Genomic DNA, 112,979 nt, shown 5'->3' with positions numbered 1-112,979 from the left:
AGCATTTTTTATTTTTGCGCGCACCGACGCGCGGACGGACGCGTACGCGCGCGTTAATTGACCTTAAGTTGACCGGACGGATATTGACCATAATCTTTATAAATATGAATGAGAAATGATTTACGGTTATGAAGATATGATCATGAGTTGATTCTCAGAGCACTTCACAAAATGGCGCCTGGATGACGTCACGATATTTTGATGAACTTGAAAATGTTCCTGTCACGTCTTAAGATGATGACCTATGACTGTGTTAAATTTGAAAGGAATTAGACGGTTCAATTTTGAGTAATCGTGGACACAAAAAAGTGGTCACAAATTTATTTTAATTGAATTGTGTTTTTGTACAAATTCAATTAAAATACTAGAAATTTAATTCGTCATGGGGACGAATTAGGTGGTCTGTCTTCAATTTTCATGATCATTGACACGTCAAAAAGTAAAAAATTTGATGAAAAAAAAATTGTTGGAGACGCCAGGACTCGATCCAGGGACCGCGAGGTCGGAAGTCAAGTGCGTTACCGATATACCAAAATATTTCCCATAGAGATTACACGGAAACGGAAAATACAATTCTCAAATCCTACTTTGTAAGTGAAATATGAGCACGATACCGGCATATGATCGAAAAATAAAGGGCACACTTATTATAGCTCATTGTCTCAGCTACAACATACTCAAAGCTCAGCGTAAACGAAGATAAAATGATGGAGATATTGCTCGCGAAAGACAAGAATGTAGAATCCAGTTTTGATAAAAAGTCATGTCCCGTAGAGAATACTCGCAAAATGTGAAAATTGACATGCCTCCTTTAATCGCAAAAATACGCCATGATGCCATTGTCAAAATGAAAAATACGTCGTGACTTTATTTGTAGAGATTTGTCTCAGCTAGAACATATCAAAATTTGGATGAAAATTGATCAATATTTACAGAGATACAATCAATTTTCCAAAAATATGCTGACGTCATAATATGCAAATTGAAATTTTGAGTTAGGAGGCCATTATGATGACGTCATGAGTTAATTGAGTGTCAAATGAGACATGAAATCATATCTCCGACTCATAATCTATCCAAATATGAAAAAGAATTGGGAGTATCTATCCATTCTGAAGAGCTACAATGGATTTTGTATAGGCATGTTTTTGCCCATATATGCTATGTATTACAAGAGCTCGCACGCACGGACATTTACCTTGAACGGAGGCAATCATGATGACGTCGTGAGTTAATTGAGGGTTCGAACGGACTTTACCTTGAACGGACGCTCATTTCGTTATTAATGGTCATAAAGAGATAAACATGGTATCAAATCGTTTGGAATAAATTGGGCAATACTATGATAGACAAAAAAGGGCGATTCTCGGTTGCGTACGACCATTACGAACACAAACGTGCGCGCAAATTTATGCTTGCGAAAATTTTCGAAATTTTCGAAATGCTTGAAATGGCCTAAAACGTACTCTAATTTGATCAAAAAGTGATTATGAGCATTTTTTATTTTTGCGCGCACCGACGCGCGGACGGATGCGTACGCGCGCGTTTATTGACCTTAAGTTGACCGGACGGATATTGACCATAATCGTTATAAATATGAATGAGAAATGATTTACGGTTATGAAGATATGATCATGAGTTGATTCTCAGAGCACTTCACAAAATGGCGCCTGGATGACGTCACGATATGTTGATGAACTTGAAAATGTTCCTGTCACGTCTTAAGATAATGACCTATGACTGTGTTAAATTTGAAAGAAATTGGACGGTTCAATTTTGAGTAATCGTGCACACAAAAGAGTGGTCACAAATTTATTTTAATTGAATTGTGTTTTTGTACAAATTCAATTAAAATACTAGAAATGAATTCGTCATGGTGACGAATTAGGTGGTCTGCTTCAATTTTATGATCATTGAAAAGTCAAAAAAGAAAAAAAAAATGAAGAAAAAAAATTGTTGGAGACGCCCGGACTCGAACCAGGGACCTCGAGGTCGGAAGTCAAGTGCGTTACCGATATACCAAAACATTTCCCATAGAGAATGCACGTAAACGGAAAATGGAATTCTCAAATCCCTCTTTGCAAGTGAGATATGAGCATGATCCCGGCATCTGATCGAAAAATAAAGGGCACACTTGTGATAGCTTATTGTCTCAGCTACAACATACTCAAAGCTCAGCGTAAACAAAGATAAAACGACGGAGATATTGCTCGCGACAGACGAGAATGTAGAATCCAGTTTTGAGAAAAAGTCATGTCCCATAGAGAATACACGCAAAATGTGAAAAATTGACATGCCTCCTTTAATCGCGAAACTACGCCATGATGCCCTTGTCAAAATGAAATATCGTGGGAACTGCATTTGTAGACAATATTCTCAGGTAGAACATATCAAAATTTGGAAGAAAATTAATCAATATTTACAAAGATACAATCAATTTTCCAAAAATATGATGACGTCATAATATGCAAATTGAAATTATGAGTTCGGTGGCCATTATGATGACGTCATGAGTTAATTGAGGGTCAAATGACACATGAAATCATATCTCCAACTCATGCTTTTTCCGACCATGATATAAAAGTTGGGGTCAATTGACTATCTGAAGAGCTATTTTGATTTTTAAAATGGGATGTTTTTGATCAAATTTGCATTATATTGCCCATAGCAGCACGCGCAGATTTTGAACTTTGACGCGCGCTCACGGCCTTATGAAAAGTCAAGAGTGACTGAAATTAATGTAAATTGTCATTTACAGTAAGAGGAAGCTAAATCATGTAAACAAAATTGAATTTGACCTTTAACGCGCGTTGTGAGCGCGCGCAACGCGCGCGGGGACATGTACGGACGGAAAATTTCGAAATGCTTAAAATGACCTGATTCGTACTCTCCTTTAATAGTTAAGTGATTTTGAGCATTTTAAAATTTTGACGCACGCGTACGCGCGCGTCATGACCTTAATGTGACCTTTGATGACATGACCTGTTGACCCTTGACCTGACGTATATGTGATATGAATATGAATGACCTTTGCTTATGCATCATGAAGATATGATGGATAACGTGATTTCACAAAATGGCGCCTGGATGACGTCACGATGACCTGATGACCTCGAAAATGTTCCTGTCACGTCTCATGACAATGATCTATGACTGTGTCAAAATTGAAAGAAATTAACACAACCAATCTTGAGTTAACCGATAAACAAAAAACGGGAAGAAATAAAAATAAATAATAATAAATAAATAAACTAGAAATTTAATTCGTCATGGGGACGAATTAGGTGGTCTGTTTTCAATTTTATGATCATTGAAAAGTCAAAAAAGAAAAAAAAAAGAAAAGAAAAAATTGTTGGAGACTCCCGGACTCGAACCAGGGACCTCGAGGTCGGAAGTCAAGTGCGTTACCGATATGCCAAAACATTTCCCATAGAGATTACACGTAAACGGAAAATAGAATTCACAAATCCCACTTTATAAGTGAAATATGAGCATGATCCCGGCATCTGATCGAAAAATAAAGGGCACACTCGTGATAGCTCATTCTCTCAGCTACATCATACTCAAAGCTCAGCATAAACAAAGATAAAACGATGGAGATATTGCTCGCGAAAGACGAGAATGTAGAATCCAGTTTTGAGAAAAAGTCATGTCTCATAGAGAATACACGCAAAATGTGAAAAATTGACATGCCTGCTTTAATCGCAAAAAATACGCCATGATGCCCTTGTCAAAATGAAATATCGTGGAGACTGCATTTGTAGACAATATTCTCAGGTAGAACATATCAAAATTTGAAAGAAAATGAATTAATATTTACAGAGATACAATCAATTTTATAAAAATATGTTGACGTCATAATATGCAAATTGAAATTTTGAGTTCGGAGGCCATTATGATGGCGTCATGAGTTAATTGAGGGTCAAATGACACATGAAATCATATCTCCAACTCATGTTTTTTCCAACCATGATATAAAAGTTGGGGTCAATTGACTATCTGAAGAGCTATTTTGATTTTTAAAATGGGATGTTTTTGATCAAATTTGCATTATAGTGCCCATAGCAGCACGCGCGGATTTTGAACTTTGACGCGCGCTCACGGCCTTATGAAAGGTCAAGAGTGACTGAAATTAATGTAAATTGTCATTTACGGTAAGAGGAATATAAATCATGTAAAACAAATGAATTTGACCTTTTCCGCGCGTTGTGAGCGCGCGCAACGCGCGCGGGGACACTTACGGACGGAAAATGTTGAAATGCTTAAAATGACCTGATTCGTACTCTCCTTTGATAGTTAAGTGATTTTGAGCATTTTAATATTTTGACGCACGCGTACGCGCGCGTCGTGACCTTTATGTGACCTTTGATGACATGACCTGTTGACCCTTGACCTGAAGTATATGTGATATGAATATGAATGACCTTTGCTTATGCATCACGAAGATATGATGGATAACGTGATTTCACAAAATGGCGCCTGGATGACGTCACGATAACCTGATGACCTTGAAAATGTTCCTGTCACGTCTCATGACAATGACCTATGACTGTGTCAAAATTGAAAGAAATTAAAACAACCGATCTTGAGTTAACCGATAAACAAAAAACGGGAAGAAATAAAAATAAATAATAATAATAAATAAATAAAGAAAGAAAATTCTGACGAAAACAATAGGTGATCTGTCGAAAACGACAGACCACCTAATAAATAAATAAAGAAAGAAAATTCTGACGAAAACAATAGGTGATCTGTCGAAAACGACAGACCACCTAACTAGAAATTTAATTCGTCATGGGGACGAATTAGGTGGTCTGTCTTCAATTCTTATGATCATGCTCATCTTCAATTCAATTAATTTATAAATTGATATTAATGTAAAATTATGTATTAAGATATGAATTGATGAATGAAGTACTGATAAACTGATAAACTGATAAATTGAACTGATGTAAAATGAACTGAATTGATGAGCTAAACGGATGAACTGATGAACTGAACTAAACTGATGAGCTTAACTGATGAACGAAATATTGAGCAATTATGATGATGCATAATTAAGTAATATTGACTGCCTTCTGGGCAATATGACGTATATCGCCTGAACCTAAGGTGAGGATGATATATGGCAAGTCGTATTGCCCTGAATTAGGCAGTAAATATTTCTATAATTAACCACATCAGATATCTAGAGCAAACAAGAAACTCTTACTATCTTATAAATTATGTAGCCTACACTCCACAGGATTTCCTAGCATTAGAAGTTGCAAAAACATCGTCAAACAAGCATTTTCGATACACTGCAAATAGTGTGCAAAGGGTCTGATTGTGACGTCACAATAGAGTTCGTGCTTGGTGCGCATTACATTGTCATTGTCACCAGCAGCTGGTGCGCGATGTTATTAACAACTGGCTCGATTATTTCTCACGAGTTTGACACGCAAAAAAATGTGGGGTCAACTTGCATCCTAAAGAGCTATAATGTATTTCATATAGGCATGTTTTTGACCATATATGCTATGTATTACAAGAGCTCGCACGCAGAGACATTTACCTTAAACGGACGCTCATTTCGTTATTAATGGTCATAAAGAGATAAACATGGTATCAAATTGTTCGGAAAAAATGGGCAATACTATGATAGACAAAAAATGACGATTTTAGTTTGCGTTCGATCATTACGAACAAAAACGTGCGCGCAAATTTATGCGCGCGCAAAGGTGTGCGCACGCAACATTTTCGAAATGCTTGAAATGGCCTAAAACGTACTCTAATTTGATTAAAAAGTGATTATGAGCATTTTTTATTTTTACGCGCACCAACGTACGAACGTACGCGTACGCGCGCGTTTATTGACCTCAAGTTGACCGGACGGATATTGACCTTAATCGTTATAAATATGAATGAGAAATGATTTACGGTTATGAAGATATGATCATGAGTTGACTTTCAGAGTACTTCACAAAATGGCGCCTGGATGACGTCACGATATTTTGATGAACTTGAAAATGTTCCTGTCACGTCTTAAGATAATGACCTCTGACTGTGTCAAATTTGAAAGAAATTGGACGGTTCAATTTTGAGTAATCGTGCACACAAAATAGTGGTCACAAATTTATTTTAATTGAATTGTGTTTTTGTACAAATTCAATTAAAATACTAGAAATTTAATTCGTCATGGGGACGAATTAGGTGGTCTGTCTTCAATTCTTATGATCATGCTCATCTTCAATTCAATTAATTTATAAATTGATATTAATGTAAAATTATGTATTAAGATATGAATTGATGAATGAAGTACTGATAAACTGATAAACTGATAAATTGAACTGATGTAAAATGAACTGAATTGATGAGCTAAACGGATGAACTGATGAACTGAACTAAACTGATGAGCTTAACTGATGAACGAAATATTGAGCAATTATGATGATGCATAATTAAGTAATATTGACTGCCTTCTGGGCAATATGACGTATATCGCCTGAACCTAAGGTGAGGATGATATATGGCAAGTCGTATTGCCCTGAATTAGGCAGTAAATATTTCTATTATTAACCACATCAGATATCTAGAGCAAACAAGAAACTCTTACTATCTTATACTATCTTATCAATTATAAATTACTATCTTATAAATCATGTAGCCTACACTCCACAGGATTTCCTAGCATTAGAAGTTGCAAAAACATCGTCAAACAAGCACTGTGCATCCAGTGCTTGACGAATTTTCGATACACTGCAAATAGTGTGCAAAGGGTCTGATTGTGACGTCACAATAGAGTTCGTGCATGGTGCGCATTACATTGTCATTGTCACCAGCAGCTGGTGCGCGATGTTATTAACAACTGGCTCGATTATTTCTCACGAGTTTGACACGCAAAAAAATGTGGGGTCAACTTGCATCCTAAAGAGCTATAATGTATTTCATATAGGCATGTTTTTGACCATATATGCTATGTATTACAAGAGCTCGCACGCAGAGACATTTACCTTAAACGGACGCTCATTTCGTTATTAATGGTCATAAAGAGATAAACATGGTATCAAATTGTTCGGAAAAAAATGGGCAATACTATGATAGACAAAAAATGACGATTTTAGTTTGCGTTCAATCATTACGAACAAAAACGTGCGCGCAAATTTATGCGCGCGCAAAGGTGTGCGCACGCAAAATTTTCGAAATGCTTGAAATGGCCTAAAACGTACTCTAATTTGATTAAAAAGTGATTATGAGCATTTTTTATTTTTACGCACACCAACGTACAAAGGTACGCGTACGCGCGCGTTTATTGACCTCAAGTTGACCGGACAGATATTGACCTTAATCGTTATAAATATGAATGAGAAATGATTTACGGTTATGAAGATATGATCATGAGTTGACTTTCAGAGTACTTCACAAAATGGCGCCTGGATGACGTCACGATATTTTGATGAACTTGAAAATGTTTCTGTCACGTCTTAAGATAATGACCTCTGACTGTGTCAAATTTGAAAGAAATTGGACGGTTCAATTTTGAGTAATCGTGCACACAAAATAGTGGTCACAAATTTATTTTAATTGAATTGTGTTTTTGTACAAATTCAATTAAAATACTAGAAATTTAATTCGTCGTGGGGACGAATTAGGTGGTCTGTTTTCAATTTTATGATCATTGAAAAGTCAAAAAAGAAAAAAAAAAAAAAAATTGTTGGAGACTCCCGGACTCGAACCAGGGACCTCCAGGTCGGAAGTCAAGTGCGTTACCGATATGCCAAAACATTTCCCATAGAGATTACACGTAAACGGAAAATAGAATTCACAAATCCCACTTTATAAGTGAAATATGAGCATGATCCCGGCATCTGATCGAAAAATAAAAGGCACACTTGTGATAGCTTATTCTCTCAGCTACATCATACTCAAAGCTCAGCATAAACAAAGATAAAACGATGGAGATATTGCTCCCGAAAGACGAGAATGTAGAATCCAGTTTTGAGAAAAAGTCATGTCCCATAGAGAATACACGCAAAATGTGAAAAATTGACATGCCTCCTTTAATCGCAAAAATACGCCATGATGCCCTTGTCAAAATGAAATATCGTGAAAACTGCATTTGTAGACAATATTCTCAGGTAGAACATATCAAAATTTGGAAGAAAATTAATTAATATTTACAGAGATACAATTAATTTTTCAAAAATCTTCTGACGTCATAATATGCAAATTGAAATTATGAGTTCGGTGGCCATTATGATGACGTCATGAGTTAATTGAGGGTCAAATGACACATGAAATCATATCTCCAACTCATGTTTTTTCCGACCATGATATAAAAGTTGGGGTCAAATGACTATCTGAAGAGCTATTTTGATTTTTAAAATGGGATGTTTTTGATCAAATTTGCATTATATTGCCCATAGCAGCACGCGCAGATTTTTAACTTTGACGCGCGCTCACGGCCTTATGAAAGGTCAAGAGTGACTGAAATTAATGTAAATTGTCATTTACGGTAAGAGGAATCTAAATCATGTAAACAATTTGAATTTGACCTTTTCCGCGCATTATGAGCGCGCGCAACGCGCGCGGTGACACTTACGGACGGAAAATTTTGAAATGCTTAAAATGACCTGATTCGTACTCTCGTTTAATAGTTAAGGGATTTTGAGCATTTTTAAATTTTGACGCGCGCGTACGTGCGCGTCATGACCTTTATGTGACCTTTGATGACATGACTTGTTGACCCTTGACCTGAAGTATATGTGATATGAATATGAATGACCTTTGCTTATGCATCATGAAGATATGATGGATAACGTGATTTCACAAAATGGCGCCTGGATGACGTCACGATGACCTGATGACCTTGAAAATGTTCCTGTCACGTCTCATGACCATGACCTATGACTGTGCCAAAATTAAAAGAAATTGATTGAACTGATCTTCAGTTATCCTCTGAACAAAAAAGGGGAGAAATAAAAATAAAGAATAAATAAATAATAATAAAGAAGAAAGAAAATTCTGACGAAAACAATAGGTGATCTGTTTTCAACAGACCACCTAACTAGAAATTTAATTCGTCATGGGGACGAATTAGGTGGTCTGTCTTCAATTTTCATGATCATTGACACGTCAAAAAGTAAAAAAATTGATGAAAAAAAAATTGTTGGAGACGCCCGGACGCGAATTTTTTTTCCGTACTCGAGAGGGCAAATACCCCATGTGCGCATGCGCGTGGACTTGTGATTTCTCTGCTACTTCCCATACGAAATGTACATGTATTCGCATCTACTGTGCACGATTCGCGTTCTACGAGTAAACGATGGCATAGTAGTCTTCAAACACAGACTCTGATTTGCCAGTTTGACAAAACAATTACGCATATATCGTGCGTAGCAATAGTACTAGTATTCAAGTCTGAGTAGTTGTATGATTCAGACATTTTAGTGCTTACAGAAATGCATCCCAAATTGAATAGCATGGTATAGTAGTCTGCAAGCACAGACGCTAATCGGACAGTTTGACAACATAGTGTCTTGAGTAGTGCTTTATATTCAAATATGTGTAGTTTTATGATTCAGACCCTACTGGTGCGTGTATTGGAAAGGCATCTCAACTTGCAGAGTGGCATAGTAGTCTGCAAGCACAGACGCTAATCTGACAGTTTGACAAAATAGTGTTATTCAATCACTACTCATCAATACACAATATATTATTATGTCCTTGCAGACTACTATACTACACTCTACACCTTGAGATGCATTTCTAACGCACGCACCAGTAGGGTCTGAATCATACATCTACGCAGACTTGAATAAAGTACTTCTCAGCACACTACTAGTATGTTGTCAAACTGTCAGATTAGCGTCTGTGCTTGCAGACTACTATACCATTCTATACAAGTTGGCGACTTGAATAAAGTACTTCTCAGCACACTACTATAGTATGTTGTCAAACTGTCAGATTAGCGTCTGTGCTTGCAGACTACTATACCATTCTATACAAGTTGCAATGTATTTCCATATGCACTACTGGGTCTGAATCATACAACTACACAGACTTGAATAAGCACATCGCGACACATACGCATATTGATTTGTCAAACTGGCAAATCAGAGTCTGTGTTTGAAGACTACTATGCCATCGTTTACTCGTAGAACGCGAATCGTGCACAGTACATGCGAATACATGTACATTTCGTATGGGAAGTAGCAGAGAAATCATAAGTCCACGCGCATGCGCACATGGGATTTTTGCTCTCTCGAGTACGGAAAAAAAATTCGCCGCCCGGACTCGATCCAGGGACCTCGAGGTCGGAAGTCAAGTGCGTTACCGATATACCAAAATATTTCCCATAGAGATTACACGGAAACGGAAAATACAATTCTCAAATCCCACTTTGTAAGTGAAATATTAGCATGATACCGGCATCTGATCGAAAAATAAATGGCACACTTATTATAGCTCATTGTCTCAGCTACAACATACTCAAAGCTCAGCGTAAACGAAGATAAAACGACGGAGATGTTGCTCGCGAAAGACAACAATGTAGAATCCAGTTTTGAGAAAAAGTCATGTCCCATAGAGAATACACGCAAAATGTGAAAATTGACATGCCTCCTTTAATCACAAAAATACGCCATGATGCCATTGTCAAAATGAAAAATACGTCGTGACTTTATTTGTAGAGATTTGTCTCAGCTAGAACATATCAAAATTTAGATGAAAATTGATCAATATTTACAGAGATACAATCAATTTTCCAAAAATATGCTGACGTCATAATATGCAAATTGAAATTTTGAGTTCGGAGGCCATTATGATGACGTCATGAGTTAATTGAGTGTCAAATGAGACATGAAATCATATCTCCGACTCATAATCTATCCAAATATGAAAAAGAATTGGGAGTATCTATCCATTCTGAAGAGCTACAATGGATTTTGTATAGGCATGTTTTTGCCCATATATGCTATGTATTACAAGAGCTCGCACGCACGGACATTTACCTTGAACGGAGGCAATCATGATGACGTCATGAGTTAATTGAGGGTTCGAACGGACTTAACCTTGAACGGACGCTCATTTCGTTATTAATGGTCATAAAGAGATAAACATGGTATCAAATTGTTCGGAATAAATTGGGCAATACTATGATAGACAAAAAAAAGGCGATTCTCGGTTGCGTACGACCATTACGAACACAAACATGCGCGCAAATTTATGCTTGCGAAAATTTTCGAAATTTTCGAAATGCTTGAAATGGCCTAAAACGTACTCTAATTTGATCAAAAAGTGATTATAAGCATTTTTTATTTTTGCGCGTACCGACGCGCGGACGGACGCGTACGCGCGCGTTAATTGACCTTAAGTTGACCGGACGGATATTGACCATAATCGTTATAAATATGAATGAGAAATGATTTACGGTTATGAAGATATGATCATGAGTTGATTCTCAGAGCACTTCACAAAATGGCGCCTGGATGACGTCACGATATGTTGATGAACTTGAAAATGTTCCTGTCACGTCTTAAGATGATGACCTATGACTGTCTGAAATTTGAAAGAAATTGGACGGTTCAATTTTGAGTAATCGTGCACACAAAAGAGTGGTCACAAATTTATTTTAATTGAATTGTGTTTTTGTACAAATTCAATTAAAATACTAGAAATTTAATTCGTCACGAAGACGAATAAGGTGGTCTGTCTAAGTCTTATGATAGATTTGAGAATGGGAGAAGTTTTATAGACATGTAAACAATGATGATCATGATGAACATGGTGATGATCTCGATAGTAAAGGTGATGATGATGATGATAATGATAATGTTAATATATGATGATAAAAACGATAATGTTAATGATGATGATCATAATGATCATGATGATGTTGATCATGATAATCTTCAGACCATGATGATGATGATGATGGTGACATTGATGATGATGATGATGATGATGATATTGATGATGATGATGACGATGATGAGTATGAGCATGATCCTGACATCTGATTGAAAAAATGAGGAAAAATTTAGATAGCAAATAGTCTCAGCTACAACATACTAAAATTTGGTAGAAAACTGTTGAATAATAACCGAGATACTGATCAAAACACATTGTCTTGCAGATTCATGTTTTGAAAAAAGTGACCTCCCATAGACATAACACGCAAATATGACACATTATGCATTGTCGCCTTTAATCGAATATTTTACTATGATGACGTCATCTAAATGAAAAATAAATGGCATATTTCTGATAGAGAATTATCTCAGCTACAACATATCAAAATCTGGGAGAAGATCGATCACCGATAAGTGAGATAATCTCAAATAAACAAAGACAAGAATGACGTCATCAACAAAATACATTTGTTTGAGTTTAGATGCCAATATGATGACTTTATTTCACTTTGTACGAGTCAGGGTGGTATGAAATCATATCTCCAACTCATGCTTTCTCCAACCATGATATAAAAATTGGGGGTCAATGGACTATCTGAAGAGCTATTCCGATTTTTAAAATGGCATGTTTTTGATTAAATTTGCACTATATTGCCCATAGCAGTACGCGCGGATTTTGAACTTTGACGCACGCTCACGGCCTTATGAAATATGAAGAGTGACTGAAATTAATGTAAATTGTCAATTACGTTAAGAGGAATCAAAATCATGTAAACATTTTGAATTTCACCTTTTCCGCGCGCTGTGAGCGCGCACACCGCGCGCGGGGACACTTACGGTCGGAAAATTTTGAAATGCTTAAAATGACCTGATTCGTACTCTCGTTTAATAGTTTAGTAATTTTGAGCAATTTTAAATTTTGACGCGCACATACGCGCGCGTCATGACCTTTATGTGACCTTTGATGACATGACCTGTTGACTCTTGACCTAAAGTATATGTGATATGAATATGAATGACCTTTGCTGATGCATCATGAAGATATGATGGATAACGTGATTTCACAAAATGGCGCCTGGATGACGTCACGATAACCTAATGACCTTAAAAATGTTTCTGTCACGTCTCATGATAATGACCTATGACTGTGCCAAAATTGAATCAAATTGACATAACCAATCTTACGTTATCCGACACACAAAAAGTGAAGAAATAAATAAAAATAAATAAATAATAATAATAATAATAATAAAGAAGAAAGAAAATTCTGACGAAATCAATAGGTGGTCTGTTGATAACAGACCACCTAACTAGAATTTAATTCGTCACGAAGACGAATAAGGTGGTCTGTCTATGTCTTATGACAGATTTGAGAATGGGAGAAGTTATATAGACATGTAAACAATGATGATCATGATGAACATGATGATAATCATGATAGTAAAGGTGAGGATGATGATAATGATAATGTTATATGATGATAAAAACGATAATGTTAATCATGATGATGAGCATAAGCATGATCCTGACATCTGATTGAAAAAATGAGGAAATAGTTAGATAGCAAATAGTCTCAGCTACAACATACTAAAATTTGGGAGAAAACTGTTGAATAACAACCGAGATACTGGTAAAAACACCTTGTCATGCAGATTCATGTTTTGAAAAAAGTGACCTCCCATAGACATAACACGCAAATATGACAAATTATGCATTGTCGCCTTTAATCGAATATTTCACTATGATGACGTCATCGAAATGAAAAATAAATGACATATTTCTGATAGAGAATTATCTCAGCTACAACATATTAAAATCTGAGAGAAAATTAATCACAGATAAGTGAGATAATTTCAATTAAACAAAGACAAAAATTTCGTCATCAACAAAATACATTTGTTTGAGTTTAGATGCCAATATGATGACTTTATTTCACTTTGTACGAGTCAGGGTGGTATGAAATCATATCTCCAACTCATGCTTTTTCCAACCATGATATAAAAAATGGGGGTCAATGGACTATCTGAAAAGCTATATCGATTTTTAAAATGGCATGTTTTTGATGAAATTTGCATTATATTGCCCATAGCAGCACGCGCGGATTTTGAACTTTGACGCACGCTCACGGCCTTATGAAATATGAAGAGTGACTGAAATTAATGTAAATTGTTAATTACATTAAGAGGAATCCAAATCATGTAAACATTTTGAATTTGACCTTTTTCGCGCGCTGTGAGCGCGCACACCCGCGCGCGGGGACACAAACGGACGGAAAATGTTGAAATGCTTAAAATGACCTGATTCGTACTCTCGTTTAATAGTTAAGTGATTTTGAGCAATTTAAAATTTTGACGCGCACATACGCGCGCGTCATGACCTTTATGTGACCTTTGATGACATGACCTGTTGACCCTGGACCTAAAGTATATGTGATATGAATATGAATGACCTTTGCTGATGCATCATGAAGATATGATGGATAACGTGATTTCACAAAATGGCGCCTGGATGACGTCACGATAACCTAATGACCTTGAAAATGTTCCTGTCACGTCTCATTACAATGACCTATAATTGTGCCGAAATTTAATGAAATTAACTAAACCAAACTTGAGTTATCCGGGCCACAAAAAACGGGGAGAAATAAAAATAAAGAATAATAATAATAATAATAATAATAATAATAATAAAGAAAATTCTGACGAAATCAATAGGTGGTCTGTTGATAACAGACCACCTAACTAGAATTTAAATCGTCACGAGGACGATTAAGGTGGTCTGTCTTCAAGTCTTATGATAGATTATAATACTTACTATATTGAGAAAGGGAGAAGTTATATAGACATGTAAACAATGATGATCATCATGATGATCATGATGATGATGATCCTGATAGTAATGGTGATGACGATGTTGATGATGATGATGATCATCATGATGATGTTGATGATGATCATCAACAGACCATGATGACATCTGATTGAAAAAAATGAGGGAACATTTAGATAGCATATAGTCTCAGCTACAACATACTCCAAAATCAACAAAAACCAAACGGAAATAACGGCGATATTGCTCGCAAAAGACAGGAATGTAGAATCCAGATTTGAGAAAAAGTCATCTCCCATAGGGACTACACTCAAAAAGTAATGGATCAAGTGATAATAGGGGAATAATAAAGTAAACATGGTTGTTTATAACATTATTTGTGATTCTACGTGTTTTAATAAGCAAAGGAAAAGGTACAGTGAAAGGTCAAAAAGAAAAAAAAGTGAAGAAAAAAATTGTTGGAGACGCCCGGACTCGAACCAGGGACTTCGAGGTCGGAAGTCAAGTGCGTTACCGATGTACCAAAATATTTCCCATAGAGATTACACGTAAACGGAAAATGGAATTATCAAATCCCACTTTGTAAGTGAAATATGAGCATGATCCCGGCATCTGATCGAAAATTAAAGGGCACACTTACGATAGCATATTGACTCAGCTACAACATACTCAAAGCTCAGCGTAAACGAAGATAAAACGACGGAGATATTGCTCGCGAAAGACAAGAATGTAGAAACCAGTTTTGAGAAAAAGTCATGTCCCATAGAGAATACACGCAAAATGTGAAAAATTGACATGCCTCCTTTAATCGCAAAAATACGCCATGATGCCATTGTTCAAATGAAATATCGTGTGAAATACATTCGTAGAAAATATTCTCAGCTAAAACATATCAAAATTTGAAAGAAAATTGATCAACATTTACAGAGATACAATCAATTTTCCAAAAATCTGCTAACGTCATAATATGCAAATTGAAATTTTAAGTTCGGAGGCCATTATGATGACGTCATGAGTTAATTGAGGGTCAAATGAGACATGAAATCATATCTCCGACTCATGATCTATCTAAATATGAAAAAAATTGGGGGTATCTATCCATTCTGAAGAGTTAAAATGAATTTTGTATAGGCTTGTTTTTGCACATGTAATGTGGATAGGGATAATGCAGATCCGCGTGTGCTGTAAACTTTGACGGACGCTCATTGCGTTATCACTGGTCAGAAAAAGGTGAACAAGGTATCAAAATGCTTGGAAAAATGTGGTTGATATGATAGAGAAAATTTGGCGTTTCCATGTTGTAAAATGTCAGTACGCGCACTTACGCGCGGAAACGCGCGCAAAAAAGTGCTCTCGCGCAAAATCTTGAAAATGCTTACAATTGCCTGAAACGTGTGCAAAAAAAATTTGGAACGAATTTGAGCATTTTAAAATTTTAATGCGCGCGTACGTGCGCGTCGAGGTGCGCGCGCAAATTTTGTTGACATTTTTAGTTGAACTTTGACCTGAAGTTGATGTATACCAAATATGGTTTATTTTTGAAGACTCGTTATCGAGATATGATAATGACTTGATTTTTACAAAATGGCGCCTGGATGACGTCACGATGACCCCATGAACTTGAAAAAGGTTTCGGGAACTTGATATTATAGGGCCTAATGACTATCAGAAATTTGAAGGAATTTGACCAAGTCGATTTCGAGTAAACGTATACACAAAAAAAGTGTACGGAAGAAATAAAAATAAATAAAGAATAAAGAAAGAAAATTCTAACGAAATCAATAGGTGATCTGTCATCGACAGACCACCTAATAAACTAGAATTTAAATCGTCACGAGGACGATTAAGGTGGTCTGTCTTCAAGTCTTATGATAGATTATAATACTTACTATATTGAGAAAGGGAGAAGTTATATAGACATGTAAACAATGATGATCATCATGATGATCATGATGATGATGATCTTGATAGTAATGGTGATGACGATGTTGATGATGATGATGATGATCATGATGATGTTGATGATGATCATCAACAGACCATGATGACATCTGATTGAAAAAAATGAGGGAACATTTAGATAGCATATAGTCTCAGCTACAACATACTCCAAAATCAACAAAAACCAAACGGAAATAACGGCGATATTGCTCGCAAAAGACAGGAATGTAGAATCCAGATTTGAGAAAAAGTCATCTCCCATAGGGACTACACTCAAAAAGTAATGGATCAAGTGATAATAGGGGAATAATAAAGTAAACATGGTTGTTTATAACATTATTTGTGATTCTACGTGTTTTAATAAGCAAAGGAAAAGGTACAGTGAAAGGTCAAAAAGAAAAAAAAAGTGAAGAAAAAAATTGTTGGAGACGCCCGGACTCGAACCAGGGACCTCGAGGTCGGAAGTCAAGTGCGTTATACCGATGTACCAAAATATTTCCCATAGAGATTACACGTAAACGGAAAATGAAATTATCAAATCCCACTTTGTAAGTGAAATATGAGCATGATCCCGGCATCTGATCGAAAATTAAAGGGCACACTTACGATAGCATATTGACTCAGCTACAACATACTCAAAGCTCAGCGTAAACGAAGATAAAACGACGGAGATATTGCTCGCGAAAGACAAGAATGTAGAAACCAGTTTTGAGAAAAAGTCATGTCCCATAGAGAATACACGCAAAATGTGAAAAATTGACATGCCTCCTTTAATCGCAAAAATACGCCATGATGCCATTGTTCAAATGAAATATCGTGGAGAATACATTCGTAGAGAATATTCTCAGCTAAAACATATCAAAATTTGAAAGAAAATTGATCAATATTTACAGAGATACAATCAATTTTCCAAAAATCTGCTAACGTCATAATATGCAAATTGAAATTTTAAGTTCGGAGGCCATTATGATGACGTCATGAGTTAATTGAGGGTCAAATGAGACATGAAATCATATCTCCGACTCATGATCTATCTAAATATGAAAAAAATGGGGGTATCTATCCATTCTGAAGAGTTAAAATGAATTTTGTATAGGCTTGTTTTTGCACATGTAATGTGGATAGGGATAATGCAGATCCGCGTGTGCTGTAAACTTTGACGGACGCTCATTGCGTTATCACTGGTCAGAAAAAGGTGAACAAGGTATCAAAATGCTTGGAAAAATGTGGTTGATATGATAGAGAAAATTTGGCGTTTCCATGTTGTAAAATGTCAGTACGCGCACTTACGCGCGGAAACGCGCGCAAAAAAGTGCTCTCGCGCAAAATCTTGAAAATGCTTACAATGGCCTGAAACGTGTGCAAAAAAAATTTGGAACGAATTTGAGCATTTTAAAATTTTAATGCGCGCGTACGTGCGCGTCGAGGTGCGCGCGCAAATTTTGTTGACATTTTTAGTTGAACTTTGACCTGAAGTTGATGTATACCAAATATGGTTTATTTTTGAAGACTCGTTATCGAGATATGATAATGACTTGATTTTTACAAAATGGCGCCTGGATGACGTCACGATGACCCCATGAACTTGAAAAAGGTTTCGGGAACTTGATATTATAGGGCCTAATGACTATCAGAAATTTGAAGGAAATTGACCAAGTCGATTTCGAGTAAACGTATACACAAAAAAAGTGTACGGAAGAAATAAAAATAAACTAGAATTTAAATCGTCACGAGGACGATTAAGGTGGTCTGTCTTCAAGTCTTATGATAGATTATAATACTTACTATATTGAGAAAGGGAGAAGTTATATAGACATGTAAACAATGATGATCATCATGATGATCATGATGATGATGATCTTGATAGTAATGGTGATGACGATGTTGATGATGATGATGATGATCATGATGATGTTGATGATGATCATCAACAGACCATGATGACATCTGATTGAAAAAAATGAGGGAACATTTAGATAGCATATAGTCTCAGCTACAACATACTCCAAAATCAACAAAAACCAAACGGAAATAACGGCGATATTGCTCGCAAAAGACAGGAATGTAGAATCCAGATTTGAGAAAAAGTCATCTCCCATAGGGACTACACTCAAAAAGTAATGGATCAAGTGATAATAGGGGAATAATAAAGTAAACATGGTTGTTTATAACATTATTTGTGATTCTACGTGTTTTAATAAGCAAAGGAAAAGGTACAGTGAAAGGTCAAAAAGAAAAAAAAAGTGAAGAAAAAAATTGTTGGAGACGCCCGGACTCGAACCAGGGACCTCGAGGTCGGAAGTCAAGTGCGTTACCGATGTACCAAAATATTTCCCATAGAGATTACACGTAAACGGAAAATGGAATTATCAAATCCCACTTTGTAAGTGAAATATGAGCATGATCCCGGCATCTGATCGAAAATTAAAGGGCACACTTACGATAGCATATTGACTCAGCTACAACATACTCAAAGCTCAGCGTAAACGAAGATAAAACGACGGAGATATTGCTCGCGAAAGACAAGAATGTAGAAACCAGTTTTGAGAAAAAGTCATGTCCCATAGAGAATACACGCAAAATGTGAAAAATTGACATGCCTCCTTTAATCGCAAAAATACGCCATGATGCCATTGTTCAAATGAAATATCGTGGAGAATACATTCGTAGAGAATATTCTCAGCTAAAACATATCAAAATTTGAAAGAAAATTGATCAATATTTACAGAGATACAATCAATTTTCCAAAAATCTGCTAACGTCATAATATGCAAATTGAAATTTTAAGTTCGGAGGCCATTATGATGACGTCATGAGTTAATTGAGGGTCAAATGAGACATGAAATCATATCTCCGACTCATGATCTATCTAAATATGAAAAAAATTGGGGGTATCTATCCATTCTGAAGAGTTAAAATGAATTTTGTATAGGCTTGTTTTTGCACATGTAATGTGGATAGGGATAATGCAGATCCGCGTGTGCTGTAAACTTTGACGGACGCTCATTGCGTTATCACTGGTCAGAAAAAGGTGAACAAGGTATCAAAATGCTTGGAAAAATGTGGTTGATATGATAGAGAAAATTTGGCGTTTCCATGTTGTAAAATGTCAGTACGCGCACTTACGCGCGGAAACGCGCGCAAAAAAGTGCTCTCGCGCAAAATCTTGAAAATGCTTACAATGGCCTGAAACGTGTGCAAAAAAAATTTGGAACGAATTTGAGCATTTTAAAATTTTAATGCGCGCGTACGTGCGCGTCGAGGTGCGCGCGCAAATTTTGTTGACATTTTTAGTTGAACTTTGACCTGAAGTTGATGTATACCAAATATGGTTTATTTTTGAAGACTCGTTATCGAGATATGATAATGACTTGATTTTTACAAAATGGCGCCTGGATGACGTCACGATGACCCCATGAACTTGAAAAAGGTTTCGGGAACTTGATATTATAGGGCCTAATGACTATCAGAAATTTGAAGGAAATTGACCAAGTCGATTTCGAGTAAACGTATACACAAAAAAAGTGTACGGAAGAAATAAAAATAAACTAGAATTTAAATCGTCACGAGGACGATTAAGGTGGTCTGTCTTCAAGTCTTATGATAGATTATAATACTTACTATATTGAGAAAGGGAGAAGTTATATAGACATGTAAACAATGATGATCATCATGATGATCATGATGATGATGATCTTGATAGTAATGGTGATGACGATGTTGATGATGATGATGATGATCATGATGATGTTGATGATGATCATCAACAGACCATGATGACATCTGATTGAAAAAAATGAGGGAACATTTAGATAGCATATAGTCTCAGCTACAACATACTCCAAAATCAACAAAAACCAAACGGAAATAACGGCGATATTGCTCGCAAAAGACAGGAATGTAGAATCCAGATTTGAGAAAAAGTCATCTCCCATAGGGACTACACTCAAAAAGTAATGGATCAAGTGATAATAGGGGAATAATAAAGTAAACATGGTTGTTTATAACATTATTTGTGATTCTACGTGTTTTAATAAGCAAAGGAAAAGGTACAGTGAAAGGTCAAAAAGAAAAAAAAGTGAAGAAAAAAATTGTTGGAGACGCCCGGACTCGAACCAGGGACCTCGAGGTCGGAAGTCAAGTGCGTTACCGATGTACCAAAATATTTCCCATAGAGATTACACGTAAACGGAAAATGGAATTATCAAATCCCACTTTGTAAGTGAAATATGAGCATGATCCCGGCATCTGATCGAAAATTAAAGGGCACACTTACGATAGCATATTGACTCAGCTACAACATACTCAAAGCTCAGCGTAAACGAAGATAAAACGACGGAGATATTGCTCGCGAAAGACAAGAATGTAGAAACCAGTTTTGAGAAAAAGTCATGTCCCATAGAGAATACACGCAAAATGTGAAAAATTGACATGCCTCCTTTAATCGCAAAAATACGCCATGATGCCATTGTTCAAATGAAATATCGTGGAGAATACATTCGTAGAGAATATTCTCAGCTAAAACATATCAAAATTTGAAAGAAAATTGATCAATATTTACAGAGATACAATCAATTTTCCAAAAATCTGCTAACGTCATAATATGCAAATTGAAATTTTAAGTTCGGAGGCCATTATGATGACGTCATGAGTTAATTGAGGGTCAAATGAGACATGAAATCATATCTCCGACTCATGATCTATCTAAATATGAAAAAATTGGGGGTATCTATCCATTCTGAAGAGTTAAAATGAATTTTGTATAGGCTTGTTTTTGCACATGTAATGTGGATAGGGATAATGCAGATCCGCGTGTGCTGTAAACTTTGACGGACGCTCATTGCGTTATCACTGGTCAGAAAAAGGTGAACAAGGTATCAAAATGCTTGGAAAAATGTGGTTGATATGATAGAGAAAATTTGGCGTTTCCATGTTGTAAAATGTCAGTACGCGCACTTACGCGCGGAAACGCGCGCAAAAAAGTGCTCTCGCGCAAAATCTTGAAAATGCTTACAATGGCCTGAAACGTGTGCAAAAAAAATTTGGGACGAATTTGAGCATTTTAAAATTTTAATGCGCGCGTACGTGCGCGTCGAGGTGCGCGCGCAAATTTTGTTGACATTTTTAGTTGAACTTTGACCTGAAGTTGATGTATACCAAATATGGTTTATTTTTGAAGACTCGTTATCGAGATATGATAATGACTTGATTTTTACAAAATGGCGCCTGGATGACGTCACGATGACCCCATGAACTTGAAAAAGGTTTCGGGAACTTCATATCATAGGGCCTGATGACTAGCAGAAATTTGAAGGAAATTGACCAGGTCGAGTTCGAGTAAACGTATACACAAAAAAAGTGTACGGAATAAATAAAATAAATAAAGAATAAAGAATAAAGAATAAAGAATAAAGAAAGAAAATTCTAACGAAATCAATAGGTGATCTGTCATCGACAGACCACCTAATAAAGAATAAAGAATAAAGAATAAAGAATAAAGAAAGAAAATTCTAACGAAATCAATAGGTGATCTGTCATCGACAGACCACCTAATTACCGGTACAGTTGGATCGTTTTTTTAATTTTTATATAAGGCCAAATTAAAAAAAAAAAATTTTTAGCATCCTGTTTTTTCGAAAAATGGGAAGGAGGAGGCCCTTTTTTTTTTTCTTTCAAAATGGCCGCTCCGTACATTTACCCTGACATTCGGGCTATTTTTCAAGATGGCGGCCGACAATTTTTTTTTTCTTATTTAAAATCAGAAATACATTTTAGCAGTGCTTTTCATGTTTTTTTTTTCTTTCAAAAAAAATTTAAAAAAAAAAAAAAAAAAAAAAAAAAAAAAAATAGGAGGCGGCCCCCAAAAAGGAAGCAGGCGGGGACGCTGTTTTTTTTTCTTTCAAAAAAAAAAAAATAGGAGGCGGCCCCCAAAAAGGAAGCGGGCGGGGACGCTAAACATGTATATTTTTTTAATGGCCTGAATGGCAAATAAAGTTCTTGGTGGTTTTAATTTAGACAGTCTCTATATATCTATTTACACCCCCCCCCCCCGCCCACCTCTAGAATCCCGCGGATTTCCGCGGGTCCTGCTAGTTAATGTATATAATTTCAGAAGGCGTCGAGTGTTGAGCCTTTTGAAGAAAAAAAAGTTTTATAGAAGGCATGTATGTCCGTTTCCCGTAGGCCTACAACATGTATTTACGAACTAACTATTTATACCCATGACATTTCTTTTTGACTATTGCAACATGAAAATACAGAATCAGTGAAACTAAAACCAAAAGAGTTCTCCCTTTTCCTCATCACAGTTATGTCTTGTTTTTTTGTTTTTTTTTTACATATTTCGTACAAGCCTTTGCAAGCTTAAAACTCTTACTATGATATTTGCACATGATGCTACTTTCAACATCTAAGTTATACTGAATGAAACTAATCAAATGAAAAGAGAATCTCCTTTTCCCCTCTCCGCTTCTTCTCTCTACACAGTTCCGTCTCGTTTTGTTTATGTTTTCCGACAAACCTTTGAAAACTCAATAATCATATCCATAATGTGATTACTTCAACATGTCTAACAATACTGAATCAATGAAACTAAAATGAAACCAAGTTGAACTTCTCACTTTCCCTTTCCGATATTTGTTATTTCAACAGAGTTCTTTCTTGTTTCCGAACAACATTTTGCAAACTCAACACTCACATTCTTTGTATGTGCATACTTTCACATGATATAGTTAATAATTTAATGTGAAATTAAATTAAATTCTCCTCTTTCCCTCTTCATTTTGCTTTCAGCGTCCCTGCACAGCCGTGTCTGTCACTTTGCGTTTAATAAACACAGGGACCCCGCCATTGCCCCATTCATCACACCCTCGCCCATCAATCAAACTCAAACTCTGTGTGTGCTCTCATTGGACATAAAACTTGCAACCACTGAGAGACGGTGGGTGTGGCTACACCTCAGAGGTCAAAGGTTAAAGGCTCCTGCTGGGGTCACGTACCAGAGGACTGGAGGGTGGTGTGATTTGGACTAGTCTCGTTTCGATGGACATTCATGTGATGCAATGATACTCCATTCTCAAACCATGGAGATAAGAAGAGACTGCTGTAACGTTGCATTCAGGAATGTTCTTGGTGTTTTTGTTTGTTTGTTTGTTTGATTTGTAGTTTGCTCGCTTGTTTGATTTTCTGTAATCGTTTATTGGTTGGTTGGTTGTATTGGTGGGTTTGTTTGTTAGTTGGTTGGTGGAGGTGTGTTGTATGGTTAGCTGGCTGGTTGGTGGGATAGGTGGCTGTTTGACTGGTTGGTTGGTCGGTTCGTTGATAATAGTTAGTTCAAAATACTTTCGTTTTGTTTCTGTCTTCGATTCCTTCTTGTCAACAGGGGCGTGGCCATTGAAACCACCCCAACCTCCCTAATACCTACATTTTGGAATATTTTCTCTTTTCTCATGCTTCTCCTTCACTTTCCATTTTCATACCATTCCCAAATTTCGACAAAAAATGTTTGTATCTTTTTAAAAACATATATTTTAAACGTAATGCTCATAGCCCAAAAAAATCGCTAAAGTCGATAGCAATGAAAATTCCTCTGTTGTTGTTGATTCTGTTTACACCACATGTTAAGGTCCAGATCTACCTACAAGTAACATTTCGAAGCATTTTCTATTGCAAACAACGATGACGGATCTTTTCCAAAATAAATGTGTTTGTAACTAGTAAAGCAAACGTCTAAAAATAATTTTAAAATTATGAAACTATTTGTGTAATAAGAAGATATCAATACAATGGTAAAACCGATTAGTAAATGGATTCTTACCTATTTCATACATATTGTCGGTCAAAATTTCAAAACTATCAGAACACCTACAGTTAAAACACTAGTTTGATGATCATTAGTTTTTAGTCCTTATTTCCAATAATTTTCTTTCAGTTTGCTCTCACTTTTCTCAGTATGTTTTTGGGAGGGATCGCCACCCTTCTGAGATCGCGGGCCTCTTCCCTCTATTCAATGTACTTTTTCCTTGACATATTTTTCGTTAACTCCTGAACTCACTCAAGCTTAATCCTCTCAGATTTCGTCCAGCGATTAAAAAAAAGAGGGGCCCCAGCGAAGCGCTGCCAAATTTAATTTATGGGTAAATAGATCTAGGGTCTAGGAATTCAGTTTGAAGCCTCGCAAGACCACCTGATAAATAGAGTGGTTCGATTGGTGGAAGGGACAGGACCTGTGGAAGGTAGACACTGCAACCTGATCCTGTCACGAAACCAAGGAGGCATGTCTAAGCTCCTTGTCGTAATGGAGTTCCATTTAATAAATGGCGTGCCCTCCTCTATCGAATGGCATACGAAGAGAGTGACAGAGTCAGAGAGACGGAGAGAGGATAGAGAGCAGGGGCGTACGCAGGGGGGGGGGGGGGGGGGGGGGGGTTGGGGGTTCAAACCCCCCCCCCCCCTTTGGTATTTGTATGTGTGTAAACCCCCATAAAAAAAAAACTAAACCCCCCCCCCCCCCTCCCCTTTGTCTTTTTTTTTTTTTTTTTTTTTTTAAATTAAAAAAAAAAAAAAAAAAAAAAAAAAAAAATTATGCCCACGGCTAACGTAAAGTGACCTTACCCCCCCCCCCCCAACGAAAAAAAAGTCAAATTTTCAATTTTCGAGACCAAAAAAAAAAAAGTGTCACGAAACCAAGGAGGCATGTCTAAGCTCCTTGTCGTAATGGAGTTCCATTTAATAAATGGCGTGCCCTCCTCTATCGAATGGCATACGAAGAGAGTGACAGAGTCAGAGAGACGGAGAGAGGATAGAGAGCAGGGGCGTACGCAGGGGGGGGGGGGTTGGGGGTTCAACCCCCCCCCCTTTGGTATTTGTATGTGTGTAAACCCCCATAAAAAAAACTAAACCCCCCCCCCCCTCCCCTTTGTCTTTTTTTTTTTTAAATTAAAAAAAAAAAAAAAAAAAAAAAAAAATTATGCCCACGGCTAACGTAAAGTGACCTTACCCCCCCCCCAACGAAAAAAAAGTCAAATTTTCAATTTTCGAGACCAAAAAAAAAAAAAAGTGTTCGCTTAACCCCCCCCCCCCCCCCCCCCCCCCCCCCCCCCCCCCCCCCTGAGCGACTTTTCGGCCGGCGCGATTTTCAAATTTTCGGGAGCAAAATATTTTGGGCCAGATTTTAAACCCCCCCCCCCCCTTGAAAAAATACGTTAGATTTCCCCTCTCCCTTCATTCTCTCTTTTCTTTCTTTTTAATTTCGCTATTTTGATTGAGGGCTCCTCCCCCCCCCCCCCCCGTTACTACAGTTACCAAACAAAACAAGATGAGTTGAAGAATTAGAGAAGGAAAATAGAACTGAGGAACAAGAACATAGGTATTAGGAAGACTTTTTGAACAGAAGCAAATACAGGGTCAAGAGTACTATTGTATTGAGAGTCCAAATAGGTACAAGATATTTCTAGATAACAATCCGATTTACTCAACTAAGCCAAACAAATCTATCTCTAAAGGAATTATATGACTTTAACACCCCACTGCATCATAATAGAAATACAAACAAATCTTGTTTCAAACGGACCGCCTTTACTCCTCTTAAATTAATACAATAACACAAGTCCCTCCCGCCCATCGAACCACTTTATTCATAAGGTGGGCTTGCCTCTTGGGAGGCTTCAAACTGAATTCCTAGACCCTACAGTGTAGTTTGTTCGTCCGTTTGTAAAATTGTTTAATTATTTGTTTGTTTGTTTGTGTACATGTAGGCTCTTGTTATAGCATTAGTATAAGTAGTAGTGGTAGTAGCAGTAGTAGTAGTAGTAGTAGTAGTAGTAGTAGTAGTAGTGGTAGTAGTGGTAGTAATGGTAGGAGTGGCAGTAGTAGTAGTAGTAGTAGTAGTAGTAGTAGTAGTAGTAGTAGTAGTAGTAGTAGTAGTAGTAGTAGTGTAGCTGTTGTTATTGTGTTTGGTTTCTGAGGGTTGCTTTGCTTTACTTTACTTTTTTCTACTACACTGTTCAGCAAAGGTGAATACGAAACATCGAGGACAAGTTTTGTCATAATTTTTACATGTTTATATTTTTAACTTTCTGCAAGAAACCATCTCTCCTTGGTTGCTTTCCGATCCAATCCAAAAAGGTATTGGTTATAGTGTCATTCCATCGTTGTCACAAATCTCGCATTGCTCCACATGTTTGGGCCACTTAAATCACATTTTAAACAAGTTACCAATATTCAACAGATTGTTATATAGGAGGGAAACATTTTTGTTAAATGCACTCGCTAGCCAAAAACAAGTTGAGTGAGCATGCGTGATTTCCAAAGAGCTTTAAAGGTTTTACAAAGTTTTGGTATGGGGTCATGAATTTAGTTCAAATTAACATATTGGAAGCATATGCGTTCCTACAATATACATTGATCGTTGTCGCGGTTGAAATCGAGTCTAAAGTTATGGAATTATAAATAATAAAATCTTTATGTTGTATAGCTCCCTCTCAAGGTCAAGATATTAATTTAGCTATGAACAATGTTTCTTGACTAAAACCGACCGATTAGCTATTCCCGTTTGGAAATGATATATCCCAACTACATATTCTGAGATTTTCATGGTCGCAGCTACCATTGTACGGCCATAGGCGCTATTTGAAATTTATCAAAATTTACCGGGAGCACCGGTAGATTTTTATATTCAATTTTTCTCGAAAACAGAAGTGTTTTAGGGGCTAATTTGTTAGTGCTTATAATACATCCACAGGGGCATCCAAATATATCAAAATTGTAAAGATTCACTATCCACCCAATTTTCAAAATTTCCCAAAACTTTGTATTACCTTTAACCCCCTTGATAACATGCAATCCCACCGGTTTTAAAGAACGTCACCGCCGTGCACTTGTTTGATATCGTTTTGAGAGTCAAAGTAGTTCATTCTGGTTCGAATAATCAGATAATGCTTTGTGGTTAATTCGGATCAATGTATTCGTCTTGCATCAGCTCCAATGCGTAGCATGCCGGATTCAAAAAGTCAAATTCAACAGTGCGTGAGAGCGTCACCCGTATAATTTCTTTAAAGCTTATCTGCCGTAGTTTACAGGAGGGATTAGACTGCCCTGCAAGGTCACTGGACAGGTGGTTATCTCATCAACTCAGCTCTCAATTAACATAAGAAAAAGAGGATCATGGGGGACCAATGGTCACCGATTAGGCATTGTTTGTTATATAGAGGGCGCAAGTAGCTACAAGTAGTGCAGTGGGCCTTTAAAAGATGAATTCACGTACAATTATCATAAGTGAGAATGCAAAACACATATATTAAGTTTTGTTAGCCATAATGTTAGTCCTACCTGGCAATAATTATTGTATGCAGTTTGCATTTTGACTATTGTAATACAATCATTCATAATACAACTTTTATATATTTCATGCGGTTGAAGCCCTTTAAAATGGTGAATGTTTGCTTTGGGTAAACAAAAAAATCATGTTCTGGCAAAGGTTAATTTGGCATTGTTCATCCCCTTATACGTGTACTCGAGCCGTATTGCATTGGATTGAGTAGCTAGCCAGAAGGGCACACCGGCCGATTTTATCATGTGCTGGTAGAATAATATCCTTGTCAATATAATTGATTATATGTCAAAGATAACATGTAATCAATACACTGTTAATCTAACAATGTATGATTACAGACTTTCAAATGAGACAATGATTTAGCCTATAATGATATGGCATTGTTAATCCCATCATACAGGTGTTGGAGATTTATTGCATTGGATTAAGTAGCTAGCAAGAAGGCTACATCGGTCAACTTTATTATGTGCTGGTAGTGGTAGCACAATATATTGTTCAACATCTGATCCAAAGTTAATAAGATCTACGCCGTTGGCCATGATTTCATATCCTTCAAAATAAAATAATTCGTAGCGAAGCACTTCACAAAAACGTATATGTGTAAAGCCTCGGTCACAAAGGTTCGTTCTTACGAATCTCCCTGTTTTTCCATGGTCTTCCTGAATTTTCATCGTCTGAAATCGTTCGTACGGCGTTTGTAGCAGTTCGTAAAGGCATTTGTGACCGAGGCTTAACTAGCACTATATTCCTATTGACTCTTTCAGGGGCGGATCAAGACTTATATTTGTAGGGGTAGGGGCTTTAGTGTTCTGGCATTCATGTTATACATCTAACTCGTTTAAATGTATTTAAAATCAAAGAAATATTTGGGGGGCTTCAGCTCCCCCCCCCCTCCCACCCCCTCCAGAACCGCTACTAAATTATGTATGTGTAACGCGCCATGAGCATCAGAACCTGGCGGATACCGGTGCTATATAAAATGACCATATTATCATTATTATTATTTATATATATGTAAATCATTATTCGAAGCCGTTTTTCTCAATGTCAAGTGGCAAAGGAGAGGGTGCTATCATCGGCTTTCAGACTTCTCTAGGTCAATCGAGATCTGATAATATCTGTTTGTTGTCGGGATTTGTTTGTAGCGGCTAAACAATCTTAGGCTGCGTTTATGCTTGATTTTGAAGGTAGAATGAGCGATTTGTAACGCTCATCGTAAACGCTCATCGTAATCGCAGTTCCACGATGTACTGTTTATGCTCACTTCTCCGGCTCCTTCAGGCAATTCTCCCTGTGTGGCCTTAATTGGTCTTCCAGCTGGATTCGCAAACCTTCACTGTGCATGCTACGTAGACCCACTAGAGGTCAGTGCGTTGACCTCATTTAAATGCGTTTACAAATTGTAAACGCATCTTTTTGTGAGTTTACGATCGGCGATCGTGATCGCCGTTTTTCGGGGATTCTACAAAAGTGAGCATGGACGCAACCGTGTTTTAAACTAAACGCGTGACAGATGCCTGATTCTGGCCAAAAAAGTTAAGCATGAACACGCCCTTAGACAGTCAATGATACATGACGCGTCGGGTTAAAGGTCGGGAAGGTAAATCCAAAGTTCATCGATCGAGCTCCCGACGAAGCCTGGTGCTTTACCATCACTTGTACATCAGAACTTTTATTTTTTTCTCCTTGAACGAACATGAATGTCAGTCTGGTAGCCATATCTTACTTGCATCTCGTTCTCATCTCGCTTCACACCGCGGTGATGAGTGTGAGGGAAGACTCGATGATGGGGAAGAGTGATTGGGTGATCCTATGTGCCCTACATGTATATTGTTTCGTCTGTGACTGTCTTTATACGTGATAGCTGTAAAATGCAATTCAACTATTATATTAGCTAAATAAAAAAATATCGTATAACCTCTCCCCCCTCACATTACAATTTAAAAAGGACTAACATTATAGCATTCTCCTCAAGTTGTCACGTGATATGTATCGGGAGGATTTCTGAAAAGAAAGTGAAATCAAATCGAAGGCTGGGAATACAAACATGCAGATACTATAAAAGAAGTACCAATAACACGAAACCCTTCAAGAAATCTATGTCGGTTGAATATCATGATCATGTCATATTTGCGGCAAAACATAAGCCACGCGTGATTTATTTCTTTACATATTTTTCTTGCAGGATTAAGGGCGCCAGAAAACCGAAGACTGGGAGTAGTAAAAAAATGAAAAATATGCGAAATTGAGGGGCCCGCCAAGGGACTGCGACATACCAAACATTGAATAGCTTCTATTATTAATGTAGATAAACGAAAAAGATAATATCTGCAAGAGTGCATTGAACAGGTGAACTGGTTGCCATGACAACGGTCCCTGGATAAAAGAGGGCCTGTGGCCGGGTCATACAAGGTCAAGCCGGGGCTTCTATGCATTCACAAACAAATTTCCGGTATAGTCCTAGCAGTTCGAAAAAAACGTATCGATCTACGATCTGACAGTATAGTAGCCTTTATTTGGAGAAGCACGTACATGAAGAAAAAAAGGTATTATTCATTCCTTTTCTAGGTATCATGGAATCAGCCTTTAATATGACCCAAAGTTCCAAAACTTGTCGACAAATCCAGATGCAACATAACGTCGAGCTGGATTGATGATTGAGGGGGAGGGGGTGCGAGTCCCGGGGCCAGAGATTTGCCAGGCTGCTTGACTTTTCGACCACGCCCATCTATAGTCGTAACAACCGTCTGCTCAATGTGAGATGTAAAGGACTCGTATTTGTACGTTGATAGAGTTGACAGTTGAGTTCAAAAGGTCCTGCTTGTTGTCAAATATTTCAGTTTCATTCTTAAAAGAAGAATGAAGCAAATACATGAAATAGGAGAATTCGCATGAAAGGCCTAATATAGTAAAGACAATCGGGTCTTATTTACCCAGGGTAGCCATATCAGTATTAAAACTGTTCTTCCCGAGGGCTAATTATAATTTACCTAGCAATTGCCAGGTATACCAGTTCACAATTTGGAGGAGGGTGGCAAATGTGGATCAACGTCTTGCCAAAGGACGTGAGTTTCGGGCTGGGATTCGAACCCTTGGCCCCTTGAATTGAGTGTCAATTATTGAATGAACCACTGTAGCTAAATGCATATGTCATGTGTTGTTTGGTAGAGGAATAATAGTGCTTGCCCTATCTAGCAACAGCAAAACAATGTATTTACAGTTCGCATTCTGACTCTTGAGATGTAATTATTCGTAACAGTTTAAAGCCCCACTGTCCTACTTGTACATGTAGCTACTTGCTCCCTCTATATAGAAAACTTCCCCAATCGGTGCCTGTTGGTCCCCCATGATCCTCTTTTTCTTATGTTAGTTGAGAGCTGAGTTAATGAGATAGCCACCTGTCAGTGACCTCGCTGTGTGGTCTAATCCCTTCTGACCCGGTAGTATTGACGCTCTTTAATGAAGTAATTTGTATATAGAAGCACTTCAAAAAGAGGTAAACATTAAATTAGGGTAACATAACGATAACGGCCTAATATTGGTTACTTTGCCAATATAAATTTTGCAAATGTTTCATGAAACAGTGCACCGAAAATGACATCCAAAGTATATAATTTTCATGAGTAAGTCATATCCAAGCTTTAGTAGGGCCGTTAATGTAGTACTCATCACATTCACTATAATCCTCAAACCGATTGTCACTTATGGAAATAGCACTTTTAATTTGGCCACGCCTAGATTGTTTTACTTTTGTCAGGCCCGCAAACCATTCAGGACACCGTTGAACATAAACTTGTGTCTGCTTCCATAGGTTATACTTCTTGCAACGAAACACACTCCAGGTTGCAAGTGCATTTATGCTTCATGAATAATAGAGTCAAAATCAAACTACACACAAATAAATTTTACCCCCCCCCCCTCGATTTATTTATATCTTTCTGGATACGTCATTGGATAGTGATCAGCTGAAATCCAGCATCCTAACAAGTGCTATTGTCACTTGTAACCCATGCTTAGCAGTGACAATGATATCTAATCATCATCATGCATGCATAGGTCAGGGGCGACTCAATAACAAACCCCTTTTATTTGCCAATAGAGTGGTGAAGTGTGACCTCATCAACAATCTGTTTTTGGAATTTCTCAATCGTTTCTTCATTTTCCGAAAGACCATTAAATATAATGTCCAAATGTCGAAAACCAATTGAATAGGTTAAATATTAGCTGAGATATGAGCATCTGAATAAAAAGATTGCCTATGGGAACGCAGTGTTATATTATTCTGGTTCATAACATTAGGAGCCAGAGCAATATAACACTGAGTTCCTACAGGAAATCTATTTATTCAGATGGTCATATCTCAGCCAACACTTTACATATTCAATCGATTTTCGACATAGGACGTTATTTTTGATGCTCTTTCTGAAAATTGAAGAAAAAAATTGAGAAATTCAAAAAATAGATTTTTATGACGTCACAACTTCGATACTCTAAGAACCAGGCACCAGGGATCGAGATGACAGAAAAATCCATGCATGCACGAACCCTATATTATGGTTTATAGCCGTCTGGTCTACACCCAGCCAGTCTACTTATGGTCGAATATCAATAATCGGCCCATCTACTTATCATTTGGTGTAATCTCCAATAAGTCTACTACCCATATCTGGTCTATTGCTCATTTAGTATAAATCCAGTCGGTCTAACTGGTTATTAGACTAAATAAACAATATACTAAATGGAGCGTGTAATATTAATTGGAGATTAAAACATCTGGTAATTGGTCCAAATTACTTTTAGCCTGAATGGTCATTAAACGAAATGATAAGTAAACAAAATGATTATGAGACCATGTGGATAGAAGACGGGATTGGCGTAGGCCATAAAGGGAATAGACTAATAATTTTGGGTAGTAGACGATTACTGGTTGTAGACACATCCGCAATGCACCTAAACCTCATTGACACTGGTCTCAAAATAGAACCAGGGGCGATTATAATTTCTATACCAGCCCCATGTTTGTCACTAGTTTCTGAATTACTGAATAGGCCCAGGGGCGGGTTCCTAGAAACCGTCATAAGTCTAACTTCTTGACTATCCCATCGAAACGTTTGTTATAGAATTAACACGCGTTTCAATGGGATAGTCAAGAAGTTAGACTTATGACCGTTTCTAGGAACGGGCCCCTGCTACCCAAATAGAACCAGGGGCGATTATAATACCAGCCCCATGTTTGTCACTAGTTTCTGAATTACTGAATAGGCCCTGGGAAAACTGTTATACCATGGACCTATGGTACGATGAGTGCGTGGTTATACCCCTCCTCCCCTGGTATCAAAATAGATTTAAGGCAGATTGTTATACCAACTCCAACGCCACCTATTCAATTGTACTTGGGCACTTGATGACAAAAGAAGAAGGTGACCTGTCAACGAACAAAATAAATACACACCCGTTTCCGCCCTCGCTTTACAATATCTTACACGTGTTAGGCCTATTTAGTTTACACAGAGGGGATCGACACTTCCATCGTGATTGACATTACAGTTGAGAATTGATAAATATATAGGTCTTTCCTATCACTGACAGATAAAAGAGAAGGGCCAAACTGCCCCCATTTTTCTCCTTTTATTGATCTTAGCTGGTATTGAAAAAGATATCTGTTCACGTTTGTCAAATATTGTTGGAATTGTGCTACCCCAAGGGGCTGGAGGAGGGGGCCCAAACCCCTTAATGTATTCAAGCCCACCCCCTTCCATCATTAATTGTATATAATATATGTCACACTATATAATTGTGAAATTTGTTTTCCAATGTATAACAAAATTTAGAATGATCCTATTTGTTAGGATTAAAATCAATAAAGTTTGAATTTTGAATTTAAATTTTGAATGAGTGTCAGCGAGGTACATGTAGAAAATGAATACATGAACCCCACCCGAAGCCCCCCCCACCACCCTTTCCAATATATTTGTATATTCCTCTAATTAACGTAATTCTTATTATCAACAGTGCGCCGTATCGACCGATATAAAATGTGCCAACGTGTCTATGTAATATCTTCAGTAAATCACAAGTATAATTATGGAGATACGAAAGGAGATGGGGTTTCGTTGACAACAAAAACATAGGTGACAGGCACCTTGGCAGAGATGGGGTCCACATCAATAAGGCAGGACAAGCTGTTCTTGCCTCGAATCTACGCCACTTTATTGAGCGACCTCAAGGGCCATCACCTACACCTACTCAGCAAATGTCCTACGCTGAAGTTGTTGGATCTTCAACGCAGGATTTCGAGATGATTGCTCCGAGAGGGAGGCTAAAGTCTGCACCTGCTCTTCCAATGTTTCCACTGACAAAAGCTCAACAGGGGTGGCACGAGCATCTTCGTCTCGTCATGGCAACATGCTGTTAAACTCTGTCTCTGGTACTGGCATACTACATCATAATCTTCAGGATCAATCTCATGAACTGAATAAGAGTAACATTAAACAGTTGGAAGGTGGTTCAGTTCCTCCGTTTAGAAACAGGGGCTTAAAATTTGCCCATTTGAATATTCATAGCTTAGTTGCTAAGATTGACGAACTTAGATTACTTCTGAGAAATGCATCATTAGATGTTATTGGTTTAAATGAAACATTTTGCGACTCCATGATTGATGATTCTGAATTGTATATAGATGATTATATTTTATTACGTAGAGACCGTACGAGACATGGTGGTGGTGTGGCTGTATATATATCCAAGAGGTTCAATTATAAAAGAAGGGATGATTTGATTTCATCTACTTTAGAATGCCTTTGGTTTGAATTGCATTATCCAAATAAGTCTCCCATCCTGGTTGGAGAGTTTTACAGACCTCCAAATTCTCACGTTGATTTCTTTGAAGAATTAGACGGAAATATGGACGCTGCTCTCTCGCAAGATATGAGCTGTATTATTTTAGGTGATTTCAATTGTGATTGTATGCCACACCAACTTGATCTGAATGCTGAAAAGTTAATTTTTTATACAAATATGTACGGGCTAAGTCAGCTAATTGATACTGCCACAAGAGTTACAAATACCTCTTCTACTTTAATTGATTTGATATTTGTATCAGACAAGGAACTTTACAATGAATGGGGAATATTTGAAACTAGCATAAGTGATCATTATTTGGTGTATACGGTTCGCGACTTTAGTGCAAAGATCCATAACAAATCTGAATACGCAGAATTTCGCTCGTTTAAAAATCTTGACGAGGAGAAATTTTACAGTGAATTGAGAAGTACTCCTTGGCAGGTCATAAAAGATATAGATAATGTTGATGTTGCGTGGGATATGTGGTTGACTCTATTCAATAATATAATCAACAAGCACATACCAGTATGTAAAAAGCGGATAAGAAAAAAGGCATGTCCATGGATATCTGACGAGATTGTTAAGCTTATGACGGAACGTGATAAAGTTCTCAAAGCTGCTAAAGCTAACAAAAGTGATGATCTTTGGGACACCTACAAATATCTAAAGAATACAGTTATTCATCTCATGAGGAAAAGGAAAAGAGAATATAATGCAGACCAGATCTCGCAAAATCATAACAATAGTAAGCAAATGTGGAGATGTTTGAGAAACCTTGTGCCTAAGTCATTACCTATATCTCCCAATAGCATAAATGTTGATGGTGCTAATGTGTCAGACAATGCAAATATTGCTGAAGCTTTTAATGACTTTTTCATTTCTAATGCTACTAAGATTACAAAGGACCTACGAAGGAATAAGTCTCAACTGAGAGTAGACGAGGACAATAATATTGGTCCAACTCATTCGCAATTTAATTTGAATTTGATTACTGAGGATTTTGTATTGAAACAGATTGATAATCTGAGTATAGATAAAGCAACTGGTGAAGATCACATCAGCTGTAAACTTTTAAAGATGACGAAGAATGTTATCTCAGAGTCTCTTTGTGATATCATTAACAAATCCCTGTCTACAGGAGTTGTTCCACGTGAATGGAAAAAGGCTCGGGTAGTACCAATATTCAAATCTGGAGATATTTCTTCTTTGAATAATTACCGCCCCATTTCAATATTACCTATCGTGAGTAAAATTATAGAAAGGGCCGTCCACCAACAACTCAGTGAATTCTTGGACGTGAATCAATTATTACACCCTAATCAGTCTGGTTTTAGACCTAAACATTCAACAGCTACTGCACTTGCAAAACTTGTAAATCAATGGTCGTTGAATATTGATAACAAAGAGATTTCTGGAGTTGCCTTCATAGATCTTCGTAAGGCTTTTGATACTGTTGACCATGAGCTACTTCTACATAAACTAGCTTGTATAGGGTGTAGTAATAGGACTATTTATTGGTTCAAATCATATTTAGGGGATCGACAACAAGTGACCCAATTTAAAGGAGCCAAGTCGCATCCATCAACCATCAAATTAGGTGTGCCACAAGGTTCAATTCTTGGTCCCCTTTTATTTTCAATATATGTTAATAGTCTACCTGAATGTACTCCTGAAGGTATCATAGATATGTATGCTGACGATACGACACTTACCGTCAGTGCAAATGATGCAACTGTTGTGGAAGAAAAATTAACTGTTGCGTTAAACAGAGTCATGGCATGGATTAAGGAAAATCGTCTTGTTCTTAACACTGAAAAAACTTGTGTCATGTTAATAGGCTCTCCTGCTAATCTCAAGAAAATTGAATCTTTCACCATTTCATTAAACGGCAATTTGATCAAAAGAGTTCAATTCACCAAATGCTTAGGACTTTTGATAGATGAAGAATTGAAATGGTCTAAACAAATTGAAAACGTAAGTAAACTTACCCAGAAAAACATTAGCATGATAAAGAGAGCAAAGAGTTTTTTGCCTCAAAAATCCTTAAAGTTACTTTATAACAGTCTAGTGTTGCCACGATTAGATTACTGCTCTGTTGTATGGTCGAACCGATTTCATTCTCATACAACTAAGCTGCAAAAAATTCAAAAGAGGGCCGCAAGAATAATATTGAACAAGACATATGACACACCGTCGGCTGATTTGTTCACAAGTCTTAAATGGATGACACTAGACAAGCGGTTTGAGTTAAGTCGTGTTATGATGATATATAAATGCGTTCATAACTTAGCACCTTCTTACCTTCAGGTAGGCTTAATCAATCCTAATGATGTACATGAGCATCATACAAGGCAAATAGACAGTGGATGTTTACGTGTGCCTAGATTTCACACTGATTGTTATAAGTGTAGCCCAATTGTTTCTTCCATATTTGAATGGAATAAGCTAGATAATTCATTGAGAACGGCTTCCTCTGTCAATTCATTTAAGAGATTGTTTAAACAAAGTTGTAATTTGTGAATGGCTCAGCCGTATATACACTACGTGCATGTTCTGTAATATTTACATGACTTATTCACATAATTGCGACTTAATTAATATTTTCCTATTGACATTACTGTTTACTAGGTTTATGATATATGTTTATTTTGCAAACGAGTATTATTTTTGTAACTGTTCTGTATAAATGTTATAAACGATGTAAATATGTTCATTCAGGGCCCCATGGAAGACCACTACTTGCTGGTGAATGGGCTACCCTGTCAAAAGATCAGAAATAAATAAATAAATAAAATAAAGACTGAGTCAATATTTAACCCTAAAACACACGGGTATTAATAGAACACTCAATTCTTCCGGGTAAACTTTGCGACCTCTACTCGATGAAACAAACGTGATTAGAGTGTTTTTGTTACGTGTGCTTTTAAAAACAAGCAACTGACAGACAGTGGTTAAATTGAGGACGTATGGTATTGTATCAGTAAACAGCAGGTACTTTGGCATTGTTGTGTTTGTTACCGACTCGGAAGAAGAAATAACGCTAAGTTAGTCAACCAACAGATCAGATCAGCCACCAGACAATTATATAGGCCTATTTATTCCATTCCTTTGGAATCTATATTTTGAAGACTTTTGACAAATTTGGAGAATGAATGTCAGCGAGGTACATGTAGAAAATGAATACATGAACCCCGGAGCCCACCCCTTCCAATATATTTGTGTATTCCTCTAGAACCACTCCTGCCCCCTTCCCTATTTAAAGGATACTGGATCCGCCCCTAATTGATAGGCTTTGTCTGTTATCATACTTAGACCTTTAGCCATCCCTCTAGCCTGATTGATGAATATGTATAACAGTAACATTAGTAATATTTACTCCGGGTAGCCTCCTCAGTTTGCCCTCCACGAAGGGCCCTGCAATTATACCAAGGTATGCCGAGTACACCCTTCAACGACTTGGCTGAAGAGGGTAATATGTGTTACAAGGATGTTATTATCGACTGATCTGATGTACATGCATGAAAGGAGGACATTTATAGATCAAGGTGTGATGACTACATTTGGTAATGAAAGAAATACGAGCAAGCATTGTGTATGAGGAATAGAGAGAGGACGAGGATGAGAGCGAGGGCGAGAGCGAAGGCGAGAGCGAGGGCGACATAACACTGGCAATAGGGACTTTTATATTAACACGACGAGAACGTGGACCGCCATGTGTGACATCCTTTTAAGGTAATGTGACGTCCTTTTAAGGCACTGCCGGGCACGGCCCAGTGCCTTAACACAATGTCACACGTGGCAGTCCATGCTCTCGTCGTGTAAATCTAAAAGTCCCTAGTATGCCCTAAAAGGACGTCACATGTACTAGCAGTCCACTTTGTCGACGTGCAAATCTAAAATTCCCTATTACTGATTATGTATAGCTAGATCTCTAGCTATTCATCCTTTAGACAATGATGATCATGCATAAAGCACGTGACTTCTCATGTGCTGCAACCAAAGTACACTTCCGGCCGTACGTTTCATCTCATAACATTTTACAGCTGATGAGCACAATTCAGCTCCTACACCAAATCTCACCAAAGTGTCTGTCACGATATAGTATTGGTTTGAAACCACCACGTGTTCACATTGGTATATATTGTTGACTGAAATAGAATTAAAGGGATGGTTCAGATAAGAGAAAATAGTGCTAAGGTAGTAGCTTCAATGCTAGATTTACAATTAAAGATAATCTGAAAGTTTGAGTGAAAACAGACCATTATTAATAATGAAGATTGGGGAAAACATGTCTGATCGATTCTTTAATTCTCCCAACCATTTTTAAAAGATTTAAAAACAAAAATTCTCCCAACTATAAATTAATAATTTAATTGAAATTGAGGTGAATGTAAATCGTCACAAAGCAATAAATTGGCTCTAGGCTGTATTCCATTCAAAACATTTAAGTGTTGAAACATTTTTTAAAGCCTGTTTTTATGTCTTATTTCAATGGAAAAACGGTTGGGAAAATTCAAAAATTGGTTGGGAGAATTTACTGTTAGAGGGTGTTGCACGGTGATTCCTTCAAAGAAAACCATAAAATATCTTTGTGGTTTGAGAATTCGTTCAGGATTTTTTGCATGATAGAGGGTTAGTACAGTATAGGGGGAATATAATAAGTAACATTTTATACAAAAATTACGCGTTTTTTTTTTTCATCAACCTTCAAACAATTTTACCGGTTCACTTTAAAGAACCTCAAAGTTCATATTTAGTATCTAAAAAAAACTTTCCACATTCATCCCATATTTTATTCGTTACTAAAGTGCGAACACTATGATTTTCATTAAATGCACGTAATGTACCTCAAAGTTCACATTGAGTACATGCATAAAATATATATATATATATATACATATGTATTTAAAAGTCCACATTAATCCTATATTTAATTCGTCAATAAAGTGTGTATACTATAATTTTTATTAAATGCACGTAATTCTTATTATCAACAGTGCGCCGTATCGACCGATATAAATGTGCCAACGTGTCTATGTAATATCTTCAGTAACTCACAAGCATAATAATTATGGAGATACGAGTTAAAGACTGAGTCAATATTTAACCCTAAAACACAAGGGTATTAATAGAACACTCCATTCTTCCGGGTAAACTTTGCGACCTCTACTCGATGAAACAAACGTGATTAGAGTGTATTTGTTACGTGTGCTTTTAAAAACAAGCAACTGACAGACAGTGGTTAAATTGAGGACGTATGGTATTGTATCAGTAAACAGCAGGTACTTTGGCATTGTTGTGTTTGTTACCGACTCGGAAGAAGAAATAACGCTAAGTTAGTCAACCAACATATCAGATCAGCCACCAGAGAATTATATAGACCTATTTATTCCATTCCTTTGGAACCTACATTTTGAAGACTTTTGACAAATTAGGAGAATGAATGTCAGCGAGGTACATGTAGAAAATGAATACATGAACACCGGAGCCCACCCCCTTCCAATATGTTTGTGTATTCCTATAGAACCCCCGGCCCCCCCCCCCCACTCAGTGTTATTTAGGGTACGCATATGCGTGTTCCAACCGACCCCCCCCCCCCCCCTTTTCAGCAAAAGTCCGGTGTGTAAAGTCAATACGGCTCGACCTTTTTCTTTTGTTACGAAAAGGACATTTTGGCAACACGCATGCGGTCATTTTGAAACCTGAGTGGGGGGGGGGGGGGGCGGGATAGAACCACTCCTGCCCCCTCCCCTATTTTAAAGGATACTGGATCCGCCCCTAATTGATGGGCTTTATCTGTTATCATACTTAGACCTTTAGCAATCCCTTTAGCCTGATTGATGAATATGTATAACAGTAACATTAGTAATATTTACTCCGGGTAGCCTCATCAGTTTGCCCTCCACGAAGGGCACTGCAATTATACCAAGGTATGCCGAGTACACCCTTCAACGACCTTGCTGAAGAGGGGAATATGTGTTACAAGGATGTTATTATCGACTGATCTGATGTACATGAAAGGAGGGCATTTATAGATCAAGGTGTGATGACTACATTTGGTAATGAAAGAAATACGAGCTAGCATTGTGTATGAGGAATAGAGAGAGGACGAGGATGAGGGCGAGGGTGAGAGCGAGGGCGAGATAACGGGATAACAATACACCCCCCCCCCCCCCCCCTGACTGAAAAACGTTACGTACGCCACTGTTTATACGGCACTGGCAGTATGTCTTAAAAGGACGTTACACGTAGCAGTCCACTCTGTCGACGTGCAAATCTAAAAGTCCCTATTACTGATTATGTATTGCTTCCTCACTGTGTGGATCTCTAGCTATTCATCCTTTAGACAATGATGATCATGCGTAAAGCACGTGACCTCTCATGTGCTGTAACCAAAGTACACTTCCGGCCGTACGTTTCATCTCATAACATTTTACAGCTGATGAGTAACAAAAACAAACGTTAGTTTTATTCATTGCCATTACAAAAAGCACAATTCCGAGCTCCTACACCAAATCTCACCGAAGTGTCTGTCACGTTATAGTATTGGTTTGAAACCACCACGTGTTGACATTGGTATATATTGTTGACTGAAATAGAATTAAAGAAATTGTTCAGATGACAGAAAATGGTGCTAAGGTAGTAGCTTCAACGCTAGATGTACAATTAAAGATAATCTGAAAGTTTGAGTGAAAACAGACCATTATTAATAATAAAGATTGGGGAAAACTGATCTGATCGATTCTTTAATTCTCCCAACGGTCTTTAAAAGATTTATAAACAAAAGTTTCTCCGGTTATAAAATCATAATTTAGTTGAAATTGAGGTGAATGTAAATCATCATAAATCAATGAATTGGCACTAGGCTGTATACCATTCCAAACATTTAAGTGTTGAAACATTTGTTAAAGCCTGTTTTATGTCTTATTTCAATGGGAAAACGGTTGGAAAAATTCAAAAATTGGTCGGGAGAATTTACTGTTAGAGGGGAGTTGCACGGTGATGCCTTCAAAGAAAACCATAAAATATCTTTGTGGTTTGAGAATTTGTTCAGGATTTTGTGCATGATAGAGGGTTAGTACAGTAGGGGGAATATAATAAGTAACATTTTATACAGAAATTACGCGGTTTTTCATCAACCTTCAACAACGTTACCGGTTCACTTTAATGAACCTCAAAGTTCATATTTAGTATCTAAAAAAACATTCCACATTCATCCCATATTTTATTCGTTACTGAAGTGTGTATACTATTATTTTCATTAAATGCACGTAATGTTCCTCAAAGTTCATATTGAGTACATGCATAAAAAAACGTATATATATATATAAGTCCGCCATCCTATATTTTATTCGTCAGTAAACTGTATACTATATATATATACTGTAATTTTTTAAGAAATGCACGTAATTCTTGTTTATCTACAGTGCGCCGTATCAACCGACATAAAATATGCCAACGTGTCTATGTAATATCTTCAGTAAATCACAAGCATAATTATGGAGGTATGAGTTAAAGAGAAGGTTGAGTTCTGGGAAGATGTGAAAAATAATTTGTGAGCGTCATCATTCTTATTATGCAAGTGTGGAAGAACATCAGATAAGACATGTTCCCTGAAAAGCATGGCTCTTCAAATGCCTTTATATTCTACATATGTCATGTAACATCGTAAAACTCGGGGGTAGGATTTTTACGCCACGTGTTCGTGTAGTTCCATATACATCTTTCTGTGTACAGTTTTTGTAACTTTACCAAGACTTGGCCAAATTTCTTATCATTTTGATGATTCCAGAACCTTGCAATACACACAAATTCTTGATCAACCTTTTCTGGTCGATTCCACATCGTTTCTTTCACAATGCAATAGCATGACCAGAACTCAACTTCATCTTTAAGGACTGAGTCAATATTTAACCTTAAAACACACAGGTATTAATAGAACACTCGATTCCTCCGGGTAAACTTTGCAACTGAAACAAATGTGATTAGAGTGTATTTGTTACGTGTGCTTTTAAACAAGCAACTGACAATGGTTTGATTGTGGACATATGGTTTTGTATTGGTAAACAGCAGGCACTTTGGAATTGTTGTACTCTGAAGAAGAGATAACAGATCCGAACAGTCTCCAGACAATAAATTATGTAGGCCTAATTTTTCCGTTCTTTCGACATTTTGAACGTTTTTGACAAATTAGGAGAAGGAATGATAAATTCAGATTTTCATTCGAACGATTAGATTCCATGTGGATTAGGTTTTAGTCGCTAGTATTATGCACCCTCCTTCTCTCTCTCTCTCTCTCTCTCTCTCTCTCAGGTGGCTTGAGGTCCAGGCTCACTTTATTCAATTTGTGTGCACCGGCATGCATCCCAATCAGTGGCGCAGTTACCCGTACAACAGGGGCATGGGGTACACGTGCCCCCCCCCCTCCCACTCCCAACACACACAAAAAAACACATTAACCACAAATCATCTAACGAAGAAGGGGGAATTGAAGGAAAATGATGAAAAGAGATAGAGAGAGAGAGAGAGAGAGAGAGAGTTTGCTCTCGTATTGTACCCTATGGCATTCCCAGAGTACCCGATACCATGCGACCACGCCCATTTTCATTCACTATCGCTTAGGCCAAGTCTGATCACTCGACAGCAAGATGCATTCATATAAGTTTCCCATTTATGAAACATACGTCCCTGTTTTCAACCGACTGTCTGGGTTGTTTTTGTGGTTGTATTTCATTAAAACGTCCGTTCTCGTAAGCCGGTTTTCGTAATGTAATCGCATTTTAATAGTGCATACCGTCCTTGTAAAATGCCTCAATGCAAATTATTTCATTCACCTCTTACTGTTTTTCTTATATTGTACATGTATTTCAATAGTTATTTACGAATTGCATATATCAGTTGTTGCAAGGAGGAGAAACATGGTTTTCCCCATACCTGACGTCACGTAACGTATGCAATGATTACATTCTGACTTTTACCATTTCACAAAGACATGATCATATGCATGGAATATGTGTAGACACGTATTACGAAAATGGCCTTTTCCTGCGAGAGCGTAACATATTTTGTTTCATCTCGTCTCAGGCTCGGCTGGCTTGTGGTTTTAGTTCATTGATTCATGACTTACAGAACATTTTCAAAAGAATATCCGGCTTGAATTCTAACTAAAATAATTAAGGTCTCAAATAAATCTCGACTATTACCATTTCACAAAGACATGATCATATGCATGAAATATGTTTAGAAACGTATTACGAAAATGGCCTATTCCTGCGAGAGCGTAACATGTTTTGTTTGCTTCTCGTCTCTCGGCTGGCTTGTGGTTTTAGTTCATTGATTCATGACGTTAAGAACATTTTCAAAAGAATATCCGGCTTGAATTCTGACTAAAATAATTAAAGTCTCAAATAAATCTTTGAAACATGATTTGTGACCAAAGTTTCCTCTCAATAGACCAGTTTACTAACATATTCAAATTGTGTGAATACATTTTAAACAGAGAGACTTCTTGACAACCTGAAACCTTGCTCGACATAGCTACGAGTAATGTATACAGACTGAATTACAAGTATTGTAGTTCATTCATAAATAACAGGTTAATGGAATAACTCGTCACTAGGTCCCCAGGAAAGAAACATTCATAAATTTGAATATGTTTGTAAACCGGTATGTTTAATTAGATAGGAGAATAAACCTATTCATAATGAACCCACTATTAACATTTCTATCATCCTCCTCCTCACCATCGTCATCATCATCATCATCATCATCACCATCATCATCATGCTCATTTATCCCTTTCTCATCGGTTGTTATTATCAGCAACCTAAAGTATCTGCTTTTACCCAATTCGTCAGTAAAGTTTCATCTTTTGGAGGAATGAATAATTTTTGTTACTCGGCATAAAAATCATTTCTCCAACATTGTATTGAAATTTACTGATGAAGTCACTAACAAAAATTGCTACCATTACCTAGACTAGACTAGAGTGTTCTTTGAAGGGCGTCGGCCGGTTGCGGCCCCCAGGCGCGGATCCAGGATTTCTTAGGGGGGGGGCCCAAATTTGAAAATATGCGAGCCATATAATGGTACGTAATGGTGACCAACAGTGACGTAATGCGGGGGGGGCGAGTTCCCCCTCCCAAGCTTTGACGTTTCATTATATTATTAGAGAAAGAAGACGATTCGTTTTACCGTTCTCGAAAATAATTCTCGTCTGAATTCAGTTTTTTCCCTCCCGCGCGAAGCGCGGAAAATTTTACGATTCGTTAAATTATTAGAGAAAGAAGACGATTCGTTGTAGAGTTCTCGACTCTTAATCCTCTTTTGAATTCATGTTTCCCCCCCTCCCGCGCGAAGCGCGGAAGGTTTACGTTTCATTAAATCATTAGAGGAAAAAAACGATTCGTTGTTCAGTTCTCGACTCTTAATCCTTGTCTAAATTCAGTCCTCCCCTCCCCCTCCTGCGCGAAGCGTGGAAGCTTTGACGTTTTATTATTACGATTCGTTAAATTATTAGAGAAAGAAGACGATTCGTTGTAGAGTTCTCGACTCTTAATCCTCTTTTGAATTCAGGTTTCCCCCCCCCTACCGCGCGAAGCGCGGAAGCTTTGACGTTTTATTAAACTATTAAAGAAACAAGACGATTCGTTGTACCGTTCTCGACTCTTAATCCTCGTCTGAATTTAGTTTTCCCCCCCCCTCCCGCGCGAAGCGCGGAAGCTTTTACGTTTCATTAAATCATTAGAGGAAAAAAACGATTCGGTGTACTGTTCTCGAATCTTAATCCGTGTCTAAATTCAGTTCCTCCCCCTCCCCCTCCTGCGCGGAAGCTTTGACGTTTTATTAAACTATTAAAGAAAGAAGACGATTTGTTGTACCGTTCTCGACCCTTTATCCCCGTCTGATTTCAGTTCGCCCCCCCCCCCCTCCCGCGGGAAGCGCGGAGGGCTTTTACGTACCATTAAATCATTAGAGGAAGAAAACGATTCGTTGTACAGTGCTCGACTCTTAATCCTTGACTAAAATCAGCCCCCCCCCCCCTCCTCCCCCTCCTGCGCGAAGCGTGGAAGCTTCTACGTTTCATTAAATTATTAGAGAAAGAAGACGATTCGTTGTACAGTTCTCGAAAATAATCCTCATCGGAATTTAGTTTCCCCTCCATCCTGCGCGAAGCGCAGAAGCTTTTACGTTTCATTAAATCATTAAAGATTCGTATTACCGTTCTCGCCTCTGAATCCTCGTCTGAATTCAGTCCCCCCCCCCCCCCCCCCTACCCTCCTGCGCGAGGCTTTGACGTTTTATTATTAGAGAAAGAAAACGATGCGTTGTACCGTTCTCTATACTCTTAATCCTTGTCTGAATTTCAAAGATGTTCTTTGTCTGCTCCTTTTTCTTCCTACGTCCTCTTCCGATTGGGGGGGGGGACCGCCCCCCCCCCTCCCATGGCTACGCGCCTGCGGTCAGATAAACACATCTTGATACCTTGTCCGGCCCCGCAAGCTCAGGGGTTGAAGGCAATAAATGACGGTCAGATAAGCATTCAGGGGCCCGCCTTAGGGCCCCTGGTGGTGTCGAGGCGGCGGAGCCGGCCCCTGAAGCTCAGGGGTTTTAGGCGTTTAATTATAGGGTCGGATGAGCATATTTTTGTGTATACCTTAATATTTTGTGACACTGGCAGGTCACTGTTTGGCGTGGGGTCCAGGAGGCGGAGCCCCCAAAAATCAGGAGTTTTAGGCATTAATTTACCGTCAGATGATCATCTAAGGGCCCGCCGTAGGGCCCTAAATAAAATCCAGGGGGCAAAGCCCCGGAACTTTAGGGGTTTTAGGCATTTAATCTCGGTCAGATGAGCATATTTTGATGCCTCATTATTTTGTTAACACTGGCAGTTAACTATTCTTACTTTCTTACTCTCATTCTATTTTATTTCTCTTTAATATACTTTTTCAAGAAAAGTGGGGGGGGGGGGGGGGGAGCTCGAGGCTCTCGATCCCCGTCATTTCAGCATTATTTGTAATCCACCGTTGTGGAATTAGAAATAAACCACGTTTTAATTTGATTTCCCCCAAGCCCCCCCCCCCTCTATCAGTACGCCAGTAAGGGGGGGGGGGGGGTTAACAGCCTGGGAGGCAAGGCCCTTTCGGCCCCCCCGATCTCCTTCTTCTCCCTTTTCTTTTCTTCTTCCTCTTCTTTCTTTCTCTTTTTCTCCTTTTTCCCTTTCCCTTCTTTTCCTTTCTTCTCTTTTTTTTTTTTTTTTTTTTTTTTTGCGGGGGGGGGGGCCAAGGCCCGCTCGGCCCCCCCCTGGATCCGCGCCTCCCCCCCCACCCCTCTTAAATCCATCACTTCTCGTGTTCATGATTATTTATTTTTACATGACCGTAATCATGTTGAGGTAAAGTATTGATCAGTTTTTGACTTACATGCATAGTACCTATCCACTTGGTAGTATCCCTCCTTTCCAGTTGCGCCGGGTGAGGCGACATCGTCGTACCGGACGAACACGGCGAACAAGACGATGAACAGGATCTCGAATAAGATGAGGAACGTCGTCAATTTGCCCCGAAAGAAACCCATGATGGCGGTGAAGTTATAAACCTTGTTTTCACACTTTTCAACACGCTGTTGCTAATAACACTAATCGGTTCGGTGATTGAGGATGACGATGAGGTGGAGATCGAACCCTAAATGCCTGGAGTTAATTGCCGTGGGTGACTAGCTTGGCTGGCAGGTAAGTGCGGACAAGCGGAGTACATTGGACTAAATAGCTAACATCGGGAGTAGTATGTAGTTTATCAATGACTCTGATAGGAGCTGGTTTGCAAGCGTTGGTATATATTACAGGAAACCAATGGGTTCACGTTTGCCACGAACCTGGAACACGTCAGTGATAACGGTATCAGTAGTGAAGAGGCGGGGCTACCACCAGCTTACGCGTCGTAGCGATACAGCAAGGCTAAGGGGGTGTGGCTAAGCAAAGGTTTTCCATCCGTTTATGAATTATTCAATATTTTCTATAGATGGTGCCGAATTAGCGTCCTATTCATAACATTCTTTACCCTTCACATTGAAAAGATCCACACAGAAAGACAGATGATTGTTCCTGTGCATTGTCATTAGCTACCAGCCGTGAACTACAGATGTATTGTTATGATGAGAAGATTGATTGATTTTTTTTTTTTGATTTTTTTTTTCGACAAGCTTTCAACATACAACAATATACAATAATAACAGATCAAAAATAAGTCAGCTTGAACAGAATAACCACGAAAGGTCGAGAGCTTATTTCCAGAGTAATTTTTTCATCGATTTTCATATCACGGCGGATAATCTTTTGTCTCCTTGATAATAACCAGATTGATTTTTTTTTTTTTTTTTTTTTTACATTGATTTTCATATCGTGACGGTATTTCATTTTGTCTCATTGAAAATATTTAATGATCCGGAGATTGATTACCCCTCGACAGGTTTGTTTGTATGTGTATATGAGGATCAACCTTGTAGGAATTTTATAGTAAACAGGTCGGTGGTCCAGGAGATATAGCAGGGGTGAGGGGAGAGCCCGGCCCCCCACTCAGTAATATTTAGGGTATACGCATATGCATGTTCCCTCCTTTTGAAAACACCCCCCCCCCCCCCCCTAAGTCCGGTGTGTAGAGTCAATACGGGCCGGATTTTTGTGTTATACGAGCCGACTCTGGTGCGTGAAAAGTACCCCTTTGCCGGACATTTTGGGAACACGCATGGTATCCCTCCGTGCACGGAGTGGGGGTGGGGGCGGGGGGGGGGGAGACGATGTTTTGTTCCCATTTGTTCGAATGAAAATGGGAAATATGATTAGCATGTGTTATGGTAGGTATACGTGTAGATAATATGTCAGCACAGGTTATGGAATGGCAATTATACTTCTTGTGACGAAACATTGACCCCCCCCCCCCCCTCTCCCTTCCCGATAAAAAAGCTCATTGATAAATTGTACTTTGCCTTATATCTGTTTATAGTTTTGACATTTGTTTTTCCTCCATTTTCATAATTTAGACATACTTGGTGTAAATCTGCATTGAAACACGAATCCAGAAAGTATCAAAGACCGGGGAGGGGACATAACACGTACTAGTCCGGCCATGCAGTGTACTTTCAACAAGTTTGGGAACCGACGACACCCCTTGCCCGAATATTTAATTTCTATTACACTTCAGGCATCTCACTTCCCGAATATAGGATCGTTGAAAATCATTGGGGTTGCGGCCCCCCCCCCCCCCCCCAGCCCAATGCTTGATTCGTATGCTCATTGAGGGAGGGGGTGTGGGGGTTATGTTGTTCGGCATCACAGGCCCCGATACAAATGCTGTACTGTAGACCCAATATTGCAAGTTGTACTGATTCTTTTCCTGGGTGCTCAAACGGGAGGGGGCGCTATACTGTAGATTATCAATTTCCAGTAAAAGATGAGAGAAAACCTTTGGAAATATAGCTGTTTCATGAAGTGACCGTTTCCAATCGAGAGGGGGGGGGGATTAATTGTTTGTACCCTGAAAACTCACTTTTATACGGATAAAATTGTGTTTGAATCAAATAATATCAGTGTTATTATTTTGTGAAAAGACTTGTAATGAAAATGAAATAATTATTCCTCTTTCTTTGACCCACATTTAATATATACATAATTAGTAACCATGGTGGCCTTTGTCAAGGGACAAACTACCAGGTTACCAGGTAAGGAAAAAAAAGTCAGTGCTTTTTCGCTGGGGTACTGAAGAATTTTTCCTATGAGCCCTCCTGAAAATAACCAAGGTAGCGTGATGGAGCACTCCTACATCGGCTTTTGTCCCCAGAATATATAATAACTTATTTGGACGTTGCGCCCACCCAAATTTCAAATTCCTGGACCCTCCACTATTTTCATCACTCTTTTATATTATTTTATTTACTTTAAATTCACAAACCTATGTTAAGAATGGACTTCTGTATAGCTAAAACTCATTTCCAAGAAACAAGATGCACAATACCCATTGAAGATGCAATGCTATCCGGTAGCTTCACAATCACAGAAGAAGGTTACAAATGACGTCACAATCAAAGAAGAAGGTTACAAAGTAATGACGTCGTGCAGAGGCGTATCCAAGTCTTGGTCTCAGGAGGGGCGAGAGATTTTAAAACTTGCTGTGATCTATATACCTTTAGACAAAAAAAGGTCATGATATTGATAACAAGTTCTTTGAAATAGGACCATGGTTTGCATCACGGCCCGGAAAGGGGGGGGGGGGGGCAAGCCGGATCAGGAATAACTTATTTTAGGGGATTATTGTAAGTGTAAAATGTCTAGACGCTTGTATTGGTGTATTTCCCGATCAACAGTAATTGCTGCTCTAAGGGAGACTCACTAAGTACTAGTGAGGCTACATTTCTTTCTTGGTCTGATATCTGGCAGGTTGGGACAATTGAATTGCCCCCTTTTATATGCCATCCTTAAATTAAAGAGAAGGTTGAGTTCTGGGAAGAGGTGAAAATAAATTGTGAGCGGTTTCATTGTATTATGCAAGTGTGGAAGAACATCAGATGAAAAATGTTCCCTGAAAAGCATGGCTCTTCAAATGCCTTAATATTTTAAATATAGCATGTAACATCATAACAATCGGGACGGATTTTTATGCCACATGTTCATATACACTGTCGCTCATATAGTTGGAATATTTTTTGTTTACCCCAATTTATTTATGGAATTATTTTGACAATGATTTATTCCTAATAGCTCTAGATAATGGTATACATTCTCAGATTTTATTGAATAATAATTTGCCAGTGTTTGTTTTGCGTTACTGCTAAAGCATGTGTATGCTACTATGCTTATCAACTAGGGGACCTACGCCCTTAAGTCATAAATGACAGTAATGTGGATTAATGCCCCACAAAAGGGCACTAATATGGCACATCGACACGGTTTTGATCCCGGGGCTTCACATAAATTATCAATAATTCATTTAATTCCCCCCGGTCCCCAGCACTAATTTGTTTTGGGCTTAAAGGGGGCGGATTGAACATTCCTTTTTTAACACCCCATCCCCCCCCCCCTTGATCAAGGGGGGGGGGGCAAATTTTGATTTTTGTTTTAAAATGGTAAAATTACGTTACCATCTTTTTTTTTCTCTCCTGTTTTTAGCCAGGGGCCGGGCCCTTTGTCGCCCCCCCCTCCTCCGTGGATCCGCACCCGCTTTAACTGAATGATATTGTCATAATTATAACCTTATCCCTACAACTGAGCTGGTTTTAGTTCATAAATAGTCCTTTGAGTTGGCTTGTGGGTTCAATATTTTGTATGCAGCCATCGGACTGTTTAAAAAAATAAACCACCAGGTGCAAACATTATTATCTAGTTACCTCTTCTTCCGGGGGCATAGCAAGAATATATCAAAATGGGGGGGGGGGGGGGGGGCGGTGGATCACTGATGGATGTAATATGTCATAAATGCAAGTTTACCCAAATCAAAATGAAAAAGTGGTCGAGACCATCGAAAGTAACAGGTTCATTCATTTTTTTTTTTTTGTCTTTGGTTATTTTCCTGCAGTCACACACATCATTTGTTTTTGTATAAGGACAAAGGCAAGCGTTTTATTAAGTTGTTTGCTTTTATTATTTGTTTGCTTTTATTATTTGTGTCCCGGTACCGCAGGCTCTCATATGCTTATTGGTGCTGTTGTTGTCGTCGTCGTCGTCGTCGTCGTTACTTGTATTTGTTTCAAACTACTGTATTCCTTTCCTCTTTAATTTTTCTTATATAGTTTTTAAAATATTTTTTAGTAATGTCATAATCACCAGAGGGCAGCGTTTCACGAAACCTTCGAAGTTCATTGTGTTGCTACTGGTCCAGTTTAACAACGCATTATTAATTCATAAGCGTTCTACAGTGGGATAGGCCATATTGGTGAACGGTTTCGTAAAACAATGCCCAGTATATACACTCCATCTTTCATTTATATTTCATTTATCAAAATGCATTCTTTTGTCTCCGATCCCTCCCCCCCCCCCCCCCCCCCCCCCCCCCGGTAAAAAAAATCACCTCATTCTACATTTCCTGTCACGTGAGGGAGACATTTCATTTTCCGCGGGCCTACTAAAAATAAATAAAATAGTCTAGATCTATAATCGTTTTCGATTCCTTTTGAAATTGTTGCTTTCTTCTATTATTGTGAAGGGAAATCTGTTCAGACCATCACTTCTTACTCATTTTACGACATTGGTGAGTTATTTTGTCACTGGTTTCTGTCTAGCTTATTTTGTTCAATTCAATTTCAAATGGATTGGTAGGGTACAGCCCCACACGTAGTTATTTGTGTAAGCAGTAAGTGGATGCCAGTCCTTTGCCCCTCCAAACAAAATTTAAATTGTGTCGATAGCGTCACTCGATTATTTTTACTTTTGATCATGTCGTTTGTTATATGAATTAGATCGAGAAGTATATTGTTGATTTTGTAAGTACAAAAAAGCATAGGTCTACCGTCTAGAGTCTAGATTAAACCGCCTAGATCCGCCCCTGCAATTCAAGTGCAACATCCTTGGTGATCTTCTTCTAAATATTGATTTACAGGTCGAGTTACATTATTTGCTGGTCTTTTAGAATAACCAGATTTCAGAGGATTCACACTTTTCACAACGAAAAACTTCTCCATGTTTCAGTCCTTGCGCAGTCGTCTCCAGCTCCAGCAGATATTTGGCGTCAGCGTGCACACCGGTACTACTGTCTACTGGCACAGTATATCCTCTGCAGACGGCTGCACTGCGAGCTTCCGTTGTTTGCATCGGTGATAGGCCTACTCATAGAATCACCCCCGTGAGCAACCTGACGGGGGCGATTATGGAGCTCACGAGGGGGAATCGCCCACCGCCCCCGTGTATTTTGAGCGCTGGCTGTACATATGTACATTTGAGTGATTTCAAGTACGGTGTTCGGTGTTGGTTTTGGTGTTGAGAACGCGGAAAGGATGCTGAACCGAGCTCCAAGACCGACGGTCAGATTAGAAGGACGATACCGATCACGCATGTGTGTTATCGATGATGTCCTACTCAGATTACTCTGAGAATCAGAAAATCCAATAAATTACATCATATCAAATATTGAATGTAAAGTCATATTAAAAAGTCAATAGATAAAATATATTTCTGTTGAAAAACATATAGGTCTATATAGCTCCCATGATTTGTTTGTGTTTTTACTTTACAATAGATTTTTAAAATTTTACCTTGGCATGATCGTGAGATTCATCATTCATGCCAGATGTCCGTATAGTTACCTGCAGTATACACCAACACCGAACTTGAAATTATGAATTTCTCAATCCCTTGGGGCTGGTGTTGGTGAATGGAAAAAATTACACGTAAATCGTCAACACCAACCGCGATACTCGGTTCAGCAGACGACATTCAACACCAGCCCTCAACACAGACTACCGGAAATACGTCATATTTCCCCGAGGTCAATCCCAACACCAGCCTGATTTCAAGTTCGGTGTTGTGGCTGGTGTTGCTGTTCCCACAACACCAACACCAGCTTTCAACACCGAACTTGAAATTACTTAGTGAGTTTAAGCGCTCCAATTGGCCGATCCGCTCGAGTGGCTTCGAATTTAAGTGAGAGAGGGCCTACTTAACCTAAACACAACTTAAGTTAAATGGCAATGTCAGTAATAATATTACGTCACACTAAGAAGATTTGAGTTTGACATGTCATGCTTTAAACAGGTGACGCACTTCACACATAACTGACGCACACTTGAAATTGCACACACATAAAATGAAATAGAAAAATCAAAGAAAATTCAGAATAAATTTCTATATTGGTTTTTCGCTGGCTGTCATTTGCTCAATGTTATAAGATATTGGTGCAAGGAGAAAGCTTGCAATTTTCCGTTTAGTCTGATACCAAAATCATGATATTTCTGTCTAACCTTCTATTTGTTACAATTTTTTTTCAGCATCCTTAAAAGGTTAGGAACAGTGTATTTCACTTTACTTTAAGCCTTACATAACTTTTTTTAAAGTTTGAAAAATTGTCATTTTAGTCATATTTAAGGTACAAACTTGCAAGTTGTCTGAAATGTTCGTTGATTTTTCTATTTTATGTGTGTACCTATGCTGAGTGTGCGTCAGTTATGTGTGAAGTGCCTGTTTAAAGCATGACATGTGAGTGCGTTATGTAATATTGTATATTGGCATGCCCATTGCACTAAGTTAAGTAGGCCCTCTCTCAATTAAATTCGAAGCCACTCGGCAGGGCATTTTCTAAATGTACAGCGCTCAATGTGTAAAGTTTTACATTCCCAGTGTTCTCATCATAATATTGAATTGCACTATTATAGTTGAATTTTGACCTTTCACCTATAACACACCCACAGGACCAGGACGATGGGAGTGCTTCAGCGATTGGACTCTGCCCTCGACTTTGAGGGGATTGGCATCCCTACGTCTGTCCTAGCCAGCTTCCTGGGCTGGTTCTCCCTCTACTGTGTCCTGTGCTTGACCAACTCCAAACGAAGCTATGAGTGGCATTGTCGGGTGGTCACCAGTGTGCATGCGATCATCATCTCAACGCTAAGCTACATCTTTGGGATGTACTACAATCCCTGGTTCATTACAAATCCAGGTGAGACATAATGATAATCATCATCATAATGATAATAATACTATAATATGAGGAGGAGGAGGAGGAGGAGGAGGAGGAGGAGGAGGAGGAGGAGGAAGGGGAAGAGGAAGGAGGAAGGAGGAGGAGGAGGAGGAGGAAGAAGAAGAGGAGGAAGAGGAAGAGGAGGAAGAGGAAGAGGAAGAGGAAGAAGAGGAAGAGGAAGAAGAGGAGGAGGAGGAGGAGGAGGAGGAGGAGGAGGAGGAGGAGAAGAAGAAGAAGAAGAAGAAGAAGAAGAAGAAGAAGAAGAGGAAGAGAAAGTAGAGGAGGAAGAGGAGGAGGAGAAAGAAGAAGAAGAGGCCCTTTGTTATTCCAGGTCAAGAATTTTTTGTTATTTTTGTTGTTGATAATTTTATACAGAGTACAAGCTGTGAAAATATATTTATTTTTGTCAAATCTGGCTCTGACGATCGATCAAGTTAATTTCCTTTAATTTTTTTGTTAATGTTGCACAGCTGGACGAAACAACAATCTCGAGATACTGACCCTCGTGATCTGTATGGGGTATTTCCTCTTTGATTTCTGCTGGTGTATCTGGTTCCAAGAGGAATTCTTCATGATCATACATCATTTCTTGACCCTCGTCTGCATCACCGCCTCGCTCATCATGGGGATATCGGGCACGGAGGTCGGAGCGGCCATCTTTGGGTCGGAGGTCAGCAATCCCATGTTGCAGGTATGGATGATTCTACTTCCTGGTCATAAAGTTTTTTTAATGTGTCTCAAGAGTTCTGTTGTTTGTTTTTTCTTCCCATAACTCTTCTTTCTTTGTCATTTCTTCTTATCATACGGCTACCCAAATTTTTATGAAGTACTGTACATGTATCATGATTTATGAAGTATATGTATCATGATTTCAGAGAATATCTATTTGTCCCAGCTTCCGGGTCTTGCACCATGGTCATTTTTACATTTGTATCTTGCTTGCTTGGGTGTATAGTTTTCATTCATTATGTATTAAGTGGTCTGGATTAGTTGCTCTTGAGCTGAAATATTTTGCAATAAAATAAACCATGTATATCACATGTCCACAGGCGAGATACTTCATGCGTGAGATAGATTGATGGAAAATAAAATAAACCACATATGTATCATATTTCCACAGGCGAGATACTTCATGCGTGAGACCGGCCGCACCAAGACCCTGGTCTATGAAATAAACGACCTTGCCTTCATCGTGACGTTCTTCATTTGCCGTATGGGGATCGGTTCCTTCTTCCTCTACTCCTATCTCCGGCACCCCACGCCCCTCTTAATCTTCCGGATTGGCTCCGTGGGGCTGTACATCGTCAGCTTAATCTTCATGTACAGTATAGCTCGCTTTGCAGTCAGGAAGTATAGGAATTTCTTCATGAGATTGGTACGGGCAGAGAGGAAGGAAGGAGCCAAGATGACGAACGGGAATGCCCCTAAAGAGGTCATTGGAGCTCAGGTCACAGGGGTCACAGAAGGTCAGGTCACAAGGGTCACTGAAGGTCGGGTCACAGGGGTCACGGAAGGTCGGGTCACAGGGGTCACGGAAGGTCAGGTCAAAGGGGTCACTAAAGGTCAGGTCAAAGGGGTCACGGAAGGTCGGGGGAACGGGCATGCCAACAATCATGAGCATACAGATTAGTATTTATATGGATCAATTCTTTGGCATTGCTCAATGTGCAATGGTAGAAAAAACAAGGCATACTGTGTGTGTTTTGTGTTGAGAACCACAAAGGCATTAAAGTGTACCAAATTACCAATCACCCAAAATAAATTATGTTTTATATGTCAGTCCATGTTGTAGTTCAATGCCTAATTTCAAAATATGGGTTTCAAAAGGTATTTCTGTAAAGAGATATTGCAAATCTAAATACATTCATGGCTAAAAATACAGTGGTTTATGAGTACACTACTCGGGGCACTGTACACACTTGCAAGAAATAGTGCCCGGTTCCCCGTGCTCCATTTTATCTAAATCTTAAAATTTGTTCATACTTCTAAATTTCTGTTAGCCCATGGAATACAGGGTGATTAGGTTGACTTTTATAAATTCTAGGAGTTTCTAGCTCTACACAATTTGTTTTTAAAGGTGATTGGTACACTTCAAATCATTGTTAAAGGGTATGCACATATACATGTACACGTAGACGTAGTTAATACTCTTCTGGTTCTATGATGACACAACAGACACTACTAGTTTCACCTGCAGTTGTTTAGTATTGACCGTCCATAGAGTAATATGGAAGGAATTATCTACATACAAATATCAACTCTATTTTTGATAGACATTATCATTGATGAATTTGAAATTATCCACTTCTGATGACAGGATGAGAGCCTAAACCAAAGCGGCGGTGTAACATGAAGCTTAGAAATTGATTCTTGCAATTGATTTATTGATCTTACAATCAATTGATTGTATCTACATGTATTGATACATAGCACCTGTATGAGTCAATTGCTAATTGATCGTTGTGTTATTAAAGGGTCCTGTATGACCTAACTTGTGTAGCTACTGGACCAACAGGCCACTAAGCCAACAATCTGGCGCATGGGCTATGGAGCTCCTGAGCTGTCAGTCTTGTCCATTGTACAGGGTTGATGCTGTGACAGGTGTCTTTCATTCAATCATCCATTTTTTTGTCCTGTAATGAAAACTCTTTGATGTAACTATCGACTAATGGCTCTTTCTTGGATCACAATATGAGTCAATGGTCATATAAAAAAGAGTTGAAATTTTCCAATGAAAATAGATAGATAATAGATATATTGGACTCATTGCCTGTAAGTTCCCGTGTTTTGCTTTCATGGTCAATTTTGGTTAGGATTTGAAAGAGAGAAATTGAAAAAAGAACAAAATATCAACTCTATTTTGATAAAATATTTATACTTGCCAAATGTAAACATCAATGCAAATCATATGTACTTTTGGTAATAGTGGATCATGTGATATAGATAATATACATCTTCATATATACAGCAGCTCAAACTGAACATGTATTTATGTTAATAATGAAGCGCCCTTATGCCCACTGGACGTCTGTGCAGTTTTAATACCAGTAGGTATTTATATTTTTCAAAGCAAAGGAAGCCATTTTCTATATGTATTTTCATGGCAAGATTGCAGTGTATTTTTGACATCTCATTTTGAATTTGCAATTTTAAACAAATATGTTGCCTGTCGAGGTATGATTAGAAGATGATATTCTTAAGCAGATTTTTATTGATTAATTTATCAATTTATTTATCCATCTATTTGTTTGTTCAGTTATTTTTTTATTTTTTTATTTTTTTATTTTTTTATTTTTTTATTTTTCTCTTCTCCTGACCTAGTAATCTGTACACATCATCTGCAGAAAATTACTATGTAGTAATAGTATATTGCGCAATCATGTTGATCATCTAAATAGAATAAGGGCCAAAACATGTTCAGCTACACTTTAATGTGTTTTCAAAAGGAGAACTCCACCCTGATATTAAGTTGGTAAACTGCTTGTGAATGAGTATAAGGAGCAAACAATGGACTCTCACTGTGCCACAGTTGACTTTTGTCCCATGTACATTGTACAAGATACTGCCAACAATGTGACGGTTTTAGGTTTTGACCCTCAGCAAATGAAGAGTTAACATGCTTCATTTACACATTCCATTTCCTTCGTAGACTGCCTCCTTTGTTTCTAGTGTTTCTCTAGGTGTTTATGACCAATTCAAACTGAAATATATTTAAATGACCATGTAAACTTCTCAATTTCACCTTCTCTTAATACTTACCATCTAACCTATATTTCAACATTGAATAGATTGGTTTTAAAAATTGTATATGTTTTTTTTTAAAGCAAAGTATGACTGGTTTACAATCAGGTTTGCCAGTGATTCTGCGTGTTGTGTGCGTTTTGGTGGTATAATAATATGGGAATTATGGTAAGAGTTGATTTGGGAAATTTGCCTTGGTTTTCATCACTATTGAAAATAATTGTATCTTATATTCTTGATAGAGAGTATTATCACAGGGAATAAAGGGGTAAGTTTGATGTGTTTGCAGAGCTTTATTTTGTAAAACAATGAGTCTTGTGGATTTTAGTGTTTAAAAGGTAGTGTACATGTATGACTGCATGTGAAATACAACTCTGACCTCTATTTGTGTGATATCAAACATGACAAATGCTTTAAAAGGGGTACATCTTTATACCTGTGCTCGTAATTCTTGTAAGGTTTGTAATTAATTGAAAGGTGAAAAGATTTCCCATTTAAATTACAAATAGCATTTAATATGAAACTTGCCTCATATGTATACATCTCAATACCAACTCTGAAATATGTTTGAATTATGGTAGCCCTCTGTCGTAATGTACCGTAACCAAATTGAATGCATAAGTATTTGTGACGTGCCTCTATGTAAATTATTTCATTCCCCTGTTACAAATTCTTGTATCTCAATAGTCGGTATACTTTAGTTTCTGATTGGTGGGAACATTATGTAATGCCCTTCCAAGCAAGATGTAATAGTAATACCATAAAGAATTGGCATGCATAAAACGTGAATATTGCAAGGAGTCAAGATTCGCGAAAGCTAAATTCCCCGAAAAGTTTAATAATACAATGCATTGAATGCCAGTACCATACTAAACAGTATATTTGTCGAAGTAAGTTGACTCTTACAATTGTATGTCTGATATATATATATATTTTTGTGGATTGCAATTCACAAAAGTTTCATGCCACAAAAAGAGGCCGTTGGCTTCAGTTCGCAAAAATCTTGGGTCACAAAAGTGTCTCCTTTTACAGTTACCGGCGGTAATGCAATTTGCATTCTGACTACCAGAATTGAAATACCAACAATTATTCGTAACTGGTGAATGAAATGAGTTGTAACAAGGCACAAAGATGTATGCATTCAATTTTACAGTTACCGGTACGTTATGGAAATGGCCTATCAGTATTAAATTTACATGGCAGAACCCATGTAAAATGTTTTTAAAAATTGTAATATCTTAACTGTTTAAGTATGTGAAGAATAACATACCGGTAGTCCAAGGAATGATTATTTGAATTTTATTTAATTTTCTTTTATCACTTAGTGGACACATTTTGCCAGCCATATTAGACTGGATATTTCAATAGTACTTTAGGTTTGGGCCTTTAAGTACCCTACACGTATTTCTGTTGAATGAACTTATAATATCTTTTCACTGCATGATGCATTGCAAATTGTTAAAGTGTTTTTCTTTCAATGCATGTTCCATCCAAGTATTTCAAATTATGTGTTCGCTTCTATTTATTAATGTATTATGCAGCTCATTTATTTTCTTTGTACTACTTGAAAACTACAGGTGTATTTTATGCATGATTTATAAATATTGTATTGTATCTCTTTTGTTTTGTATTTAATGGCAGCTGCAATAGATTGTGTCACATAACTCAAGCACTCATTGTAACTCTATGCATAGTGGTCACAATAATGGGTGGTGGTTGGTGGTGGTTATTTTACCTGACTGCTAAGCAACCCGACGGCTTGAGGTCCTCTCCGAGGGACCTGGTAATTAGGATTAATGCCTCACCAAAGGGCACCTATTTGTACCCAGCACTTAAATGCACCCATGCACTTAAAGCCTCATTGTACTCCGTATCTCTGTGTATTGTATCATAATTCATTAACACCGGTTTGGGTTGAATTAGCAATCAATGTGTGTACAGGGGTGTTTCACAAAGACTAAGATTGACTTTAAGTTGGACTTAACTATGACAGGCCATTCATGCCACTGGTTGCTCTCACCATTATGATCTTTAGATAACATTCTTGTCAATAATGAATTATTAAAAATGTTAATTCTGTAGATTTGTGACAATGATTTGTACGTCCCTTGAGAGACCAATGCCAGTCAATGGTGAGAGCAAACAGTGGCATGTCGAATGGCCACTTAAAGTCAATCTTAGTATTTGTGAAACACCCCCCCCCCCCCCACCCCCCCCCCGGTCTATCAGGCAGCGAAACTTGTTGTCTAGCCGGAAAATACTTCAAGGGTGAGGGAAATGTTATTATGATGAGAATTCCTTATGGCGGTAGGTTCAGGGCACAGTTAATTCAAAATACCTGTCGATTCAAAAAGTGATGTCCACTATTGGTGATTAACAATAGCTTCGGGGCAAATGCCCAAATGGTGTCAAATTGTCCCAAAATTAAAGCACCAAATACGTATATGAATTTCCTACAATGTCTACAAGTCAACTAGTTTTTGAAACCTGTAGTACAATTACCCATATTTGCACTTGGAATAGTTACAAAGATTATTATTATTTATTAATAGAGAAAGTTACCTGTTGTAGGATGATTTTATACCAAACCCATTGTTTTTCATGGGTTCTTTTCTTTGATAAACTAATGCATTGCTAATTTTATGAGTTACATTTTTTAATTTAAATGTAGTATTAGAGCTTGCCATAATAGATATCAACTCATTTATCTATTGTAACAAATCATTTTCACTGTGATAACTTATTAATGCTGTTGTCATTTAACAAAATGTCAATGAATCATTTATTTTATTGAATTATCAAATATGAATACAGAATAACTGTCACCCATCTTCTCTGTAATAAGGCAAATGTTTGTTTTTTTCCCGAGTTATAATTAATACTGAATATGAAAATAATTGTTTGGAATGAACATTTTCACAGGAGTCTTTAAGTACTTAATTTACCCAGTATATGGACAACCACCTGTGAAATAAAATAAAATTCATGTTTAAGCATTTATGGATGATCATACAAATAAAGGCAGTTTCATGGAAATGTTCAGATATTTCTTTATCAGGTGAAAAAAAAGTTATTATAAAGCCAGCCATGCGCTATCACACTATTTTCTGCCTTGTTGACTTGTGAAGTGTGATGGATAGTACTTGTTTTACAAAATTATTGATACTTCATGAAAAAGGTTTATAACATTATATCATAAGTATAGTCTATAGGCCAAAGCAATGGATTAGTTGATTGATTAGTTGATTGATTAGTTGATTGATTGGTTGACTGACTGATTGGTTAGTAAGTTGATTGATTGGTTGGTTAATTAATAAATTATTGATTGGATGGTTGATTGATTGATTGAATGATTGATTGGTTGACTGACTGATTGGTTAGTAAGTTGATTGATTGGTTGGTTAATTGATTAATTTATTTATTGATTTGGTTGATTGATTGATTGATAAATTATTGATTGGATGATTGATTGAATGATTGGATGGTTGATTGAATGATTGATTTATTGATTGATTGATAAATTATTGATTGAGTGGTTCATTGATTGGTTCATTGATATAACTATTTATTCATTTATTATTATATTAAGATGATCACAACTGTTTTCGAGAAATCATATCAAGAGTAATTGCAATATATCTCATAGATATCATATTCGGATTACAATATGTGCCATTTGTTCATTATTTGTAGATTTTGTACAACAGGTTTGCCAAGATTGTACTGTGGTTTATAATACATTATAATTTATAATCATGAATTAATCACTGTTAGTGTTTATTGTGAGGCATGTTCTGTTTCAAAGGGTGATATACAAAATGGGTCTTAATTTAATAGTGAGGAAAACTGAATCTTTCTCTCGTCGTTCATTCTTTTTCATCTTCTTCTTCTTTTTCGTCAATGTCATCTTCTTCTTCTAATTCTTCTTCTTTTCCTAATTCTTCTTCGTCTTCTCCTTCTTCTTCTTCTTCTTCTTCTTCTTCTTTTTCTTCTTCTTCTCCTTCTTCTTCTTCTTCTTCTTCTTCTTCTTCTTCTTCTTCTTCTTCTTCTTCTTCTTCTTCTTCTTCTTCTTCTTCTTTTTCTTCTTCTTCTTCTTCTTCTTCTTCTTCTTCTTCTTCTTCTTCTTCTTCTTCTTCTTCTTCTTCTTCTTCTTCTTCTTCTTCTCCTTCTTCTGCTGCTGCTACTTCTTCCATAGTAATAACAACAATGATAGTACTACTTCCTTTTGTTAGCATATAGGCCTATGCTTCACGAAAACAACTCATTGAAAGAATTAAAGCTTTAGTGTGAAATTATTATTCATTTATTTGGGGTCTGGAATCATGTGTAAAAGTACAAACTACAATGTAAATCATTACAATAGTCATCCGAAACTGCATGAAGTGTCTGTAATTCTCGGGTGACCTCTACACCTAAAAAGTTGCGATTCTGAAGAGAAGTTCACAAAAGCAACCCCATATATAGACCTAGGAGGGATTATTCCAGTTTGCACGCTATGCATGTATTATTACGCCATATAGCCAGGTCAATGAGTTGATGGATTGCATGCATTGTTTGAGCGCGTTAGAGAGGGTCTTCCATACCCCTTCGTCCAAGCGCGTAGCCAGGATTTCATTTTAGGGGGGGCGGTAGTGAGCACGCGAAGCGTGCGAATCACTTAAAGAGCGCGCGAAGCGCGCTCCCTAGGGGGGTGGGTGCAGGGAGGGGGGAGTTTCCCCCCCTCCCGCGCGAAGCGCAGAAGCTTTGAAAGAAGACGATTCGTTGTACCCTGCACGACTCATAATCCTTGTCTGAATTCAGTCCCTCCCCCCTCTCGCGCGAAGCTTTGACGTTTCATTAAAATATTAGAGAAAAGAAACGATTCGTTGTACCTAATTTCCCGACTCTTAATCCTTATCTGTACTCAGTCTCCCTCCCGCGCGAAGCGCGGAAGCTTTGAAAGATGACGATTCGTTGTCCCTTTCTCGACTGAATCCTTGTCTGAATTTAGTCCCTCCCGGCCCCCTCTCACGCGAAGCTTTGACGTTTTATTAAATTGTTAGAGAAAGAAGACGATTCGTTGTACCTTTCTCGACTCTAAATCCTTGTCTGAATTCTGTTCCCCCCCCCCCCCCCCTCTCGTGCGAAGTTTTGACGTTTCATTTAATTATTAGAGAAAGAAGACGATTCGTTGTTCCTTTCCCGACCCTTAATCATTGTCTGAAGTCTGTTCCCCCCCCCCCCTCTCGTGCGAAGTTTTGACGTTTCATTAAATTATTAGAGAAAGAAGATGATTCGTTGTACCTTTCCCGACCCTTAATCCTAAATTTGAACTCAGTTCCCCCCTTCCCGCGCGAAGCGCGGAAGCTTTGACGATTCGTTGTACCGTTCTCGACTCCTCTTCCCTTTTTCTTCCTACGTCTTCCTTTTTTTTCTTCTCCTCTTTCTCTCTCTTTTTTTTTTTGGCCGTCGTTTTGGGGGGGGGGCGACCGCCCCCACCGCCCCCCCCCTGGCTACGCGCCTGCCTTCGTCCTTGAATCAACTCTCTCTACATCGTATTCGTCGAAACTTGGAAAAACATTTTGTAATTTGAATTTGTCATTATTTTGTTTCCTTTTTATAACCTTTTTTTTTAACAAAGCCAATCCAATATGTAAAATATAAATCTTGAATGTGTTTACCACTAAGTTTTAACTTCCGTAATATTATGTTTGAGCGAGTTGTCAAAAAAAAGTCGAATCTGTTAGGGCGATTTTTCGGAGCAAGTCGAAATCGGTTCGCCTAATTCGCCATCTTGGTGAGTGAAGATCGGTGGTCATCCATAACGTCGTTTCTCATGGTTTCGATCATTTTGATCACATTTTATCGAAGATGCCATCTTGTTCATATCTCTACTGCCGTAATTCAACGAAGAATTACAAGACAGCAGACGGCCGAAAGCTTTCTTTTCATAAGTGAGTTTTTTACCTTTAAGCTTTGCGTTGAGAGTTGAGAACTCGCGATTTATCATGCTGCATGCTGGCGCTTGCCGTTGAAGTCGACAGGCAACACACCACACAGCCTTCCCTGCTGGCCTGGGCTGCACCGAGGCCAAGCATGCTTACCCACGCCTGCGCCTGACCTGGCCTGGTCGCGCTCGCGCTCTGCTTGTCGACATGCCAGCGGCTTTGCTTAATAACCGTCCGTGACATCCTCCTCCAGCTTTTCCACTGGCACTGTCAAGTTTATAAAGTTATTACTAGAGGTCTGGGCTAGTTAGTTTATAACCTTACTAATAATCTAGAAGTCTAGATCTTTAAATTACGTACTGGGCTCTCATGCATGCTCTTGAATCAAAATTCAATTCAAATGAACTGTGTGTGAGTGATGTGTATGAAGTGAGTGTTAAAAAAACTTGCAAGTTGCACATGTGATGTTGCAAGTATTTAAATTAGCTACATATGGGGTGTTGCGTGTTGTTAGGTGTCCGGACCAGTAGCATACGCAGGGTTTTTTCAGGGGGGGGGGGGGGTTAAATTTGAAAATCGCGCCCAAAATTTTGCAACAACTGCTGCTGAATAAGCTGGGGGGGGGGGGGGAGGGGAGGTCCAGTTTTTGAGGAAAATTTTTGCAACAACTCAGCCGTTTGCTGAATAAGGGGGGAGGGGGGGGGGTAAGACTAAGAGCACATGTAAAAAAAAATGGGGGTCCCGGAAATTGGAAAATTAAGCCGACTGATATTTCGTTCAGTGAGGGGCCGGGGGGGGGGGGTGGGATCATTTTCATAACTTTACGATGTAGATGAAGACTATTAATTATATCAGTGGAGTACAAGTAGATCTAGTTGTTCTGCTGATACATGTAAGTCTGGCTTCACTGACCGCCTCTACTCTACATTGTTAAATCTTTCATTGATTTCTCTCTAGCATCAACATGTACCCGTTCAAATCACCATTGTGAATAAAGAATGAAAGATGAATTTGCTTTGCTTTTGTTTGAATTTTCTCCATTTAGGTTTCCTCGTGTAGATAGAATTCGAGAATTTTGGCTTGAAAACCTCCGTAGGGACAGCTGTGAGGCGAAGTTTGAGCCCAATTCTAGAGCTGTGCTCTGTTCAGAACACTTCACGGATAGCTGCTTTGATGATAAATCCACCAAGTATCCTAGACTTAAAAATGGTGCTGTCCCAACATTGTTTCTTCGAGAGGGATCTATGAAGGTAGGACGGAACAAAATCTTTAATTTAGGAAATCTCATTAAAGAAACAGTATATTGAGTACACAAATCACAAAGTATTTATCATGATGACGAACAGTAAATTATCATTTATACAAGAAACGAGTACAAAAAAAATTGTTTTAGTAACATGAAACCATATGAACATCATGTGCCTTTCAAGTAATTGAAAGAAGGAGAAACTAGAAGGAGAGAGAGATGTTAAATTGTGTACAGAGTCTATAGTCTTTATTGTTTTGAATAGCTTTTGTAGATTTCCCCCAAAAAAACTCCTTTCTGTTCTTGAGCAAGGCATTTTACCTTCATTGCTTCACTCCAAAGTCCACCCAGGGCCCTGTTTCATAGAACAAGATATCAATAACAAGTTACAAGCTACTGTTATAAGCTACTGAAGTCATGGCATCTGATTGGCTGAGAGCAAATTTGTAATAGAAATTTAGCATTCGTTATTGATAACAAGTTTATGACACAGGGCCCAGGGTGGAGTGGAGCAAACCGTATCCAGACACCTACCCCCTGGACATCCACCCCCCCCCCCCAGTCAACTACCCCCTAGGACAATTACCACCTAGGGCAACCACCCTCTAGGACGACTACCCCCCTCCCCCCCCAGGACGACTAACCCCAGACAACTCCCCCCTAGGACAACTATCACCCCCCCCCCCCCAGACAACTACCCATTTGGATAGTTGTCCGGGGGTACCGGTAGTTGTCCTAGAGGATGGTTGTCGTAGGGGGTAGTGTCCGGGGGGGGGGGGGGGGGGTAGTTCAGGGGTAGTTGTCCTAGGGGGTAGTTATCCATGGGGGTAGTTGTCCTAGGGGCTAGTTGTCCAGGGAGTAGTTGTCCTAGGGGGTAGTTGTCCTAGGGGGAAGTTGACTGGGGGTGGATGTCAGGGGATAGGTGTCCTAGAACCGGAGGAAACATCCTTGTGATTAGATTAGCATGTGTGGGCCCTTGAAAAAAGTGATGGGATGGAATGGCAGAGGAGTAAAGAGTGTGTGACTGAGGGTACATGTTATGCACCCGATTTGGTCAGTTTCATTATAACCATAGTACTTTTAATATGAGAAACATCATTATTGTTATGAATATTATTAGTAGTATCGTTCTTATTTTTTATATTTTTTAAAATCATTATTAGTATCCTAATTCTCATTTTATTGATCCATTCTAATAATAACTCATTATTGATGTTATCAATTTATTTAATTTATTTTTTATTTTGTGTGTATTCATGAAGAAAGTGGAACATGAGAATGAGGAAGAGGAGGAATCGAGCGACGAGGAGCGCGAGAGCTGGAGCGGATGGCACAGCTGGCCAAACAAGGGGGGGTCGACAGAGGAAGATGATGGACAGAAGGACGATGGATCCAAGGGACTAGAGGAACTGGAAGAGCTGATGGAGGAGGAGGAGGAAGAAGAAGAAGAAGAGGGGGATTTGAACGAGGAAAGAGACTGGATTGAAGACTCGGAAGGAGAAGACGGAGATGGGAAGGGGGCATCGGAGGACAGGACCAAGACCGAGCGGACAGAGACAGCGGTGCCAAGCCCCCCGGAGGAGGGGGGTGGAACAGAGACAGGGATAGGGACTGATTTACTCCATAAAGCTCAAGACTGTGTTCAAGGACATGATAGAATTACTCTTGATAACGTTACAATGGTAAGTAAATTTAAAGCCGCACTGTACTACTTGTAACTACTTGCTCCTTCTATATAGAAAACTTCCCCAATTGGTGTCTGTTGGTCCCCCATGATCCTCTTTTTCTTATGTTAACTGAGAGCTGAGTTTATGAGATAGCCACATGTCACAGTGACCTCGCTGGCTGGTCTAATCCCTTCTGGCTGAACTAGTACAGCTGGCCTTTAATAATTTATGCTGTATTCATTCATCTTCTTTATCCAGGGGAGGGGGGGGGGGAAGTGTTTCACAAAGACTAAGATCAACTTTAAGTTGGACTTAACTATGGCAGGCCGTTCATGCCACTAGTTCCTCTAACCATTCCTGGCATTGGTTTCTCAAGGGACGTACAAATATTGGTCACAAATCTACAGAACTTACCTGTTTTGATAGTTCATTATTGAAGAAAACAAATATTATGTAAAGATAATCACTGAGAGACCGATGGAGGGAGCAACCAGTGGCATGAACGGCCAGCCATAGTTAAGTCCAAATTAAAGTTGATCTTGGTCTTTGTGAAACACCCATCTGGGTGGTTTATTCAGTGAATAAACAATGGCGGTGTACATCAGAACCCTGCTTACAAAAGCAAATGAAAATGTGACGTAAACAAATGGACTAAAATAGTGAAACATGACAACAACAAATGTGAACCGGCCAGCTTGACCACTGATGGATCAATGTGTCACCTAACAGCCTTGTTTCATGGCAATCGAGTCCAAGTAGAGGTGTTACGGTCCAGTGGATAAATCTGCAGACTGTGAACCACAAGGTACAGGGTTCGATTCCCTGCCCCAACACTAACATTCTTTGGCAATACGTTAATCTACATGTAGGTGAGGTAAGTGGGTACCTTGTAGGATATTTCCTTGAAATGCACTGTGCGCTGATAACGGCTGCCAGAGCTAAAGCTAGGGTGATAATTTCCAAAGCTTGTTGGAAGGCATACATGTACATGTAGGTTCGAGTCCCGCCGCTGCACTAATGTCCTTTGGCAAGACATTGATCTACATTTGCCACACTCCACCCAGGTGAAGTAAATGGGTACCTAGTAGGAATTTATTCCTTGAAACGCAGCGCGCGTAACATCTGCACTGCTAAAGCCAGGGTAATTATGCCGCATTATTGTAGAGCGCTTAGAGACTTCTGACAAAGTAAGTGTTAGGCGCTATATAAGCACTGTAATTATTATTATATCAGATGTGTGATGCGCTAAACAAGAACGGAATATTGTTTTCCAAGCTCACTCTACTTTGTGCCCATACTGGTCAAAAGATATTTGCACACACTGTATAAGTTACAATTTAAAGTGTTTTGTAAAAGCCGATTGGCCCCACCCAGTTTTGTTTCATTTAACGTAGGAGAGAAATCCTTAGGCCTATTTACCAAAGGAAAAAACAAAGATTAAAGTAGTACATGTTTAACCATTTTTTAAAAGAAAATATATTCAACCTCATTCCACCTTTGTTGTTGCCCTTGGCTGTACAGGACTCCACGTTGACATCAGTGAGAATCGGCAACAAGAAGATGGTCTCTATGACCTTCCAAGATATCCTCAACTCTCTCGTCCCGACACAACAGATAGATTCCTCAAAAGTGCCTAAAGACAGCAATCCTACCTCCAATAAGGTCAAAGGTCACCCAGACAAAGGTCATCAGGACACGGGTTTTGATTTGCAAGGCTGGAAAACTGTCCAAGGGAAGGGAACAGGCGGATCTCGCAAGGCAACGAAACGATCGATCATCACCCCAGAATTCAAGGAATCGCTAACACGTCAGAACAAGGCTGCGCAGAAGACCAAGGATAAAGACACCACGAAGAACCGAAAGGACAAGCATATGGTCATCTCCATCTACCGGAAGAACACCATGATGCGGATCATATCCTCCAAGGATCTGCCGTACCTCTGTGGTGATTGCGGGTTGGCGTTCACTCACGCGTTTGTGCTGAAAAACCATGTTGAAGCGAAACACGGCTATTCTGAGCCCCCAGAGATAAAGGCAAATGGTGAAATACTGTCACAGGTAATTATATCTAGTAAATGAAGCATTATATAGCTAAGTTCATTCCCAGAGTTGGTCATTGTTAAAGGATGATGAAAATAATATTCCTCACATTTAAAAAAGAAAATTCTCTGAAGGTTTCACAACTAATCAGTTTTCACTTAGCCTTTTTTTATAGAAAAGTTGCAGCACTCAACAATTTTAAAATTTTTTTCAACCAAAATTAACAAAATGCTTTACCCAGGCGAGTAGGCAACATCATTATAAACAATGAGAACAGTAGTAGCAACAGCATTACGGAATGCATTTGTTTTGGATCTTCACCTCATTACTTTTTTTTCCCCACAAGGTCAAAATTAACGTCTGAAAGTCATTGAACTGCTCAGACATTAAAGGCCCACTGCACTACTTGTAGCTACTTGCAGTGGCGGATCCAGGGGGGGGGGGGGGGGCCGAGGGGCCCGGGCCCCCCCCCCCCCCCCCTTGAGAAAAAAAATCGTGTAAAATCACGTGATTTTTACCTTTTTGGGGGGTTGGGCCCCCCCCCCCCCCCCCCCCCTGGCGCTCAAGGGGGGGGGGGTGCAAATTGAAATTTTTTTTGAGGATCAAAAAAAAAAAATTGGGTCCGGGATGGTCCGGGACGGTCCGGGACATATATGGGACTGTAGCTTAAAAGCATCACACTTTTTTTGAACAAAACATCCCGGACCATCCCGGATCACCCCAGACCATGGTCCGGAGTGGTCCGTGCTCGTCCGTGCTGGTCCGGCTTTATATGGGACTGGATGGGTTTAAATGTATTAATGACTTTTAACAGTATGGGCTGGGAATAAGCCAGTTCACAGTAGCAGTCTGAGCATGAGCAGATAAAGGTCATTGCAGAACAAATTGTGAAATACACGGAGACGAAATACTGGATACTTGCTCATGAAAGTTATGTAATAATTATTCATTCATGCACAAGCAGTGTACTCCATGATACACAGGTGGAAGTATTCTCTGAAAAGGGGAAACAAAGGCTATTTATGTAGCACCTCCATCGCTGTAGGATTGATTATTTCAAAATGTACAAAGTGGACCTTTTCATGTTTTGAAGATCTGTGGATATTTGGGGTCATTGCAGCCATGTGCTATCCGTGAACTGGTCTATTGTCACATGGGTGACATTACATTTGTATTTAAAGAGAGTGTAATATAAAAGATTTCTTTGCATAATCTTATAATGCATTTCTTTTCTTTTCTTTTTTCTATGAAGGTCGTCATTCATCGAGACTTCGAAAAGAAGAACCTCAAAACCAAAACCCAGGTCAAAGAACTGCAAGAAAAGTATGCTAAAACAGAGTCCGTCAATGGCAACAGAGAGAGTGAACCTGCAGAACAATGGTTCCAGAAGGTTGATAAGTCAACCGGCTCCTTGTCCGATTCTGATTGTGATGGCGCATTACCAGTTGGCACTGATGGTGGTGATGACAGTGTCGACTGCAGTGTAGTTGAGGGTGCAGATTCATTTCAGAGGACTTCATCCAAAAAGAAGAAGCGCAAGCCAAACAGGAAACCAAAGACTGACGTTGCCGGAAACGTTATTTCGCAGAAAAAAAACAGAGACAGGTGCCATAGGTGTCATAGGTATTTTAAAAGTCGATTCGAATGCAAGCAGCATATAGCTGAAATGCATGGTGAGTTCTCCTCACAGGAAGTGGCTCAGGCAAGCTGGAACAAGACAACGGCTGGTTCATCGACCATGGAGGTGCTCAAGTGCATCTACTGTGAGACCTTCTTCACCAGCAGGGAAAATGCTGGAGGACACCTGAACAAGCACTGCGGTGTGGACGATATCAAGTGTGACATCTGTACAGAAGCCATTAAGTTGTGGAATGAAGGAAGGAACATGGAGCTGGAGAAGCTGCATGAGAAATATGACGGCCTTAAAGACGAGGGGCAGGATGGAGATGAGGGTAGGAAGGAGGAGACTGCAGGCGGCGAGGGGGAGACTGCAGGCGGCGAGGGAGCTACTGGAGATGATGCTAGGAAAGATGACGAAGGATCTTCTGTAAACAATGACGGGAAAGAAAAGCCAGATGCTGACGACCTCATCAGGCAGTCTCTGGAACGAGCCAAGACACTCTCAAGCAAGCATTTCATCATTGCCAAATGCTTTGAATGTAATGAGGAATTCTTTCTACGGCATCATCTGGTCAACCATTACAGAGTGCATGAGAAGTTCACCTGCAAGGAATGTGGAAAGGAATTCAAGACGATGACAGACTACCAGGAGCACCTGGATGAAGTGCACAAGATCGGTTTATGCTCCTGTCCTTACTGCCCAAAGAAGTTCCCTTCTCTAGGAAAACTAAATTTTCATATGCTGGGTCACCTTGGGTTGTTTCAGTGCATTTTGTGTGGGGCAACCTTGATGTCCAAGCAGTCCCTAGAGATGCATATCAGAGGGGCGGTCAGCGATCCATACCATAAGTTCCGGGTCGGTGGCGAACGCCTCACATACTCCTCATCCAATCCATTCCTTGGTGCAAGTCAGAATGAAAATCATCGTGGTGGCTTTCGTCGCCGGAACAAGACAAAAGAGATTTCTTGTAAGTTTTGTGATCGCAAATTTGGCTACATCCATGGTCTACGTAAGCATATGCGATTCCTACACCCCAAGGAGGAGGTGCCTATGAAAGGAGACGGCTTTTGCTGCGAGCGATGCGGCATTGTCCTGGCATCGAAACAGTCCTTCAAGGCTCACCTGCAGACGCATCAAGAGAAAACTATTTCTTGCCCTGAGTCAGGCTGTGAGGCCATGTTCACCACAAAAATGAACCTAAAGTCCCATTTGAGAACCCATGGTCAAGCATCCTGGTCAAAAAGATTCAAATGCGACATTTGTGGAGGGTCATACAAAACACAGGTGTACCTTGATATGCATATGAAATGCCATAGTGGGCATGTGCCATATGCCTGTTCGTATTGTGGGAAGACCTTCCGCAACGTCACCCACATGGTTTACCACGAGAGGCGCATGCACACCGGCCAGCTGGATCATACATGTGAACTCTGTGGTAAAGGCTTTGCAGACCCGTCAACGCTGAAGGTCCACAGCAAAACCCATTCGACCCACAGGCCCTTTTTATGTGACATCTGCTCCAAGGGCTTCCCCACCGAACTGTACCTCCGAGCTCACAGACGAGTCCATACCAAGCCCTTCAAGTGTTCCCAGTGCAGCGAAGGTTTCTCACAGCAAGGCGCAAGAAGGAACCATCTCCGAAAGGTCCACGGTATCGAGACGCCAGTCGTAAAAAGCAAATCCAGAATTTCTGCTCAAAGCGAGACCAATCCACCAGGTGAGTTCAGTCCTCAGATGTCAGAAGCTTCCGTACAGGATATAGAGGAAACAGAAATGATGGTCATTAGCGATAATAATGAAGTCGGTTCATCAGAGATCATTGACAAAATTCTAGCAGCCATTCTCTGAAGTAAACTCAAACTGCAAAGACAAATACAGACTCGAGGAATGTTCATTTCTTTAAAACTTTTCTGTACAAAGTATTGTACAACCAAAAAAATTTTGCAAACTTTAACCCTATTTAGCCCGGGGGGGGCTTGAGAAGCCCCCCCCCTCGACATTTTTCGCGATAATTTTTTAACGCAAGAAAATCTTGCACTGAAATTTTGTGACTTTTTTCTTTCGAGTCTTGCGCAACTTTTGAAAGAAATTTTTCGAAAATCGGACCTACCATTACAAAGTCACGTGTCCTTTTGTCTTCGCATGTCAGCCCGAAAATCGCTCATTTTTGTGATTTGTGTACAAAACATATGGAAATCTCATTTTTCAAATAAAGAGGTAAAACATTGGTTATTTGGTCTTGTTTAGATTTTAGGTGTTTATTTTGGGGTCAAAATAGTTGAATTATAGTTGGAAATGAAATAAAACAACAAAAACAATAAAATACATAAGTTAAAAAAACAAAGAAATACATAAGAAATTATCAAAACAATAGATATCTTAAGGAATAACCCTGGTTTTTCAAATTTTTGTGTTGTATTATTATTCCAAATGGTCTAACAAATATATGTAGTGAGAAAGAATGCTTAAATATGAATAATGTCTGATTTATGGGCAAAAATGTTAATTTAATGACCTTATTTGCATAAATTACCATAAATATGCAAATGAGTGAATTTTTCAAAAAAATTGAAATTACCATAGTATTCTATACACTTCACTTGACATGTATGCAAATTTTCGCGGCGATCGGGCGTTTCACGGCCGAGATCACAGGGGGGGGCCTGAGAAGCCCCCCCCTGGGCTATGCAGTTTCAAAATAGCCCGGGCTAAATAGGGTTAAGTGCTTAAGATTTTTCATTCCGTGAAATAATCACTTCACAAGAGACAACATACAGTGTTTTCTCGAATAATTGAGTAACCTTCTCCCAGAAAACAGTCTGTCAAAGAAAAGCTATCAAAGTGTTAAAGCGAAGGAAATGCAAAAATTAATCTGATTGTTGGCTAGCAGGCCCGTAGCTTAATTTCTGACAGCTGTAGTAGCTATTAGGTTGACAAAAAATTTGTAGTTAATAGCATTGATGGCATAGTGAACAACTGAACATGTGTTGAAGGGTCTCACTGTTATAGAATATTGTCTTGAGTTATCTAACTTTTTGTTCATCTGCCCAACCAAGGTGATGTTTGAGACATGATTTTCTGGGATTGCCCCTGGGTAATAGGTCCCTCATTTTCGTTATCTGATACCTTGATAGGGCCGAGTTATTTTGGTGCTTTTTGTCAAGCTGCACCTGAATGGTGGGGGACCTAGGACCCGTTTCACAAAGCCTTTTTTCAATGACAAATGACAAAAATCAGTGACAAATCTGCTGATAACCAATCAGAAGCAAGGATTTCAGTAGCTTATAACAGAAACTGTCATTTGTCACTGATGACAAGCTCTGTGAAACGCTCCCAGGGCCCTGTTTCATAAAACTTGTTATCAATAACAAGTTACAAGCTACTGTTATAAGCTACTGAAATCCTGTCATCTTATTGGCTGAAAGCAAATTTGTTATAGAAATGTTGCACTTGTTATTGATAAAGAAGGTTTATGAAACAGGGTCCTGCTGTTGCAGAGGTACCTCAGGAATATGAACCATTCTCATTGGTATGTAAAGTGAGAATGGTGCACTTTCCCTCTGTTAGAGTCAGAGACTAACAATGGGGGACCTGCAGGAGTCTCAATGCTGGCTAATGAATTATTCTGAATGTCCATATTCTTTGGAAATGTAATGTGAAGGGTGCACCAACCCTGATAAACATACAAATGGAAGTTTTGAAAATTGAAAAAAATTGGACCAGTAATAGTAATGGTATTATATCTAGATGGGAGGCGTTGGTTTGGTTATTAGTACCCGGGCTTACATGCAAGTCTCAACAATTATAGCTCTCAGTTTTCGCAAGGAATAATCCTGCCATATGTAGGTACCCACTTACTACCCATGGGTGCAGTGTGGCAAATGTAGATCAATGGCTCACCAAAAGATGTTGGTGTCATGTCAAGCAGCCGTGGAATCAAATTCCATACCAAGTGTTGATATCAACATTGTGGTAAAAAAAAGGAGTAAATTAGAAGAAAGGTAACAGAGAAAGACATTGAAAAATTAGTTTAAAAATTATGGGAACTAATGCATGTACAATGTCACGAAAAGTGACAAACACAAATAAATATTATCAGATTTATTTGATACTGTTCTCACTTCTCAAGGAATTCTCTTTGAAAATCCACTTGAACTTTCCCATTTTCCATGCTAAACTTTTAATCCCTCCTAGCCAAACTAGTACAGACAGCCTTTAAGGTCCGTATTGTACTAATTCAGTTAAAGCCTATCTGCACTAGTCTGGCCAGCAGAGCTGCCAACTAGTACGGATTTTCCGTAATTGGTACGGAAATTAACGACCATTACGGAATGTTGTCTCAAATTACGGATTTAAAAAAAAAAAAAAAAAAAAAGATTTTTTTTTTTTTTTTTTTTTTTTTTTTTAATGAATTAAATATGATTTATCGTAGCGAGTGCTGTGAATAGGAGCCATTTTTCATGATAAACTGTGTTGTGATGACCTGAAATTCAATACTTAACATCTTTGTGTGAGTAAAATCACCAAAAATTTCAGATAATCATGCGTCCGCGCAGTGTTGGCGTGTCGTTTTTTTAGATTCATAGCGCCGCATAAGAAATTACTGATTTATACCCCAAATTACTGATTTTGAGCCTTGTGATTACTGATTTTCTGTTCTGGAGGTTGGCAGCTCTGGCCAGGAGGGATTAGACCTCGCTGCGGGTCACTGGCAGGTGGTTATCTCATCAAATCAGCTCTCAATTAACATTTAAAAAAGGGGATCATTGGGGACCAACAGGTACCGCCTAGGCATTGTTGGCAATATAGAGGGCCTAAGTAGATACAAGTAGTGCAGTCTTGCTTTAAATGTGACACTGGGTCTAAAATAAGGAAAAATTAGTTGATCTCAGTCTGATTCCCTTGGTAAGCCCAATTTGGAACAAAAGCCTCAGTCCAGCAACATGTTTTAAAGGTCACTTAATTGCTCCCTCTATATAGAAAACAATGCCTAATCGGTGACCATTGGTTCTCCATGATCCTCTTTTTCTTATGTTACCAGTAATTGAGAGCTGAGTTGATGAGATAGCCACATGTCAGTGACCTTCCTGGGTGGTTTTATCCCTCCTAGTCAAACTAGTATAGACGGCCTTTAAATTTAGTAGAATATGGGCCCAAGTATTCAAAACTTGCAAGGATTTTTTGTTTTTTCTTCTTTCTCATTCTTAATTATATATTCTTAGCCAGATAAAGGAACAAGTTTAACAGCTTGAACTGTCAAAATGTTGAATACATCGTACATGTATTACAATTATGTACTGGTGCCATTTTTTAGTGTAACAAACTTCACTTTGGCAAAGTTACATGTATCTGCTGTCATATAGCTACCTTGTGATATTTCCTTGATTTAACAATTATTATTCATTTGAATGGGTTTCATAATACATAGAGTATTATGATTCACAATTTTGTATTTCTGACTTTGTAATTCGAATGATTTGAGCTAACTTCCTTTCTCTCGTATTGCACTCTTCTGCTTTAATTGTCCTATTCCTCATTGGTTACAGCATGAGCTGATTTCATGATGTAAAACCATGACTTGTAAACGAATGTGTTTATTTTGTTTACCACTGCCTTAAAACTCTTGTTAATGGTAAAAAGAGTTACTGTCATGTCAGTTGTGATTCAATCACATAACGGCATGCAACTTTCGCTTGCAAACTTCAGGTTTTGCACACACAAAATATTTGGTTCAACAGTAGTTTATGTACTTCTAAACTTGTAAAAGGCCTTGTAAATTTATGGTTGTTGATTTTTATTTGTTTTTGTAATTGTTATTTGGGGTTTCAAAGAGATTGACCTTTAATTGTTGACTTATAAATTCGGTGTTTATATTGATTATAATGGTTTGTTGCACATGTATTTCTTTAAATAAATCAATTTTGTTTGAAGCAAATAATTACCGGTAGTCAAAAGAGTTCTTATCAACCTTTAGACATCAAGTCATTCATACTCATTTTATCTGTATCTATCCTCCCTCCTCGGCCTCTGTCTTTCTTTGTTTCTCTCTTTCTTTGTCTCTCTCTCTCTCTCGATCTCTCTCTCTCCTTCTTCTCTGACATGCACCCACATATACATGTACACACATAATCCCTCTCGCCCCCCCCCCCCCCTCTCTCTCTCTCTCTCTCTCTGTCTATATTTTGATGAATATGGTATATCACACTTTTGTTGTCTTCATTAATTATCAGTGAAAAGGGTCATTTATGAGGAAACAAAAAGTTTCTTATAAAAATGGGCAAAGGGAACTTAAATCAGAAGGAAAGGGGTGCCTGAGTCAAATTATAAAAAGGGCAATTATCAGAGGTGGAAAGGGTTCTTTTCACACTTGAAGATGGGCACTTCTGAGAATGAAAAAGATTGAGGCAGGTCACATTTTGTTTATCAGAAAGGGGACCCGGAGCTTTATTATTAAAATGAATCTGAGGCACTTATCACAAGGAATTAAGGGGACACACAAAGAAGTATAAAGGGCTCTCATAATTATCAGAAGGAGGAGGGATGCACTTCTGACAAAGGAAAACGGCACCGAGTCCCAGGTTTGAATATATAGGCGCAATTATCAGAGATAAGGGCCGGGGGACTTATCAAAGGTGGTTAATTAGCCAAGGGGAACTTACAATGTATATGCATGGTGTGGAACAGGTGCCTATAATATTAACAAGAAAAATGGCTACTTATTATCTGAAGTATAATTAAGAGGGGCATTTGGGGAGCGCGCGCCGCGCCTCTGCTGTTTTTTATGTTTCCTTTATACCCCAAAAGTCTTGTATATATACGTCACTCGCCAGTGGAGGACGAATTTCTGTATTTTTTTAAATCGGACAATAAATTATCTTGAATCTTGGAAGTCGGTTTTGGTTTCAAAAGAAAAGGGGGCATGGGCGGCTGGTTGTTACCCTTGCCAGCATATACGGTACTGCATGATTAAAAAGACTTCCTACTCACAGCTATTGTCGTAATCCTGCTTGTTAGTGGATCGCGCGCCAACAGTTTTTGTACATGTGCGTACGTTCCATGTACCAACTTGATTGTACTTTGTACACCTATAAACTTACTTGGATTTCGATGCCTATAACTCGTACATAGTATAGTACATACTTACTGCGCGCGCGTTAATGGGAACGGCGTGAACTGAAGCCAGTACATAGACGTAGGTCTACTACTGTATCAAATTCGTCGATTTTCTACGTTTGATTAGGTAATTTTATTGATTTATCGTAGTGAATAGTAGTAATGATAATATAGTTTGGTTATTTCGTTGTCTGAAATCTATCTATAGTCGGCAATCGCCAGGAAAAGTAGAATCTTATCCGCGTGAACGTGAGTGTACGTGTGGTCGTTATGAATTGTCTAGGCCTACGTAGACTACATGCACTGTACTATGTAGGCCAGCGCCTACATGTACATGTATGTGCTGTGGTGTGAATCTTGTGTTTGTGCTTGTCGTCCGAAGTTGGAGATAATGAAATATTTTTTAAATAAATTTTTGTTTTATATTTTTTCCTTGCCCAATCATCATCATCATCTTGATCATGACTAATGAGTAGACTATGACTTGTGATGGCGTTCCGAAATGAAAATAATTTATTGTGGGACTGTAAAAAGTTGACTGTTCGTCTATAAATTTGCAAATACGGTTTTGTGAAGCCAAGCATCATGGGCATTACTTAGGAGACAAATGCAAATTGAACGACAGTGTACGATGTTGTTGAGGAGGCGAGTTGGCGCTCGGTTGGTAAAACGTCTACCTGTAGGGCCTACTACTACTAGGCCCAAAGAGCTCGGGTTTGAATCCCACCCTGGCAGATGACTGAAGCCTGCGTTGTGTATCAACATGCCCCTCCCCTTGTTTTACAGATGCAGGCTATGTTAAGTGGAAAACACTCTGTCCCTTGGATAGGACCCTTAATGGAGACCCGTGTTCAGGAGAGTCACCACCCTTGCACGTTAAGAACCCACTGCACTATTCCTAAGTATTAGACAGAAATAACTGTCTGATATGGGTCATTTCTTTAATAAAACTGACATTTGTTGACATTCCCCATGGTAATCGTGACCACTCGTACCAGGGGAAAGATTGGCCCATTTCTGTACCTCTTTGTGACGGAAACTTTCTCCCCCGATTTTCAATATTTAGATCTAATTTTCTGATTTATAAATCAGATAGAAAAAAAGGTTTCTATATTCTTCTCCTAATTACAGTTATCAAATTTTGATAACCTATTATAAAATGTGAAATTTACGGACTTACTTACATGTATATGAGTTATCCATTTTTTATCTCAGATCCGTGAAACAGCTGTACGTTCATGCATTCAAACTAGTAATCTATGACATGACCCGGCCGATGAGTTTCCGGGTCAACCTACCAAAGATCTTTGTACTTGAACCCTACGAGTATGAGTATGATGGTTTTGTGAAACATGCAGAAAAAAATATATTTATGTGACTTAAGACAATTTATATTTATAACCAGTGTTATCATCTCTTTTTGTCTGTCAGGTGGGAAGTTGGAATTCTAAATAAAGGACCACGGTAGACTCGGCAAGATGTCTGACGTACCATCGGACAGTGAGGATCAGTCTGAAGAGCTGACCGAAGAGCTGACCAACTGGCAAGCCAAAGAGCGGTTTGTGAAGGAGAAAGTCACCAACATGCACCGCTTTACAAACGATGTAGACATTCGCAGGATGCCAAAAGAGACGTTTGTTACAGCAATGGCCGACCGCGCCACTCTGGCCCTCTATGCCGACCAGATAAAGAGCACAAACAGGGTGAAGCGAATGTTTGGGGAGACCTCGGTCGTTTCAATCCACAGTGGAGATAAATTTGTGCGGGTGGTAAGTTCTTTCATGTCAGCTATTTAAAGGTAACTTTATAGTGAAGGAAGTCCTACGTAAAGCACTGTCTGGAATGCAAAATGCAGAATCATTGAAAACCATTTTTTGCACGTAGGTAGAACCAAATCGTTAAGATTTGCAGCTAGGAGATAATAGCCATTCAGACCCTCATTAGGCTGAATATTCCCAAAAGTGTCATTCAGGTTACCTCTGTAAATTCACCAATATCACCAAGAATTGTGAATTTTGTGTTCCAAACACATAAAAAAACAAATGTTTATGTGATACTACAATTTGCTAAGATACTGGTACCTGGAATACATAATAAGATAGCAAAAAACATGTTGAGGCTATTCTATGCTTTATTTTGGGGGTGCAAAGAATGAATTTATCAACAATATTGTAAAGTTTGTAGGTTCTAAAGGCATCATTTCTTTGGATTATTAGCAAAGTGCAGTACCTTTTGCTACATTAAAGATGAAATAATAATTTGTTTTGATATTTTTATCAAGATACTCCCATGTATATGTAACTGGGAGGAAAGTGGTTACAGTCTGATGTTCATACAGTGAAGAGAAGTTAGGGTTGTGGTGAAAATAAATATGATTTGTAAGCTTTCTCATCCTGTTTAAGCTCATGTTGATGAAAATTCATAGCAGCAAGTATCCCATGAAAAGGATTGTCTTTGAAATCACTAATCTAGCTAGAGCTCAAACAACTCACAACTTTAAACTGCAAGCAAATTTTGGTGCCACTTGTTTGTGTAATCCTAAATACCTTTGGTGAGCTGATGAGCACCCTTTGTGGTGTTGGCGTTTCTCCCAGACTACAGACTTAAGACTCGTTCAGATATTTACATAATTATAAACTGGCACAAAAATATGCGTGGGTTTATGCGATTATGCAACAAACTGAACAAAGGTCCTGCGGGCCACTGAGGTCTGTGAATGAGATACAGAAATGTGACGCCAATGACAATTTACGTCATTAAAGAGAAGGTTGAGTTCTGGGAAGAGGTGAAAAAAACTGAGCGTTGTCATCCTTATTATGCAAGTGTGGAAGAACATCAGATAAGACATGTTCCCTGAAAAGCATGGCTCTTCAAATGCCTTCATATTCTAAATATGTCATGTAACATCGTAAAACTTGGGGGGGGGGGTAGGATTTTTACGCCACGTGTTCATGTAGTCCCATATACGTCTTTCTGTGTACAGTGTTTGTAACTTTACCAAGACTTGGCCAAATTTCTTATCATTTTGATGATTCCAGAACCTTGCAATACACATAAATTCTTATATGCTAGATGGTGTGGAATCGACCAGAAAAGGTTGATACCTTTTCTGGTCGATTCCACACCGTTTCTTTCACAATGCAATCGCATGACCAGTGGTTTTGCTGCCTCATACATATCTGAACAAGCCCTAATATTTGAAAGTTTCATTAGGTTGCTTCAGTGCTTGCTTAGTTGTAAATATGCTAATTAATTAAAAAAAATTAATAAAAAACAATTTATTCTTCTTTAATTACAGGTACTAACAGAGAATCTTCCCTTCTTGTGCACTATGTGTGGAGAAACCTTTGTACACACTCAACCACTGCAAGATCACGTTGAAGAGAAACATGGCTACTTCCAGAATAACATAGATCAGCGGGCACAAAGGAAAAAGCCAGTAAGTAGACAGAAGTAAATTTTGTGTTAAAGCCCTGTCTGCATTTGTTTGGCCAGGGGGGATTAGACCTCCCTGCAAGGTCACTGACAGGTGGTTATCTCATCAAATCAGCTCTCAATGAACATAAGAAAATGGGGATTATGGGGACCAACAGGCACCGATTAGGCATTGTTTGCAATATAGAGGGCGCAAGTAGCTATACAGTGTAAGTAGTGCAGTGGGGCTTTAAAGTGGGTGGGTCATTGGGTTTCCATGAGCAGAAGGTCATAATTCGCAGACACCAGACTTGGTAGAAATACCATTAATGGGTCTACATTTCTACACACAGCTAACCGGTAGGTCAATCAAGAAATACCCCCTTGTCTCTCGGAGAGTCTTTGGGTGATGCAAATGTAAGATTAGTACTTTACCATGTGGGGAAAAGACAGCATTCCATGAAGCTTGTTGGTCTAAAAATTGAAGGCTAATCCCAGTGATAGACAACACCTGTTATCGGGTAAACACCGGAACGGTGTCAAATTCCCCAAGAGAGCCCACTTATTTGTGTCTTTAAAGCTACACTATCTTCTTGTAGCTACTTGCTCCCTCTATATAGAAAATAATGCCTAATCAGTTACCATTGGTCTCCCATGATCCTTTTTTTCTTATGTTAATTGAGAGCGGAGTTGATAAGATAACCACCTGTCCAGTGACCTTGCAGGGTGGTCTAATCCCTCCTTTAAACTAGTACAGATGGGCTTTAAAGTATTTCTCACTATTTTTCAAGTGGCATCATGGTCTAATGGATATGTCAGCAGACTAGACCTCACATGTTATCAGCATGGTCAATGAGGGGTTAAACTTGTTTGAATCTTGAAAATCAGCAACGGTTTTATAATATTCATTCTCAACCGAAATTATTTGTAAGTAGTCAAGTGGATAAAGCACTTGACTTCAAATTCAAATTGTGGGTTTTATCCCCGATACAGCACTAATTTCCTTTGGTAAGACGTTTATCTATATATGCTATACCCAGGAGAGAAATGGGGACCCGGTAGGATGCCGAAAGCATTTGTGTACTGTTAGTAATTGCCATATGCCCTCGAAGTGACCATATGGTAGGAATACTCCCTAGGGAATGGAGATGGTGCACATTGTGTGAATGAAATTGATGACCCGGGTAATAATATCTGTAAAGCGCTTAGAGACAGTATTTTGGATTAAGCGCTATATAAATCCAGATTATTATTAGATTATTGTTTATTCCTCCTCTCAGATCATCATCGCGAAAAACTTTGGACGGAAAGAGAAGAGTGTCATACAAGAACAAGACGCTGCAGTGGATCAAGATGATGAATCTGACAATGTAAGTAGAAGGCTGTTCGACACATGCTCCACCAACAGTTGTTCCCCTATAGATACCAAAACCTGCACGTATCCATACCTGCCAACCACCCCGATTTAGGCGGAGTTCCTCCGCATTTTTCATACCAACTCCGAATTCCGAGTGCATGCCTCAAAACTCAGATTTTTTTTTAATTTCAAAATATTTTTAAAACAAATGACTGTTGCATAAGACTAAAGCATAACACAGCACTGATAACCAGATCACGCCGACATCCGCGCTCGCGCTCATAGAAGATATACACAGCGCAGCCCGAACGTGATCGTTAGTTCCGCAATCATTATCCATGTACTGTACTGCAGTCATTATCCATGTACTGCATGTACTACAGACATGCCAACCGTTCCGATTTTAACGGAACTGTTCCGTTTTTGAAGTTTTTATAGCCCTAAAAAACGGAACGTTCCGATTTTGGGGAATTTGGCTTTCCATACATAGCATTGATCCGATCGAGTGCTGAACAGATTGCATTGCGCAAGGTGCGTACAGCGTGCACTGATATGTACGTACAGTGGCAGCGTTTCCGTACGTAACATTTCCGTACGTAAATACTTGCGCTGGCAAATCTTGTAAGTATAATTTCTATACGTTTGCACGCATATCAGCGCAGCATGCGTGCATTGGCTATCGCGCGCTGCTAGCGCACCGTATATGCCCATGCAAAGTACGTGTTTCGAGGTACCGTATACTTTGTGATTTGTGATTTGTCTCGGAAGAAAATCTGTCAAAATGAGCGGAACAGCAGCAAGATGAATTCAGAAGTACAAACAGGAATACAAGGAACGATGGCAAAAAGCTAGCCCACCACCTTCCCACCTCGAACCTTTCGAGTTCCGCTAAAATTGTGCGCTGCGGAGCTCCGAGGGTGCATTGGTATCGCTGGCAAACTCTCGGGCGGCTAGCTCCCCACGACGGACCATTCGCGGTATGGCGAGAGTGTGTGTGTGAGATACGATTTTGGATTCAAGAACGCACGTACCACAACCGTGCGCGTCATTTTCAGCTGTCGAATGTCTACGACCAATTTTACATGTACGATTTTTAGTACAGATACTTGGTCAGTTTTCTTCTTATATCTTTGGTTTTACAACATTTAAAAATATAATTTCTTCAAATTTGCTCCTGACTCGGTTCAGACTAATTGTCTGATGTGTTTTCAAGTCAATTTCTTGAATATATTTTTTTGCATGAATTTGCCTAGACCTAGTATGACACAAAAATTACCCATAAACTTGGGTTGAATTTTAGGGGAAATGGTCCTTAAAATAGGCTCAGATTGCACCAGAGAGCATCTGGAAACCCAGAGCTTCCAGGGCCCTAAAGCGGGCCCTGGACCCCGGCTAAAAGGACTTCGCGCTCGTGATGTTCTGATTTTCAAATGTTGGCATGTATGGTACTAGTACATGGAAGCACGTGCGCAAGCTATATCGATAAAGTGTGTGCAGACGTTGTACTAATACATACACTACATGCAGCGTTGTTGCATAGTAACTGCATGCGTATAGCCCACGTGTATTTATATTACATGTGCAGTTGATACACCCTGCATAAACACTGTATACATTGGCGTGTTTTCTTCAATGCTTGTGCGATGACTGCATTCGTGGAAGCTTGTTATTTACCAGACTTCCTCGATTTATTTTGGATTACTACTACTATATTCTTCTTCTTCGTTGATTTCTCCATTTTTGAAGGACAAAATGGGTAAGACTCGTGCTGTTCATAATCAGAAGTATAAGAAAGAATACGGGAAACAATTTCCAGTTGCAGAATCAGCACTCGGACTTCAACACGCATTTTTTTTCAAAAATTGTTTATGTGTGGGGCGAAAAGGTTGAAGGAAAAGCCCATTTGCACCATTAAAATGGAGAGGAAAAAAAATAGACCCTAAAGTCCTGTGTATCCCCCCCCCCCCCCCCCCCCCCCCCCATCTACGGGCTACTACCCCAATCCTTCGGTGGTTCGCGACCTCGTAGTCCATCCAAAAAAATTTACTCCTAATTTCTCTTGTCTCAGGTTGGCAGGTATGCGTATCGAATCCATAACTTCACCCCTGGACCTAATGCAGTACTTACCCCTGTCCTAACCACTAACCCAATTTCAACCCTACTAAACAAAATCTTACATTTTAGAGGGAGATTGGAACAATTGTAAACATCACAGTTTATTGTACAGTTAACTCTGCACAAGTCAATCTCTTGGGGCTGCCTAAAAGAAATACTTTGACTCATGCAAAATTTAACTTAGGAAATGTATATAACGCATATTTTACATTGTTTGGTCCAAATAATAGATCTGACGTAGGGGCACTTTGACTTGTGCAACTTTCAAGTTATGCAGAGTTAAGTTTTCGGATCAGTGTCAGTTAGTTTTTTCATCTAGCTTGACTAGTCCCATTTCGTTAATGCCAATTTCCTTATCCAACTGATTTGTTATTTACTGACAAGAGTGTTTATATAGAATGATTATGACAAAGATAACGATTTTGATAAATTCTTTATACAAAATAATTTCTAAGCTCTGTACAAAACAAGGCTCATGTTCAAATATTATGTAATAGTTGTAATATGGACACTGTATATGAGCATATTAAGATAATACAAAACAAGGGGGAAAAGGTGTGACAATAATGAGGGTCAGAAATATTTAGAGCGTACAGTTTAGTGATTCTTTTTCTTTCTGTTTTCTGCAGGAAACCATGGATAACGGTGCGCCAGAAGTACCTTCAGATGCAGCACTGGATGGAGATGGTGCACAGAAGGAATTTCTGAGACCCGTGACATCCAGTGGGATTACTAACACTTCTGACCCAGAGGACCGCGTTGAACTCATCCTCTCGCAAATGTCAAGTCAAGAAGAGACGCTGGTGCAGGACACGGCGAGAGAAGAGGATTTGGACCAATCCAACACCAAAGAGGCTACAGTTTCCACAAAGACCACTACCCGCAATGTCCAGGTGGTCGGTAAGAAGCAGAAGAAGAAGAAAAAGAAAAAGCGGAAAGAGAAGTACACTTTGCACAATGCAGAGCATATTATCAAGGAGAACGAAGAGCGCGAGCGCAAGAAACAGAAGTTGGATGAGAATGGTGAACCACGGGAAGTGAAGAAACTGCGGCCGTTTTGTGTTGTTTGCCATCTGCACTGCATTAACAGAGTCACCTGTCGGGAGCATCTTGCTGAAGCACACAATATCTTTCCCAGCAGGGAGGCCGCAGAGAAAGCCAGGGAGCTGATGAAAGAACAAGAGAAGGATGCTGTGGTGAATGGTGAAGTTCCCAATGAACAGGGAAGCCAGGGTTCGGATGAGCAGCAAGATCAGTCGGAGCGTTCCCTCGAGAATGCAGAGAGTGATATTATCAAATGCGAATTCTGCGAGTCGTATGTCTTCGATGAAATCACCCTTGAAATGCACATGCGAGCTCACTGTGGTAACCCAGGAATCAAATGTGATATATGCCGGGAGGGGATTCTGCTGTGGGAAAATATGAGGATGGAGGAATTGAAAGATCTTGGTGAGCGAATCCTTTCAAGGAACAGAAGACCTCAGGATGTGGACTGTGATCCCGGCAAGTCCACCCCTAGAAAATACCCCAATTCCAGAGTCGTCTCGACGTGCTACGAATGCAACGAGCAGTTCTACCACAGTAGCCACATGGGGAATCACTATGCCAAAGCACATGCGAGCATCACATGCAAAGAATGCGGGACCACCCTGCCAAACATGCAGGCCCTGGCGACGCACAGTCTGGAGAAACACAGACCGGGCGTCTTCCGTTGTCCGTGGTGCCCGAGGCGGTTCCACGACCGGGGGAAGTACAACTACCACCTTGCAGGTCACATGGGGCAGTACAGGTGCCCCGGGTGTGGGAGAAACTTTGTGGAGAAGCCATCCTTGAATTATCACATGAAGAAATACGCAAAATTTCCATTGCACTTTCAGGGGTGCCAAACGACTGTACAAGAGATTTCATTTGAAAAGCCATTTTTATCCAGTGGCGCCACGGACCATCAGAATAGGGCTCTCACGGTTATGGTGTGCGACCTCTGCAATGCCACATTCATCAATAAAGGCACTTACACGAGGCATATGAACAAAGTCCATCCAGGCCATCAAGGACGATCAATGGACAACTCCTTTGTCTGTGATATCTGTGGCAATGTATTTTGGTCCAGGATGAACTTGACTATGCACAAGAAAATCCACGACAAGAAATTCCCTTGCACGTATCCAGGTTGCACCAAGAGGTTCTGGGCTCGGAGTATGATGAGAAAGCATGTGGAGACACACGAGGGTGCCCCGACGTATTTCTGCGAGGATTGCGGAAAGACCTACAAACATTCTGGGTCGCTCCGGCTCCACAAGAGAACGCACACAAACAAGAGGAGCAAATGCGACATCTGCTTCATAGAGTTTAAGGGTCGCTCCAACCTGGCAGTCCACATGCAGGAGGCTCACGACCAGGAACTCCATTTCACGTGCGGTGTTTGCGAGAAGCAGTTCAATTCGCGGCGACGCCTACTGGCCCACGCCAAGGTCCACAGTGAGCACCTCAAGGACTTCGTCTGCGAGAAGTGCACGTGTTCGTTCCCTGAAGAGCGGCTCTTGCTGCAGCACATGCGCGTCCACAACAAGACCTACAAGTGCAACTATTGCCACGAGGTCTTGGGCACTACCGACGCCTTGAAAAGCCACCACCTCAAAGAGCATGCATTGCCTGTACAAACGGTTCCAGCCACTGTCCAGGATTTCATTCCTGAAAGTATTCAGATCGAGGTTATGGATTCCGAAGGCGTTGTCATTGTGGAATATCCGGGTGCCGATCAAGAAGCAACAGATAGAGCGATTGCAGCCATTGTGTCCGAGTTACAAGGCTAGCAAGGACCCAGATTTATTAAAGTTTACCCTTTAAAGCCACACTGTCCTACTTGTAGCTACTTGCTCCCTCTATATAAAAGCAATGCCTAATCAGTGACCATTGGTCCCCCATGATCCTCTTTTTCTTATGTTAATTGAGAGCTGAGTTGATGAGATAACCACCTGTCCAGTGACCTAGTTGCAGGGCTGTCTAATCCCTCCCATAAACTAGTACAGATAAGCTTTAAGTCCACATGATGACATCTACCACAAGCATATTGTCTGCTGGTGGTTCATTTCATTCAACCAAAATCCTGAGGTGCACTTTACATCATTATAAAAAAGCCACATTTTTGCTGCATCATATTTGAACGAGCCTTTACTGGACTGCTGGAGGAGGGTCTCTCAACATTCATGGCAATCAGTGGCTTGTTAAATGTCGGATAGGTAAAAGGTGAATGCTTTTTGGCTAGTTAGTTCCTAATAATGTAAAAAAGCCACCAGGAAAAGACATGTCAGACATTTCACTTGGGCGCTTTCAAACGAGATGCATTGTTAACTAAAACAAGTCGGTAGTGTTCATTGTACTTTATCTAAAATCACTATTATTGTTTTTCCTTAGTTCCCATTTTCAATGAACATTCCAAATGCAGATGACGAGCTATTTTGCTTTACATTTGCAAGATTTATTTGCCTTTTCTAAGCCTTCCAAGATATTGACAAGTTTTTACAGTTATTTTATAGTTAATAGATAGAACTTTAAGGAAACTTCACCCCAAAGAATAAGTGTAGGTATTCTGAAAAATGTGATGTACATTATTCCTGCCCTATGTACAAGAGATATAAATGAAGATATTTTTGACATGATGTGATGCCTTTTAGCATGACATGGTCATTTTCTTGAAAATGTGACGTACCAATTAAAGTTGTACACGTATCATGCACCAAGCTTTAGTTGGAAAGACTTTTTAAATCAATAATAAAACCTTTATTATTCATTGAGGAGAAATCATAGCTGAGAAGATATAGATTATATTTAGTGAAAATATATAACAGGAAGACAATTGTAACTGATTCATTTAAAAATACTTAAATATAGCAGTTGACAAGTCTAATTCATTTATCAGAAACCTTCACCTCAGAAGAGCACCAACTTTTTTTTATGCAATTTGCGTCCTGGCAATTGTAGTACAAAGGATAATATTAGGTGAATGAAATGCCTCATCACCACACATACCTGGGAAGGAAGCATCCATAAATTTTAATCCATTTACTTGATAGTATGTATGTCACATTACCAAGAAAAGGGCGATGCCCGTGTCATTTTAAGAAACTGTACATTCTTGCTTTATAAATGCCTCTCTCAGACACTTTGGTGTGGAATCTTGTAGATTAATGGGCCAGAATATAATAAATCTCTCAGAATAAGGAGAGTTATTTTTTGGATTGAGGTTTCCTTTAAAATGTATTTGATAATGTGTACCTGTATTTATAGTAGGGGCGGTCGTGTTTTTGAAAGGTTTAAAAATCGCATAAAATCACAATTATTGTAGATAAAGTCATAGGTATTTGTACTGAGGAAGCTGCACCCCCCCCCCCCCCCCCCCCCTGCAGATTTTTAATGTTTTGATATTCAGACAACCATTACATGCATCTCAAATCCAGGCAGTGAGTTGCCTGAAAATGTAATTTTTACAGTAAATGGATTCTTACAGAATAATTTTTCTATAAAAGCAATGGATGATGTACAGTACTGCATTATGATATTGATCACATTTTAGTGCATTATAGTATTAATTATAATGTAATACATTAGTAATAGAATTAAAAGTAAATGCAATTATGATAAAATACAATTTCGTGCTGACAGATTCTTACAGATTAATTCCTCTATGAAGGCAAAGGATGGTTTACAGTACTGCATTATAATAATAATATTCATTATATTGTAGTACATTATAGTATCAATTTTATTGTATTACATTAATAATAAAATTAAAATGTATAAGTGAACATTAATGTCACGTTTTTCCTTTTCTTACTCAGTCATTGAGTGAAAAGGAAGAAAACTGTAGAAAATTAAAAAAGATGGAACCAGCCAAATTATCTTTTGATGGTAAAATCAATGGTACAGTATTAAAAATATTGGCCTTGAGGACATTGCAGCAAAAGAAATATAGTTCTATTTGGTGACAACAAAGATCAAGAGGAATGAGAGATTAGAGTCTGCTTGCTCTAGAACATTTATCTTTCGGCGCTCTGGAATGAAAGGTTGAGAGGAAAAGGGTTACACAAAAATGGACTATACCCCTGTCATTTTTTAGCTGTAGTCATGATACAATAACATTTCATTTTTATTTTTTCATTTCCAACAAAATACAATACAAAATAACGAATACAATGTAAAATTTATACAACACATAGTTACATTGGTAATTAACAAATCGTAATAATAAGTTATACATTTTAGGAAGACAAAAAATGAATTTTAAAATTTAAATGCATTTATATTTTGAGGAAATGGAGAGGTCCACTGAAAAGCAGAGCTTTTAAATTGTGGACCCCTCAGATAATGAGTGTGAACAAAATATGGAATACATAATCAATATGAAAGGTATAGCTAATGTGTGATGATTCTATTTGAAGAGAACTGAAGGGGGTGTGTTTCACAAAGATCCTAAGTTAAACTTACTTCTAAGTTGGACTTAACAATTATGGAAAGCCGTTAGAATCTTTGAAAATATTTTGTAAAACTTATTTTAGAAGGCATAACATGTTGTTTCAAACCATTAACATTTTCTATTATCAAAGAGATTTCATGTTCTTGATGTGGAATTTATGAAAAGTCTATAATACTTGAATTTTTGCTTTTGAATATATTTTAGTTTAAGGCTCCAAATGGCTCTCAATCATGTTTAAGTCCAACTTAAAGTTAAGTTCGACTTGGGATCTTTGGGAAACACCCCCCTGTACTATATGGTACTCTGTATTACATTGCCAGATTCTTTGTCATTCTAACTCCCGATGTCAGTAAAGGTGTATTCTCTACACTGTTAAATTCAGTTAATAGTACATGCTCCGGTATTTAATACTGATCCATGGTCAAACATTGTATATACTGTAACATTACTGTAAATTTTGTTCTTTTTCAAAAGGACTATGGTATACAATTTTCATAAATGCATTGAATAAATGACAACAAAATAAACACAATGTACATTCATTTTTTACCCGGTACTGCCGTACACATGAGTTGCGTAATGAGTAGGACTAATGAGCATGAACTTTTTGGGGTCGGAACAAAATCTGCATCACCACTAAGTAGCATAATGTAGGGGGGGGGCGGAGCGTGTAGGGGAGCACCATCAAAAAGGGCACTCTAGAGAAAAAAAAGGGACACATTCAAGGGGAAACATTAAAAGAAAAAAAATTAGATACTGGTATATACCCGTACATCATCATAATTGTGATTACACTACCAGGGATGACATCAATATTTGTTTCTTTCTTTACATGGTACAATATACTGCTTAAGCAACTAGGCTTCGCAGTTGGGTGTGATAGTCTGAATATTAATTTTTGAGCGAACGAGCTTTTGTTGTTATGAGGTTCCAGTTTGAAAAATTACATCTTATAAAGAAAACAACTACACAAAAAAACCTGATGAGTATTAAGCACAATCTAATGAAGAAAGAATGAACAGTTCTTTTATGAATAACCTAATTATAACATTTATGGGAGCGAGCTCTAGGGAAAATTGAAGAAAAAGGGGCACTGCGCCGTGAATTATGGGTGCAATGCATGGTATGGAGAAAGGAAAAGTAGGCAGTTATCAGAAGGGAAAAGGTGCACATGTCAAAGTAAACGGCAATTATCAGAGGTGAAATGGCACTTCTTACACCTGAAAAAGGACACTTAACAGAGATGAACAGGCAGAAGCGGATCTAGAGGGGGGGTTGGGGGGGTTGCAACCCCCCCCAAAAAAAAAAAAAAATCCGGGGACCATTTTTTTTAAATCTTATCTTTTTTTTTAAACTTGTAATTTTATTTTATTCTATTTCTATGTATTTATTTCATTTATTATTATTATTATTATTATTATTATTATTATTATTATTATTATTATTATTATTATTATTATTATTATTATTATTATTATTATTATTATTATTATTATTATTATTATTATTATTATTATTATTATTATTATTATTATTATTATTATTATTATTATTATTATTATTATTATTATTATTATTATTATTATTATTATTATTATTATTATTATTATTATTATTATTATTATTATTATTTCTTTTTGGGGGGAGGGGGGGGGGGTTGGGCGAACAAATGTCACAGAGTCCCTTGCCCCCCCCCCCCCCCATCAGCTTTTTTGAGGACACGGGCCACCGCCGAAGTGACAAGCTAGGCCAGCGTTGCCGATTCTCATCCCCAAAATCCCCACATTAAAAAAAAAAAAAAATTGGGGGATTGTTGAAGTCTTTGGGGATGAAAAATAAATATTTGGGAATGAAAATAATATTGAGTTTTATGAAAAACGAATTTGGGGATTTTCTGTCAAAATTTGGCAACTTTGGGGATATTTTAAGTGTCGTTTGGGTGGGGATTTTGTGAAGATTTAACCTGGCAACGCACGCTGAGCTGGGCTGCTCATTTCCTGGATTACTTGTTCAAGTTGCTCACTTTTTTATCAGTCTGGTCTGAGTGTAGTGACAAGCAATATGGAAGCAAACAGGGCAAAGAAGTTGCGGCAATCCAGTCTCGCATCTTTTTTTACTGGAAGGTATTAATGATGATAGGGAATTATACCATATACATATTGATGTCACGGTATAACCCATGGTATAACTGAGATGTACTTGGCTTATACAACCTATGGGATGTGAGGGGGTAAACTCTTATTACACGAAGGTGAGTTGTAACTAAATAATAAGATGTGCATGTATCTTTTATTTTTCTATTTTATCTTCATCTCTTTTTCCATTTTGGTAGATTGGCCCAATGATGAATAACTAATGGTTATTTTAATAATGATGTTTATAAATTCCTGGATTGGATTGGATTGGATTGGATTGTATGTTGATAATGAAAACTGTTGTGTTATGAGGCATGGCCTAACTGTAGATTGTGGATAAAATAATAAGTGGAATATTGAGAGGATAAATTGACTCACGTCTTGCTCGGGTTGAGGTTTATTGGCGCGGACCGATAGGCAATGATATGCGCGCGCATCATGTAGCTCCCTTTACTATGGTTAAATTGTCACATACTACAACTTACCCCTTTTCCTTACAAAAAGAAAATGGAACAGTTAGGGTGACATAACAGGCGCGGATCTACGGGGGGGGTTAGGGGGTTTAAACCCCCCCCCCCTTGGGCGGCCCCCCCCCCCAAAAAAGGAAAAAAAAAAAAAGAAAAAAAAAGAAAGAAAAAAAGAACGCACGCTGGAGAGAAACCCTTTCAAGTGCAAATATTGTGAGAAGATATTCAACTCATCTGGTAACTTAACCAAACACATGATAACTCTGGATATAACTGTGTATTAAACTGTTACTTGATTTAAAAAGACGTTATCATGCACTGCTTTTTATGGTCTCCATTGTGTTAATAGATGCCAGGAAAACATCACTTACGGGGTTCAAATAAACACCCCCAAAAAAATCGGCTCGCCGCTTCGCGGCTCGTGGACGATGCTCTGCATCGTCATTATTTTGGTCAAACCCCCCCCCCCTTTGCAAAAAGCTAGATCCGCCCCTGACAGAGTACTTGTGAGAATGGAGAATATGTTGAAGGAAAAAGGAAACTATCAGAGTTTAATAGGGGCATTTAACAGATATAAAAATTGAAAAAAGGAAAAGGGGCATTTAAGGAAGGGAGTTCTTATTACGAAGAAAAAATTGCACTTATTAAGAAGGAAAAAGGGCACGAGTCAAAGTTTAAAAAAAGGGCAAAAATATCAGAGGTAAAAAGGGGAATTTCTCGCACCTGAAAAGAGGTACTCACCAGTGATGAAAAGAGGGGAAAGTGACAGTTATTAGAAAAGAAAAGGGGCACATTGTGGGTACCTGAAAAGGTGGGTGCACAGTGCCGCCTCTGGCATAATGGGCAAAAGTGAGGACATGAAAACCCGGAAAATCATGCAATTTTAGCAACATTATGTAATTCACTGGTATCGAATTAGAAATAAAACACATTTTAATTGGGGGTCAATTGCTCCCAAGCCCCCCCCCCCCCAACACCCGTACAGTCTGTATAGGTTTAAATTAAATAACTATCGTTGGTTCATCCAGAGATCAGCAAAGTCAAGGGAACTTAGAAATTGAACTTGTGTGGAAAAAAAGGAGTAAAACTAGTGCTGGGAAATAGAAACACACACATGCATTGACAGTTTCTGAAAATAAAGAATAGGAAAAGAAAGTTATCTCTAAATTAATGTTATTGGTCACTAGTGACTGGAATCTTTTTTAAATGCAGAGATAATAAGGGATGTCATTGTCATGTACAGTGGGAATTCTCCCCTTAATCAAATTTGATAAGTATACACAATACACTCTTAAAACAAACAACTAAAATTTGATTAGGATGCCAAATCACTCGGGAACTTACTAAAATCTAATCAAAATGATGCGGAAAATCTAATCATTTTTTTTATGCGGAGATCTAATCAGAATTGCAAATATGAAGCTAATCAAATTGATAAGATTATTCACATCAAATGGCTAAAATGATTAGGGTATAGATAGGAATTTAATTAAATTGATAAGATTATTCTCATTAAATGGCTAGAATGATTAGGGTATAGATAGGAATTTAATTAAATTGATAAGATTATTCTCATTAAATGGCTAGAATGATTAGGGTATAGATAGGAATTTAATTAAATTGATAAGATTATTCTCATTAAATGGCTAGAATGATTAGGGTATAGATAGGAATTTAATTAAATTGATAAGATTATTCTCATTAAATGGCTAGAATGATTAGGGTATAGATAGGAATTTAATTAAATTGATAAGATTATTCTCATTAAATGACTAGAATGATTAGGATCCTAATCTCTTTCTGCATCATATCAAACATGCTTTCAATCATGCACATTGGAGACTAAGAATGCAAATTACACACTTTTTTCCTCCAAGTTAATGGAAACTTATTTATTAATAAGTTTTACAAAAAACGTAAATACGCAAGATAATTTACTCTTTGAAAGAGTGTGAAAATTGACAGTCACTTCAAGTAAATGGCTTCTCATAATATACAGCTGAATTAGAATCTAAAACTTGAAAGTGTGACAATATAAGTACACAAATATAGACATTGATTTTGATTGAAATTTGAAATTGAAATTAATGTTTGTAATTGGCACAAGATGAATTTACAAAAATAAATCGTACCCTTGCTGGTGGCTACAATTTCTAAATACATTGCTCATAAATAATTTATGTCAGTTTCTTCACAGCTATTGAAAAATGCAATTACACAAGGTAATATTATGAATAGTATGAGAACGATTGACAGTCCATTCAAATATACGCATGAGAAAGTTTAAAACAACAATTTGGCAAACAATTATGATCAGACAGTGTAGACAGACATGTTTCAAGTTTAAATTAAACATTGTTTGTTGATAATTAATACTCAGATAATTTACATAATGAAAGAGTGTCATAATGAATGACAGTCTCTTTAACAAAAAATGCAATTTCCTATTTACAGATACACGTAGAATTAAAATCTAAAACCTGAAAGTTTGGTAAAAGCTCACACATGATACTGTAGACAGATATGTGTATAAGTGAAACATTTTTAAGTGATAGCATGCATATACAAAAGTTACAAGTTAAAATTTCAAAGAGTATAACAAAGATTGACAGTCCCTTCAGGTAAAGGCATCAATAGTATTTAAGGATAGTAATGTTATAATTTTTTTTTTGTAAGCACTTCATTGTTTTCTAAATGTTTTTGTTTCATCTTCCTTTTATGATCGTGTTCTACTTTAAATAATTATGTATATTGTAAAATCGTAAAGCGCACTGAAATGTCAACAGACATGAAATGCGCTATAAAAGAACAAATTATTATTATTATTATTATTATTATTATTAGAATTACAATTTAAAACCTGAAAGTTTGACAACAGATTGTGCTTTGGGGTATGAAAGTGAACCAGTATTACAAATTCACAGTAGTCATTAAAGACCCTATCCGATGAAAAGTCGATTTTTTTTTTTGCACGCTCGCAAACAATGCCTCCTGTTCATCCAAGCGTGAACACATATCACACAAAAATGATACCAAATGATTTGGGATAAAACGTTCTTTCATAAGATGTATAATAATTTACTGTTCATAGATGATTTTTAAAATAATTAGCCATATTCTAGGTGTAAATTTTTTTTTACTTACACGGTATAGGCTATTTATATCGTTTGCCGACGATACAAACATTCTTTACTCAACAGATAATTATTCATCAATAATGATGATTTGAACGATAAATTGGCCAACGTGTCATACTGGTTTAATAGTAATAGATTTTCTTTAAATACTGAAAAGTCCAATTTAATATATATTTTTACAATAAAACATCACATATTCATTCCAACATTTGTGAAAATTTAAAAATATCAATGAATGATAACGTTATCCAAAGAGTCCACACAGTTACATTTGTAGGCGTTCATTAATGAAAGTATGTCATGGACTGACCAATTATTTTGTATATTTCTAATGAAGTGTCAAAGAGTGTTGGTATCGTTGGAAAACTCCGCACAGTTTTACCTCAAAGCATATTGATATTGTTGTACAATACATTTATTATACCATATTTGTCTTATTGTAATACTGTTTGGACAAATACCTATACAAATCAAAATTGAACTCTCTTTTTTCGTTACAAAAGAAAGTGGTTAGAATTTGCTCTCTAACTTAATTCTTATCGTGCCCATACTAGACCATTATTTATGAATTTCAAGATTCCTGATGTGTATCAATTAAATGAATATCGCATCTCAATTTTATTATTTAAACACAATCAAGGTCTTTTGCCCAGTTCACTTAACAATATGCTTTCACTCAGGCGCGTACGCAGGGGGGAGGGTTGGGGGGGGGGCTACCCCCCTCAAATTGTTTTAGGTGGGGGTTTAGGATGATAACCCCCCCCCCCTCCTCACTTTTTTTTCTTCAAATGTAAAACAAAATAAAAAATAAAAAATGTTGTGCTGTAAGGTGACGAAAATAAACTGACCTTACTGACACACCCCCCCCCCCCCCCCTGAACGAAATATCGGTCGGCATAATTTTCCAATTCCCGGGAGAAAAAAAAGAGGTGCCCCGTCGTGAAAATTTGCTCATACCGATTTTTGGTGGGCAGCGCACATGCGTGACTCGTCGTTGCCATGTAAACACGGAAGCGAGGAGAGCCGAGCCGGGCACATGAGTACAATTAATCTTCTAGAAGTTTACATTTACACTGCAAAAATCGATGAAACTTCGGCAGGCGTTTTAAAAAAACCACACTTCAAAGGTGGATTTTTCGATTTCGATTTTTCGTTGCGTTTGCCGGTAGTTGCTATGCTATGCAACTGCTATAGCGAAACACCGGAATGTGAGAAAAGTCGACGATTGTTGGTTGCAGTGTAAATGCAACTCTTATGTCTCTACGTCAGAGGACATTTCAGGTTTCTTCACTATTTTAGGAAACAACATAAAGATGAAGGTAAGAACATCGACCAAGGCGAGGAGTTTGAATGTTGCGTCATATGATGAAAACTTGTCAGCCACGAACCCTGTATTGAAAGACAATTTAAAATGAAAAATAGGGCAATGACGATAGGAAGAGGGGAGAAAGAGAAGGAAGTGATAAGGAAAGAGAGAAAAACAAAAAGAAAAGAGAGAGAGAGTGAGAGAGAGATGGGGATGGAAAGAGAGAGAGAGAGGGGGAGAGAGAGATGGGGATGGAAAGAGGGAGAGAGAGGGAGAGAGAGATGGGGATGGAAAGAGAGAGAGAGAGATGGGGATGGAAAGAGAGAGAGAGAGGGAGAGAGAGATGGGGATGGAAAGAGAGAGAGAGAGAGAGAGAGAGAGAGAGAGAGGATTATTGTGCATTTTTGTAAAGAAACTCTAATTATTATGAAAATCTTCTCATAGCCTACGGGTTATAAAAATCCCGTGAACTCCATGATAAAAAGTCCACGTGATTATTACTCCAAAACAAAATAGTTTCGGTTTCATGCTTCCCATGTTTACCCCACACAATTTAGTATTTTGTTTGGGATTCACCGTCCTGCTAATCTGAAATATTTATTCTAAAACGTACTATTGTTAGAAAACAAGTATTTTCTTTCTTAGGTTGAAGTAAAATGTGAACTTACGAAACACGATACCGAAGCGTTTTTTTTTTTTTTTTTTTTTTTTTTTTGGGGGGGGGGGGGGGGGTAAAACTCGGAAAACGAAAATCACAATGAAATTTTGACCAAGATGAATATTAGGGTGATGAAGTCTGAAACTCAATATTGAGGGAGAACTTTTTATTTCTTTGTTATTGAATTACTAGAATTTAATTTCTCAATTTGTTTATGATGGAGCTGGCATTTTCTTGTTTAATAAAGTGAATAGAAGAATTAAGAATTTGTATAAAATTACAATCATGACTTATTCACCATTAAAATATTGTTAATAATTCGTTATCTGGCTATACCCGGGGGGGGGGGGGGCTAGTCACATATTAGGACATACGGGGTGTGTCGCTGTACGTAATGGGTAACTTTTCACAAACAAATCCTTAAACACGGGTCCCACTTTTAACCAACATACCATTAAAATGGGTCCGTTTTTTTAAAATTTGCAAAATTTTCGGGTGCTTGCCATTCAAATACCCGAAAAACACCAGAAAATTGTGGAAAATGTCCCCAAATTAACCCTAATAATGGGTAGGGGTTTCGAGGCTTGAGCACACTCCCGTCCAACCCAAAATCTGAGTATCCCCCGGGGGCGTTATTTTTGTCTGCGGCACAGATTGGGGCTTTTTTAAAAAAGAGGTCTTGATTTAACCCTTAACCTTAACCCTAACCCTAAACTTTCACATAGGCTCAACACGCACCTAAACCCAATCTGTGCCGCAGAAAAAAAATAACGCCCCCGGGGGCTATACTGTGCCGTCCGAGTCAGCTTTATTGTTTTATACTCGCTGGAAAACTGTCTTTGAAGGAGAAAATTGTGATTTCATACCTGATAAATATCCACCGAGAAAAAATCCGGAAGCTTCCACGAGATTGTTCACACTTAAGGCCATGGGAACATTTTCGGGTGAGACTCGGTTCCTGATAATTAGAATTCCCAGCACGGCTCTCCCAGCAATGGCAGCCACTGAACAAAATGACGTCACCAGCATGACGTAATAATGAGGAAGGAATGCATCACATGTCAACGAAATGATGTTTACGATGGTTAAAACGAGGTAAATGTTGACTGGATCAACTAGTTTGTGGGTTAGGCAAGCGATGATGAGTCGAATAGAGAGGTTTCCAACAGCAGCAACGAAGGTGATTATGATTGTATCATGTTGAGAGATTCCTCGTTGGAGGGCATGTGGAAGAAGAAAGTCGTGCCATCCATTGTATACGAAAAAGAGCGTGTCAATGGATAGGAAAATGAATAGAGAAAAGGGGTCGTCATAGAACCCCATACTACGAAACCACGATGAAATCTTGCCGGGAATACCGTTAATGTATGCCAGGCGATTCTTGTGAGGTATTTCATTGTCTGGGGATGGATGATCCGCATCAATTCTCACGTACCTATCGTGTCTAGCTGAAGAGGTCAAGAGCGGAGTCATGTCAGTGTCTTTGACGGCATCATCACGGTCAGTGTCTTTGACAGCATCATCACGGTCATTGTCTCTTTCTGCGTCCGAACAGCTCCTGACACTTCCTGCAATCGAGATCGTATCGGATTCCACTTGTTCCAGACGTCTCTGCAACCCCTCATAATCTCTTGGCGTGAAGTCCTCTGGTGTTATCCGAATGGCTAAGGCACAGGGGATGATGTTTAACATGACACCTCCGAGAATCAGCAGAACCCCTCGCCAATCATACGCCGTCAGCAGTTCATCTGCCAAGAAAGGGAATAGAACCATTCCTGCAGCGTATCCGCAAGTCGATAGGCTGAACAAGAGGTTGAAGTTCTCACCGGCAAGCCTGTGGAGGGCAGTGATGCAGGTCATACGCAAAGCGCAGTATCCAGCTCCTGTGATAATGAATGTTGATAATGAAAGTCTCAAAACTCAAAACAAAACAAAACAAAACAAACCACGAAAAAAAGAACCAACATCAACAAAATAATAAAAAAAACAAACGAGAGTCAAAGTCTGAGTTAATTTGCACTATGAGGTATTGTTCTATGACTTCAGAATTCCTCGAAAGTCTCTGCAGTAATGCAAGGAAGTTTTAATATTCATATATTTATGTTTTCTATGTTGTTTATAGCCTACAGGGTATAGTCACTTCAGTTCATAAAAAACTGCTTTGCATTAGAGAGTTTTTCCGCGTGAAGACGTCAAAATATAAAAAAGTAGCAGTCTTTTTCTAAAGGATAAATGTTGATATGACGAAAAGAACAGTGTCACAATGTTAAGCCTTTTTACAAGATATCGTGTCTCAGGTTTAACCGACGTGGCAGCGCTGCCTGAACAAGGTTTAATATCCCATGTAGCAAATTTAGACAAGATTAGCTTGCGATAAATCGTGCCAAAATAATGCAACGTAGCATATACATTTTTCAATTTAAAAAAAATGAGACAACAACAGCAACAACAGCAATGTATAACGCGTTAACTGCCCGAGTGTGTGCGCGAGCAATTAACGCCGCCCGCTATCGCGTTCTCCCAGCTCCCGCGCCCCCGCGTTTAATCTTGTAGCGGCAGCTTCAGTTAAAGTCCACTCCAAAACTAAATCAAAAGACAAATTGGAAATTCACTCATGAGTCTGTGACGTCATGTCTTCACTATCCACTAATTGTTTTCTTTATATTGATAATATAAATTTCCTATTTCCCTCCTAAGAATCTGATTTCTTCATACCAGCATCCAAGTTAGATTGATAGTAATATGTTTTTGTGTGGATGCAATAATAAAGAGTAATTTTTTTCGGTTGAATCATGAAAAATGTGACTTTGGATAAACTATTTTTAAAAATCAATAATTATGAATATACAAAATTCAGAAAATAGTATCAATTCTTCAAAGTTCATCAAAGATTGTGTGCTATCTCATGCACGCAATATGATACAAATCATATAACCTGGGCAAAGGCATGTGGAAATCAAGTTTTGGGGGATAAAAAGAGAAATTAATGGGATTAAACTATATAACGCAATTGATAAATACTGAGGACATGACTTCACAAACTGATATTCAAATTGGCAATGTGTGTAGTGGTTTTCATTGTTCTATAGTTTTCACATACTTTTTCAGAAAGTCATAACTTTCTTATTAGATATCCTATTTTGCTCAAACTTGTTTTGATTGCTTTGTCTGGATTTTCTGCTTCTATTGAAAGAAAATTATTTTTGGAGTGGACTTGGCCCTAAAATTTCAAGTCACGAGACCTTGTCAAAAGCCTATGTAACTTCATACATAGCTTAATAAACAAAACAAATTACCAGATACTGCTAAGGCGATGAATAAATGCAAATTGCACGTGGCCATAGACGCAACGATGATGGGAGTACTCCCCATAGTGGCACCACAAATTAAGAGAAGACGAGGATGGGAGGTTCGGGTAATGACAGAAGCCACAAAGGGAGCTGCAATGAAAAGACAAAATAAGGCACAAGAGAATTTTACAAATTAAACTGTATGAAGAAGAAAAAAATAAATGCAATTAAAATGCCATCGCTGTAGTACAAGTAATATAATGGTGATAATGATGATCATAATTGATCCAAGGAAGCCTTAATACTTTTCTTCATGAGGGCCATGCGATAATACTTTGTTACCCCCACAGGCGTATTCAGGATTTTTTAATAGGAGGGAGAACGGAAACATCAAGGATCGACTAAGCAGGAAAAAAAATCCGCATCACCACCATTCTTACATGCAGGCCCCTATGAACGTTTTTCAACGGAGGGTGGGAGAGGCTTAAGTATTTACGATCAATAGAGCATAGCGCAAATTGGCGTGGGGTTAAAGGCAAAGCCCCGAAGGGGTCAAGGGGCCTTTACGGTCAGATCATCAGTGAGGATATTTTGATACCTTATTCATGACTCTGGCAGGTCACTGCTAGATCTTAAAAAGGCTTTTGATACCGTTGGCTATGTGTTACTATTGAGAAAATTATGTATGTACGGGTTGGATGAACCATATCACAGCTATGGTTTTCGAACTATTTACATGGTCGAGTACAATCTACATTCTGTTAACGGTATTATGTCAGAATTTTTGCCAGTTGAATGTGGAATTCCCCAAGGATCCATTTTAGGAGCCTTACTTTTTATATTGCATGTTAATGATTTGCCACGTGGCCTCACCCTCTGTAAAGTAAGCATGTATGCTGATGATACGGTAATATATTGTTCGGCAAATAGTACTATAGATTTAAGTAAGAAGATAAATGAAGATCTAGAATATGTTAAAAAGTGGTTGATACAAAACAAACTAAATTTGAATATAAAGAAAACTGAATATATTTTATTCGGTACGAAACAACGTCTGGATAAAGTTCAAGATACTAATTTAAACATTACTATAGTTAGTAAGTGTAGACACCTTGGGGTAATTTTACATGAAAGGTTATCATGGCAGGAACATATTAATACTATTCATAAAAAAGCAAGTAACGGATTATTTATGCTGGCTCAAATCTATAAGAAATATAGTAAATTAATATGAAATGAAATTGGTTTATAATTCACTAGTATTGTCTCACTTAAATTATTGTGATGTAGTATGGGGTGGATGTGGAAGTACACAGAAAAACAAATTACCAAAAATTCAGAATAGAGCAGCACGAATAATTAATAGGTCCTTTTGGTATTCCTCATCAGATGAAAATTTAACAAGACTAAATTGGAATACACTTGACAATAATAGAACAAAGAATGTAGCAATTATGATGTATAAGATTGTCTCAAAACAAGCTCCTGAATATTTAGTAGACAGGTACATATTTGCTGACCATACATACAATACACGTTCAAGTCTGTATGATGTGAAAACAATAAGACCAAAGACTAAGACTATGAAAAGATCTTTTAAATATAGAGGGGCCTTAACATGGAATAACTTAAGGTGCTAAATCGTTAAATATTTTTAAGGCAAAGCTGACGAAATGGGGAGGGGCTAACTTATTAATTTAGTTAGCTGTGTTTTTGTTTGTTTTTAAGGCTTTTTATTTGTATACATATCTGTATAATGTTAATCTATTTATCATTCTTATTTTTATGCAATATGAAAACCATTTTTTGTTTAAATGTCTTATTGTGTGTAATATGATTTATGCAATACGATATCAGTTTCTGTCTCTTTAAAAACAAAAACAAATTATAGTTGTAGTATATAACTGATCCATATTCATATGCTCTTTAGTATGTATTATTATTCCATACTTCATTTTACTTCTACACTATATGGAATACGCATTTGTCTTATTTTCATAAGTATAATATGTGTAATATATAACTTTTACATGTAGGCCTATTTGTGTTTTTGTTTTTTGTTTTTTTCTAATTTAAAGTTTATTTATTTAATATTTAACATAAATTCATAAATATGGTCTTAACTTATTTAATATCTTGTTATACTTCTTTTTGTTTTTACAATATATACATATATATATACATATATGCCAACAGATTATGATGATCATAACTTATTTCAATTGTTTATCTTTTGGGCCTATCAAAATAGATTTAATTAACTAAAGTATTTTTAGCTTATTTTCTATATATTGTCGTGTTATGGTTGTAAATTTGTCAGTGTTATATTACTTTTGTTTATATGGCATGATTATGTTGTTTTTTTATCAACACGGCCCTGATTGAAACCAGTCTGCGTACTGTTTCGGGCTTTTACCGTGTATAAATAAAATAAACTCAACTCACTAATTGACGTGGGATCCATGAAACTCAGGATCTGAGGCATTTTATAATGGTCAGATAAGCATTTTGTATGAGAGTCAGCCTTCATCAATCATTGCTCCCACATTTTGTATTTTCAATTACCTATCCATTCTGCTTAATAAACGTGTTAATCTATTTCATTAATTTTTGTCTGGGACTGTTGTATTATATCAAGCAATCTGCTTACAATGACAGTCCTTCTTCCGCAAATAATTGTATAATGTTTAAGGAAATTTAATATGTATGACAGTTTATAATTTCGTTTTAAGTAATAACAACTTATATTTGCTTACATATGATTTGTTGTCAGAAAAATGCTTATTGTGCTTTATATGATTATTGTTATCGAAAAACTGTATACTTACATGAATGCAGAAGAAAATCAAATCAAATCAAATCAAACAATTATATGAAATATACCGATGTAATATCCTTGATTGAATAATAAGAGAACGGTTATGAAGTATAGTATTATTACTTGATAATAAGCCGACTGTATAGAAGAGACCAAGCGCGATTCCCAGATCAGTCGAACTCATCTGAATGGACCGTGAGAGGTGTCCAAAGAGGATTCCCATAGCCTTGACAAGACCAATCTTAGAACAGGACTCCATGATCAGGATCAGGACTACTGGAAAACAAGGGGATCCCACTATGCTGCTGCACCAAGCCATCTTCAGAGGAATAATTCTAGTCCCACTGATTAATTTTGTGATCTACGAAGCACGTGTTGAACAACAGAAAGTGTCGTGCACTATTAAGATCGCGAGCTGCTTCAGGAGGGTAAACCGTTATACACTCTCCAAGCAATATCTCCAATCAAGATGTATAACGTCGTCGGTTTTAAGAACCGTCATAATAATGGTCACGGAAAACATCCCAATCAGGAGGAAAATAGCTGTAATTTTAATAAGATCCAAAATCTGCAGGTGAAAAAGGTCGGCAAATTAACATGCAACGTTGAATTATCACGCTTGGTTAACACACTGACAACATACGAATCAAGAAGAAAGGTCAGAATAATATTGGCATCCGAACAAATCTCCAATTAGAATTCAATATCAACGCAAGTAACACCAAGGAGTTTAAAGAGCTGGAGTCCCAACTAGCAACAAATTAATTCAAGCAGCTGCCGTTTTCTAAGGTTGCATAATAAAAATCTACAGGTGTGCTGTTCCCACTGATGTCCGAGGTTCGAAGCCGCCAACATCATTGGAAAGCTTGAGTAGTGATTTGTTTCACAAAGAAATATCGTTAATATTTCACTTTTATTTAAACTAACAAGGTGAAAATCGAAGAGATGATTATGAATACAAAAGCCTAATTGTGTCAAGAAATGTACATTCATTGTATAATAGCAGTTTTAAATTGGTGAAAAATAGTAAAATTTTACAACCCTAAAACCTGCAATTTGACACTTTTCCGATTACTTCCGGCTCACGAAAATAAAAATTGAATTTGTTCTTGTACAGTTCTTTATGATGTTATATTTCAGATTAGTGCCCACACATGCCCAGTCGAGTAGATTTTATTGATATTTCAGGAAATTTTGCTCCATTTCCTTTCGCTTAATTGCACTGCTCGTATTATCAGACGAGTGGTACCGAAAAGTAATTCTCATTACAAAAGCATATTTCCCTTTGAAAGTGGCCGTTAGTTTGCAGCTAGGCAGGAATCGTGTGTCTAAATATCTGCAGGAAAATCCACTTCAGCACATGTCTGACATATTCTTTCCTGGCAGCATTGAAGATGGTATACCAAAAAAAATGAGCTATATACTCCATCTCTTAAAACTCCTTGGTAACACACAGAACCCAATTGAAGGTTTTCTTTTATGTGCGAGTAGCGGGATAGCGGTTAAGATCGATTACCTCATCACTCGTTAGGCGACAACCTTTTTGTCAATGTACTTGTAAAAAAAAAATCACAAACAAAAGAAGGTTATTTCCATCTCAAAGCGTTTTAAAGGTACTATGTCCCATTTGCAGGCCAACAATATGAAAAGGTTAAATTCCAACGGCATTTGAAAGATAAAACTAATTTAGAACTTCCCTAAAAAAGGTGGAACTCGAAAGAAGGTTATTTCCATCTCAAAGCGCTTTAAAGGTACTATGTCCCATTTGCAGGCCAACAAAATGAAAAGGTTTAATTCCAACGGCATTTGAAAGATAATACTAATTTAGAACTTCCCTAAAAAAGGTGGAACTCGAAAATGCCTTCAAGTGGGAAAATAACGACTATTAGTTGACAAATCGACTTAGGAACTATAGAGCCAATAAGTAATAGTCTTGATTTTCAGACCATTGTACCGAATGGTCATACGTTTTATGCTGCGCAAAGATTTAATCAGTTTAATTTTGGCCATCACAAGAAGTGGGTTATTGATGTAGACAAATGCTCATGTACCCTTTACAGCTCATTTTATATATGTTATTACCAAAGAAGAAAAAGCCAGTCAGTCACTCAATAGTGTCTGACTGTGAAGTCTAGCAAGTAAACGGGTTTCCTTGCATAATTTGAATATAAGGACACTGCTAACGTTTATATTTAACAGATAGGACATACATGAAATATTCATAATTCCTGCAGAGTTCTACAGAATTTGAGGTTGGCTGCAAAAGGGACATAGTACATTTAACAAAACTCGCGAAAGAGCCGCCCTCGGCGACCTTTCGTGCACTTTGTGTGAGCGATATAAGGTGTTGAAAGGCTAGGACTTACTTGACAATTGACACAATGGTGGATAGGAAAAACAAAACAAAAGAAGTTGGTGGATGTTATCCTTTACAGAATTATAATAGTGATAATAATTATGTGCCTAGCACTTACTTCACAGAAGTCTCTAAAGGGCTCTACAATAAGGCAGCATGTACAGTGGGAACTCTTTCCTTTGATTAGTACACCGATATCCCCTTTTAATTTTATTATTATATCAAATACAAGTATTTTTTTCTTGGAAGGGCAGGGCCTATATGTTATGTGTAACTTAATCTTCGGTGAAGAAATATAAACCGTAAGAATTGAGGGAAGGTGTACCGTATTTGGGTGCAGCTTTTTCTAAATTGGAAAAAACTATTATGACATCAGTCATGCCTGTATTGGAAGAGAGTGCTCAATATTTCTTATTCTTTGATCTATTTCGATCTCTGTAAACTTTAACTTATTTTTTCTCGTTCTGTTTGACATATCGTGCTTAGATTCAAACCACCATTACATGAATGGTTAATTCTTTCTTTGAATGATTTTTTTTTCTTCAAGATCTACAAATGGATCCAGCCATCCAGGATTGTCGGGGAGTGGGGGCACAATTCATAAGAAAATAAGTTTTCTTAGAGACTAGAGTGCCTTTTCAATCAAGAAATGACCAGCTGGTTTTCTAAAAATCACATTTCGTCCAAATACAAGAATCAGTTCCCCACACATCAATAATATCAATTAACAATGTTCTAAATTTTGAAAATCTGTCATGGACGAGACTATCTTGAGAATGTTACCGAGATCAAATATTTAGGCGTAACCCTTGACCAAAGTCTAAGTTGGACACCACACATATTTAATGTGACTAATAAGATTAATGGGGCTATTGCATGCACTAGAAGGATTAAGAGTTACTTGAACCAACGCCTTCTGAAAAATCTTTATTACTCCCTCATTCTTCCACATATACACTGTCGCTCATATAGTTGGAATATTTTTGTTTTACCCGAATTTATGGAATTATTTTAAAACTAATTTATTCCTAATAGATCTAGATAATACACTGTTGGTCATAATGGTGGAATAATTATTTTTACCTCAATTAATAAATGATTTTGACAACGATTTATTCCTAATAGATCTAAGTAATAGTATACATTCTCAGATTTGTATTGAATATTAATGTGCGAGTGTTTGTTTTGCGTGACTACATGTCAAGGCCCCGGCACCAGGCGCGTACGCAGGGGGGGGGGGGGGGGGGGGGGGGGGGGGGGGGGGGGGGGGGGGGGGGGGGGGGGGGGGGGGGGTGGGGGGGGGGGGGGGGGGGGGGGGGGGGGGGGGGGGGGGGGGTTTTGGGGGGTTAAACCCCCCCCCCCTTTGGAAATTTTTTGTGTGTAACCCCCCCCCCCCCCCCCCCCCCCCCCCCCCCCCCCCCCTTTTGGATTTTTTTTTTTTTTTTTTTTTTTTTTTTTTTTTTTTTAAATTATTAAAAAAAAAAAAAAAAAAAAAAAAAAATTATTCCCATGGCCGACCTAAAAAAGGTGACCTTACCCCCCCCCCAACGGAGCAAAATGTCAAATTTGGCTGAGTCGTTGCGAAATTTTCGGACCGATTTATAAATGTTAAACCCCCCCCCCCCCCCCCCCCTTGAAAAAATCCTGCGTACGCGCCTGCGCGGCACCTTCACTTTTTTGAAAAAGTATGTTGAAGAGAACCTGCCAGTGTCACAAAATATGAGATATCAAAATATGCTCATCTGACCGTAATTAAATATCTAAAATCCATGAGCGTGCGGGGGCTCCGCCCCTTAAGCCCTACAAGGGGCTCTTAGGCGGGCCCCTGGATGCCCACCTGACTGTAATTAAATACCTAAAACCCCTGAGCTTTAGGAGGCTCCGCCCCCTTGACCCCACGCCAATTAGTGACCTGCCATTGTCACAAATTAGGTATCAAATTTTTGCTCATCTTACCGTGATTTAATGCCTAAAACCCCTGAGCTTCATGGGGTCTGCCCTCCCCCCGCCCCGCCCCGCCCCCCGCCCCCACTTTGAAAAACGTTCTGCGGTGCATGAATGTTTCAAGTTTCAAGTTTATTTCAAGTTTATTTTATTTCACTTTATCAAAAAATAACATAATTGAACATAATGAACAAAGGTAATTATTATAACTAAACATACAATATAGAAAACATAATGTACATGATAATAGTTATAACAGAGAATACATTAATTATCTTGATACCTCATTATTTTGTGACAATAGAAGGTCACTATTTTTTCTTTCTTTCTCACTTTTTTACATTTCTCTTTAATATACTTTTTCAAAAAAGTGGGGAGGGGGGGGGGGGGTGAGGCCACCCCGAGCCCCGCCGTTCCGCGGAACCAAATTACATGTAGGCTTCTATAATAAGCTTACTTCTAACCTGCCTGAAATTTTGGGAAATCGTCATTTGCAAACACAAAGTATAATTTACTAAAAAGTTAGGAAAACTCGCTGGTTTCGAATTAGAAATAAACCACATTTTATTTTTTTTTCTTCAGTGGTATCCAGTGGCGTATCTGGCGCATGGTCTTGTTGGGGGGGGGGGCCGAGAGGGACGCAAAAGCATATCGTTTCCCCCTTTTCTTGTCTTTTTCCTCTTTATTTTCCTTCGCTTTCTCTCCTCATTCCCTTTTCCTTCCTTCTCTCTCTCTCTCTCTTTTCTTTGGCACCCCACCCCCTGGATCCGCGCCTGGCAGTGGCGTACCTGGGGTACTCCGTCAGGGGGGGCAAGCGACCGAAACAAACAAAAAAGGCGATGCTAATTTTCACTTCTGGCGAGCGAGCGAGCAAAAAAAATCTTTAAGTAACGTTTGGTATATAAACTGGTATTGTTGCAAGTTGGGGTGGGAACATTCACTTGTTAGCGACGTTACTTTCATTTTTTTGCAAACGAGTGTAGCGAGCAAGAAAAAAAATCACTTCTTTTTAATAATTGCCACTTAAACTTGGTTCAATTGTCCCATGCAGGGCGCGGGAACAATATTGTGTTTAGGGTGATTTTATACCCATTTTAGCTAGCGAGCGAAAATACATCTTTCTCTCAATGAATTGCTATAAAAAAAAAAATTTCATTGTTGCAGGTAGGGGGCGGGCACAATCGTGTTTAAGGCAATGTCAATCCCATTTTGGCGGGCAGGCAACCCCCTACATTTCTCTTTTTAATGATATTATAGCAGGTTAGTGGTGGGCACATAATTCCACGAGCTAGCGAGCGTAGCGAGCGAAAAAAAATCACTTCTCTTTAATAGGGAAAATATGGTACATAAAACTTGGGTTCATTGTTCCATGTCAGGGACGTGATTATTAAAAGCGGTGTTATTTCTATTTTGGCGAGCGAGCGTAGCGAGCGAGCAAAAAAAATCACTTCTTTTTTATAGGGAAAATATGGTATATAAACTTGGGTTCATTGTTCCATGTCAGGGACGTGATTATTAAAAGCGGTGTTATTTCTATTTTGGCGAGCGAGCGTAGCGAGCGAGCAAAAAAAATCACTTCTTTTTTATAGGGAAAATATGGTATATAAACTTGGGTTCATTGTTCCATGTCAGGGACGTGATTATTAAAAGCGGTGTTATTTCTATTTTGGCGAGCGAGCGTAGCGAGCGAGCAAAATTTTTGTAATGATAATTGGTTCATAAATTTCAGATTTTTTTGTTGCAGGGCAGGGCTTACACAATCCTGTCTAAGGTGATGTTAATTCCGTTTTGGCGAGCACGAGCACACCAAAACTTCTTTAAATAACGTTTGGTACATAATTATTAACTGGTTGTTGCAGGTTGGGGCGGGCACGTTAGTGGTGTCAATTCCATTTTGGCGAGCGAGCATAGCGAGCAAGCAAAAAAAATAAATTCTCTTTTAATAGAAATTAATAAATAAACTTGTTTTAATTGGTGCAGGTCAGGATGGACGCAATCGCGTTTAACGCGATTCAATTCCTTTTTGGCGAGAGGGCGAAAAAACTCTTCCATTTTTAATGATATTGTTGTTTCCAATTGTTTCCAAAGCAATGTCTATTCATTTTATTCGCGAGTGAGTGTAGCGAGCGAGAAAAATGAATTAGTCTCTTTTAGTAACATTTGGTACATAATTGTGTGTCATTGTTGCCATGTTTGCAGGTCGGGGCCCGTCGGGGCAGGCACAATTGTATAGCAATACTAATCCTTTTCTTTTTTCAGGGGGACGAGCAAGTGAAAACATTTAATACAAAATAGGCTAGCAAGCAGTTCGCGCCAGCGAAGAGTTTCGAATTTGTTATATCACTTATATTTTCCTATTTTCATTTGTTTTAATTTTTCAGGGCCGTATGCGGAATATTTTTCTGGTGGGGGAGGGGGAAAGATGCGTTAAAAGTTTTCGAAGAATCTCAAAAGCAAAAGGAGTGAAGGGAGTTCGAGCGACCGAACTGGTCATGAGAGTACTTTTGCATTTTCAAAAGTAGAATTGAAGGATTTGGTATAGGCCTACACTACATTTTCAGGAAAAAAACTGTACGTTTTCAAAATATCTGGGGTCAACTGCCCCCCCCCCCCCTGGTGCGTACGGCCATGGTCTTCTTTTTTTAAAATTTCCCCATTTTTATCCCTTTCCTTTTCTTTTCCCTTTTTCTTCCTTTTCTCTTCTTCTTCTTTTTTCTTTCCTTTTTATCCTTTTTTCTCTTTCTTTCCTTTTTTCTTCCCTTTTCCTTTTTTTTCTTCTTTCCTTTCCTTTCTTTTCTTTTCTTTCCCCTTTTTTCTTTTTTTCCCCTGGAGCCCGTCAGGGGGGGCACTCTGCCCCCCCTGCCCCCCCCCATAGGTACGCCAGTGGCGCCTGGCCTTTATTATTGCTTGTTGCCTGGGTGTAGGGGTACGTGCTCTGCCTCCACCCCCCCCCCCCCCCACATCAGTTGAAGTTAGTGCAACTTAGTTATTGGGCCCATAAATTCCTAGTTTTTTCTTGACTCATGTAGAAAGAATCTGTGTGTTTGTCACTAAAGACTAAAATAACTCACTGTGCACAAAAACGACTGACTTGAAATGTCTAACTTTATTCACTGTTTTGTCGCCCTCTATCTGAATAGGCAGTACAATGTCACAACTTGTAAGTCTCATAAACAAGATTATTGTCACATGCAGAATCATTATTCGTTTAATAAAGGATATTACGAGACTTCTATTAACCAATCAGAAATCATGGTTGCCAGGGCTTGCGTTACTGTTATACAGTGCACATATTATATTTATATAAATTATATAATTAATTTTCGGGGGGATTTATTTCATATTCGTGCATTTCCCAAGACGAAAATCCAATTGAATCCCCATTGAATGTCCCCATTGAATCCAATTTGGAGTAAATGGAAAGTGAAACAATGGGTACCCATTGAAACCAATGGGGACCAATTGCCAATTGGTTCCAATGGGGACCAATTGGACTCCAATGGGGACCCCATTGGAACCAATTGGCAATTGGTTCCAATGGGGACCAATTGCCAATTGGTTTCAATGGGTACCCATTGTTTCACTTTCCATTTACTCCAAATTGGGGACCAATTGCCAATTGGTTCCAATGGGGACATTCAATGGGGATTCAATTGGTAAATCGATCCATTTAGAATAACCAGTGGTAAATTATTGATACTTCATAATCGATATTGGCAACTGTCCACCAATTAGGTATATTCCAATCTCATTTGCATTAACTTCATCACAAAGATCATTTGAAGTGAATTCAAGAGTTTCATTTACAGTGACATTGGCTCGTACAAATATATATACTAAATATGTATATTGTTTTTTGGTTAGTAATCATATAATCAATATATAAATCAATATATCTATTGCTAAAACGTGGATGTAATTGTAACATGATCAGACAAAATAATCTATTGGTTAATAATTGCTGAAGGAATAAAGAAATCACAAAATTGATGTGCATTGTCATAATTTGCTTAACAAATCATGATAAATTTATTTTTCTGTGACACGTGTAAAGTGATAATGAATATTCATGAGATGCCTAGATTTGTTGGTTTCAATTGGCCAATTGGTTTCAATGGGACCAATTGAAGTCCAAATTAAGGCCAATTGGTCCAATTGAAACCAATTGGGGACTCATTAAAGTCTAATGGGGCCTAGGCCAATGGGTCCAATTTGTCCAATGGGGCCAATCCGGACCAATTGAAACCAATTGGGGACCCATTAAAGTCTAATGGGGCCTAGGCCAATGGGGCCAATGGGGCCAATTTGTCCAATGGGGCCAATCCGGACCAATTGAAACCAATTGGGGACCCATTGAAGTCTAATGGGGCCTAGGCCAATGGGGCCAATGGGGCCAATTTGTCCAATGGGGCCAATCTGGACCAATTGAAAACATCTGAGGTCCCATTGAAACCTGTTAAAACCTATTGAGACCTATTGAGACCAATTGAAACCAATTGAAACCAATTGAAATTTCAATTGGTGTTCAATTGGTTTCAATTGGATTTTCGTCTTGGGTTTTCATGCAATTGGCTATATAGGCAACTGTCAGCGATTCAAAGTTTAGTGATACGATCAGCCCCTAAATCTATATCATTTCGGTTAAAAATTAGAAAGCTTG

The 112,979-nt window shown here is 38.4% G+C and overlaps 4 protein-coding genes across 4 annotated transcripts; 3 read left to right on the top strand and 1 right to left on the bottom strand.

Moving 5' to 3' along the window:
* Positions 1 to 51,972: 51,972 nt before the first annotated feature.
* LOC100888428 (TLC domain-containing protein 5) lies at positions 51,973 to 56,440 on the top strand. The gene is made up of 4 exons (XM_030977695.1): positions 51,973 to 52,073; positions 54,226 to 54,473; positions 54,965 to 55,185; positions 55,615 to 56,440. Exons 2-4 carry the CDS (start codon positions 54,236 to 54,238, stop codon positions 56,122 to 56,124), a joined length of 969 nt encoding a protein of 322 aa, XP_030833555.1. The 5' UTR covers positions 51,973 to 52,073; positions 54,226 to 54,235; the 3' UTR covers positions 56,125 to 56,440.
* Positions 56,441 to 63,984: 7,544 nt separating this feature from the next.
* LOC100888504 (zinc finger protein 184) lies at positions 63,985 to 72,684 on the top strand. Its single transcript, XM_030977694.1, has 5 exons — positions 63,985 to 64,168; positions 65,208 to 65,412; positions 66,671 to 67,090; positions 68,597 to 69,133; positions 70,368 to 72,684. The coding sequence occupies exons 1-5, from the start codon at positions 64,086 to 64,088 to the stop codon at positions 72,582 to 72,584; spliced, it is 3,462 nt and encodes a 1,153-aa protein (XP_030833554.1). The 5' UTR covers positions 63,985 to 64,085; the 3' UTR covers positions 72,585 to 72,684.
* A 6,602-nt stretch (positions 72,685 to 79,286) lies between these two features.
* Positions 79,287 to 88,195, top strand: LOC100888619 (zinc finger protein 3 homolog). The gene is made up of 4 exons (XM_030977693.1): positions 79,287 to 79,618; positions 81,148 to 81,288; positions 82,544 to 82,633; positions 85,365 to 88,195. Exons 1-4 carry the CDS (start codon positions 79,328 to 79,330, stop codon positions 87,546 to 87,548), a joined length of 2,706 nt encoding a protein of 901 aa, XP_030833553.1. The 5' UTR covers positions 79,287 to 79,327; the 3' UTR covers positions 87,549 to 88,195.
* Positions 88,196 to 97,165: 8,970 nt separating this feature from the next.
* Positions 97,166 to 104,338, bottom strand: LOC105443331 (monocarboxylate transporter 12-like). Its single transcript, XM_030978522.1, has 3 exons — positions 104,143 to 104,338; positions 98,778 to 99,794; positions 97,166 to 97,336 (listed from the first exon to the last, which is right to left on the bottom strand). The coding sequence occupies exons 1-3, from the start codon at positions 104,336 to 104,338 to the stop codon at positions 97,200 to 97,202; spliced, it is 1,350 nt and encodes a 449-aa protein (XP_030834382.1). The 3' UTR covers positions 97,166 to 97,199.
* Positions 104,339 to 112,979: the final 8,641 nt, after the last annotated feature.

This window comes from Strongylocentrotus purpuratus, unplaced genomic scaffold (genome assembly GCF_000002235.5).
Source record: "Strongylocentrotus purpuratus isolate Spur 01 unplaced genomic scaffold, Spur_5.0 spur5_scaffold_1, whole genome shotgun sequence".
Classification (NCBI taxonomy): Eukaryota; Metazoa; Echinodermata; class Echinoidea; order Camarodonta; family Strongylocentrotidae; genus Strongylocentrotus; species Strongylocentrotus purpuratus.
This window is presented reverse-complemented; position numbering and strand designations above follow the sequence as displayed.

Bases quoted from the DNA above. Each gene is read 5' to 3' on its own strand.
- LOC105443331 (XM_030978522.1), bottom strand. From the start codon at position 104,338: ATGGCTTGGTGCAGCAGCATAGTGGGATCCCCTTGTTTTCCAGTAGTC. The intron at 99,795-104,142 runs GTAATAATACTA...TCATTATCACAG, and splicing joins TACAGTCGGCTTATTATCAA to GAGCTGGATACTGCGCTTTG. The intron at 97,337-98,777 runs GTATGAAATCAC...CTTTCAATACAG, and splicing joins TCTCGGTGGATATTTATCAG to GGTTCGTGGCTGACAAGTTT.
- LOC100888504 (XM_030977694.1), top strand. From the start codon at position 64,086: ATGCCATCTTGTTCATATCTCTACTGCCGTAATTCAACGAAGAATTAC. The intron at 64,169-65,207 runs GTGAGTTTTTTA...TTCTCCATTTAG, and splicing joins CGAAAGCTTTCTTTTCATAA to GTTTCCTCGTGTAGATAGAA. The intron at 67,091-68,596 runs GTAAGTAAATTT...TTGGCTGTACAG, and splicing joins CTCTTGATAACGTTACAATG to GACTCCACGTTGACATCAGT.
- LOC100888619 (XM_030977693.1), top strand. From the start codon at position 79,328: ATGTCTGACGTACCATCGGACAGTGAGGATCAGTCTGAAGAGCTGACC. The intron at 81,289-82,543 runs GTAAGTAGACAG...TCCTCCTCTCAG, and splicing joins GGGCACAAAGGAAAAAGCCA to ATCATCATCGCGAAAAACTT. The intron at 82,634-85,364 runs GTAAGTAGAAGG...TGTTTTCTGCAG, and splicing joins AAGATGATGAATCTGACAAT to GAAACCATGGATAACGGTGC.
- LOC100888428 (XM_030977695.1), top strand. From the start codon at position 54,236: ATGGGAGTGCTTCAGCGATTGGACTCTGCCCTCGACTTTGAGGGGATT. The intron at 54,474-54,964 runs GTGAGACATAAT...AATGTTGCACAG, and splicing joins CTGGTTCATTACAAATCCAG to CTGGACGAAACAACAATCTC. The intron at 55,186-55,614 runs GTATGGATGATT...ATATTTCCACAG, and splicing joins TCAGCAATCCCATGTTGCAG to GCGAGATACTTCATGCGTGA.